Source organism: Buteo buteo, chromosome Z (genome assembly GCF_964188355.1).
Source record: "Buteo buteo chromosome Z, bButBut1.hap1.1, whole genome shotgun sequence".
In the NCBI taxonomy this organism is placed as follows: domain Eukaryota; kingdom Metazoa; phylum Chordata; class Aves; order Accipitriformes; family Accipitridae; genus Buteo; species Buteo buteo.
Genome location: NC_134204.1, coordinates 83,371,687 through 83,515,865, shown reverse-complemented (window position 1 = coordinate 83,515,865; position 144,179 = coordinate 83,371,687). Strand labels below are relative to the sequence as shown.

At 38.5% G+C, this 144,179-nt stretch overlaps 2 protein-coding genes across 4 annotated transcripts; one reads left to right on the top strand and one right to left on the bottom strand.

Moving 5' to 3' along the window:
- Positions 1-32,940: 32,940 nt before the first annotated feature.
- CCNH (cyclin H) lies at positions 32,941-46,577 on the top strand. Of its 3 annotated transcripts, XM_075020095.1 has the most exons (10): positions 32,941-33,181; positions 33,361-33,483; positions 34,875-34,948; positions 35,217-35,427; positions 35,735-35,898; positions 38,165-38,235; positions 40,883-40,994; positions 41,585-41,645; positions 43,956-43,972; positions 44,668-46,577. In XM_075020095.1, the coding sequence occupies exons 1-10, from the start codon at positions 33,065-33,067 to the stop codon at positions 44,762-44,764; spliced, it is 1,047 nt and encodes a 348-aa protein (XP_074876196.1). In that variant the 5' UTR covers positions 32,941-33,064; the 3' UTR covers positions 44,765-46,577. The 3 variants fall into 3 exon arrangements, with proteins under 3 accessions (XP_074876196.1, XP_074876194.1, XP_074876195.1); XM_075020093.1 differs by lacking the exon at positions 43,956-43,972; XM_075020094.1 differs by having other exon boundaries at positions 43,956-46,577.
- A 140-nt stretch (positions 46,578-46,717) lies between these two features.
- Positions 46,718-112,030, bottom strand: RASA1 (RAS p21 protein activator 1). The gene is made up of 25 exons (XM_075020092.1): positions 111,494-112,030; positions 94,954-95,103; positions 91,223-91,358; positions 90,287-90,357; positions 87,536-87,653; positions 86,476-86,507; positions 84,800-84,852; positions 83,930-84,080; positions 77,422-77,500; positions 74,339-74,459; positions 73,010-73,166; positions 70,546-70,633; positions 67,806-67,883; positions 66,379-66,536; positions 66,004-66,080; positions 61,063-61,235; positions 60,696-60,855; positions 60,381-60,523; positions 59,515-59,630; positions 58,197-58,283; positions 54,453-54,520; positions 51,447-51,535; positions 49,752-49,829; positions 48,338-48,472; positions 46,718-47,585 (listed from the first exon to the last, which is right to left on the bottom strand). Exons 1-25 carry the CDS (start codon positions 112,003-112,005, stop codon positions 47,502-47,504), a joined length of 3,114 nt encoding a protein of 1,037 aa, XP_074876193.1. The 5' UTR covers positions 112,006-112,030; the 3' UTR covers positions 46,718-47,501.
- Between the last annotated feature and the right edge of the window lie 32,149 nt (positions 112,031-144,179).

The window sequence follows — 144,179 nt, the reverse complement described above, 5'->3', positions numbered from 1 at the left end:
GAGGAAGATCTACACTCTTCATCATTTTTATGATAATTAGAGGTTTCAAATGCAGAAATTCTGCCTTGCAAACAAGGCTGACCTTTTTTTAAAGGTCACCAAAGTCATTAAACTTATAAGACTGGACAAGTCTGATTAAAGCCAATAATTAATTTCGAAGTGCAGATTTAGCAATATTCTAACAAACTCATGGGGTCTTCCAGAGTCATCATTGGCTTTTGTGACATTTCATTCAGCCTGACAACCCCAAATCCTACCAAAACCCCCCACCCTTTGTGTGCATGATTTTTGCCTGTTATATATAGCTAATCATGTTATAGATAACTAGTTGCTGAAAGGAGAAGCAGTGACAAGCACACCAGGGCTGCATGCTGAAGAGCATCTCCTCTTTCAAATATTCTTTCTCATGCTGTTGGCCAACCTCCAAGCTGAACATGAGGTGACAGTGGAGGAAAAAAGTTGCTCACTGTGTAGTAAATGAACTAAGAAGGACCATTTTCCTAAGGACGTGTGTCCTGTGCCTCCTCATTTTTTTCTGTGGCTTATCCACCTCCCTCTCCTATCCCGTTTGCCATGCTTGACAGCATGTGCCATGATTATGTGAGAGCTGATGGATCAGTCAGAGCGTGCATGCTGATTGACCAGCTGGCTGTTACCTCTTAGAAAAGACAAGGATCTGAATTATAACTGCCTTTGCCTCACTGAGGAGCACTAATTTGGGCTTGCGTTTTCCACCCTGCCCTCAGTTTGGCAGCTACTGCCAGCTAGAAGAGGATGGCCAAGTTCTTCACGTCTCCACTTTTGTCATGGCTGAATACAGGTCCCTTTCTGTGACTAGCTGCCAATTCTTTGAAGCATTCACAAGAAATTAGTATCTCTGAGCCCTCTGGCTGGCCATCAAAACTGGCCAAAAGTTTAAGAATTATTCAGTGAAAACTAACAGACAGGTAGTGTGATCAGATATATGTCATTTTTCTCAGAGTCAGGCTGATAGTATGCATATAACTGCAGTTATGTGCAAAATCAACACTCAAAATACAGGATAAAACATGAGTTTTGGTGACTTCATACATTACCATCTGTCAAATGAGTCACACAAACCAGCTGGGTGCATATAGTCACCCTGTCCCAACTGTGAAAATAAAGCTTATTAGCTAAAACCTCAGCATGGTTCTGCAAATCTGTACCTTTGCAGATTTGGGTCTGAGTTCTCCACCATCTTCATTCAAGCACTTACAATTTTCTTCCACTTTGACATGCAGATTTTTTTCAACCCAAAGCAATTTTTTTGAGAAAAACAGCTTTTGCAGACCTGCCACATGATTTCACGCTCTTGAATTGATGTTTGCTATATGACACAGTGACCCTAGCCCGACTTTCAGAAGCAATGTACAGCCTTAGCTAACGGAAAGAAAAAATTCCAAAGATGACCTTGATGAACAAAAAGAAACACAATAAATATGTTAATTTTCTTAAAGTATTGCTTTGAAAGGCTTATCCTTTTCTCCCTCCCAACAGGTAATTTATTTAACTGCAAGTCTCCTAATAGTAAACCATTATACCTTTTGTAACATTTACAAACACTGACTCCTCTGCACTGTTAACAGCATGGGACCACACAATGATAGGGTAACAGCAACAAGATCTGAAGTAGATAAATACCTCAGGCTAGCAAAAGTACAATAACAAGGACTGAAATAAGATTTTAATATGCACAGTGAAATGTAGCCTAGCTCCTGGGCTGGTGGTTTTATTCCCATAATGTTAATCAGAAACTGTGAATCCTAGAAAACCTCTATAGTCCTTTAACATCCAGTGGAAAGTTTGAGATGGAGTATGTTGTGTTTACTGCAAATAAAAAAACCCTTCATTCTCCACTACTTTACACCACCTTGCCAGTGTGGTGTAAAATGATGATGGAACAGACCAACAGAGTTTTTCCTCCACCACAGCCTTTGCACAGCTGGTAGTGATTACACAAGGTGCTTGGAAGAAAAGCACTGGACTGTGAGTTTCTCAAATAGCTCTTCTTTCTTGTTCTTAGTTCCCACTCACTAACTTGATGTCCATCATTACACCAACAGTGTCCAGAACCCTTTAACACAAGACTGAAGCCCATGAAATAGTGTGCTTCTTCAGTCCTTGCTCAGCAGCAGCCAGGTCCTCTCACTACCTTGCAGGAGCCTGTGGCACACTTGGCTTGTTCGAACCTCCACCAAGCAAGCCTGATTTTAGTGCTCCGCCAAAAAAGCTGGTGATTCTACTGATTTCCAGGTGACCAGCAAAAACCCTACCATTACCATAATCCTAATGGTCAGAAATGACAGGTTTTAATGTTTTAATCAGGAAACTGGTGTAAGAGGGAAACAAGTTCTTTAGTTGGTATAAGCTAATCAGCTTTTTTGGGCTTAGCTAATAGGTTTTATTTTCTATTAGGATAGCTTTACCTGTATTGCTATGCCCCAGAAATGCTTTTGAGTGAAGACTAGTTCAGATAAATCAATTCTGTTCTAGCTCCTGAAGAATTTAGCGACTACCTTCTTAAAATCTTGCCCATTTCATACCCACTGAGGAAAGAAATTGCATTTTTATAAAAGACAAGAGTTAGTAACAAGATGAAAATGTCTTTTAGAATGGGAGGGCTGGCAGTCAATATGGTACAAGTATCGGCAAAGCAGGTAGAGCTCCCGGCCAATGGCCCCAACACACACATAACAGCTCCTCACTTGGAATGTGCCTGGAAAGTACCGTTCTTTTTTGACTACTTTTTGCATGTGATACAAAAACTCTTCATGGGTGCATTCACAGTCTCATTTTTTAAGCAAAGGGCAAGAAGCTGCCAGCACTGAGTCCTGGTAGTCTGTCTAGGAATGGAGAATCAAGAGAAACACGTGCTTTTTGAGCCCAAGTCCTCTTCCACTTCATTTACATGGAAATGGGCTGGAGGAAAGGATGCAGAAAAGCAAGCAAGCAAGAAAAGGCATTAACACTAAGGGCAGGTAGGGAAACATCTTTACCTTCAAAAACTGGGGCTAAATTTCCAGGCAGGCTGTTGAGATTTAAGGGTAAGTAATAGCTGTGAATAAAAGAAAGTTTTTGGCTGTACAAGGAGAGGTTTTTGAGAAAGAACAGCTCCTTGGTCTCGCACAGTGAACACCAAGAGCATCTTGGATGTCTAGGACATCTGCCACAAAAAGATAAAATGTAAAGAAAATACATTCCTCTTCCCATTCTTGCACAGAGAGTAGGGAAATAGGATACAAATATTGGAAAGCACAGTACAGGCCAACACAGAGTCTTGATTTAACATATAATCTTTCAGCTTTCTGCTTGGATGATGCTATTAAAGGCCTTCGTAACCAAGGAATTTCACTTCTGCTGAGAGGAGGGAGCCTGAACACATCAGCAGTTTCTTAAGAATGTGCAGACAGAAAACAAATTAGTCATTAAGCAGATGATCCTGAAGTTTTGAAGAGGTTTCTCCCAAGTTGTGCTACACATCTGCCTGAGAAGGCAGGATCACCATGGTGCTCATGATGAGAGCCTCTGTTTTGCATTTTTTAACAGGATTGGACGTAGTTTGTTTATAACCCAAAGTTCTGGTATTACGTTGGACATGACCTGGAGGAACACAGCAGGTGAAAAACCTCCTGCATCTTAATCCCACTTCACGCTCTTTGCTAATCGCTGGCTGGAGACTCTGAACTATCAGATTTACCTGCTGAGATTTCCAGTGGCCCAGAGCAACTGTAAAACTTCATTTCAAACTCTATCTTTTCTGCAGATTAGCTGCTTTCTTTTTTTAAATGTAAAATCTGCAATTGCTTTTGTGTAACAAGGCTCCTTTTCCCCCAGCAGTCCTAGCCAACAAGGGCACTGCTTGAAAACTAATAGGCTAAATAATAATGTGAAGTGGCTGCAGTTTTCTGTTTATCATATGAATAGAAGCAGCACTGGTCACAGTAGGCAGGGCCTTAACAGGAGGACATAAAGGACATACATTCACATACAGCTTTGTGTCAGTGTGCTACAAGCTATGCAGAGACAGAATGTGAATAATTGCATCAGATGTGTGAAAAAAACAGCAAGCATGGGAATGGTGTGGATTACTCAAAGTTTCTCAGCCATAGCTCCCAGGCAAATAGGGAAAATGTGCATGCTTATAAGGAAATGCACTTCTGTACATGAATAGATTTAAAACCCAAAAGGAACTCCCTTATCATCATCTCTTTATGGGAAATCATATTCAGATCAAGAACATGTTTTTGCAGCAAAACACAGCCAGCAGATAGAAAGCTAACTTAATCTGGCTAGTTCAGATTACAGCAGTCATGAAAACGGGTCAAGGTGGACTTCAGCCTATGTAGCTGGCACATAGGATCTTGGCAACTGTGGGTCAATATTCTCCCTGGTATCACTATGTTATGGCTTTGTTACCACGCTTGCCTCCATTTTTTAACTTAGATTAGCATAACTGAACTAGCACTGGCTACATTTTCAGGGTTTTTTTTCTGCATTGCAGAATTTTCAAATTAACACCAACAAGGTCAGGCTCCACCAAGGAAAGTGCTTGCCACCTCCTCACATTGGCACAAGGACAGATGAAATCCAGAGAGGTGGCTGGGACAAACCCATCCCATCCACACCAAGAGGTAAAATACATAGAAGCTTTCTCCTGTGATGTAGCCCAAAGGCTGTCAGAAGTCCACTCCAGCAGCATGCAAAACCAGACCTAAAGAAGCACTTCAACAGAGTGCAGGCAGTCTTCGTGCACAGTGATCCCTCTTGCTTGTCTACAAGGACAATGAAACCCCTATATTTATTTGACCATACCGCTATTATGATGATAGATGAAAATCTGATGTACAGGTGTCATTCAAGATTTGGACATCCTAAACAAAATGTTGTCCAGATAAATCAACTTACATTTGTTGTGGATGCTGAAATGTTGCCCAGTCTTCTATTGGTTCTCTATTTCTTGAATGACACAAATGGGTTTATGTTTCAGATCTAAAAGCTAACCCCCCAAAAAAGAGCTGAAAGAGAAATAATGCAAATCCAAATTATGCTTTCCTGGACATATGGGTTCTGGGATTGCTCTGTTAAGTTTGATGCTTTTGAGGTTCCTTCTCATACCTTCACCTCCAACCCTGTCAGTGTTTTCTCAGGGTAATAGAGCTTCTCCTAGGATTAGAATGGTTTTTAGATACTTTCCTGATACACTTCTCAAGAAAACGTGTGCATTTCTCAGCCTAAAAAAATTTTGGGGGGATTTGAGAATCCATCCACAACTTCTTTCTAATGCAGCAGTAGCAAGTGTCAGGATATCATTGATATTTGATTGAAAATACATTGTCCATCACTAGGCATACCATGGCAATGATGAACCAACCAAGAAATACTGGCCTTTACACTACGATTCAGAAAGGATTTACAATGCATAGTTTATTCACAGAGACACTTCCCATGAAATATCCCCAGGAATGCCAGCTTTTTCCACTAAAGTCTCCTTGACAGCCAAGATGTTATACAATGAAAATCTTCTGTGAAAAAGAGGAAGAGAAAAAGTTGGAACCTCAGAAACCTGAGGCAACTGGGGTTAACTTAATTAATTTGGGAATTTTAATTGGATGTTGAATGGATAAACCTGTAAGGATTAGCCTCTCTTGGATGCAGATGTAACTCCTCACCCATTTAGGTTTTGGTTAGCAAGAGAGAACAAAGAGCTCCTAAAAGGGGGAATAAGTTCATAGAATCATAGAATCATTTAGGCTGGAAAAGACCTTCAAGATCATTGAGTCCAACCATTAACCATGCCCACTAAAGTTCTAGAATGTCGCATCCTTCCAGATGAAAATTCTTGTAGCTTTTCAAAAAATCTAAGGGCATTTAATCAGCAAAGGTAAAAAAAATGTAGTTCCATTAAAGTCAGCTTCACCAACCAGATTCAGAGCAGCTAAAAATCTGTCTCCCAGCATTTTGAAAAGCAGCTACAAAAGTTTGATGGCTATTACAGTATACCGTAATATATAAAGGTGGGGGGTGGGGTTTCCCTAATAGGAAAGAAATGCATCTTTTCTTGGAGCACAGGAGAACAGATAGCAGACTCAATGTTGAAAATTACTGCGATACAATCCCTGCAGATCAGGAAAATCTCCTAGTCAGGCAAATGCCTGCAGTGAGAGTTTTGACTGATAAAGATTGCATCAGGACTTAAGGACTCAGCCCCAGAAGACTAAAATTTAAATTGATAGGAATCATTTTCAAAATATTAAAGTTTTGCTTCACCTTCAGTAAGGAAAGGAGTCTGATAAAGATAATAATAAACAAGACACCAGTTCTGCCCAAGCTGCAAGAGAGAAAAAGACTAAGGTTGTTGTAGCAGCTACTGGTCTATAAACGGTGTTTTTCCCCTACTACTTACCTCAAAAATAAGAAGTACAAGGAGAAAAAGGCAGGGAGATAGATTAAGGAGCCTCAGGGTAGCCAAACAGCTTGATTTGCTCAGACATATCAGAATCTTTAATTAAGATTTACATCATGATGCTGACCTAAGTGGCAAGCAATTTTTTCATAGCAGAAGAAAGAAACTAACGCACGCTGATTGGGTCAGGTAAACTTTCTCGTGCTCACAGCAAGTAATGGAGTCCTCCTCATATGAACAGGACTGACCAACGGACGTGTCTTCTTCAATTGCTCTGAAGTGGAGTGTTTTTCATGTGATCACTGGGTTCCTGCTTATAGCTGAACAAGCAGTACCTTGATTTTATCCATTTTCCTTCATGAAACTGGCAAGGCATAAAACAACAGTTTAAAAAACTGCTCATACTGACATCAGTGCTTTCAAATTAAGCTTCAAAAGGCATCTCAAAAATTGTAACGTAGTACTTGAGCAGCTCAGCTCCCAATTAAAAATGATAATGTTGAACAGTGCCTGAAGTATGACATCAGATCAGAATTTCTGGGATATTGGCTTTACTGAATTTCATCCGGATAACCATTTGGCTTGATTTAAGGTACATGAAAGGCATGCATGTGTGCATGCACTATAAAACAGATGCCATCAGTTCTCCTGATCTCAAAATTTTAGTAATTATAGGAAGTCAAACTATCTACAAGAAAACAGGAGGAAAACTCAAAAATTAAGAACACCATGTGTCCCTCTTGGTGAATTACCGTGATGGAAACGGCTGCACGCAAGCACTGAACTGTTGGCAAAATTTACGGAGGAATTCACGGAACTTCTCACCTCTCTGGTACATTCATTGTAAAACCAGATTCAGGATTAGCATTCGATTTTCGTGATTTAACTCTCCTTCTGTGTTAGTGATAACAGAGTTTTACTGAGTGGGATTGGGACCAATGTCCTCATGAAAAGAGCCTTCTGAGCGGGAGGTTTTGCTGCAGCACAAGTTTGCCCAGCCTCTGGAAGTTTGGATGCACCTTGTTCTTCTGCACGGAAACTGCGTCCACCCTGGTCCATTGTCGTGCATCCCAGCACGACACAACACAGAGCTGTTCAGCAGTCAGGGTCTGCTCCAGACCCAACAGCCCCCAACCCCGACACTAATATTAATGGTGCAAAAACACTTTGACACCAGTGCAAGATGCCAACAACGGAAATAATTGCACAGCTGCTGAAATGACACCCACTGAATAGTCTACTCAGAATGTTAAGGCCCACAAGAGTTAGAATCCTTGTAATTACAGAAAAAGAGGAAAAACAGTTTCAGGTACTTAACATCAAAATGAGATGTTTTCATTTTTTTGTTTCATGATTGATTGTATCTTGACAAGATGGAGATGAGGCGTGACAGATCAGTATCAGGTATACTAAAGGTAGATGTGATGAGGATGATGTTATGACCCACTTCTGATGGGAGTGAACTCTTCGGTAGGATGCTGAGCACTTCTTAAGTCATTAGGACTAGAAAAAGTTTTGCACAGTACAGTTGCTGAATAATAGCCAAGAAAAGGTGTTTTTAAAGGAAAACTGTCTTGCTAAGATTGTTTACTGCTGCTGTATCATACATTTTTTATGAAAAAGGAGTAAATTTAAATTAAATTCTTATTCTCAGCGATAACTGCGAAATAAAGACAACCACTTTCTACGTCAGGGGCATGACCTAATGACACAGTGGCATCTGTGAGTTTTTCGTGTCTCAATACTTCACCAATTCCTTTTCTGATTTCTTGATGAGCATTTTCATCCACTGCCTCATCTTCTTTGGTGCACAGTAAGTCCAACATTCATTCCTGCATCTCAGTGTTTTGTTTCAGCTCAGGTGCACATCACCGGTTACCATGGCAGGTATCTCATAGGCACCCTGGATAACCTGATTTGGTCACCCCTGATAACCTTGATTTGGCAAGTGATTTGGCCAATCACTTGCAGTTCACTGCGTAAACAGGATCCAGGTGCCCAAATACTTTTTAGGATTGCAGTTGTGTTTGTACTCAGATATGCTGGTTTCCAACTTTGGGAAGCACAGCCACAGGCTCAGACATTTCTGCTGGCTCCAGCAGAGCCTTCCTGACTTGCACCCACTGAGGAACTGGCTTGAGAGCCTCTCAGTCATTCCATGGGCACTGTATCTTTCCAAAGAAATTGTTATTCAAGTAACGTCTTCAGTTAATCAAGTATTCTTCTTAATAGAGACAAAGGGCCATCTGCCAGGGCATCTTTATTAGGATTCCACTGTATTAAATTTACAGTAGTTGTGGGAAGATCAAAGCCAAGTGAACCAAAACAGGTTTTCTTTCCTCTCTTTTTTTTGTTTAAAATTATTCAATATACAGGAATAGCCTTCCCTTGCTTCTCAGCCAGGAAAAAAATAATAATTAAAGCAAACAAACAAACAAAAAAACCCCAAACCCCACAACTTAAATGTCTACCTTTCCACCAAGTTCAATCACAAAAAAATCTCATCAAAAGCTGATTTAGTGCAAGGTTCATTAAAAAGAGGGCCTGAGTTTGTGAATGTAAGAGAAAATTATGGAAGTTTTTTGTTTGTAATGAATCATGCAACCTGACAGCCTGATGGCTTGGGATTTCCATCCAGACATTTGCATGTCTTGGAAAAAGCATCTCTTCTGCGGTGATTAGCAACTTGAAAGGTGCTTTACATTTTAGCAACTGGGTAAATAGTTTTTACGGACATTTGTGTATGTGTTTATAACAAAGCTGATGGTGTCACAGAGTCAAAGCAAAACCCTTCACTAGGATTTTGCTGAGAAATAGAAAGAAGCACTTCCTTTTAAATATTTTCTAGTGTTTATCAGCAACATTTTGGAACTGGTTTTCAAAATGGCAAAATACAGGAGCACATATAGAAAACATACTTGTTTAAGCCAGCACTTGCCTTGAAGACTGGCAGTCCTTCAGAAACCGGCTACTTCCAACCAGCTGCCCTTGTGCAGAAGGCTCAGTGCCCTTCAGACAATTGGGCACTGTGCAGGTGGAAAACAGCCACGGTCGCACCTTTCCCCCCGTGCACCCTACACCCCTGAGGACATGTGGAAGAGCAGGCTCTGCAATTTGTCTTCACTTTATATGGGTTATTTACTCCTCAGAAGTTGTGTTTATTTATTCATTCATTCATTTGCTTGTCTTGGTCAGGTCAGGAGTAAGAAAAACAAAGTTTTGCTCAGGTAACATATCAGAAACAAGCTGTCATGGACTTGAAATACTAACTGCTTGACAAAGTTCAGCTGTCATTAAAAAGAGAAAAAAAGACATTTCAGCATTGTGTTTTGGTTGCTTAGATGTGATGTGCTATCAGCAGCTAAAAACAATTCATTTACAGAATGATTAATATGAGCAGCAGATGGTGAAATGACAGTATCCTCAGCTATTAAAAATATTAATCAAAGCTAACTGTGAGAACTTTTACATGACCTAATCATCTACAGTGCCAGTTAAACACCTTGTGAAACTGTTTGCTCTAGTAACCTTGGATACTTCCCCATAACATTGAAAGAAATCAGGAAAGTTTTTTTCAACTCATTTAAAGAGATAAAAATTGCTAAAACAAACCTTTGTCTCTCCATCTGGATGAAACTGAAGGGTGATTACAGGTGCACAGTCAGGCTGGCACACTGACCTTCATTTTATTTGAAGAAAAATACTATTTACTTTTGTGAACATGCTTGAAGGACTTGGAACATTACTGGTCAAATCGTAATCATCATTAGCATCAGGACCCCCAACCTTTTTAATAAATGGGGGAGAGGAAGACAAAAAATCAATTTTCTTTCTGCATAAACATAATGACATGACTAAGATATTGCTAAAATGAAATGAAAACCTTTGTGCGTCTTGGTTAATTAACACTGTGTCTTTGTCCTTTATTAAGAATACATGTGAATTTTAAGGTAAGATAAGAATACATGTGACTTTTTAAGTAAGAATAACCTATATGCTGTAACAGCATCAGCTGACCCAGATGAAAAAGATGAATGTACATTTTAGAAGCCATTTCATTCTCCTGAAAAAAACCTAAATCACTTTAAAATAAAAACTCTATATTTTAACTTCTGTATGTCAAGATATTTCAACTTCTTCAAGTGTTCCTTAGCACTGCCTTGTTACTTTAATTGAGAAACCGTATGAAAGCTGACGGTTCTTTAGTTATTTATAGCTTCTGCTCACATTTATGCAAATAGGGAAGAAATCCAGCAGTATTCTTTTAAAAAAAAATCACAGATCTGACTGAATCTACAAAAGAGCAATCACAGACCTTTTATTGCATTCTTTGAGGCGGGGAGGGGGGAAATCCAGGAACAACAATCACAGGCAAAACTTTGCAATACAATTGCCTTGAAAAGGCTACAAATATTTCTCACAAAATAAATATTGTCCATTCCTGTCAGCCTTTTCAACCCCTTTTGTGCTCCCAGAAATTGCCAGTAATGAAAACAGAGCAGAGCCAATCAAATTGTTGTATACACTACTGCACTGTGGGAGCTGGAAGCCCTGCATTTAAAATAAGTCTTATGCATTATTCATAGACTATGTATGTTTATGTAAATTACCAAAGGACTAAGTGTATACTAAAGCAGAATAAGAGGTAAAACAGTGATGTTAAAAATACCCTGCTTGAACTGTACTTTAGCAGGGGAGATATATAAATATATGGCCCTTCTACACCTCCTAGTTAAAAGTAAGTGTAATCAGGTGCCATATCCTATATGGAAAACAAATATACTTTCTGGCTTCTAGGACAAACATATTTTTCAACATTTATATTGAAGCAAGTATATAAAAACAAAACAAAGTATGTGAGCCTTTCAGTCACTCAGAAAGGCACTGGGGAGATTTGGCAGTGCTACCTTTAGGGAAGTTATATATTTAAAACTACGGGAGAGACATTTGCTGGAGCAGACACCTAAAAACTTACAGAAATACAAAAAAAATTAAACTTACTCTTTCCAACAAAACCAGAACATTTCTAGGCCAAGGCTCCTCCTTCCACCCATCTACACTAGCTATTATCAAGGCACATATACCATCTTCTGAAAGGAAGGGTTTTAGAGAAGATCACATTCATTACCAAACAGAGGCAAGGGTTAAAATGCTAATTTAATTCAGGCATTATGAGTGACAAGAAGAGGAGGAGAAGGAGGAGCATTTATGTAAAATAGCTTTCTACATCGAGGTCGACTCTGCAGCCCTCTGCAGTTGAGTAGCACACATAGCACAAATACATTGTTCTTGGATTTGTATATTTGCATACAAAATTTAGTAACTTCCTTCTATTTTGTTTAAATTTTGCATTATATAATTTCAAAAATATATATCATACATATATGCTGTATATTATATGTTATACAATATTAATGAATATAATGTATAATATATTACATGCATGGTACATTACATGAAATCATTCTACTTTTCATTCTTTATAAAACTGCTGCTTGACCTAAGCTCAGAGCATAATTTATGTTGCATAATTACACATTTAGTGTGAGCAGGAAATTGTTTTCCTGTTCTGTATTGCAATTTTTCCTTAATGCAATATAACAAAACCAACACCTTTTGGAATACTGCAGATTTACAACTTGCACCTCAAATAATCCATGTTCCTTTAAAAATAATGGGTATTTTAAGTAAATCCTGAGGTATCCCACACAAACCAGAGGCAGAAACAGAGCAAACTTATGGTCAAGGTGGCAGCTAGGAAAGAAGGGTTTTGAAAAATATTTTTCCGCTTTACCACAGCACTGATTTTTGAGCAATTAACACCAGGATTATAACATGAAAATATCTCAGAAACCCCATTGTTGAGCTGGTTTTAGGGTGTAGAAAATACTGTGGGAGGCAGTTGGACCCATAATCCTATACGGACAAGCAACACTCATTGAATAACTGACTTCTGATACCAAACATCTCCCTCCAAAACACTGGTCCATACCTTATTTTTCCTACATGTACTTACAGATCAAGTACCTCTCCATCACCATCTTCCTACACGTGTAGTATAGAGATTGTTTCAGAATGCCCATAATGAAACGCGTAGGCAATGGTGTGGGTTGTTGTATCTGAGCAATGTTGCCAGGAATGCCAATAATCCCTCAGGGCAAGGAGCTGAGGGCCTGTATTACTCTGTCAATTCTCATCTTGCAGGGCTGTACCAAGAAACATTCAATGCCATGAAGTCGGAGAATAGAGTACTGTAATTAGTTCATGCTGTTAACCCAATGATAAGCAGGATACACTCAAAAGACTCTTCCAGAGAAGAACCTTCTGCATTCAGACCCCTCTGAAAAGACTTTGTGTCTTTGAGGAATGTGTTGTACCAAACAAGTCTGGCAATCTCAGACACCAACTGTTTGATACAGGCATCTTACTATATTTCAGTGATACAGTACTCAACATCCCTGATACCATGGAATGGAATGGTTGGCTACAGACTTCACCTGGTGTTTGCTGCATATATTTTTATATATACCCTCCTCCCCTCCCCCCCACCTCAAATCTCTATCAGCTAAATGTGTATTACCAGAAAGATTAACATATATACCTTTCTGATAATATTGTGACTGTGAAAGGACCAAGTGACAACTATTAAGTAAAGAAGATCAAACTACATTATGCAATTTTAGGAAGCAACATAGATATTTAATCCCTCGCTGAGGCTGAACTAAGGAAGAGAAACACAGTAAAAGTTCTGTTTTGACTAGAGTGTGACTAGAGTAGATTTTTTGAGGAAAATTATCAGTGTAAGCCTGAAGAGGTTTAAAATCCAGGCTGATATCCTAGAGTCTTTCAGCATGTTTTTTTTCTTTACTCAGGAAATTAGTTAACATTTGTGTTTCTTGTGTGTTTCTGAAAATAATCTCTCAAGCAGCAACTTTAGCTTACTCATCGTGGTTCAAGAAGGGCAGCTCTCAGTCTTCAAATGTAACGCCATTCCTAGCTCTGAATGTCATAGCTGAAAAGTACTATGGCCTGTTAAATTAGAAAGAGAGTTCTGTTCTTTCAGAAGGGTCTCATTGGTATCCAATGTAGCTCTGGAAAGCTGCAATAGTTGACTACAGAGCAGAGACATTTAAATTAATGACATTTAGTAGAGACATACTTTAACACATACTATGCAATGGTCCTCTTTCAGTTTTTGGTGAATACAGTTACAGGGAATACACTTCAGGGGCAGACATCCAACAGGATGGTAATTACTACCAGGCAGAATCTGTGGGGCTGTATGGGGCTCAACAATTCTCCAATAAAATGACCTCCACACTCACTAGGGAGTGATGTGATCTAAAAGTATCTGGGCAGGTAATATATGCACAATTTCACACCATCATTTTCAGAAAGTTTGTAGAAGTACCAGTCTTGGGAGATTTTATGTGGACCACTCAAAGATATGCCCTCAGTGCAGGGTAATGGTGCAGTCTCTGATGTTGCTCTTTCAGGTACCCAGATGGGGTGGCGAAGCAACAGGCTGAAAAAATACAAGTGCTAGACAACCGGAGAGCACTTGGTAGCTGTCACCTAAGAATCTTGATGATCCAGCTAGCTCAAGCAAAAAGGATTGCCATCTCTGAGATTTTCTGTATACAGACATAATTCAAATTAAGCACAAACCTTGCATCATAACTTGAGCTAAAGTTGTAGTCAGTAAACACTTGGTGAGACAGCAGCTGAAGAATGGATTGGGGCTCATATTCCAGGCCCTTCCATAAGACTTGGGACGGTTAGATCCAGACACTGTAGCTTAGCCAAAATTGGAGGATATAGGTAGGTCAAACCACATTGATTGGTTTGGCATTACAATAATGTATTCCATTTGCTACACAGTCATTGACTGAATGAATAATAAACTGATGGGAAGGCATTTCTAAACATGGAGAAAGACAAAACCACCAAAAATAATCAGAGCGATTACAGAATATTTGTGGGATTTTTGTTTATGAAAACCTCTCTCTCAAATGTATACTAAGCTGTAACATAAAAATGGAATCATTGCAAAATGCCAATGATTATTCTGCAAATTGTGCTTCTCCCTGGCATGAAGCTGCAGCTGATTTACATACAGCATAGCTGGAAATGAAGCAATGTGATACACAGGACTTCACAAACATCAGACATTCCTGCTACAAATTCTACCAGCTCCAACAAATAAATACCGCCACTTATAGATCAAAGGCAGTGTTGCAACTGTTATGTGTTCACTGTAAAATTCTAAAAATAATTCTTTTTCTTTTATGAGATTAGGACTAGGAACTTCGAGATCACAAGACAATAGTTTCTCAAATAAACTAACAGAACACCTTTTTAAGTTTATTACAGGAAGAAATCTATATTTTCAATCAGACTGCCAGGATTTTATGGAATGAGAAATTGTGCAGTACAAGGATAAAAGTCTTCAGGGACTTGATACTCTGAGCAAACAATATGTACATGAAGCTTATTTTGTTATTTAAACAACATTAACACAATAACATCCTCTGCTTGCACTGGAACACAGAGAAGAAATTACTTCCATGTCTTTGTACAGAAACATCCTGTTTGAAACCTGCTGATATTTTTTTACCGAACACTGGCTATTTCAAATCATGTTTTAGGAAAGTGGTCAAGTATCCTTGGACGCTGTAACACCAATGCTGTAACAACAATAAAAAAGACATAAAATTTACCTCTTAAAATATCAGAGTAAATCCATGGTAGGTGCAGAAGTTACTCTATGATTTCTAAGGTAATTTCCAGGGAGATAAACTAAACAGTTGAAATGGGAGCATGATCCCGGATTCCTTGGGCACAGAAATCTGAGATGTAATGTATTATTTTGGCACTGGATGCTAGATGATATTTGTTGTTCTATATTTGATAGCAAACAAGTGGTATCATGATTTCTTGTTAGTATTAGCATATATAACTCAGACTACAGAGATCACTAATTCTGCTTCTAGCAGTAGTCAAGAAAGATGGGAGAACTATGATTACAAAATAAATTTAAAAATTACTTCTAGATTTTGCCAGTGCCAAATCTTTCTAATTTCCCAAGTAAATAAGCGAGGTTCCCCCAGCTACTAAACATTCACAGTCTCATGATTTATCACCAGGCATGAAAGCAGTAAGGACAGAGTGAGAAGAGTGCTTGTGGTCCTTTGAGAAGGAAGAACAAACGTGGCAAGCATGACCAAGCCCTTCTGGCTGCTGCCACCATTGATGCTGCTGAACGAGGTGGTATTTAGGCAACAGTGTATGGTAGGAGCCCAGCAAAAATTACAGAACACAGTCATTTTCAGCCTGAGGATCCCAACAGCACTTCAGGGACATGTACTTTTCCTCCAGGATAAATTCAACATAATTGTGCTGACTAAAATTTATTCCTCCTGGATTATCCAGTATACTACCTGCTTTGGCAATGAGTCTTCCCAGTTCCACGTTTCAGGGGTTAATTTTGAATACAGAGATGGAAATGTGCAGCATCTATCACAGCTCTCTATCAAAGAATGTTATTCCTCAGAGTATCTCCCGAATATTACTGATTGATTAACATGCACATAACTCTACGTTGAAGAAGGATGACCAATAACACTGAAGTCCTGTCTTTCAACGTGTAAAAAGTAACCCTGTGCTTTCATTTCACATAAGTCTGTTTTATGATTCTATGATAAGGAACAGTAGCTACAATAAAAGCAGCCTCTAATGCCATAAACACAATTCAGACAGTGTCACTTCTATCCGAGGGAGAAACAGGTCTTCCCTTTTCTTGTTTTATGGATTTTGAAGGGTGTTTTGTTTGTTTGTTTTCAAACAGCATCTTAATAGAGATGTGACACTGATTAATTGTATCAATACTCCTGATTCCAGCCGCTCCAAATGACGACACCAACATGGACTGGTGGGGATGAAAGGAAGCCAGTGCATGTTAAATTACGCAACCACAAAAAAATTGACAACTGAGAGGGGATTTGGTTGAACAGGACTAGTAAAATATAAATTCCATAAGAAACCATTGAAGAACACAGCTTTTTAAAATCCTCAATGTGACAGATATCTATATGTGAGAAACAGACTAACTCTTTCACATTTTTCTTTTGAAAAGATCATAAGAGTGGAAGATAGTAGAATTTTAACCAAATGAGAAAACATGAAGAGAAATTTTCTGAAATCTGTGAATATGCTCCAACATATTTGGTAACGTAACTGCCTCTTAACCTGTTTCTGCTGATTTTCAGTAACACACAGCAGCTGGAATTTCCTCAGGTCTCTAACAGCTCATATTTCTGCAGCAAGTCTATTTTGGAAAGTCAATTTCCGCTTTGAGGAAATCTTATCTCACTGTTCTGTGGATGCACTAAAAGCTTTGCAGCAAGGGCAGAGGATCGAGAGAATACTCCTAAGGCCACAGAATCACAGAATTATTTTGGTTGGAAAAGACCTCTAAGATCATCAAGTCCAACCGTAAACCTAACACTGCCAAGTCCACCACTAAGTCTAAATGAATCAGTCTACAGTGCTTGTCCAAGACAATAAAGGGAGTGCACAATTTATGAAATTCCAGTGTAAGGACAAACTCACTCACATGCCAATTTACTAATAACCCATACCCAAATCACAGATATCTTCCCATTAGAAAAGAAACAAATCACTAGTTTTTGCAAGATGATATAACTTGATTAGAAGGAGAAAGAAATACCAGTTTTATGACTTCAGTCTCATCTCTCTACATTTTTTTCTGTTTTCTTTCTGCTTTTGTGATTAAGACAGCTGCCAAATAACTTTCATTCCTCCAGCTGCCTAAAAATAGTGCATCTGACTTTCATTTGCAATAACAAAGCATGATGCTGCCATTATGTAAGAGAGAGTGAGTGGTGGTGCAGTAGCAGTGGCACATCTTGTTTTACAAGAAGACTGGATTTAGTTTTTTCCTTTCTCCAGTAAAGACACACTCCAAGACAGTAAATCAATGTTCATGCAGAATCTGAATGAATTATGCCCATTTTAAGATCACATGCAATAAGAGTGTCATAAAGTAATCCTGATGGAAACCAGAAATCCAGAATGAATCTAGAGGAGGGAGAGACATGAGGATCTCCTCATACCTGAGAGAAAGATATCCAAATTTAGTTTACATCTAAGCCTCCCAAAAGCTTCAGGTCATTCTTTCATATAACAGTGTGGACAAGCAGTTGTGAGTTAGTGGTCTTTTTAAGGACTGCTCTTTCTACAGGTTATATATTATTTCTGCAGGCCTTTCATTAAATGTGTAAAGAGGGCACATTAGGCAGAATACAGTATATACAGCAGTACACAACAAAAGACTAGACAAATCTGACAGATTAATATATTTGTAAAGCAATTTTATTAAATTTTAAGCATTTTTAAAAATGCATAAGAAATACCATATTTTTAACAGGTACTATATGCTATCACATGCTAAGTATTTAAAGGGGAAATCCATGTTCCCAGAGCAAACAAGTAGAATAAAAAAAGGGCTTGGAAAAGAGAATGTCAAATAGGTGCTGAATACAGAGAAAGAAAATGAAATCAAAACAATCCTTCTTGCCAGAATCATTATGCTCGTGCACAGGCAAGCAAAACAAGCCCATCGCCCCTCATACAGAAGACCCACATTAAAAAGAAAATAAAATTCCAGAGTAAAAAGATGAAAGTACTATCTTTCCCTCTTTCAAAATCTCATCTTAAAAGGTAGGTATGATCCCAACAGAAGCCTTACTGATTTCCATTTCTTTCTAAAGATCCTGTTTTGAAGAAAGGAAAGCTCTCTGTGAATAGTATGCTATAAATTTTTGCCACTATACTTTGTCTACTTCCCATCTTCTCTGAAATTCAGTTGCTCAACCACAATTTTTGTGTCCAATTGACAAAAATCACAGCAAACAAAGAAAAAATACCCAGTGCTGAAGTAATCAAAAGTAAATTTCAGCTAGAAAATAGTTTCCCTTCCTGCCACTACTTTCAGATCTTCTCTTCCCCCCCTCCCCTGCACTAAAACAGCTAGGCAGACGAACTCAGGGTTATAACAGAAATTATTAAACAGCCTTGGCTCTGAAATCACTCTCATGGCTCCAGAATACAATACTAAACCTAAGCTTAACCAATCTGCATGCACCAGCAGCAGATGTATCTGCAGCTAGTGCACCTTGCACGGAGTAGAGATCTCACAGCAACAGGCATCAATAGCCTTTTAAGACCTTACAAAAGGTACTTTTCAGAAGACAGGGTGTGACAGTGATGAAATCCCATTTGGATTTCATCCAGACACATCCTTACAGACATAGAAATCTTCTTTCCAGAAAAAATGCCTGGGAAGAAAGGTAAGTGGGATAAAGATTTAGGTAAGAAACCTTAACGTCAAAAAAACCGATTTTAAAGCATTCTACTTAATTCTTATTTTCTGAACTTTCTTTGTTTTGCTAATATTGCTGTATCTTGAATGAAGTTTTCCAGAGATCACAACTTGCAGAAGGAGGTTCCTAAGACACAAGTGATGAGTGCCACCTATCTACATACAGTACCATCACCTTTCTTTCTATTCAAAGGCAAAACCTACTAGCTATTGCTTTACATTTTTTCTGCCTGCTGAGCTGCAGACTGTACAATAGAAAGTAGTTGTAGGACATTCAATAAAATGAAAAGGAAAAAAATACCTGTGGAAGTTCCAGGGTTGCAGAGAGTTTTACATTACATACTGGTATTAACCTCTATACAGTAAAACCGTCTTCTAGGCTTTCAAGGGAAAAATACTCTTTTATTTGTGAAATACTTTCATTTGTGAAATCTGCACACAGGTCATAACAATCTGTCTTTCAAATATTCATTTGTAAACAACAGGCAAAGAGAAATACATTGAATAGTATAAGGTTTTGCTACAATTATTCTTGAAATTGGTGTCTTAATGTGTGTGCATTAAATGAGAAAATCTGATTTACTTCTTTGACCATTCAGTGGTTCCTGCATTGCCAGGGATGAGGCATTGGGCTGACCTGCACCCAAGGAGTACAGTGTATCACTCTCCTGGACAGCAGAAGCACAAAGATTAATTCAGTGCTGGGAAGAGTTGGGTTACTTCTGCTTTGGTATAGTTTGCACATGCTCTTATAAGCCTAAAAACTGCCTACATGATTCCTTACAACTACATAAAGGGAAATAAACCCACCTGGATGAAATGCAAAAATTTAGTGGCCAAAAAGCAGCAGAAAGCACAAGAATGAGATTGCAGCTTCAAATCTGTCTGTCTGTCCAGCTCCCAGGCTTGGGTTTTGGAGAGATCCTAATGTTACCATCCTACAGCAACTCCCTGGGTAGGATTCACGCTCAAAGCAACAAGAAATGTGCCAGCAGAGGCATACTAATTTTTCATTGCTATCTAATACTAAAGAAGCTTAAGTGACCTTAGAAAAATATGTGAAAATGGTAAAAACCACTGCAATAAAACCTTAGGAGAATAAAAAATACAGCACTACCACTGAAGCTTTTCCTTTGCCTCAATGAATAGTTTTTTTCTCACTAGAATTTTGCTACCTGTTTACAGAAATGTTAGTATCCTTAAAAAGCATTTTTTCATTCAGTAATTGTTCCTTCCTTCCAACACCCTTGGTAATGATAATAGTTACCAAGAAAATCATAATCACTGAAAAAAATTAACCCTATAACAGTGCATATACCTACACAGTGGTCACAATACCTGCTGTGCCCAAAATGTTCAGTGTCTAAGAGGTCAGCCATGAGGATCAGTTAGTTGCCTGTGTGAAAGAAATTGTGCAATTGGAGGTTTGTATAATGTGTTTTTGAGAACAGAAAAAACATTATCCTCTATATGCAAAATAGACAAAGAAATCGGAAGAGTAAGAGCCCAAATTCATTTTTTCATGACTTAATTCTCTGAGTTGTATATATTCCTTGCATGTTATGGGAAACCAAAGTGGGAAAGGCATGTTATTTTTGAAGTTGGAAAGGATGGGTCTTGAAGTAACTAGAGAGTACAGTTTTGAGTAAACCACTCTCTTACATACCATTTTTTTCTAGCTATACAATGCCTCTCAAGATCAGATGTAGTCTTTATCTAAATGATGGGGTTATAAATCTGCATTTCCACACGATGTGACTTGACAGGATTAGCCTTTCCTTCCTCACCTAGCTCTCCTGCCCCCAGAACAAATGTACACTTTATCAAACAGTCTGTAAAATTGCTGAGACACAAACCCCTACTTTCCTACTGTATTTTTTCCTTTTGTAGTATTGTCCTTGCACAGCTGCACCATCCTAGTTTTATGCCCCTTATGTACAGACTTGGCCGTCAGAAAGGAAGAACTGTCAGACGCAAAGATGGATCTCAAAGCAAGATCTTTACAACCGTAGGTTTAGTAGTGGAAGTCTCAGTGATGTAGTGATGCAAACCTTTTTAGGATGAGAATTCTTCTGGGTGGAGATGGCCTTCATTCTGCATGCCCAGTACCGAGTGCAACTATGGCCTTTATTAAAAATTACTAATAACTGTTACTAAACACAGTTCAGAGCAATAGTGAATAGCTCATCACGTCTCATTGCTTTTATAGTTTGCTACACTTGAATTGTCATAGTTCAGCGCGTTGTGTATGGCAGCACTACTCTACTGAAATGTATACTACTAGAGAATAGTAATACATGCTGTACAAACATTATAATACACATTTTTAGTTGCTTAGTCCTAATTTTAAGCAGCAATTCAAAAGCTCTGACAAACAGGCAAAACCAAATATGTAGGGAATACAAGGTTACTCATTATCACTGTTGTCATATACATTAAAAAATTATGTATATTAATAATAGTTTATTGTTCTCTGGCATGAGATGCAAAGTCTCATTTAGCTCTGCCTGCTAAGAAAATACTGTAGAATGTCACTTATGTAAAACCTATAGACAAATATATCAGCTAGAAACTGATCAAACTCAGTTGTAGAAATTGTAATGGTTCCTGTTGGCTTGATCAGTAGTTTTGAGATGGCACACATTTTGCAGTCACTGACTACCTATTAAAAAACTTTAGATCCATTTGTGTAAGCCAGAAAAATGCCATGGAGTATCTATATTATTATACTTAATTATTTTTCCTAGACTAGTTTTGATTTGGTGCCACTTTGTAGGAACAATAAAGAATAAGAATTTCTGCTTTTCCATACCTCCCGCCACTAAAGGATATTTAGCCCAAAATATTTACACAGACAATCAGGGTAGAATTGCGTTTTACCATTTCTGCACTTAGTCTATCTAAAGGAATGCTATCATTGGTTAGTTTTTAGAGGTTTACATTGGTTTTTACTCCTTATCTATAACATACATTTTTATTTCCCTATCATTTATGTCACTTTTTTTTTTAATTTAGCAAACACTGAAATGTCTGTGTCATATCTCTTTGTTCTATTTGTTTACTTAGATTATGGAACAAGTATTATCTATGGGTTAACACACAGGACAGAGTTTAAGGTCAATTCTTGAAACCATCTATAGATTTTTACATGACCTTGGATAAGCCATTCAATGATCATGTCTTAGTGCTTTAATTCCTATCTAATACAGAAAGATGTAACAGATCCCAATTTTATTGCAATGTTTTGAGGATAAATTCATTAATACTTGTGAATTTCTCAACTGTTGTTTGATCTGGGTATCCGTAGGGACAGTCACTGCAAATACTAAATGCAACTGCAAATGAAATAGCAAATGACCTGGCAATTACCTTCTTGACATCATCATTGCTAGTGATGTCATGCACTTCTAAAAAAGAAAATTCTTAGGAATATAGTTCAGTTTGTGGCACTATCTTGTCTAAGTAATTGCTAAACCTGTACTATAACATAGTTTTAGGAAGACATTTCTCTACAGGAAGTTTTCTTAGCAGGGAAGTAAACCAGATCTCGACATCCTAGATCTCATGACTAGCATGATCTCATGCAGATGCATATACACCATTTTTCCTGTCCACTGAAATTTCTCAAGAATTCCTCATTTTACATGAAGGCAAATACAAGTTTGAGATGGGAAAGAAACTGAAGGCAGTTTAAGTATGACCCCAAATCTAAACAAGTCTTGAGTTTTCAGTAAGATTGATGAGGTCTAGCATGAGAAGATAGGAAAGTAGATACTATGTATAGAATAGACGTAAAATTAAAATAACTTTACATGCTAAAATTTGCATATATCTCTTTCCCAAAAGAACTGATATATAAAACTTAAAGTTCAGTTGCAAGGATTTTTTTTTAATTAATCTATTGAGACAAGGACAGAAACCTGAGGCTTCCTGACAAGAGGACAGAAAGGTTAGCACAAATACTTATGAAAATATGTGTGCATGTATTATATCCTCTGGAAGGCAAGTGGATAAAATGCAACATAAGATTATCTAATATATATTACAGCAAAATAACCTCCTCCCCTAATAATCAGTTACCGAGACAAAGGAATTGATCCCAGTGAAGCACCTCTTTCTCAGTAAAGCAGTTGATATGATATCAAACGGGAGCTTAAAATGGAAAAGATGAGGATTAATACCAAGATAGTTAATGAACCATAGATTAGTAACAAAAGGGTGTCAGGAATGAATTTATTAGTGGACTTCCTTAGGATTAATCTTTTCTAATATTTCCATTAGTGACCTTGTCACAAAAAAATCAGAACATGTCAAGCACACTTGCTAAGGGACACAGGTTTAGAGTGTGAAGAGGAATATTCACATCATTCGGCATAAGAATCACAATGATTTAATATCACTTCACAGACAATGGAGGAAATCAGAAAGGATTTTTAAAAAGACAGTCCAGAGTGGAATTTCACCTTACATGTTCTTTAACATCTCTTGTCTGAGATGATTAACATGATTTGTCTGAGAAAATGAAGCTTCTTAACCTAGCACCTAAGGTGGATGACGTTACATTGTTGAGGTTGAAGAGGGTCAGAATATCATACAGGAATAACCAGGTGACCTTGAGGAGAGAATAAGACAGGAAGGATGACATTTAATAGCTTGAAATACAAAGTCATATGTTTCACTGTTAACCAGAATTTGTGCTAGGAATTTTGAGTCCACATTGAAAACGATAAGAGACAAAAGCAAAGTCCAAACCCAACACTTGAGGCCTTTGTTGATCATGGGATGACTGTGACATAATGAAGCCACAACAACAGCCCTCACCCCCCAACCTCCCCAAACCCCACAATATAAAAACAAAAAAAAGAAGAAGAAAAAATAAAAAAAATCTAAATACATATCAGGAATACTCCTAGCACAGACAGGGAGGTGCTCATGCCATTAACCAAAGCAATGATAAGATGTTTGCAAGGACATATAGTTCTGATCAAAACAAATTTGAACTGGACTCAGTGAAGAGAAAGTATATTTGCATGACCTGAGAAACAGAAAGTCTGTCTTACAGGACACTAAAAATGTTGAGCCTGACAAATTGTGGGCTAAGGGTGAAGAAGATCTGCTTAAGCTAATGAACTGTGCTGCTACAAAACCCAATATACTTAAACATGACCATGAATACGTGTAGACTGAAAAGTGTGTTAATGACTTCTAGGACAATATATTCTACAACTACATTCTACTCAGAATACTGGGTCCAAACAATTTACCAAGTTTAAGATGGAGAAACTTATGAATGAGCTTTATGAATGGCAACCATAAAGCTCCCAGGATATGGCTCAGGGCTGTGATGGAACCATAAATAATTTTTTGAAAGGCATTCTGAAATCATCAGATAAAAGGTGTTGCATAATGTGTAAAATACTTTATAATTAAATATATCTATTCTTTCCTTATTAAAAAAAATGCCAAACAACCCTTACATCTTTGTTATAAGAGGGGGAAAATGAATACAGTGTAACACTGTAAGAATCAGAATTGCTGCATGGATGGATTCACATGGGTAGTAGAAGTCAATTAGTCACAAATTTTAGGTACTCTCTATAACCACATTCCATAGGATCTATGGATTACAGAAGTCTTATTTCTCTAACCTCTATAGCAGCACAGGAAGATGCCTGCCAGGCTACATTTAGACATTTTGTCACTGGATGCTTTCAGTATGCAGCGCACAGAAAGTGTACAGTACTTTGACTAATAAAGTAACTGTTCTTAATGGGATGTTGTGAGCAGTAAATGAGAGCTACGGACAGAGAAGATGTTCCCGGCACCCAGAGACTAAGTATTTTTGTGGCATAATTTTACAGTCACCCCTGATAACAAGCACTGGTCCTGTTCTGCTTTCCAATGCTGCTTTACACATGCGCAACAGCTGAGCAGCATTTAAAAAGAAGAATTAGGATGGACTGGTTAGGGTTCTGACCTCTCTGTTTACTTCTCTTTATCTGTCTAATCCTTCTACACTATGGCCACTTAGAATATACATCAGAAAACTAAACTGCTCTAGCTTGACACGGTTTGTATAGCTAACAGAAAGTTCCACATACTGCAGCCTTTGTCACATTTTTGTCACCATCTTGAATTTACAGATTTAAGTCAGGAAGATGTGAGAAAAGGAAAACCAGTTGTGTGCCATTTCTCTGCTTTAATTATTGAATTCACTGCGTGCTGGGAGGAAAAATAAACTGAAATATATCCCTGGACACACCCCAGAATAGCAATCCCTTTTTTTTCTTAAAAGAAAATGTTCAAGAGGGTTAACTTGGAGACGTGTATCTGCTCTGTGCTTGTAATTTCCAGTAGAGTCAACAACTTACAGCTCGTTTAATTGAAACACAGCACATAATAAGCTGAAAAGTATTTTGGAAATATGAATGTTGAAGATAACATCCAAAAGCACTCAGGGAATAACGGGTTCAGAGGGGCTTCTCCAAGTATAAACTGATCTCCAAATCTTTACTTGTTGGATTTGATGGCACTGCTCACCTCTCAGAAATATTTATTACTTTAGAAGCAATAGAGAAGAAGAATAAATTCAATAGGGTTTTATATTTAATTTATCGAAAATAATATACCTATCAGCAGATTGAAAAGTGATGGAATCTTGTGAATGATATGGTTTGTTTTCCTTCAGAGAAAAGAGCAACACATTATTGTGAGAATAAAAAGATCTTCAGCTGTGCAAGTTCTCTGTCATCATCATTTTCCTTTTACCGCTTTGCATGAGTACCACAGCGGTTTACACTAGCAGCATTGAGACTGCTGTGCCACTGTAAATAGCTCTACAAAAAATTCCTGCTGTTTCTATTCTTTGATTCAGCAACATGACTTTTTTTTGTAAATGAAAATGAGGACTGGTTCTGAACCACAGCTGAGATGAAGAACAACCTGCTCTACCAATTAAGCTATGTCACATAAAGAACGGGTCATATTCCCCACAGTTTTGGGGGTGGCTTCAGTATGACACCTGTAATATTTTTCCCCCAAGAATCCTTTTTATGATCACTTCCAAGTTACTTTCCAGTGAGTCCACAGCCCACACAGTTTGAAACATGACTACAGTATTCTGATAAATGAGGCTCTTTAGGCACAAAATTTGTGGCCTGCCAGAAGTGGTAACTCCTATCCAGAACTTACTGATGAGATCTGGTACTGGTTTTGAACAATTAGAAAGCGTTTGCCTTTATTGGCCTGACACCTGATTTTACTGGGAAAAATTTTCTTGTAGGTGACACTTTTCCTCCTATAAATAAGCAGTTATACATTACATGCTTAGAGTTAATTTATGACTATCTCCTATTATTGGAAGAACTTGTCAGTCTCAAGACACCTCAGCCCTCTGTCACCTTGCGAGGGAACATCTCTTCTACAGCAAACCTGTTTTTGCTAACACCTAAACTGTGTTCTCCTTTCTTCCGTTTCAGCCCAACGCCCTCTCCTTCAAAGACATGCAATCTTTCTGTCTATGACAACTTTTCTCCTCATATTTCTTTTCTATTTACTTTAGACAACTCCCATCTTTACAGGACTATCAGAATTTTCAGCTTTTCTTGTTTCTTTCTTTCAGACTTTTAAAGCAGCCCATACTTTTTTATTGGGAGTGCCCCAAACAGGGAACAGGTCCAGCCTTATCTGTGCTAGGCAGAGCAAAAATGTAATATTAATAATGACACAGCCATTTGCAGCAGTCTGACATTAGTTCATATCCACCTTTTCCAAGGTATAGCTATCCCACCAAGGAATAATTATCTAGCCAGATGTTTTGCATCACATATTTGTGCAGCTGACTCTGCATAACCATATTTTGCACTTTCACAAAATGTTCTCAAAATCACTTTAAACCTAATCCTCTTTTCCAATGCATTTGCAGAGCATCCCAGGCTGCAGTTTTCTGCAAGTGTAATATTTGTACCCTTACTACAGCATCAAGGTGAAACTACTGGAGCATACGAGATGCAGAACAGACTGATAAAGAAGCCTACTCAACCCCACTGATGGGTTATTCCCTTTTTTGATCACAAATCATTATTGTGATAATTAAAATAATTTCATTGTTCCTGTTAACAAGAAAACAGGAGTGAACATAGTCAATCCCAAGTGGTAAACTGGCTTTCCACACATCACAAAGTATTCCTATCCCACATGTTAGGGCATATGTTCAAGGAAATAATAGGACAACTAATTTGACACCGCCTTTTCTGAACATATGGAATATGTTAGATGTTTTTGTAGAAATAATTCTGAACCTGTTAATTATTTAATATAAAGGAGAAGAGAAAATACTTAAGAGACTAGTGTCTGTGATCACCATAATGCCCTACTAGCAATTCAAGGCCATTCAGACATGCAGCCAACTTATCTCTTTCTCCATGGCCAAATTTTAAGTACTCTTGGGAACCACTTATATTTCTAATAATATTTCTTCTCAATCAGTCTGTTGGGAAAGATAAGGATTTCTTTCCCATGAAAAGTCTAGTTTCAGGAGAATCTATTCCAAAATATTCACTGCAACCCAAGGGTTCTCAAGGCATGTCAGGGTCCAGGCTGCTGAAGCCCTCTGCCCCACTCGCACCCTTAAATCTCTACTCCTCTTTGTCTCCAAAGAAGAGCTTGCCAGTACAAAAGGTGACAGTGAACATGAGGCAGTACAGTGAAATTTCAAGATTTGCAAAGGGATTTCCATAAGTCAGGCACCCCATCTCTGCAACCCAAGCCCTATTCCAGCATGGAAGTTGCTTTTGAGTAACAAAAAGGAAGATCTATACCATTACTTGCAACCTCTTATGTTCTCAGGTCAGTGGTTATCAGGCCAGGAATCCTCATACATGCAGCTAGCAGTTATTTAGCCCTCAGAAAATTGCTCCCTGATGGGCTTAAGTTCATAGTGTATTTTGACTAATGGGTCAGAACAGTACTTTATATATATGAGGTTTCATATTATCCAATTTGCTTGACAATTTTGGTGCATCTATTTCTCAAATTCCTCATTCATTTTCTTTATATCTTTACAATGAAGCTAAAAAAGCATTTGCCAGCCTTCATCAGATTCCTTTATGTTACAGTTATTTCAGGCACTTTAGTTTAACAGGGATCCAGTTCCTTCATTTCATCATATCCTACAGACAAGAAGAAAATGTTTTCTTCCCAAATTTAATGCAATAAAGAAGTTAAATGGAAGAAAAAACCAGCTAAACCCACTTATACAACACTGAGCTCTGTGAAGAGCTACTTCCGTAGGTCCAGCAAAGAACAACTTTCAGAATGCTGTAGACCATGAGGCATATGGGAGATGCTGACGTGGCAATGCAGATGACATAGTGCACCAGCATGTGGGACCATCCATTGCTCAAAATGGTATTGCCTCTTCTGGCACCGTGAGCAAGAGAAACAGGGAGAACATCCCACTTAAAACATGCTTATGGCAAAGATGGAGAAGAGAAAGAATGACTTAATCCTTGCTATTTCATGGACCATGAGGGGCTGGGTGTAAGCAAATATCTTAATTTCTTGTCCTGAATTTTACAAATCTTGTTATATTTATATTCCCCTTTCTTCATCTTAAGAGAAAAAAAAAAGACCAATGGCTAATAAGTGTCTTATTTCCAGTGAAAGGGAGGTGTAGAAAGACAGTCATCTCACCTCCCCTCACCCTTGCAGAAACACGTGCCCTTTAATAAAGAAGATGCAAGAGAAGGACAGAGGAGGGAGAAAGCCAAGAAAACAAGTAACACAACACATCTCTAAAGTCGTAGAGAAAATGAGGATCTTTACTATCAAGTCTTTCAAGCAACTACACAGGACAGGTCAGGTTAGTCTCTCAGTAAAGGATTCTGGGTAGAGATGAGACAGAAAACCACAAATATGGGAAAATATTTTAATTTAGAAGTCTATTTTCATCCACAAACACAGCTATGAATAGAAATTATGCAATTCCCACACAACATACAGATGACATAGGTAATAAGGAACAATGTAAAAAGAGTAAATATCACAAACTATAAAATACAAACTGCCAAACTCTATTAACTATATGCATTTAAGAAAGGAGTTTTGATTCCCCTGGGTCCACTGTCAGCATTGAGCAGTTTCTCATCTCTACATAATTTTATTTCATTTATTTAAAGATATAAAGAATATCTTTCCTCCATTATAATTGCTACTGGTCATGTCACTGTCATGATCTGTAGAAGAGATAATGAATTCTCAACCTTGTCTCTCAGTCCACTTTGTCTCAACAACATAGTGAAAGCAGTGACTTCTTCACAGGAAAAAGAGAACTTTTCTTATTATGGTCTAAAGGCCATTTGTCAATTTTCAGATGCTTCCAGCTCCTGTGGCTTGCTGTAATTCCATCAGGTACTAAAGATTCAGAATCAGATGCATAGCATTCAACTCCATTATCTGCGGCATTTAGACCAGAGGGCAAAAACTCACGATGAGCACAGAAGTAGTTCTGTCCGCTTCCACGTGGCCATTGTTGCCAGGGTAACTATATCCTCTGAAATCCTTGTGTGCTCCACATCTGTCTGGCTTCCCACTGCCTCACTGAGAGACAACATCACAGCATGGCAGAAGCGTGGGGTAAAGGATGAGACTGGCACATCGTGCTTTCATATACGAGGTGCTCACATGTAAAGGTTTCTTAGAATGCCATGGCCAGAAGCACATGAAGTAATCACATAAAGTAAATTTAATTTTCAGTACTTTTATGCTTTAGGACAGGAAAGAGAGCTCATGGATCTCTGCAGGCTGTACCTGCAGGGTCAACACAACTGACAGATCGTTAATAAAAGCAACCTATCTTTATCCTTTCCAATCACCATGCAATCACATAGCAATTTGAAGTAAGGTCTCGGAAAGAACTCCAGCAGCAAATAACACTGAAATTTAGGGGAGTTCACATCAAACCTTACCTTTGTAACAACTTTTTTCCTTTATGTTAAAGTGAAACAAAGCCCCAGCTCTGAGCACTACATTCTGGTACAATTCAGGTCCAGACCTGGATCTCATGTTGTAGCTCAGATTTATTTCCAAAAGTGGTATCTGCCTGGACTAACTACACACAAAATTACTGATCCACATACTATCTTGGCTTTTCATGATCGTAAACCTTAAAGAAAGTGTTTGAAATGCTGAAAAACCTAACCCAGAAGTGTTCAACACACATCTTCTAGGCTGGAAGTGGCCTACTTGTCTTATTTATGTGGCCTTCAAGAAATCTGCTTATTCTGCAGTGTCTAAGTGCTCTCACTTTTAAAGTAAATTTCAAGTGCAGTTGGTTCCAAAGAAATCTTTGCAAACATGCCACAACAGTGCTTTCTGAATATGAAGACAGCTGCAGTGAATGACTCAGAGGTGCACATCCTCAGTTTCTTCTTAACTTCAGAGTACCATCAGTCCAGAAATCCAGTGATGACTTTTCAGCATCACTATAAATAATTTATTTATATTCATATGAGATGACATATTGGGAATGAAGTGGGTGGGAAGAATGGAGTTGTGAAGAAATTAAAAAGAAAGGTCAAGAACACCAAGGCAAGGTCAGGAAGGGGAAGGGAGAAATAGAGAAGGAAAAGTAAGAAACAAGGGATGGAAGCAACAGAACTTTCTCCATGAATGATTCAGGACATGTCAGTGAAGAATGGCAAAAAAACCCACTCTCCTCCATAAAAGCCAGCTTTGGCTCTTGGTCTTCAGGCAAATCTTCCACTGACTTCAACAGATGCCCTGCATGGTATCAAAAAGAGCATACAATTCTGATCGCCCTGAAGGAACTCAGCCCTCACTGCTGAATGAATGTGACGCCTTTAATTTAAGAATAAACAAACATCTCTGCCTCAGCTTATTTAAGCTTTGGTCCCATGATTTGTGATTTCTTTGACACTGTACATTTAATACGCTTTTGAAGTTGTACATTATTAAATGCAGAAGGTTTTCCTTAATATTTAAAAAATGCAAAGCTCAGGAATTGCAAACTGTTGGTTTTGGTCCTTTTTCGCGTATTTAAAGTCTGTGGTTTTGCTGAGAATCCTAACATTTATGTCCCTACATTGCATATTCAATGTAAGTGAATTATAGCTATATACAAATACATTTTGTACTGGTTTGAATGACCAGTACATTTGCCAATACAGAATAGTGCTCCTTCAACAAGATAATCTCACTGGCATCAGTAAGACCAAATAAAAAATAAAGTACTACACAGCATAAGCAAGAAAGGCAAGAATCTGATTTTAACTAGCTTCAGTGTTAGGAAAATTGATAGTCAAACACTGCAAAGTCAAGTAGAAGTCCCTATGATATTATATTCATATATTCAACAAAGTGAGGACTAAAACATAGTATTTCAAACATTAAATTTGGGACTACTGACAAATCCTCAGTAGCATTAAATACAGCAAATACTAAAATCATGTGGTAATAAATTGATGTGGTTTCCCCTCTAAGGCTTTTAATCCTCTCCAGGACCATCAACAAGGTTAACCCTTTGAATGTATCACCACCATGGTTTTAGCCTAGTTAGTATCTGCAGTTAGGCATAATAATAATTAATAATAATAATAATAGGAATTTGATTATCCTTATACTCAGCTGAATTATGGGAAAAATGAAATATAACTTTCTAAAATTTCTAGGAATTGTGTCATTGATTTGAATGAGAACAGAATTAGCCCCTTGGATTCAAACTGAGGCACCTGTAAAGAACGTGAGATGAGGAAAACACACACAATGACATCAGTTTGATGGGGTCAACCCACGCTGTGGCAGAAGCAGAGTGTGTGGCCAGAACCACAGTCACCTGGTAACTCATTTTTTTAACTTTCTCTTTTAAACAATAGTGGGGAAAAAAGTAAGAAATAAGAATGGCAAAAGGTTTGCAAGGTAAGACCAGTATAAAGAAAGTACTGACAGCTGGGTATGTGCTGTTTAGAAAAAAAGACTGAACAGAAACTCAGGTCTGTATCTAAATGTCAATGCCATTGGCCTGCCTATATAAAAGAAGTGGAATAATTATCAAAAATGAAAGTGGCAACAGGGACAATATGCAAATTACTGGAGCAACCACACCACTGTTGAAGTGGCGGGACAAGCTACTGTGACAAGTTGTTAAATCACCTTCACAGAGACATTCATTGAAGCCATACATCAACTTGCGGGCCATGATGAACAATAACAGAATCAACCCTGACATGAGACAGGACTACAGACTAGAAGAGCTGCTGGAGGACAGTTTTTTCTCACATATTTCTTTGAAAACCCACCAAGATTGATTTTGTTTGGTGTAACATAAAGGATTCCCTGCTTACTTTTTTTTTCCTAACAGTATTACTATTTGATGTTGACAAATTACACGGTTTCATAGCTACATGGGTGGAAACTGAAGAGTGAATTTCTTTTTTTTCATGTCAGCATGCTTCGCGCTGTTTTTAAAAAGCCTGAAAAGAAGGTGAAGCAGCGTTTTACAGCCATGCATTACTGTTACCCGGCATACCCAGGACCACCGTCAGCTAAACCCTCCGTGGACAGGGGCGGCCGCGGTGCTCCCCGGAGGATTTCTGGAGCGGAGGTTTTGTCTCTGCTTGCACCGCCGTGCTGCGGCTCCGGGCTCTCCACGCCACGCAGAGCTTTCGTGCCGGGCAACAAGTCCTCTTGCTACACCATTTTCACGAGGGGAAAAAAAAAAAAAAAAAAAAAAAAAAAAAAGTATTCCTCGTTGTCAGGGTTTCCTACGCTGTAACGCACTCCACCGCGTGCCCCCCCCGGGCCCCATCCCACCTCCCTTACTCGTACAAGCTCGACTTTTTACTTCATGAGACGACCCGGCGTGACAGACGAACGGCGGCTCGGTGCGGGTGTTTCGCAGCTCGGCCTCCCAGGAGAAGCCCCTCGCTCCGGCCTACTCCCGCTGCCCCCAGCGGCGGCCAGGGCCTTTCCCGTCGCCTCCCACAGGGCTCCTTCCCTTCACACACACCCCCCCCAGCGCTGCCTCCCGCCCTCCCAGCTCCCTCAGCCCACGGCTGCCCGCCCCAGGCAGCCCTCAGCCAGCTCCCCGCCGCCTCCTTCGTCCCTCCCGCCAAAACTACAACTCCCGGCAGGCCCCGCGCACGCCGTGAGGCGAGCTGCCATAAAGCGCGGCCGCCCGCCGTCCTCCTCCTCCTCGTTCTTCTTCCTCCTCGATCGTCATGTACCACAGCAGCACGCAGCGGCGGCACTGGACTTTCCGCGGCGAGGAGGAGCTGGCGCGGTGCCGGGCCGAGGCCAACCGCAAGTTCCGCGGAAAAGCGGTGACGAGCGGGAAGGTGCGGGAGCGTGAGGAGAGTTGGGGGGGGGTGGCGGGGAGAGGTACCGCGGCCTCCTCCCGGCCGGCGCTCCCTGCGCCTCTGAGGGGAGGAGGAGGAGGAGGAGGAGAAGCGGGGGGGAAAGGCGTTCGTGCCGGAGCGCAGCCCCTCAGTCAGGCTCAGCTTTGCTCCCCTTCCAGGTCCAGCAGACCGACCCTGTCCTTCTGGAGCCCCAGGAGGAGCTGGCGATATGCAAGTACTACGAGAAGAGGTTGCTGGAGTTCTGCGCCGTCTTCAAGCCTGCCATGCCGAGATCCGTGGTGGTAAGCAGCAGTGCCTGCTCGGGGCGGCGTTGGTCCGCTGAGAGTCTGCGGTGTGGTGGGTGACGGAGCTCCAGGCCTTGCCCGCCCCCCCCCACCGTGACTCTTGTTCCTTCGCTTGCTGCTTGCTTGTCTTGTTCTTGGGAGCACAGATGGCTTTCATGGTTTTTTTTTGTCTTCCAGTGCCGCAGTTTGTGTTTCAGACTTCTTTTTATCTCTTTCTGTTCTCTGGGCAGTGCAGCCGTTTCAAAAACAGAGTGTTATTTCTCAGTTTCATCCGTTTCACACTTGCCTGGATGACTGCTGTTTTCGTTCCTCTCCTTTAAGCAAAGAGGAGAAGAGAAGCAAACCTAATGATACATGGACTCAAGGATACAATGAAATGATCCCGCTGGAGCTAAAGGAGGCAGTCCCAAAGTTGGGCTGTTGTCCAGTTGTTTTGCAAACATTGGTGCTTGTCTGACCACAAAGTAAGCTGGCTCAAGCATCAGTACTAGCTGTAAACTAACCTACAAAGGTAAAAAAAAAAAACAAAAACAAACCAAACCCAATCTTATCTCTGAACTGACTTATCTTGAAAGCAGAAGAGTGCATTTCAGAAGAGAGAGAGTGGGGACTTACAGCTGAAGCAGGAAATGAAATTGTGCTTCTTTTGTTACCTAGCCATTAAGATATATAACCTGTATTGCCCTCTGTCAGTCCTCCTGTTTTCTGGCAGGTGTGGTGAATAACAGAGATGAAGAGTGTCTTGTGTGAAGATGCGTTTGACACATAGCAGTAGGCTGTGATTACATGCTCTGTGGAGCCAGACCTTATATTTCAGAAGTCGCCCCTGTAGAGTATGTGTGCTGGATCAGACTCACCAAGTAATGGTTTTGGAAAACATCTGCTTTCATGCCTGTGGCGTTCAGATCAGCTTGGAAATTTGGCATTGACTGCAGTGCTTGTAGACACACAGAGAAGCATAAATGTTAAACATGGGAAATTTACTGATCTGAAAAGTCACATGTCTTGGCTGGGATTACTCACAACTTTCAGGATAATTTTTTCAGTCTTCGGTTTTTAAGTTTCATTTAAATACCAGATTTTTCTCATGAAGATATATTAGGCTTTTTAAGCATTGTCTTCCTAAATATGTCTAAAAATGGAGGAAGAGATAATCAAGCTGCCATTTTGCAAGGCTCTTGCAGTCATAAATGTATTAGACTTCGAAATATTTAATGACATTAATTGCATTGTGTGCATCTTAGTGCCTTAATGTATCCTGTATGTCTATAGTATATATTCAAACTTGCCTGTTCTGTTTTGTAAATTTTTTTTAAATTATTTTTATTTTTTCTTAATCCATTTTGGCTTCTATACTTACTTTTCACTCCTTTTATTTTTTAATTTAGGGAACAGCTAGCATGTATTTCAAGCGCTTTTACCTCAATAACTCGGTGATGGAGTATCATCCTCGGATAATAATGTGAGTTATCAACACACCCTGAGTTATTCTGTCAAGCAGAACATTGTGGGTATATTCTTTATATTTGTAAAGACCTGAAAAAATGAGAAAGGAAATCTGAGAGCTTAAATATGAGTAAAGACAAAGTATTTCAGTTTCCATTTGGAAAAGTTTGCTGTGTTCAGAACATGGTGTTTTGATGATAAAAAATTTTCTGAACAGAACTCTTGATAAAAAGATGGATGCTGCATCTGTGAATTGTTTGCTTTTTTTTTTTCCCCTCCTCAAGGCTAACATGTGCGTTTTTGGCCTGTAAAGTAGATGAATTTAATGTGTCCAGTGCACAGTTTGTTGGTAACCTTCGAGAAAGCCCTCTTGGACAGGAGAAAGCCCTTGAACAAATACTGGAATATGAACTACTGCTTATTCAGCAACTGAACTTCCATCTTATTGTCCACAATCCATACAGGCCTTTTGAGGGATTTCTAATTGATTTGAAGGTAGTATTTTTTTATATGCTACATACTGTGTATACTAACATAATATAAATCTGTTGTGGGTTGTGTTAGAAAACTTTATTTCCTTTTGTGCCTGTGATCTGAAAAGATCTCATTTCTAAAGTGGTTGGCAAATATCTGAAAGGAAGTCAGTTTAGTTGTGGTCTTTAAGGACTTTACGTTATTTTTGGAATAAGAAGATGACCTGCTACTTTTTAGCTTTACCAAATATTGTTGAATTGTGTGTTTTGAGTTCATGAACCAGAAGATGAGGAACAGCTACTTACTTTCCTAAATACTTATTTTTTAGACTCGCTATCCAATGCTGGAGAATCCTGAAGTTTTGCGGAAAGCAGCCGATGACTTCCTCAATCGAGTGGCTCTGACAGATGCATATCTGCTCTTTCCTCCCTCTCAGATAGCTCTCACTGCCATATTATCTAGTGGTTCAAGAGCAGGAATTAATATGGAAAGGTAGTCTCTTTTTTTTTTTTGCTATAGGTATGATTTAAACATTTTATTTGCTTCATGTATAAATTTGTTTTGGTTTAGACATTCTTAACTAGTAGAAGTGTGTATTTACTGATTGTTAACACTCTGGTATATTCTTTAAGTATGTTTCAAAACTGAGATGGTACTGGTTTGTTGTTTTTTTTCCATTTTCAAAAAGTAGGTGATAAATGCCATTAGTTGGTGTCTGCTTTTTATATTCCTTTGGAAGAAGGAAAAAAAAGTCAAACTGATGACTATGCCCTAATTATAACAGCGTAGGATTTTTCAGACTTACCTTGAAGATTAGAGTGAATAAAGTGGAAATACAGTAGAAACTAAGAGTATGAAACACTTAAAGAATCACTTAAAGAAAAAAAAAAGTAAGATTTTAAGGTATCTAAGGTTAGAGTCAAATGAAATTAAACTGAACTGACAGCTGCTAGGCCTGCGCAGCTATGTGCTGTATTTGGCTGGTGCAACTGTACACTTTCTGTGGAAATGAACTAATGATAAGGTGCTGTTTGAAATCAGTCCCTTCTTTCCTTTGTGTGGTCTAGTCACTGGTGTTTGCAAAGGCATTATCAAACACTTTGATATCATTGCTGAAATGTATGGTTTGTTTGGTTTGGTCCTTTTTAAGGACAAAACATACTCTTCCTCAAAAAACAAGTGAGGTAGTTGCTGTAAGTAGCTGTATCTGGAGTGTTTTAATCATGTGATGCTCTGTGTGAGCATTTTGTATCTAGAGTGTAAAGCTTGCAAGCATAAGGGCCGATGCTAAATTCAAACAGTTCTTTTTAAAGAAGCTTTCCTTCTGCCTGCTCTAAATGAATCTCAAATCTCTCTTGTTCTAAAAGAGCGAGATGGTGTGGGACCATCCTCTACAGGGTTCACTGTCCTTTCAGAATAGCGTAAAAACGTTCAGGTGCTGACTATAACTTGAAACTTGTTGATCTCATTCCTGAATTTATATTCTGTACTACTTGTGCCAAATTTCAGAAAAGCATGCTTACAAAAAGAACTACAATAATTTGCAGATAGTGTGTGCATCAAGGTATGTTGAACTTTTATCTTTGTGTATTCATGAAGAACTCAAGACTTCATCACCTGTCTGCACCATACAGTTGCTGTAACCTTGTCATTTGTTATTTTATGTGAGTTTGAGCTGGTGGACTTGAGAGAAGCTAATGCTGCAGCTCGGGTCTTGTGGACATGTGAGTAGGTGTGCTTGCAGAAGAGGGACGGAACATGGAAGGTTTGAAAACCTGTTGCTTCCATGATGTCTGTGTATAGGTCAGTCTTGAAAAAGAGCTTCAGGAAAAAAGAGGTGCCACAGTGCTCTGGCTAATAGGTGGCTCCAAATTAATCTTCAGTTCTGGTAACAGCACAAGGTTAAATAATAGTCTTGAGTTTTACAAGAGCAGTGATGCTAACGGAGCTGCTATCAGCTTATAGCAATTACCGTCTCCATGGTGGCTGATGCCTCAGTCTGGGAGCTGCAGGTGATACAGCTGTGTATGTCTGTGAAGTGAGTTTGAAGTTAACACAGACTGAACAGATTGATATACTTTGGACTCTTTGGATTTTTGTAATTTATCCATGAGTGCCCTTCCCAGGAAGGGATAAAGTTATTTGGTTGTTGTGGATCTTGGTGAGGATTGTTGCTCCTGTGTGTTGGGGTTTTAACCAGGTGATGTGTGTATGTATTAATGTTCTTACTAAAAGGAGGTTTGAATCTCTGAGGGAAGAGGAAGGGACCCACCAGACTCTTACAAGACAGCATTTAGGATTTGCTTTCAGCTGCCAAAAGCAGCAGTCCCATCTCACGAGTTTTGCTGTCTGTTGGTCTGTCTGAAGACTACTCTTCTGTGGTATTTGCTTTTCCTGCATTCATATTGTGCAATAGTGTGATGTTAGCATGACACTTCATAGAATCTTAAACGTAAGTTGACTTAACTCAGCAAGGTTTACTTACTTAGAAATGTTTAATTCTGCAGTGTTGGAACTTTGGTTCTTTACATGGCTGGGGAATACTTTTGTCACATTCTTATGGAAGAAGAATATTGCAAGTGACAGATAAGCTTTTTATCATGTTATAGCACTTATATAACCGAAGTGTTCTTACTAAGTCTAATCATAAAGCTCTGGCAGATGTAAATAATAAATAGTACACGTTTTATTAACTAATGGTAGCTACCACAAATAATTATGACACTTTAAGAACTTATTCTTCCTTGTATCTTTGCAGTTACTTGTCAGAAAGTCTTATGCTGAAAGAAAACCGAATATCCTTAGCCAAGCTACTAGATGGCATGAAATGTAAGTAAACCCTGGAAAAATATGATAAACAGTATCTCTAAAAGAAGAAAAACAGCTTTTTCCAAGCAACAAAAGCTTTAAGCAGAAAGGTGTGCTTCCAGTGGTTTTCTTCACCTCAGGGCATGCATAAGGTAAGTAAAACATGGGCAGTAGAGTGAACTACCTTGCATGTGGATGCAAGGGGAGAAAACATCAAGACCTTCCTATGATACGAACAAATGAGATTAAAAGGCGAAGGGCCTGATGCTTCTTAGAACATAAGTCAATTAAGTGATAGCAACTGACTTAAAAGTGAGAAATCTATTTTGGGAACTATATAATGTTTTTTGTAACTCAGGATGAAATTACAGTTTTCAGTCACTGTGTCTTAAATTACAGCTTCAGGCAAAAGCCTGCATGTAACTACTTCTACCACCAGAGGGTACCTTTTCTAAGCTAAATCATTAATGTTAAGTGATATGCCAGGATTTATTCTTTACTTCTGTTTTGCAGCTATAAAGGTGTTTCAAAAGATGTGTAAGTTTGCTAGTGTGAGAAGTGTATATGTATATGCACACACATATACATATTAAAAATACCAAGAATGCTAGCATGGTTTAGCTAAGATAACGGGGATTGTAGTACACTGATTATTACCTTTTTTAATGAAATGAAAAGGCTGGGATAAGAAATCAGTAAGTAATCAGTTATTTAATGCTTTAAGGTAATGCACACATTTAAAATGGGAGAGTGGTAGCATAAAAAATGCAGTCCTTTGCCTGAGCTGATTTGAGTAGTGAATGCATAATACAAGTCACTGGGGTCTACAAATTCAATTTAAATTGAATTTAAAAAACTTCAGCTGCTCTTCCCTTTCTCTTCCTGCTAACAAATCCAGTCTTCAGGTTTTCATTGCTGAGATGCAAAGGGAATGCTAGGATCACTTACTCTTCACTTGTGTTATTCTGGACAGTAGCTTTAGCCAAAGGCAGCCTTTCTGTAAACATATGATGGCTGGAAGGAAATTTTGAAGCATCTGTAAATTACTAGTTTTACAGAGAACTGGTGGTAGAGGAAAAAATCTTGTTTCTTGCAGTGTAGCTGTAAATTTAATTTGCGTTCTTAACAAGACTGGGACCAATCTTTCCTTTTTTTTTTTTTAAGAATGAGGTACAATGCTGAATGCAAAAAAAATCCGTATATTTTGATGATTGTTAGCAGAGTAATATGAACTCTGTATTATTATAATTTACCTTGAGGAAATCCAGAATCAACAATAACAACTTGTTTCAGTGTAGTACTTTGTGCTCAGCTTCTCCTGTACCTTGATGTTGTTTAGAATTAATCCTTAAATGTAAGAAGGTAGTTGAGTCTTACATATGCAGTCTTTGATCCTCTGAAATTTGAGTGCTATGTGGGATGAGAAGTTATGTAAGCAAGCAGTTTGAGAGGAGTTAATATTTTGAATGTCTAATGCTTGCTTTGACAAGGATTGTACTTGATAAACTTTCTGTCTCAACTATTAGCAGTATGTCGCCTGTTGCTTTTTTGAGTCTGTTTAAAAACTAGATTGAATACTTTCAAAACCTTACAGAGGTGTGGACTTCAGAACTTCTTGATTCTCCTTTTTCTCTGTGTACCATTTTGGTTTTTTTGGTTTGGTTTTTTTTTTCCTAGTAGAAGCTGCTTGAAAATGTATATTGTGCTCCTGTTACAATGAGGGAAGGGAGGGTAAACTGTTAGCTCAAGCTTACCTATGAGGGATAAGCCATACTACTGATTGATAAACTTGTGTAATTCACACATGTGGTGGGTTGACTCTGGCTGGAGGCCAGGTGCCAGCCAAAGCTGCTCTATCACTCCCTTCCTCAGCTGGACAGGGGAGAGAAAAAAATAACAAAAGGCTTGGTTGAGATAAGGACAGGGAGAGATCACTCAACCAGTTACCCTGATGGGCAAAACAGACTCAACTTGGGGATATGACTTTAGTTTATTACCAATCCAGTCATAGTAGGGTAATGAGAAATAAACCCAAATCTTCAAACACCTTCTGCCACCCCTCCCTCCTTCCTGGGCTCAACTCCACTCACCATTTTCTCCATCTTCTACTTGCCCAGCAGCACAGCGGGACAGGGAATGCGGGTTGGGGTCAGTTCATCACATGTTGTCTCTGCTGCTCCTTCCTCCTTGGGCAGGACTCATCACTGTTCCTCTGCTGCCCCGTGGACCTCCCTGGGCTGCAGGGGGACAGCCTGCCTCACCATGGTCTCCCCCATGGGCTGCAGGGGAATCTCTGCTCCGGCGCCTGGAGCATCTCCTCCCCTCCTTCTGCACTGACCTGGGGGTCTGCAGGGTTGTTGCTTTCACATGTTCTCACCCCTCTCTCCGGCTGCAGTTTTTTGTTGTGCGACTTTTTTCCCCCTTCTTAAATACATTCTCCCAGAGGTGCTGCTATCATCACTGATTGTCTTGGTCTTGGCCAGCGGTGGGTCCATTTTAGAGCCGGCTGGCATTGGCTCTGTTGGACATGGGGGAAGCTTCCAGCAGCTTCTCACAGAAGCCACCCCTGTAACCCCCCTGCTACCAAAACCCCACCACACAGACACAATACAACAAGGTAGAGTAGAAATTATTTAATGTCCTTAGTGCTGTGTTGTTTCCACTGCAGGCATGAAAAATCTCATAAAGAAATATGAACTGCCAAGGCCTGAGGAGGTTGCTGCTCTAAAACAGAAATTAGAGAAGTGTCACAGCTTGGAGCTTTCGCTTAGTACAAACCCGTAAGTAGATACTTACTCTTTGATGTTTTAAACTTTTGCCTTTTTTATTGCTACAGAAACATTAATTTTTGGTGATCTGAGTGACTGAAAATGAAAACATCTAAATGTACACAGAAGGATGTCTTGTTCACATGCTTACCATGTGAGTCTCTACTCGAAGCTGAGTACCAAGACTCAGTAGTGCTTTCAGTAATATGTAAATATGGCCTTTTGTGCCAATTTGCACTGCAAGCTGTAATACTGATTATTTTGTACCATTGAACTGGAATCCTGGCTGCCTTCTAAGATCTGGCCACTTGATGTCATATGTAATGACAATCAAGGGCTTTAAAGTCACATGATTAAAACAAGAATTGTGTAAAGGGTTAATGTTTTCTTAAGACTTACGTGGATGGCAAAGGACTTCCTGATTTTTCTTTTCTGCCGCTTTCACTTTAGTACCCACTAGGAACTTCCAGCAAGTTGCTAGTTGAGGCTTTGGTATTTTTTTTGTGACAGATACATCCATAATCTAATCTTGTGGCCAAATAGGGAGACTCTGATTTAGAAAAATACCTAAAAATTTCACTTTTTCTCTGGATGGGTGTTAGGAAGAAGAGGAAAGGTTATGAAGATGATGAGTATGTCACAAAGAAACCTAAAACGGATGAGGTCAGTAAACCTATTGTACAGGTACTTGTCTTTCCACTCTAACTGCCAAGACAGACTTCTGGAGTGTTTTAAATACCCCAGTCTTTTGTGGGGAGGGGGAATAACACACAGGCCATCCTTCCTGCTCTTTCCTGTGCTTTGAAAGTCTTTTGACAAACCATAGAACAACATCAAGCTGAGTACTTTCAGCATGTAGCACTCCATGATCCCAGTGTGGGGAAATAGCTGTGAAGTTGAAATTTGGAATATTGCAATGAAAAGAGGTTTTGGAAGGCCAGGAACTGAACACTTGAGGAGAAATCCAACCTCTACAGGTGGAAACTCACTCTTCAGGATGAAATAAATGAGTAGATGTTGAAGTATACTCAAACAGGCTTTTTTCACTGAAGTTTTATGTGGTGTTTTTTCTGCTGGCCAGTGTTTCTGAAACTGTTTCCATTTACTTTATTTAGCTTCTTGCACAAACCAGAAGTCAGCTGCTGAACTAAATTTCTATGTCAGCCCATTTGCTAGCAAGGTGTGCATAAATTACAGACAGGTAGCTAGTACCTTAGGCTGTAAGACCAAGTATAAATAAGGTAGAGATAGACTGAGGAGGGTGACTCAACAAATGAAAATAGAACTAAGGTAATCCTTCAGATCTAATCTGAACACCTTTTAGGGCTTCATTTATAACGTGACTGGAAGTTGGAGAGAATACATTCTGGTGGAAGAATAGCTTTGTGAAGAACCCTTCTTAACTGGACTACTTGATACTGAAAACATTGTACATCCTGATAGTGTACGACACCTAAGTATGGTGTTTAGAAAAACTTGCTAACAGCTAAAGAGAGTTGTCCATCAAAATCTTAACCTAAAATGCAGGCTGTGTCTTTTTATAATTAAAGGAGTCTTGCTATTATAAATTATCATGATGCTATAATGTCAAACTAGAACCTAAATGATTTGAACAAGATTATGGTAAAATCATCATTGAAAGTATGCTGTAACAAAATGTGGAACCTCAAGCATATTTTATGGTAACTATTTAATGCTGTAAAAACTTTGACTAGTGTTTACTCCAAATGCCATTCTTAAAAAGCATATTGAAACTGGTAATTCTGTAAAACTACCACTTTCATAACTTTTCACTTTCTCACAAAATGACTTGGAGAACAGTGCCAACTAAGCTCTGGAGACTTGCTTCTTGCCTGCCCCAGTTTAATATGAAGGGGGTATTATTTTAGTTATGCTGCTATGGTTTAAGGCAGTTTCGATTTTGGGGTTTCTTATTAAATTATATTCACAGTTCTTTTTCCAAATGAATAAACTCGATTAATTCACATACCGTACAACATTTCACGATAAGCTCTTGCACAGTTTTAACAGCTCCTGAAACTTAGGATTTTTTAATACTGATTTATCTGAACTGCCAAGGGTTTGTACTTGTATAGTTTCATTTCTCAGTAATTATCACATGCAAGAGCAGATCTGAGCTGCCTGGACATAAGGGAGAAAGCGTGTTTTAAGTTTTTGAAAGCTTACAGTATGTGCATATGGCTCAAACCTTGAGACTTCATTAATCCCACAGTTAGCTGATAGTAAGGATATTTATATCTGTAAGTAATCAGGCTGTAGTATGCAAGTGCACCATCAGTTCTAATGTATTTGTAAGATTTTGTTTCTTGACTGAATAGTTTACAGCTGAAGCTAATACAATAGCAAGGCCGTAACTGGTATGGAGAGCTCATCAATTTGAAGTGATAGAACAAACACACAGAGTACTGGTTGAGCACTGATGACTCAGCTGCCAAAGTGATGAAGCCATAAAAAGCACAAGATATTAATGAAAGGTTGCAATATGTGCTCTTGTGGAAATCTCTACACGGTTGTCCATAATGAAGAAGCATGAGCTAAACCTCAAACATGGGCTGAAAGGTTGAAAAGGGGCTGATGATAAAATGACTGTCTCCATGACTTTAAGCGTAGGCATGGATAACTAGCTTTAAGGTTAAAGGGCTTAGTCAACACCAGTTAAAATATTTTTTTAGTCTTTCTTCTGTTCATGGAATACTTCTGTTTGTTAGGTACTAAAGCCTGGCTGTAAAGAGCACAGCTTTTTTTGGTGTGGGTTTGGTGCGGGAGGGTGCTGGTGTTCTTGGTAAGTATTGTAGCATGCTTGCAGAAGCAAGAAGTAGGGCTGAGTCCCAGGAGGCTTTCAATCCTGTGTTCTGGGATTAGCCCCTATTAGCTAGAATAAATATATATAAAAAAATCTTCCCTTTGATATATTTACTTGACTAAGTTATTTCTGTTTTATTCCCTGCACAGGACACTGAGCACGCTGGGTAATATTACCTGGGAGGGGCGCGCAAGAAACATTTCAAGTAAACCCAGGAATCAAAACTTAATTGGAGTCTCACAACAGACTAGGGCATACCTAAAGTAACTCCTGTAACTGTGCTCATGTTTAGCAGTGGGAGCAGGTCTGAGCAGAAGTCCAGATCATGGCGAGTCTAAGGAAAGGAAATACTCTTTCATGTTGTTCAGCAGTTCTTGGCCATGACCTTGGGTCAGGCATGTGATGAGAATCTGAAGGGGAACTTAAACACGCATTTTGTCAAGTAACTGCTGTGTAGGCCTTGGCATGAATTCTTATTTCCAGTTTGAGCTAGCCTTGTAATTTAACCAGGTCTGACAACTGCTACTGGTTGTCAGAAGTAGAGTGGAGCTTACAAGATAAGCATGGTCGAGCATCCTGGCAGAAATGTTCATCTCTCACATAATGTGGGCAAGCACTGTGTTTAAAATCAGTTTAAACTTACTATTTAAGTCTATTACTGATGGCAGACACAGTTCAGAGATGTGAAAAGTTATCTGTGTTACTTAAATTCTCTTTGCCTGGCATACATAGCAGAAGTTACTGTGACAGCAGGTGCAGTAGTACCATGTACCTACAGTTAGGTAGTGCCTGGCCCACCTTACTGTAAAACACACCAAATTCACCTGTTGCTCAAGGCATTGCTTTTTTCCCTTCCATTAGGAAGAGTGGACTGATGATGATCTTGCGGACTCACTGTAACCTCAAAGGAAGATGGAATTCTACCACTGTAGAAACTACTGTTTGCTGTCAGATGTGAACCTCTCTGCCCCAGGTTCCTTAATCTGTGTCATGGGGTATTTATTCTGTCAGTTTTTGGTATCTTTGTAATAAAGCACTTGACCTTGCTAAAATAATTAGTTGCAGTTCCATTAAACCCTCATCCATTCAAGGTCAAACATTAGTAAGAAATGTTTGCTTTAAGACATACATTACTCGGGGAAGAGTTTTGGTTCAGGAACAGCTAGAGATGTGACTGAGTGTACGATTACAGCATGGCAGTTGCTAATGTCAAACTGGACATTTAGTGAACTGGATAAATGCAAGCAGGAGACAGATCTGGTAACAACCACTGTGTGGTTTGGATGTGCTCCTGTTTTCCCAAGCTTGTCATTGAAGCAGCTAGAAGAATACAGCTGTGCCCATTACGCTTGGTACATTTGGTGAGCTCCTCGCAAATGTACTAAGAGGCTGCAGTAATGTATTTTACAACATGGAAAGCAATAATCATACCTTTGTGACTTACTGTGCAGCAGTGATCTCAGATTAGGTTAGTCTCAGTAACCTGTCTGGGGGCAACTGAGAAGAGTATTATTTCTGAAATCTTCCTAAGTAGTGAGATGTCTTCCAAATCTGGAGCAAAGTCTACTTCCTTCTCATACAGTGTTTTAGAACATAAGCAGTTCTACAATACACCCACCTAAATGCAACTTTGGGAGTTTCCTAGTTTCATTCTCATCACTGCATTTTGCATGTATGTAATAGGTAAATAGCCAGCCAGATCTGTTCTCCAAAGTTTCTAGGTTTTACCATGTCATTACTACCTGCATCTACATAACCCACCTTATCCACTCTGGTTCTGACAAATCCTTCTATACCAGCATCATCAGCTGACTAGTCAGGGAAGAAAAACAGCTATCGCAATTTCACTTCAGAAAGCCTGACACCATTTACACCTCCCCCTTCAAAATCAAGTGAAGGAAGTGTGACTTAGCAGAGTTTAAATCATGTACTAAGGCTCTGAACTGGTTGGAAGCTATAAGCAGAGCACTCAGCAGAAGTTCTTCACACAAAAAAATGTTACAGACTGGGGCTGTGACTTGTGTGACCTAACAGTATATAGAGAGAACAAAGTAGGGCAGAAAAAAAGAAAGATTGATAATTACCTTTTCCTCTGAGATGCAGTTTAATACAGGCTCCTGACAGTGGTAAGTCAAGCCGTGGTTTTATCAGACGATCTAAAAAAGAATTCAGTAGAACCAACGTCTTGCAAACAGAGGTCTGCCTTCAGTAGGCTGTATTAAGAGCCCCACCTGTCTGCCACATGTAGTTAGTACTCATGACACTCAGGAGTGCTCAGCTACAGCACCGGGCACCTGCCTGCACAGAAGTTGCCCCATCTGGAGCAAGAGCCAACTGCAAACCTAGAATACATTCACTAATGTTACACCAAGGATAAAGTCTACACAATTTAGCATGACAGTGAATGGACAAAGCAGTTCTAAGAGACAGGAGGGACAGTGCAGTTGTTCAGTGGTGTAACAACTGTGTTTGTATTACACAATTATTTATGTGATTATCTTATTAGTCTTTTCAGTGAATCTCAGCATCCTTTTATTCCTTATTAGATCGCTGCCTAGAAAAGTTACAAATGGTGATGCCGAAATACCTTCTGAATCAACTGCATATCTGACTTTTAATTTTTTTTTAACAGTTTTAACATCTGCTTTCTCGCCCCGTGAGAGATATGTACAAATTAAGGCATATGGACAGGGTAATGCTGTTCTGAGGATTCATGCTTAAAATGACACTGCATGAACATTTCAAAGTACATCATGTGCAGACACTGTAAAAAAACTTCCAGAGCAGCCAAAGTTAGCCAGTTTCCATAAAGAGTTGATCTGCAGCTTGATTTATTTTAAAAAACTTACTTTTCACTTATAAAAATAGTATTTATGCTAGACTTACAGTACACAAAAGACCAACCAATACATATTTTATAAAATGGTTTAATGGATGCATGCATGTCTGATACAATGATCAATAAATTTACTGAAGTCAAATTATTTACTGTTGTAAACATTTTACAAAAGCATTGTGATTTATCTGGCTATATAGTTCTTGATGGAAGAACTATTCAGACTGAATCAGTGGCACATCAAAAAATAAAGCTGACAAGACCCACTCTGCATATTCTCTCTCAACATGATTCCAGCAAGAGAAACAGCATGGTATAAAAAGTGTACAGTAAAGATTGTTCCTACCATAACATCAAATTCTGGAAACTGTAAATACAAGTTAAAGTGGTTGAAACAGTCAAAAGTCATAATTATTGTAACCAGTCAGAAATTACAGTAAGAAATGTTATCCAGTTATATGCGGCTGTCAAAACAACACATTTCTTTTCATGTCAGTTGATCATCCTTTTCCAACAAGACAGCAAAACTTTGGCAATCAGAGGTGCTGAAAATAATTTTCCAAGTTCAAGACACAGTCACAGCATTTTCTTTGCGGAAGGTGAACTGTACACCAAGGCTCAGAGGTTGTGAAAACTGTTTCCAAGTGGAAAAAAGTGCAAATGTCCTGCACAGATAGCTTAAAAAGCTGCTGGTACAATCATTCACCAACAGAATCTTTGTTTTCTTTTTGCATAGTTCACACATCACTGGGAATGTGACAGGGTGTGCTATTTTTGGCAAGAGCAAGAAGAAAGTGATACTGGTGTGAGTCGCCATGTTGGGCATGCTGGATCCATGCAGAATTCAGGTAGAGGGCTGCTACCTGATGTTATTAGACAATGAATACTGATTTTGTTTTTGTTGAAGCAGTTCAGTAATAGCCAAAAGCTTCTTAAGAACATGCTGTGGAGAGTCAGTGAAACATACATTAGCTACTGGAAACAGAACAGTCTGGCTTGAGAAGCATTTTCAGCATCAGCCTATCAGACCTGCTACTAGATAGTTTAAAATATATTTTAAAAAAACAAAACCCCCTAAAAACCCATCTAATCCCCTAGTCAATAAGACATTACCTTCGAAAGGGGAAGTCTAAAACAGCTTTATGAACTCTGCCTCTCCACCCATGCCATCTTTTTGCTACTTTGTTGTTTAACAGGGAGGCTAAAAAACTGTACTGCTAACACTGGTGGGCTTTGGTAGAAAAGTTTGCCATGTTTGTTTATGAATGTACTGGCAAATTAGAAAGCAGAAATGAGGTATCAACAGAAAGCTAACAAAAGTAAATTTAGTTCTCAACTGAAAAAATCCAAGATCCTAAAACTAACAACCTGGAGAGCCTGTCAGGAGACAGTAATTTTGTGGCTTTAGGCTTCCTTTAGAAACTGAAACATCCTCTGGAAGCTTTAAAAAAAAAAAAAAAACAAAACCAAAGAAACAAAAAAACCCAACAAACCTATTTGGTTTTGTTGCATGAAGAAACAAAACTATGGACTTAGTATTTACAGCTAATAACCTGCTGGCAGAATGCACATATTTTAAAATGTTTATCAGTCATACTCCTAGCCAGAAATACTGTGCAAGAATCCTGATATTAAGGAGTAACTTGAGACATACTGTCCGTACCTGCAAATTGTTTGTTAACTTTTGTCGCTTACCTGCATTACACCTCGCTCGTTACTGAGCGTCCGGAGTTCATCTGAGTGTGCCACACATATCTCATGCAAGGCTGCCAGATCACGAGATAGGTCAGTTCTAGAGTGTTCTGTAGTGTCTGGAAGCTCAGGAACATTCTTCAACAAAAAAGATGAGGGCAGATTTAAGACACCGAGTACCCGGGCACACAGGAAGATGAATTAAGCTCTACAGCTCTGCCGATGCAGTAGTTTTGCACTGCAAGCAAGTGCTGCAATGTTAGTCTTTCCAGCTAAGTCTGCAGTCCATCTTTCTACTGCGAATTATGGATTTCCTCCTCTCCACAAGCTCCGCAACATGTTTTATGAGTATACTGCAATTTCTACTCCTGCTAGAAGGGTTCTTACTAAAAGATCTGGTATTGCTACACTACACTGCGCTGACCAAAAAGCTACTGCATAGACTCATAACCTTCCCCTAAATGAGGGGGAATCCATCCATTAGGTGCTTTTTTTTCCAACCTAAATGAGAGAACAGCAGTAATAAAAATTCAGCAAAATCTGTAACTATCAAGTAACTCATTAAACTGGTCATAATAATGTAATTAAAACAGTAGATTAATCCAACAGTTATTCTCAAACCAACAGTTTTCAGACATCTCATGCAAAATCTGTCATTTAAAGGAAAGTGATGTATCATCATATGCATAAGGTGCAACTTAACCAGAAAAAGGTGACGTATGGCAACCTACCCAAATGCCACACTCATTTTTGTATCTTATCAAAATATTCTGAGATGTCTTCTAGGTCACTTTTAAGGGATCAATTCAGGAAGCTTGGCACAATTTTTCATCTTGTTATTTACAATTAATTCTTCGTTTAAAAATACACATATGTAACATGAGGTCCTAACTCCTGTTATAGCTATCATTCTCAAAACAGTAACAGTTTAAAAGAATACAGTAACTGCAGTTCACTTTCAAACTACAGTATCTAGAATGCATGCAGTGACATATCTGGTAATGCATAACTGAAATTCAACCTAGTATTTTTTAAAGCAAAAAATAATTTTGATCTCCAGTGAAAACAATATGACAAATTATATGTAAGAGTTTTTGTTGTAAAACATATTTTTAAATATTTGTATTTTGGGCCAAAATTTCTAATCCTCATAGCTATAAAATCTATTTAAGCTTCTCACATCTACAGAGACACTAAATGAATAAAGTCTAAGATGACATTTGACAGTTTTAATTCCGTACGACAGGCCAGCAATCTGCAGTTTCTAAACATGATTAAGAAAAATTTGTTCAGTTACACGCATTGAAAATTGTGTGGGAACTGATGCATTTTTGAGCTAGTTAATAAGAAGCATAAACAATTTTCATTTACAATGTTGCTGTGTAACTTCCAGTAAAGATTTTTTTTAACGACTTACCCCAAGTTCATCCAAAAACATGATCATGCGATGTTTGTTGCTCTTGATGAATGGATTTACCCCTTCCATATATGGCTCCTAGTGATTTTTAAAAGTATTCATTAGAACAAATCAATGCCAAGATAATTGTCATACCTGAAGTGAACACAGTGCAGTCAGACAAATGACACTGCAGAACAACTATGTCATCTGGAGTGATTTTATTTTCTTCAAGTGAATTTCCAATGTCTGGTATGCAGCCAGTCAAAAGACTACAGAATTTGGTATTTTCTTATATTCATAAGATTCAGGATCTCTGATTCAGAAGTTTTCTTACACATGCATACTGACATGAATTTGCATTAAGATGAACGTCTCTCAATACCTAGCTGCAAAGAACAAATGCTCTACTTTCAAAGGTATGATTGGGAGTAAGTGCCCTCCTTCTTGTTCTTTCATTAACACTTACATTCCAAGTTATGTGTGTCAGAGAAATAACTTTATAATGCTAGCCTGAAGTCACTTTCATTATGCTTAAGTCAACAGATTTATTTTTCAACCACATTTCAGCCTGGGAACTGAAGACAGAGCAGTTGTTGCTGGCATTCTCTTACGTGTTATAATAGAAACTTTATTGAAAGCTGGGGCTTTTTAGTGCAGTATGTACACTTGATTTACAACATTAATTATGTCTAGCAACATGAAAGTGAGTACAAATAGAAGGGGTGCTTTGAAGTGCTTTACCACAGAAAACACCAATCTAGGGAGTAAGTAAATGCAGGGTGAAAGTGGGGGAGGGGGAAGAGTCAGAGGTTGGCAGCTCTTAATTTGTTTCAATTTAGGCCCGATTAGTCTCAATCTGAAAGGTAATTACTATGTATAGATAGACCGTGTGTGTGGAATGCATTTCAAGGTTGTGTACAAAAGCACATCAGTATTACTGAAAGATGCCTCCCCTTTGACATCAAATAACCAATGGAAGTGCAAAAAAAGCTCCCATCATCTATTTAAGGCAGAATATTTATCTTTCAGATTCTTTCCCATCACAGATTACTGCTCTAGCAATTCTCAGTTGTCTTTTTGATATAGATATTCCAGAAGAAAATGTGCCCATTTACCATTTTACCCAGATGGGATGGCTGCCTGCCTGCCTTTCCTCTCCCACTTCTCCCCTCTAATGCAGGAAATACTGGAGTATGAGTGCTACCTTTTCTATGGCAGCGGAAAAAAGAATGCCCCACATACTTCCGCTGTTGTCTTTGGAACAAATGCCTGCTGAGTTCATCTGTGTTCTCACAGCATCAATACATGGCTGCATCACACTCTGCAATACCTGCTGGTGTGGTCACTCATTCATCAATTTTTGTAATAGACCATTGCTGCTGTCCCTACTACCAGATTCAAAATCTTCATGGGATGTACCAAGCCATTAATGTGAGTTTCTAGGTCACTTCCTCTCAAATGATTATGGCTCCTCTTCCCAATTTGACCAGACTTTATGCTACTGCTCTCAGATCAACACCCTCTTTAGCTCTAAATTGAAGGGGACGGAAGAAATTGCAGTAACAAGGCCTCCTTGCTGATGAGGACAAACAGGTCATGTGTCAGGCTTTGCACAAGAAAACAGCAACAGATTTTTGAATGTATTACATAGGAACATTGCAATGTACTAGAAACATAGTTCCAGGCTGTCTGTGTGTGTTAAATTATATTCACCTTAGCTCCAAATTCAACCAGATTTGCTAAATTCTGCACAGACTTGGCGACCAGCGTCAGTGTTCTTGCAGCAGTGGGCGAAGGAGAATCTGGCAGGAATACAGAGTACAGAGTTACTGGCCATTCCACTTAGAAATAACAGCAGCCACATGAAAGTAAAGCTTTTCTCCAATTCATATTTTTTCATGGAATAAAATATTTTTAATATTGTAATAGAAATGCGTGTGGAAGATGTCACTTGGTGAAGTAAAACTTAAGTTGCTTTAGTAATGCCCACAAAAATTTATTAATATGAACATCTGATTTTCTGTAATAGTTGCATGCAGAACAAGTATGCAAAATAAAGTTGTGTTAGTAAGAGGTGAAGCAAGAACCATTTTCACAAAAACGAAGCAGTTCTGTTGAAAGGAGGATTATTTTTTAGAATAAATAAAAAAACCAAACTAATTTACCTTTAGAATTTAAAAAAAAAAAAAAAAAAAGGCAAGTTGACCTCTTTCCTTACTTGTGTATACCCACATTAGTGGGTTCTGACAAGTTACACAAATTATACTTTTAAGTTACTAGCATCAGAAGAACAGAGTAAACATTACACACAATCGTGGCTTGTATTTCCAGGAAATTAATATCACTCGCTGTACTTAGCATTACACTTAGCACTTTAACCATTCAGTGAGTTAAAACTTCCTTTTCCAACAAGTGATATTACCCAGTAGTATCTTACATAATTATTTTTCCCTCCAGTTATGGTAAATGGCCTGGTTGAAAGCCAGGTTTGAAGTGTTCCAAAATTGTCATGGTTGTTATATAAGCCTAAATTTTGTAATTCTTTGTAAGAATGCTACACAATCTTCATTGTCTACCTGCATCTTTTGTTGTTGTGTCTTCCCCTCCCCCTAAAAAAATCCATTGAAAACCAAGTTCTAATTTTTCTTGCATAGCTGGAGCTATGCAACTAAGGTCAGTTGTTCATCACATCTAGTGCTTGGTACAATACAAGCCTTTGAAGCAGCAATGCTGGAAAACATTACTAGCCTTGGAATGTGGAACTGCAGGTTAGGAGAACAGATCTAAGGAAGTGAATTACTATAAAAAACTCAAAGATGCTTGAAACAAAAGATTTCAGTTTGGAAACAAAGATATTTTTTTTTTCCCCAGTCACAGTTGTTGAGGTGATAGGATTGCTGCTGATCCTGAGCCATACCTATACACCCAGCCCTCAGAATACTTTTTTTCCCTATTACAGGAAGAAGGTATGTTGGAAGCTTTGCTCCAAAAGGACTGCCTCATCCCTTTTTTTTTTCTTTTTTTTTTTAACAGCTCTAAAAGCCCTACATGGAGTCTGTAAGTTTACCTTAGCAGCAGTCAAGAGTATCAGCTGGATGTACATGAGCAGGACTTTTAACACTGACAGACAAGCTTAAAGGATTACTCAAATTTATAGGTAACTTTTTACACCAGTTGACAGAGTGCAACCCAAGTTAGGAGGTACCTAACTTGCAAATTACCTGAAGGTGATAAAATCCTAAACAAAGGATCACTGTATACCAGGCCATGTTTGTCAAATACTTTCTCCAAAGCATGTATAGAAATGATTACTGGGTAAGAGAAAGGAACTTCCTGTTCAACACAGACCTTCTCATTTTGGACAGCTTAAAGAGAGATGATAGAAAACATGCTACATTGTCTTAAAAACTGTCTATGAATAAAGAAAACTTTTCTGACTCAGATTTCTGACTGCCTCCGATTTCCAAATCTGCATTTTACTGGTAAAAATCAAGAAACTGCTAGGGAGTGAAGGAGGAAGAGCGGTGGCTAGTGCAAACTAAATGCCCTCTAGCTTGAGGTGATCTTTGCCACAGGGAAAAAAAACAAAAAAAAAACAAAAAAAAAAAAACAGAAACAAAGATGAAACATACGCAAACTTTTAAAACTAAGCAACTCAGATGTCTGAATATTTTAACTTCAGTAATACAAGTTTTCAGTAGTTTATGCCCTTCCTTTTTTCCTCCCACAGAAGTTAAAAATGCCCATTTTTAGGTGCTTAGGGCAACTGCCATAGGATAATCCATGCCCTCACCATTAAAGCTTCACACAACAGGAAAGCCCACGCCAACAGCATGTCAGATGTGGTCCCTGGTGTGTGCCACCATCCCAAGCACCCCTACCAGCTGTCTGGGAGAATGCTGTCTGACACTGGCCAGCACTGGGCCACAGGCTTGTGCAGCAGTTCTGCAATCCTGGTCGTGCCAACAGCAATATTCCCTGTTGCTGTTTTAGTTAACTACTATAGAGGCACTCTACCAAGACAGCATCAACAACCAGGGTGAGAACATTCACTTAGGCAAGGCCATGGGAACTGTCCTATATATGGCCTTTAAGTCAACCAAGATTACCATCTCAAGTCTGCACAACCCACCCTTTCTAAATGCCGTCACCCCTCTCTCTCCCTCATCTTTAACATTCCGTATTTGAGATTGACTGTGATTAATGAGTCAAAGTAAAGACTTCTCTAGAGGCTGGAAGCTATCTAAGCAGGATGTTTGAACAAGTTACTCAAGCATAATTTTCTAGATGCACAAATGTATTCCAAGCTCTGCAGATACATTTTCAACTTCATAAATCTTGTTCATTTAAGAGATACCATTGAATTTCAGCCATTAACTTTCACATTGCATTGTATTCGAAGTGACATCTTAAGATCACACACATTTTTCACACAGCTAGAACATATTCCATGCTGCTAGACTAACTCAAATTGTATTATTAAATACCACAATGCATGTTTTTTTGGACTTTAAAATGACATCGGGGATAACCACAATCTAACCTTTAAGGGTGAAAAGCATATGTTGGCTGCCTTATTGGAGAAGTCAGTCAAGTGACATGGATAACATGTCTCTGGACACAGTGTTCAAAAAAACTTTTTATTTTGCTACGCTAGACACAATAATTTCATGCCTACTACTGTATAAAGTATGAATTGAAACTGAAGCATATAGTCACCTGAGATGATATTAAACATCCTTGGGTTCAGGATAGCAGGACAAATCAGTCGAAGAAAAACAAAGCCACTGAAATTGGAAGAAAATTATATTTTGTTCAATAAAATTAGAGAATTAATGAATAAAGCCACTGAAATGGGAAGAAAATTATATTTTGTTCAATAAAATTAGAGAATTAATGTAACATTGTGTAGTCTTTAAGGATTCAAGTTAGCCTGGTATCTTTTGGAGACAGACACCAACCAACCAGCCTGTGCTCTGTGAATATGTTAACAAATAAAGAATATCATGCTATGATTTCAACTATGGTAAAAGCTGAAAGAATAGGCATATTGATTTCCCAATTAAGGTGAACTGTTGAAACCACATGGGAAGAACTTAACTGTAAAGTCATACTGAAGCCAATCTCAGACCACACTGGCTTCAAAAAGGAGAAGCCCCTCCCAAACGTTTTCCATTGTCTGCTACTGCAAGGCATCCATCCCGCAGCCACCTGCTCCCCCAAGACAATGTAAGGAGTAGCATAGGAGCGGGTGGGCAAAGGGAACCTCTCTTTTGGCAGCAACACAGCCTGAAGCCAGCTTAAGCCGATCCATATCCTGATGACAGTATGCAACAGCAGAAAAATAGTAAGAGATCTGCTATTTTCCTCCATGAAGTAATTCCTGCCATCTAGAAAGGTAGGAAAAAAGTGCTCTGTTTTGACTGCAGAACTAGGAACTCATTCAACAGAAACCCAGAATAGCTTTCAGTAGCATGAGAAAAATCTAACTTCCTGCTAATAGCAGAAATAAAAACCATCCACCTCAGGTTAACCTCAATTCTGGCTCATTACTATACAATGAAGTGACATGGACCAACTAAAGCAATCTAAGTCATCTTTAGTTTTGCTTGGAGTGCTCAGACACTACCAGCAGACTGGTTTTCACTACAGCGATACCAAAGGCTGACCACTTACAAAAGAAGGAAGGGGACGTTATACTACCTAGCCTGTTGATAAGTACACGGTGATGGCAATGTCCATATTACTTGAAAATGACACACATAGTAGTGAGGTTAACTCACCTTCCATATGACCAAGACACCTAATATATACATTAACGCACCTTCCATATGACCAAGACACCTAATATATACTGTTATAGATGCTTCTTACTTCTCCAGGAACCATGAATTATGGGCTGGTAAGACAACAACTCTCTGGCCATATGTGAAGCTAAAATATTTTCTATGGTGTGAATTTAAAGCTATGAGGAAGTAGTTAATTTTTAAGTCATGGCATATATACCAATTCCTCTTTCAAAGTGTCTGAAGTTGAAGGCCAATGAGGTGTGAATCTACCACGGACCTTGCTGATACAGAAGATGTGGTGCTTCTTACCCTGGTCAACCTGCTTAAATTAAGAATGAGTCAGTATCTACATGGGGGTTTTACAACCAGAGAGAAATGGCAGCACCTTCTGGCACCACTGAAGGCTGTGAAACTCTGTACTCTAGAGAGAAATCCCTAGTATCCACTTATGAAGACTAACGTCACAAGAGCAAGGGATCCAATATTTATAGCATCCAGTGGAGACCTCTAGAAAACCCTGAATGTGAGCTGTGTCCACTAAGGAAAGCCACATGGCTCTCCCTGGAGCTGGGAAGGAACAGAAAGAGATATTGTATACACTGCTGAGTGTAAGAGACTGAAAGAGTTAATGTCTCAAACATTGTGGTGGGGCAAGTTCTGCTTAAAGACAAACCCTGCACAGCAAGGACCCAAGGTGGAAAGCCCATCAGCTCAGACATCAGCAACAGGAGGGGGAGGGCGTGCTGGAGGGTGGCAGCTCCCCGTTCTGATAAGCTGTTCTGATACAAAGATCAAACAATGGCTGTGTCTGCAGGGAAGGAGAAGTTACTCCACAAACGACCCCCAAGCCCAAAGTCTCACAAACTGCTCATTAACCTGAGGAGTTTGGGTGCCCGCCCGAAGGAGGGGCAAGGATGATGAAAGGACACCAACTGAAGCCCCGGGTACGCAAGCCCACTGGAAATGGACCCCTCGGCTGACTGAACACCTAACGCTGGACCCAGGACCAGTGAAATCTTTCTCTTCCTTTCTCTCTCTGTGTCTTCCTCTCTCTTTCCTTTTCTTTTTCCACAATCCCTACACCTCATCCATTTCAAGATATAAACCGTTGACCAAGTCTGAGACTGAGAGTGGATCCAGCTGCTCCTAGGCTCTTCTCTGAGAAGGAGTCTGGAGAGCAAGGGGGTCTGCTCTGAACCTCCTGACTCAACGGGAGGGATCTCCTTATTCCCTGAACTGACGTATATGGTTACCTTGGGTTACACTTTTTACAGAAGTAGTCTTATGCCAGTTCCAGCTGTGAGAAACCCTGCCACCTACTACCATGTCTCCCCAGTTCAGTTTACTTCTGTCATGAATAAAATCTTTAACTGATCATTTGGTGTCGTTTCACCTTAATTTAGCCCGAGGGAATTTCAAATTAAACACGACTCCCTGGTCTGTCCAGTCGTGACACTGAGCTCTACAGCCTTCCAGTAGGTTAGCCCCTCAAAGTAAGCAGGACTCTCACAATAAGAGCAGCCTCCATTTGAAGGCAATGCCCCTGCATGGTACCCTGGATGACATAAGGCTTCTGGTGTCAAAATGATAAACACAAGCCAAAGACTTCCTGCATGGGAAATTACCCTCGGCAAATTATATGACTGCCAGGCACTGCGAAAAAGGAAAGATGTGGCTCCAATACCTTTAAAAGCCCCAGCAGCATTTAGAAAAAGTGTCAAGACCACATCTTTGTCAAAGATTTTTGTTTGACCTGCACTGGCAATGGACATTGTTAGAGGAAGAACTTGCATAATTGCATTGGTTTATGAATGTACATTGGAGCTTTTGTGGCTGGTGTGAGTTCAGAGGAGCCAGGTTCAGTAACCTCCTGCAGCATTTTCAGAGGAGCTCTGCAATGTTTCAACATGATTGGGGTGAAGCAGAGAAATGAAACAGAATTGGGACAGCACAGAGTTACCAGTTTTTGGAAACCAACATAGAGTGTTGATTCAGAGTGATCAAAACCAGCAGCCCAACACCAGCAACCAGGAGCCTTCTCTGATGCAGAAAACTACATATCCCAATGCAGACAGCACCTCAGCAAAATCTAACAAAAGTCCAATTGTCTTTATGAGAAGGTATTAGGTTCCTTACAGTGCTGGGTCTGCGTTTTAAAGGGCATGGTTCTTAAACCATCTAAGATTTCTCCAGCAATTAACACATGCTACATAAGAGTCCCTGGGTAAGGCACAGTCCTCCCAGATGGCGTATGACAGGAACACGATCTTCAGAGATCACTGTTCTCTACTGGTATCACAAGATTAACTATTGCTTTGAGAGCAGTTTTTCTTTCCCAGCATGAAAAAAGAAATTGCTATCTTAGATTAGTGCGTGAAACTGGACAAAGCGCAAGTAAATTCCAAGGTAAAACTATTAAGTAAAGCTATACTGACCTCTATATTACATCATCTTATTCTGGCAAGGATCTAAGAACACAATTAAGAATCTAGCAAGCTCATAATCCTTAATTGGGCTATCATGCCTCAGCATTGTAAGTATCTTAAATATTGCTGTAATCTATGTAAGTACTATACAGTTCTGTCACTGAAAGAAACATATATAAGCACACTGAAGTATGCCTTCAACAAGACTTGAAAAGATTATTTTCAGAATAAAGTGCCAAGTCACTTACCTAACAACTCTGGTTCTCATAGTGGTATTAGCTGGCCACTTGTTTTGAACAGACTTCTGTAGGCATCCATAAATATACCTCAATGTCCTGCAAAAATAATAGCTAATTACTTATTTCATTAAACTCGCAGAATCAAAAAAGCCCATCAGAAAGGATCTAGACCAACCTCTTACTTGATACAGAACTATCATCCATTCTACGTTTATAATTTAGACATAAGCTTTAAATTAACTTTAACCAAGAGTTAATTTTTAAGTTAATAAATTTATAGTAAGATAAATTTATAAATGGCAAGGAAAAAAACTTCATCCTTCATTAATACACAAATTCTATATGCAATTCAGTGACTATCCAGACATGCATTAAGTGTTTTATAACTGTTTCTTGTTTCTTAAGTAGTACTTCCTTTTAAAAAAGACAATTGTGATGGTTTGATTTTTTTTTTTAATTTTTAAATTTTTCTCTTCTTAACTAAACAACTATTCTTTCCATAAGTGAGTGTTAGGTGTTTAAAAGTTAAGCAACCACAGCAATAATCCTCTCCCATAAAAAAAATGGGAAAATTGTGGTTTATTTCAGAAAATGTTGAGAGCTGCATCATATACTTAAAAGGAGTGCAACTTTTAATGCTAACCTTGCCAGCACTAACACAACACTTTGGTGCTACTCTGCCATCTCAAAATTGAGGATTTTGTATGCTTTAAAAGTTAATGACACAGTGAAAGGAAACTGTTAGTACTATCCACTTTTTATTAGATGGTTCAAATCTAAACTATGAAAACACATTATTGTAGCAATGAAAAAAAAAAGGCGGGGGGGGCAGGGCAGACCCTCTGCACTTCCCTAGCAGACAGAAGCAATCACAGTACGGTATTGTTTTACTGCTACCTGCTTGTATTTTTAATATACTGTTAATAATTCCATCTCAGAGGAGGAGGAGGACTGGAAAGAATTTGTAATCACCTTAAGTATATATAATTGTCCGCTAACTACTACTGTATTTTACCTTTTTGTGGAAATATGAGATTGATTATTTTTATTCTTCTTCTTTCCCTGACCTCTTGGGTCTATTAGCTTCTCCTTCAAAGAAAAGCAGGTGTGCTAGCCAGAGGCTTTTGCAAAAAAAAATATTAATTCCTGAAAGTGGGTTTTTTTTTCCCATCTATATTTGTCTATGTGCATACAGCAACCCTAAAGACATTAGTCTTATGACTGATTAGCAGAAGATGAACCAGTAAGAACATCATTTTAAGGTGCAATGTAATTCACACGAACACGACTTTTCAAACACAAATCTGAACAGAAAGTGCAAACTTACGGAGGCAGTATCTCTGCAGCCATGAATATTTTCTCCACCAATTCTGAAAGTATACTGAGTAGATGTGCCAAATTAGTGTTTACATCTTCATTTTTTTCTAACTTTGAGGGATTTAACTAAAACAAAAAGAGAAAAAAAATTATGTTTCTTCTTCTAACTAGGAATACATATATAGTTTCATAATACTACACACTGAATACTACTTCAAAGTAAATTAAATATTCTGCTGCTGTACAAGTCTCTCACAGAACTCACAAGTCTGTTTCAATGGCTAGTCAGGAAATGGGAAGAAGCAATGGTTTTAAGTTCTAACACACTAGGCTTTTAACAGCTCAGATATTCAGCACTATCCACCTGCATAATCTTTTTCTGTCTCTCAATCCAAGTTTCTGAGGACTCCCATCTTTTCCACAATTAAGTTGTAGTGAAACAGAAGTTAGCGGGATCACTTTAAAAACAGTTTCAGGATCAGTAACAATCATTTACTACCCAGAAGCTTTAAATTAAAACTAACATTCAGACATTGACTTCTACAATATCTTGAGTTTATTAGAAGTTACTTAGGTTAGGACATTCAGTAATTGCTACAGAACAGCCTACAATTACCTAAGAATAAATATATAATTTAAAGAAATTTTAATTAAAAAAAAGTTCTACTATAAATATTGTTCAAAGCCAAAATCTAGGAAACAAAAAAAATCTTGTAATGAATTCAGTTTCTGTATTTCTCATGTACACGAATTTTAGTTCTGAGCTATTAATGAATGTCTCTGAAGCTAGTGTTTAATGCAAACATAAAACGTAACAACCAGTAGATAATTGTGTCAACAAACCAAAATGTTTAAAAACATAGTTCAAGGTACCACCTCACAGGACTGCTTGCTCTCCATTATCTTTAATATAGAGTCTTTCAGTGCATGGTGAACAAAACTTGTTGCTGTGGCTTTCATATACTGCTCCATAAGTGTACTTGCTAAAGTGGTGGCACGAAACAAGGTAGTAGCTTCATCTGGAAAATAAATACAGTAAAGTTGAGAAAAGGAGACAACAAAAAGTGAAGGAAAAATGCGCTGTGTTTACACTTTGATGTATGTTTTAACTAAAGGAGAAAAAAAGGCAGGTGCCAGAGCCCTCCACCTGTCCAGAGTTCCCATAAACGTTAGTGTAATTTAGCACAGTACCTTCCATGCTTATCTCCCTGTCATTTAGTGTTCGTAACAACAACGACTCAAGCTTTTCATGAAGAAAAATCTTCAATAAAATGCCAGCCAACAGTGTTCTGTCCTGTCCACAAACATGTGATAAGGCATAGACAACATGAAGTTCTTTCTGGAGTATAAGCTGAAAGAAAAACGGAATTTTAAAATATTCAGAAGCTTCTCCTAACGTATAACAGTCTTGGAAAAGCTGATATACATCTGCAGTGATATACAGATGTCACTATAAATATTATTTAATGATGTCAAACAGTGTTACTGAGATCCAACTCAAACAACCAACAAAATTATTTTTGACAGATAAACCAAGGTAAGTTAAACAACTTCATACCTCTTTAAACTCACTGTACTCCTCTTCCGGCATGATCTTCTCCATAGAATATCGTGCTCGAACACGCAAAGATCCTGGCTCAATGCCCTTTAATGGTACATGGGAACTGAGTTGAAACCACTCATCTGTTGCATGTCCTTTTTGTAATCGGCTTAATTGGCAACGCATAAACACTTAAGGAAAAAAAGCATTGTTCAAGTGAGTTATCTCCAGCAAAACAGTGCTACTGTTGAATAAAAAAACCAGTTTATTTTCAGCATGCCATCTTGTTTCAGGAAAAGAGTATTAATATGAGTAATCAAGATTTTTGCCATCAAAATATTGACAGATTCTCTCTTCAATGGTTTATCAGACTCCTATAAACTGAAGAAGAAATATAAAGCATTCTGTAACGAATGGATACACTTACATTCAAAAATGCCACATGGATATTGGCACAGTTTTCTTTGTAACACCCAAGCAGTGAGTAAAAAAGCGTGCTACCTTGCAAATCCACATAGCAGTCAGAAACTAAAAACAGATGAAGTGTTCAGAATTCACTGTCCTTTTTCCAGCTTTGGGCTGATACCACCATCAGGTCTGCTCCTTGACCACTTTTTTACTTCTTACTATTTATTATTATAGTGTTGCTATGGCTTTCTCAAACACTGCCATACGTATTTCTTTTATACTAACTCCCAGGTTAAGGCTGTTAACAGTTTATGCAAATTATGTAATAAAGTGTTCCCAAGCAACTTGCTGCCTTGATAACGATGAAAGTTAACTCAAAACCAGCCAAATCATTAATTCACCTTTCAGTGGTGTTGGTACCTCGAAATTGCCCAGCAATTTTGAGGGCTGCAGGTGCCGTGGTGAGCTGCAGCAGTGGGAGCACGGGCCCACCTGGAGCAGGAACAAGCGCTCCTGAAGGGAGTTATTTCGCACAGAAAGGGCCCAGGCACTTGCAGAGGCAACGCTGTGCCTGCAGAACACCCACCACGCTCCAAGAGGGGTCCACAGTTAAAGCTTCACATTTAGCCTGTCAGTCTGGACCTTTCAAGAAAACACCCTCTCTTTCTCAATGAGATCATCTTTTAAATTCCTTGCATTAAACAACAAACAAACAAAAACAAATTAAGGTGTGTCCGTCCCCCCCCATTTCTGCAAAACCCATACACCATACTGCCTTGCAGAAATTGTCAACAGTTCCAGTTGACTTCCCATTGCCCCAGTGTTGCAATACACAGCAGGAAATCATCTGATACTGGAATAGAAAAACATCACATTTATAATGCTCACTTCAGGCCATTCCTGCTGCCTACTTCATATTCTCTGGAGCTGATAAACAGATATAAGTTAATGCATTCAGATCAGTCAAGTGGAGTGAAAGACAATCATCATCACCTCCTACTTATCACCAGTGTGGCTGGGACTATGCCTTTAGATCAGATAATCAATTGACTTTCCTACAATATTTCTCCCCAACATCAGAGCTCCTGTACCACACATAAGCAATGTGTTTATCTTCTTATTTTGCTTGCATATGTAAGGCGTGTGTATCTCAGCGAGAAGAACGGTGAATGAAATACAGGACCTAGAATAATCTGATGATTTAATTTTTCCATGTGATTATAGTAGCACTTCATAGCTATCATATAAATACTATAATCTTGATTTGAGTAAAAAAAAAAGTCAAGGACTACAGAACAGTTGCCACCATAATTTATATTCAGTAACTTTAAAGGAACAGGACTTTTTCCTGTTTAGCAGCTTACACTGAATTAGTAGGCTACCTTCAGTGAGAGACTGCTACTAGTTCAAAAATTCAGGATATTTATACTTTGCAATCTAGCACATTTTAAAAGAGAAACAAATATACAGAAAATCATCAAAACAAACATAGTTGATCTCTTCTCTCTGGACACAGATCAGAATTCTCTTGACAACAATCCTGATCCAAAAAGAATCACAATATTTTACATGATGAACACTAGTACAAAAAACCTCTGAGGTTTCATAATGGTTTATCTGTTAATGACACTTTGAGCATAATATTTAGTAACAAGACTGTATTTTGATTGCCAGTAATTATAACCTGGGAATCAAAGTAAAAAGTGGTTCAAACTTAGGTTTGTTCCAGTCCTCAGACTGGAAATGAACCTGAATTTACTATGAAGCTTTTGTCTAACCCTGCCAGAAAAAAACAGAACCATCAAATAGAAAAACCTAAAAAAATTCTAATTACAGGTTGAGAATAAAAGCCATCTGAAATCTTGAGAAAGAGGAAATTGCTTAATACATGAACATACTAAATCCTGCTTTTCACAGCCACGAGTCACTGCCACGTTAGCACAGCCCATTCTCCTATAATCTGAGCTATCAGTTTCAAAACCAAGCTTTGTCACTACTGTCAATAATCAGTGTGCCTGAAAAGAAAGAGATTGTCTAATACTTTGCTCTATGGACTTGCCTGTATGAGGTGACTGCCTCCATTATAAACATGTTTCTTTTTCAACATGAACTACTTTGAAATTAACCAACTATCATGCTGCAAAACCAAACCAAAACTTCCACTCCAGTTCAACACTGTGTCATATTGTTCTGAGAGATTTACTAATTCAACTGTCTGATCATAGACGAGCATCCCGGTCTGCAGTAACAGCAGGTGAAGTCTACTAATACATTTTAGGGCTTTATTTTTTTCAAGCCATATTATATATATTTATTTGAATAAATCCTTATGAAATTCACCATTAAAGAAACAACAAAATATTTAAATTTAATTGATACTAAACTGTTTAGTAGAATTTCTGACTATCTGAAATACCTTTTAAAAACAAAAATACTACAGTAATTAAGGAATACTCATAATAGGAAAACTTCAAAGTTAAAGACTTGAAAACTCAGGAAATATTTTAAAATACTAAAAAAATAACCTTCATGTTAGTATTGTTTTGGTATTTAACTTCTCTGAGTTATGATGACAGAAATAAAGCAGTGAGACCAATAATAGAGTTTTGGGCCTTCATTCTGCATTACATGGTGGGAAAAGCAAGCAGAAAAGCTAACTTAACCTAGTTAACTGGGAAGATGAACAGTACCAGCTTCAGATGACTCCCACTTCATAGCAGTCCACATTTAACAGCTATGGCTGAAAATTAGAATATTCAGAAAAGGAACCAATTCTCTTGCTTTTGAAGAGTTCAAGCGTTATTCAGGCAACACAGCTCATAAGAGAAGTTCTTGTTTAGCTCATTTCCCCCCCCTACACTTCACCTATTCGGTAGGGCTGAGGATGTAAGCAGAGATACGAGTTCATTTGAGTTGACTTAGTCTAATCCTCATTCCAGAATGAAAGGACTATTGGGTTATGCTGTAAGAGTGTACCTAAGGGCAGTCAAGAACTCAGCCCATCCTGCTCCTGACCTAGACAAGAACACCTTCCGTCTCCTCCTGTCAGCTGGATGTAACCAAAGCCAACACAACCTCCTCAATCTGGACAGAGAGAAGGAAAACTACAAAAACACTTTTAAAGAAGTTACCGAAGTATCCTATTCAAGAATTAGCCTTTTAAAGATTCTTTTACTAACCAGAGCTTTGTTGTACATAGATAATGAGTTTTCTAGCTCAAATGACTAAAGGAACGGTGCAAGAACTTGATATAAACTGCAATTAGAGCCCTTTTGTCTGTCAGAGAGAATATATCTTTTTTCCTCCTGCTATGCAGAAAGTTTTCTAGTCAGAGGAAGGAGAAAAAGGGTTGAAATTTAATTACGTTCTGCAAGAGCATTCAAAATGAGTAGTAATTCTTCTATTTTGGTCAAGGTTTCTCTACAAATCTCAAAAAAAAAAAAATCAAGAGCTTAGCGCTGAGGCATACTTAACAGGCCAGTAACACAATATATGCAAACTGAAAAACAACTGCAATAGGTTATAAATACTCTGACAGCCTTTCAAAGAGACAGCTCTGAACACAATGGAAAATAAAAAAATCTTGGGACAAATTTGAAGGGGGTAGGGAGGGTATTCTGCACTACAGGCAGCAAAGAAGAGGCAGCAGGCTAAAGCTGCTCCAGAACAAGTATGGTGGGAAACTCTGGAATAAGAGTGTCCTGAGGAAAAAAAAAATAAATAAATAAAAACACGTTGTGTGTGGAAATGAACTAAACTAAAACAAAAAAAAATTTTTTTTTTCCCCTATCTAAGAGCTCAGAATCCGTGTTCTTCAAACACTTTCTTTTCTACAAAGCTGACAGATCTTACCAGCTTGCTGTTGATTTGCTGTAACAGAAACAAAACCACAATTGAAGAAGCAGCTGCCTGGGTAACACAAGAAAAATAAATTCCTGGGAAATTCTGTAAAAGGCAGAAGAAAATTTGGATCCTTTCCCATTCAAAGTGATACTAAGGTAACTTAGGTTTAAGCCCAAGAGTGGTAAAAGAAAAGTAGACAGATGAGGCAAAACAGAAAGAAAACAAGCCAAGTTTTGTTCAGGGACTGCCAAGATTATTTTTTTTTTAATTTATTTTTTTAACGATGAAAGTAATACACCATTCCTCCCTTTTTCTTTCTCACTGGAAGCAACAAAAAACCTGAAAAGGAATTCCATGCAATCAGACTTAAAACTCCATGGAACTTAGCATTTTATGGAGCAGACTAATACTAACAGCTTCTCTTTCTTCTTGCTTTTTCGTAAGCTACTCTACAGCAGAGCTAGGAGAGCCATCAGATACACAGGACTGGATTACTGTGCATTTTATTACCAAAAAACATGCAAGTTCTCACTGTAAAAACATTAATGGAAATCCAGTACCAGACATCCAAAACATACAAACACAGCAGTATGGTGAGCATAAAAACATACTTAATTCTCTTGTGACGACATTTGACAAGAGTAATGAAAACCACACAAAGTATCCATTGCTGCAATATATATGCATCTTTTACAGAAAAATACTTACATATATCTGGATCTTTACTTTTCTTTGTTTTGTTACTAAGACTTATCTCAAATCTATTAATATCAGATGAAAGATCACTAGGAGAAAAGACAGAAAGCCTCAATTAATACTACACTTGGCTGGCATTTAAGCTTATTCTAAACTCATTTCAATCCTGAGTTCTCATTATCAGCCAAAGACACTTACATTAACAAAGATATTTAGGTGCCTACAGAAAATTCTACCCACGCAGAATTTGGCTGACAGGTTGCTGCTGTATAAACACATATACAGTATTTTTAAAAAGCATATGCAAAACAGTACACAGTGTTAAGAATCTTAAATGCAATGCAACTTACAAGTGAAATTCAGTAAATTAAGAAGACTAAGACTTACTCAAAGACAAACTCTTCTGACCACACAGGGTTCTGCCCTTCCCTGATGTGTGTTTTTGCTACCTGGACACTGTTCAGGTAGATGTTACAATATGGATTAGTAAAATGCTTTACTGGGAGCGTATGAGCTTCTTCTACATGCAAAATAAGACTGCTGACCTGAGAAAAAAAAATATACAAAATTTACTTTTTGTTGCTAAAATAGAAATACAACACATGAATGATTTTTTTATCCTCTGTGTGGAGGCTTAATGTTAATACACGAATACTGAATACAAACTAAAATTTCCTAATAGGAAGAGCAAGGAACAGAAGTAATGGAACAACATTTTTAAGAGGCACCAGTGACAAAGTAAGAGTAACTCTAATAATTACTGAAAACAAATCTCTGGCCCCATGGTTTTAAAACATTGTGTTTTCTTCTTTTAAAATTATCTTTGAGGCATTAGGATTTCCAAATACTAACTTTTCTATGCACAGAAAATTTTACTGAAATCAAAGACTGGCACCTTGATTTAGAGCCAAGGAAGATTCCAAACACAATGGCTTATTTGGTGCTTTCTTAACAGATTACATTGTGCAACACATTACATTCTATTCCTGTACGTAGGTGAGCTTTTTCTTCGTTTTTTGAAGTAAAGAATTATTTCAGATTGTCACTTTCTGCTATGCTTTTGCAGCTTGAAGCCCCCAATTTCACCTGCCACTTTATTCGTGAATTCACCTAATTTAGTTCATTTATTCAGAAGCATCCAAACATCTTTAATGTTAAATACAGAACAGTTGTTTGTCTTGAAAAACAACCTATTTTATTCCTTTCTGTTAAACAACTACATCCAATGTTCCTAACATTAAAAGTATCAGGGATTCTTGGAAGTATTTTCCTGTTATTCTCCAATCATTACAGACTTAGCCATTTATGACTATCTATCCTCTACCTCTGAGGAAATTCTGGCAAACACAGCACTTTCACGAGGCCAAGAGAAATTAAGTCACAAGCATGGCTCAGCATGTATTTGTTACTGAAAAGTAATAATATTAGTTAAATAAGTGTTTTGTTTACACGTCACATGAGGTTGTCAAATTTTTAAAGTTTCCCATATGTGGTAAATTTTAAAAGTTAAGACAACACAAATGCTGACTTCTTTACACTTTTACTTAAATGCAGTCAGAAAACAATACCTAGCAAAGCACGTGCAAATTGCCTAAAACCATTTTGGTTTTTTACATACATGTAGATATTATAACAGTGTAAGTCATACTGCCTGGTTTCGCAAGGGTACTGCGTAACTCCAAAAAGTAAAGTAAGTACATGCAGGATTTACTACTGTTGAAAGGAAAATTCTGAGATTTATCAGTTATCGTTTTGCAACGAGGTGACCAAACACTGCTTCACATGCACTGCCAACCCCTTATCATCAGCTTCACCTGACGCAGACGTTTGTTTGATGTTCCTGGACTGGTTTTTCTTAAACTGCAAAACATCTGCAGAGCTTTCATCCAGTCCTAAGAGAGAAGATGCAAAATAGTGTAATAACACAGTCAGATACAGCTTCTTGCAGTGGAACAGAGATATCTAAAAGGAGTATCTGAAGTTTTCCTTTTAGTTTGGCAAAACCTAAGTTTTCTGTAATGCCAAAGTACGCAAATGTGAATATTAAAGCAGAATTCTTATCTTTACTGAGCAAAACCTAATAAAGGATCTGAACCATTTTCTCTTTTATAAATATCAAGCATTACTAATGGATATACAGCATGACCTTTAGCAATTTTCCAGTCAAGTAATATTACATGAAACTACAAATGGTACATAAAATGAAGCAAAACTTGCTTACTTCTGAGAAAATTACAGTTAACAAGCCAAACTGTTCTGATTACTCTCTCCAGTACTTCTGTATGGCAGTCATAATACTGTGTATACTTCAAACAAACTAAACCAACATTAACAGGGAAACATAGAGGATATATCCAACATTCCCCACTTTGTCTGCTCACAAATGTGTACAGCAGAGTGGATGGATGGATTCCATTTTGATCAAGAAAATAAAGAGGTTGTCTAACACCAAACTGACTGTAGAACCTTTGTGCGTATTTTTTTTTAAACGAATAAGCTGCTAAGAGGCACTGCCAACTCACCAGGCCACTTCTGAAAAAGTCACTGCAGCGTGAGAAAGTTGCTAAGAGAGGAGCTTTGCAAGGGCGCTTTGGAAGGTGGAAGGTATGTTATAGCCTCATTCTCTAGCTTTTGTCCCCCAACATCACATTTTGTATAGCTCTTGCAAAGCACAAAGTTTAGGTTTTGACCAACAGCCTTCTTAAGTCTAGCTCAAGGAACCACCATCTGTTCTTAAAGTACAATTTCAAAGTGTCATTAAAAAACCTACAACACTGTTTCACTCTTACCCTTCACAGTATCTTCCACATTTAAAAAATACAGGAACATGTACTGCAGCTATTCTCAGCTAGACCAGTTTGCGAGTCAGGTGTCAGCTTTCAAAACCTTCTACAGAAGGAAAAGCTTTCAGCTACGCACCATCAAGTTTCAGTAGCTTCTTCCCTTATTCTCAGGAGTACCAACTGAACAAAACCCTCCTAAATACTCTAACAGAAATACTTCCTGGATGCATAGTACTCCTCTATACTCACTCATAGCAGAAAAACCTTTCCCCTTAAATGCCAAATCTTACAGCAGTGATAATGCACAATGTGCCACAGTAAGCACAGTGGCAGTAGCATGTAAGGCTACATTTTATATCTGCCTTTGTTTTGTACAAACCATAAAGACAACATGCAGTCCGTAGGATGGCACTGCTTTGATATTTATTTACCACATTATAAGAGAACCTTACTATGCAAATAAAACTATTCTTCTATGAAATGTTACGGAGCAAGAAAGCTGAACTTTCTCAAAAGAGAACTATCTTAAACTTTCCTGGGCCAAAGCCTTATTATTAAAAAAAAAAAACAACCCCTCACAACTGTATTCTGTATAAATGCAGTGAACAGCCTGTTAAGCAGATCAAAACCAAAAGCAGATTATACCAAATGTTCATGGAACAAGACAGGATATTCTGTCTTCTACACATTCTTAATTCTTTTAATTTCTAGAACACAAAAGACATTGCTGATGTGACAAAAAATGAATGTACAGTAATGAGTGTGGAAATTAATGTATATTTTCTCAATTACTATACAGCACCCTGCTTCTCAAAGACAGTACATTAAGAGTTGCGTGACAAATGCCACTACATCATTCTGATGTCATCTCAGAAACTTTCATAAATTTGTTAACAGGAAAATTTGTGCTTTCCTTTATATACAGCACAAGAAGAATACTAAATTTATACAGCCTTCATACTCTGGTAAATAGCAATCTGAGTGCTCTAAACAGCTTTAATTCCATTCAAATAAAATCAAATGCAAAGCTTAACTTTTGTTGCAACAGGTATATTTCAGAGCTGTGGACTTCAGAGCTCTAAACTTAACAAATAAGCACATTGTCTCATCTTAGATATGCTCTCCTGCTGGTGAGTTAATTTCAGAGAATTAGCCTCCTATCTTACAATTCTTAATTAGCAAACATAACCGCTAGAGAACTAGTAACTAAAGGATACCAACCAAAACCAGAAAACCTTACTTTCTTTGCATTATCAGGGCCCAAGACTATGAATAACCACCAATTTATGGACATGACAAGTTACTGCAAAAGGCAGCTGTTCAACGTACTTTGGTCACTGGGCATGCATATGTGCACTAGCATTTTAATTTGTATCAGGAATATGCCTTTGAAGGCAAACTCCCACTTACCATGCTCTGGTTTATAACATGGAGAAGTCCTGGAGAGTAAATTATTCTTCTGAATTGAACTATGACAAAAAAATTACATTCTCCAGAAACAATGGAAAATAATGGAAATTCAATCCATGGGACCCAACTGGAACTTGTCCAAAGTGAAACCCCCAAGTGCAGGTAATGCAGGTACTGGGTTCTCAGCACCAACTGTTCCCCCTACAGATCTGCTACTACTTCATTGTAACGCCTGCTAATATAGACATAGCCACTAACTATTTGTAATACACTCGCTTCCTGTTTCAGAAGAGTAATATCATTAAACACCACATGACAAAAAAGTACTTCTTAAATTATATTTACCAACAAAAGCTCTCACCTGTGCTTGTTCTGGAGTTTCGCCTGCAAAGTAAAAGATGTAATGCTCTTCACTAAAGTGCTGAACTACTATCTGAAAACAGTTTGGCCTTAAAAATAAACAAAACAAAAAATGTAAGTTTTATTAATCTTCATAATATTAATGGACACCTTCACCTGTTGATCTGTGCAAAAACAAAGTTTACACCGAACTAATACATTTCTGCTGTTTGTCTGTAAGGACCATTGAACATTGCATCAATTTTTGTTTGTATATACATAGCATTATCAGACAGAAAGAGGAAGAACTCAACTAGAAAATTTCTCAGGTCCTTCAAAATTGCATTTTGATTTGAATGTATTATGTCATTTTAAGAAAACCACCAGCTAATTTGTTTCAGAATATTGAGAAACTTCTAGAATGGTCTGTACTAAACAGGCATGTATGCTGACTTACAGTCAAGGCAAAAAAGAGCCATCTGGTAATGGAAAAAGACTTGTCAATGAGAACTATTCCTAAAGACTTTAAAAGCAGCAGAGGTTCAGCACTGGTTCCCAACCAATTAATCATACATTAGGGATTTGTTCTTTCAGGAGTTCAGGAAACAATATTAACATATGGAATACCCTATCTGGATGCGTCCCACGGCCCTCGCAACCAATAAAATGTATTTTGGATCACATACTAATTGTTGAATGTATGTGACACAAACCTCTACAACCTTAAAGGCAATTATAGTGTCTTTGACTTTTTGGCTTATGAGTGGAGGTACACAAAATGGCAATCAAAAATGTTTTGTTTTGTTAAATTACAAGCTACTTAAAGTGCACGCTTCACTCATGACCTTCCACACTGTGCTCAAGGAAATTTAGCTCTCCCAAAACCAGAGTTACACAAAGGATCCTACTTCACTTGCAAAGCAGTTTCAGTCTTCAGTTCCCCCATCCATTTCACTGCCTGGAGAAACACTGACACGGCACTCTGTGGCCATGCTGCAGAAGGGTGGGGGAGAGCAGCAAGTAGCCAGGTCTGGGGCTAGTTAAATCACTGCCACCGAAGAACCATGCAAAGCTACAGACTTCACTGTACTTCTAAGAAAAGGGCAAAGGCAGTTTTTACCAGCTACTTAAAATGCAGGAGGAACTTTGTCTCAGCTACAGTTCCTCACTAACAGCTTCCTAAGCTAATGCAATCATGCTTCTCCTCATACCCACATTCAGTACCACTTACTAAGTACACTTTAACCCACAGCACACTGTTTCTTAAAAGCTGTTTAAGAGACAGTTGCTGTTAACCAAAATGTTCCTTGTTTATAATATACACCAAAGCTTCCTGCATAATTGCCAACTTACATAAGGAACATTTCAGTAATTTATTACTGTTCCAGTACTCTTCATCTATGTCTATGGTCCACGTTCCATTAGTTTAATGCATTTTTTCAAAATTATTAAAAAGATTAAGAGAAAAGATCAAACAAAAGCACCAGTCTTTGCAGTTTAAGAAATACCACTAGTTTTAAGCACTTGTCTTTTTTTTTTTTTTTCCACAAAAAAAACCCAGAAGTTGACTATGTATTGGTTTTTAATAAATATTAAGATCCATGGGATAACCAGAATTTGTACCTAACACATGTAGGAATAAGTGTATTTATTTCTTCTATATGACATTATAATACAGGATGGTGGAGGTTTTTCTGTAACGTCCAATGAACAAATATATAAACTCTTTCTTGTTAATTACCAATGATATCCAAAAGACTTGATTCTCAGTTTCTTTGCTGATAATCACATCCCTTGCAGTTGGCGTATTTTTAATATCAAAATATTACAATAAATGGTTCGATGTGAAAATTATCTCTGAATATAGTAATTACGCAAAAACAATTTCTGAGGATGTTGACTTATATGAACTAGTTTACCCCTAAATGGGTCTAATCCAACAACAGGACTTGTTCTTAAATAGAAAAACACTTACAGACTTTGTCTAACCAAGTTAGTTTTCAAATACCTATCAAAAGAATGTAGATCTTTTGGAATTGACAAAATTCTTTGTCTTGTCAATTCTTGGTTCAAAAGGATTAAAACCCTCAGTTCATAATTTCTAACATCTGTAAAACGAAACATGGAACAATTAATGCACTCAATATTAAAAAATGGCAATGCAAAAAAGCTTGACTCATCATCACATCTTACTTCAAAATAAAACTTTTATACTAAACTCTAAAATTTCTAACTAGAAATTGTTTATGTACAGTTGCTAGTAATCGAGTTGCCACTGCTAAGCAAGTTACTATTCATCAGCTGCATCTGTCTACATACACTCTTGCAATCTACACTGACTACAGACTCTTGGTATGAACCAAGAGCCACAATGCAAGCCAGGGCTACTTGTTCACCAGTGATGTATTTCCCATATCTTGTACATGCCTCAAACTAGCAGTCAACAATCCTGCTGCAAAAACGAGAATTAAAAGCCAGTGTCCTACCTGCCAAACAAACTGTCATGTACTCCATAGACGGAACACACGCTAAGGTCTATTAGTCCTTTGGGTTTTGTGGCTCGTTTTTCACTTTCAAAATAAATAAGCTGGGCATCATTTCCCTCTAATATAAAGTACAAGTTTTTCCATCTCTTTCCTTTACCTGTAGAACAGTCAAGTAAAAAGTTATGGTACTGTTTAAAAGAATGTGTGAATTTTGCAAAAGAAGAAAACAAAAGAGGGCAGTAAAGTTTTAGTCAAATTGCAAATAGAAGAACAACGTACAGATAATCACACTTAAGTTATAAGAACAGTATACATACTCAATTTTATGCAACATGTGGTTAAAACCAGAGCCTTTTCACAGATGCGTATAGAGTGGCAAAAGGTTCTCTAAACGTTTTCACTAATTTCAACAGGATTAAGCAAGGGCATATGAGCTGCCTGGACAGTGGGTTCCTGTCAGTGATAAGAATGTATCTACACAGTTTGCAAAAAATGATGCTCTGGATCCCATTAATTACATTTTTAATTAAGAAATAGACTCTTGACATGAGAAAGTTACTCCTAAACTTGACCAATGTTTAACAGATTGCATTACAGTATCTTAAAACAGTACGGCTGAAGAAAAGAAATGAGAATAAGTTATATGCAAACTTAAATCAGAACCATACCCCAAACACAACCATATCTAAGAATTTGGCTGGTTCCACTGGTTTCAGAGAAAACGTTCTCTGAACTACAATTGATTAGGAACTTTCTGCAACTAATTAAGGCATGTCACAGTACCGCTTAGAAAAAACTTTTAGCCTTAATTTTATACTTTGATAATCATAAATACACCATGGGCCTCAAAAGACTACTAGCACTGTTTTGAAGAGACAAATCTAACATCTACTTATTACACTCTGTCTCCAAGATGGAAGAGTGATTTTATTGGATTTGTTCTCTATGCAGCCATGTGCATCTCTCTACACCTACTCAGTTCTCCAGTTTGCACATTTAAAGTATCTCATTACCTCTTTCAGCTAAAGGTTTTCAATTCATTCTTATTTGATTCCTCACTCTACAACATCCCTTTAGACCTTCTCTCAGAATCAGCCTTTGCAACAGAAGAGCTACTTTCCTTATTCTGATTGGAGAACCTACAGTTTGGGGTGTTGGTTTTTTTTAACATCTCTTTTATATTTGCCTATATGTAAAATCATAGCCTCTCTCCATAAGGACTCAATGATGCTTATGAGTCCCTTCCAACTTGAGATATTCTATGATGCTATGATCCATATCTGCATTTCTTTTTTAGAAAAAAGTTCCACAGAAGTAAACATAACTCACTTTTTTTCAGAAGATAACCTTTTTTGACAATATTTTTATAAAAAGCATCCTTTGTTTTCCGACGAATTGTATTGTAGATTTCTTTTCCATCCACTGTATCATTAAGCACTTGTTCTTGGTGCTGGTAAACATGTAAGAAAAACCGTATTTTAAGCTCAAAAATCGCCATTAAAAAATTGCATACTGTGAAGCTGCAGCTGGGATCATATTACTTAATGCTACTAACTCACTACTATTGCTCTCTCATGCATTTTAATAAAGCAATATGATTTTTGATATAATACCTTTGTTAGAAATGTTATATAGCTATTTCCATATTTCCAGAATTATGATACAAGTAACAAGTTTTCAATACAGACCAACTTCTACAAAGTAACATTGTGTCTTTTTTGTATTAAATAAAAAGCAGCATCTTTCACCATGATTTCAGTCACATTTATGCAAGTCTTTAAAGATTTATCTAGCTTCTAACTGTCTTCTACCAAAGCTTTTGGGACTGAGTACTCATGGATAAACTCTGAAGCAGCAAGAATGGTGCAGATCACAATTAAAACCAGCTCACTCAAAGTTGCACAGTCCCTCATTAATCTCATTAGAACTCACATGTCGTAATTGACTAGAACTCAAGACAAGAGAAGAAAGCAGGAACAGGAAACAGAAAAAGGATAAATTCACACAGAAAACTGTAGGATCTGGAAACTCAAGTAATAAATGAGAATGGCCAAAAGGCAAGCCAAGTTTAACCTTACCGAATAAGCTGATCAGCAAAAGTTCTTTAGCCGTAAGAAAACATGAAAAGCAAGACTGTCAAGCAGCAAGAACAGCATTGAGATGAAAAGTGACATATGAACTAGCTCATACTAAATATTCTACTTTTTTTCTTGCCCATATATCTACAAGAATTATGATTTGGAACAACATGACAATAGCAAGATGAAAAATATTTTGGTAATACTAACAGGAATTACAGGACCTACAATGGAAGCAACATCCAGATTTTTATGAGCTCAAGATAATCTCCATAACATAACTACACAAGGAACAGTGCACAAAACAACAGATCTAGTGACAAATATTTTAAAGTAAATTTCATATCAGATACAGGAAGTCAATCAGGCTGACCCTAAAGGTATGCAAGACTTTTTTTTTTCCCTCAAAAACTTAGAGCATGGTAGTATGTAGAAGGGAGATTACACAAAGCTGAACATAAATTGCACCAGTGACCTCTAAATTTTTAAGCAAAGAAAGTCACAAATAAATCTGAGTAGTTTAAAAGAATGTGAAGTAGTCTCATGTGGAAAAATAGTCAATGCCGAGAATATTATTAATACAGAAACTGTAAGTGCATATGCAAAAAGGTAAAATGAAGACAATTACTGTCATGATTCAAGAGGAATGATGCAGCATGAGGAAAGTTACTAGCGAAGCCTTTCAAGGAACAATCTCAGGATTTGTATTTGCTTTTTGTCCCAATCACATTACCGAGCCTGAGTTAACAGCAGCAAACAACTGGGAAGCACTGATGACACAACACAGTTAGCAGTATAGGGAAGATCAGAATAACACTGTGTAAGTCTACTAGTAAAACATAAAAGTTACACCTGTTGATACTTACCACTAGAAAAGAGAAAATGAGAAACTTTAACAACTGAGTCATTCACAGGAGGACTAAACTATGATATAACGTGGCTATGACAATATAGCGGGTCTGGCAGGGATGGAGTTAACTTTTGTCACAGCAGCCTCTATGGTACTGTGTTTTGGTTTTGTGACCAGAAGTGTTGGTAACACACCAGTGTTTTGGCTCTTGCTGCACAGCCTCAAGACTTTTTCCATTTCTCACTCCGCCCCGCTCCTCAGTGAGATACCTTGGGTGGGCAAGATGCTGGGAGTGGACACAGCCAGGACAGCTGACACCAACTGATGAAAGGGATATTCCCTGCCATATAACATCAAGATCAGCAATAAAACTGTGTGTGTGGTGGGGGGTTGTCTTCCTGAGTGACCACGGCTGGTCATCAGTCTGCTTGTGGGAGGTGGTAAGTGATTTCCTTTGCATCACCCCCACCACCCCTTCCTTTGCTTATTAAACTGTATTTATCTCAACCCAGGAGTTTTTTTGCTTTAACCTCCATCCCACAGTAGAGGGGAGTGAGCAAACAAAGGTGTGGGTCCTTACCTGCTCACTAGGGTCAACCCATCACAGAAAATGGCACCTATTCTAGGATATTTCTGTTAAGTATTTTCAAAAGAGAAAGGGAATTACCCATGACATGGTACTCTAAACTGTTCTGGTCCACCACATTCAAGAAAGGCGAGCTCGCACCAAAATTGGTGGCAGCAGGGCAACTACGAGAACGTTACAAAGGGACAGGATCGGTTTTGGTATGCTTAAGTGAGCTGACTAAGGGAGAATACAAGAACTGTTGTCATATTAATAAAACAGATCTCACAAAGGGGTATGAACTGACTGTAACTCTATTTAGGGAGGAAATTAAAGGCAAATTTCTAACCACTGAAACAGGAAAGTGTGGGAACAGAGAGGGAATAAAATATACATGTATACTTTATAACTATCTATAAGCTTATAAAAAGCTCAATGATATGGTGTGCTTATTGCAGGTGGTCTCTTAGGATGAACTTCTGCTACAGGTCAAGAGCACTCCCTAACAAGCCCTGCAGTCCCAGCCCTGCAATCATTCCTGAAGCTTTTCTGTGCCTACAGATTTGCTGTGGCAGAAGAAAAACCCCAGACACAGAAGACAGCTTGGTTCCCTCTAACATGAGACTAAGGCACAGCATGGTTGAGCCAAGGACCAGAATCAGTGGCACACAGCAGAGGATGAACACCTCAGAGGACAGACAGAGCTTACTAGATTTTCTGTTGACTACAAGCCAACCTTTGGTAAGTGAATGCATGTGAGGATAAAAAAAAAAAGAAGCACATAAGCTGAAAATATTAAAATTGGAGATGATGCCATTTAACTAACATTGGTACCTCTGCTGTAATTCAGTTCATAAATTGTTTTGATGATGATGAGGTCTCTGTCTTCAACAACGAATGCTCAGAGATGGTATCTTACCTGCATTGGAACAGGATCTTTAAGGTAATATCCTTCAACAATCTGTTCTTTTCTATAGTGCTCAATGATGTCAGCAATACTGTTCCAATAAGAAAAAGAGGATTCAAATGTTAAATGGGTTAGTTTTTCCCCTGCTTGAGAATTTGTTTTTCTATACAACCACAGAAAACTTTCTCACAAAGTTTTAACAAAATCAAGTATTAAACAGCATAATCTCATTTGTAGCAATGAGAATTTACTAATATACTGAAGTCAAGAAAGTTCACAAAACTGTATTCAGAATGTATTAATTCTAAACTCTGCAAAATATTTTAATTAGTTGCTTAAAATGCCAATTGAGGACACTGCTTTTTCCACATTCAAACAGCACATGTGCATTACCAGCTCTCCAACCAGGCTGAAAATTGCTATTTCATTGGCAATAATTTTCAAAGTCCTAGAGTAACTATGGAAAGGGAATGGGAGATAGAGCAAGTGCAGAGCAATTTCCTTCTAGGAGGACAGGAATAGAAAACAGAAAAGGTTTGTAGCAGAGCTTATACAGATTATACTTGGATATCACTGAGCTATCCTATTAAATTAAATACTCAATCGGTAGCAGTCCTCTACAGGGTAGCATTCATTCTAATCACCAGATTCAGACTGCAATTGTGTTTGGAAGGCTCAGGAGACAAGTGACAGATACAAGCTGAAATTCAAGACATTTCAGTTGCTCTAACTGATTTTTGCAGTTACTGAAATTTACACTGTAATAAAGAACAGCAACATGAACATCAATAGAAATTAAACATTTGTATGCAAAATACCAACATAAGAAGTTAATACTTAAATAGACAACAAAAACATACTGTGTCTTCTCCCTTCATGCATACTTAGCCACATATGCAAAGATAATCAACAAGGCATGCAGCAGTGAAATCTTTGATCTGTTACAACTGGATACAGTTGTGTCCAACACAGGAACAGTATCTGATACTGCAAAAATAATCTCAAAAACATTTAAATAAAGCTATGGCAAGACATCTTTGTTCACTTTTCTTTCTCTCATTCTAAAGCTATGAATTAGCGTATGCTTGATTAAATAATTAATCTTCCCACAAATATTTTTGTTTTTCAGGTATGTAGAATTACATGAATTTCTCCTTCAGTATTACTGAAATAAAATAATTTCAATTTCTACTGAGATGCAATCTGCATATGCCATTTTCTGCATACAAATTTAAACTTTGCCGCACTACAGAAAATAATGACTCAGTAATTATATTTTGCATGTTGAACAGCTGCTGCCAACATCCTGTAGTAAGTAGAACAGTATCATATAACTTTTCTCACTCATCAAATCAAGAATACCTTGACTGTCAATGCCTCTTCTCCTTCCTTGGTTAAAAATGCCAGCAGGAGTTCCTGAATATAAGGAACAGATGCACAATTTCTTCCAATTTTGTAAAACGGGCTGAAGAATAAACTCGGTTTTATTTCTAAACTCCTTTTGTAGTTAGAGTATTATATAGACTAGGAGTTTATGCCTTGATGGAGCGACTAAGCACTTGGCTCTGCAGCCCTCTCCTCCCGCAAGTGAACTTGACTCAGATTGTCACTTATATGTTGCCTTACCACTACGAGAGCCAAAATGCCTGACACACTAACACTGCAAACAAAGATACCAGGTATCTCCAGACAAGTACACTTGCAGATTCACATTCTATAGTGACCAGTTATCTAACAAGTAAAACGTCAAGCGTGAAATCAGACTGACCACAAAACGTATCTAGGGGACACAAAAATAAAACATAGCCTTCCTCAATGTCTGACAGCAAAACAATCCTAGTTACACAAAATGCACCAAAGAAGATATAAATAAGCATGGATTTTTTTTTAAAAAAAAAAAAAGGTTAAACTTGGTTTGATATATAGAAATAAAGATGGATCTCAATACTACATTACAGTTACTTTAGTAATTTTGAAATGCTTAGCACAGGGCTTGTTAGGCTACCCAGGTCTCGGCTACTTGCATGATTTTAAAAGAATCTCACCATCATGAGCAGCATCATTTTTTTAATACTTAAAAAGTGAATTAAGAGTTATTCTAACAGCTGACATTTCAAATAAGAGAATCCAGAAAGCAGAACTAAGCAACACCATTCTATACACTGTTGAATTATAAAGACAAAGAATTAACATTAAACCCATATTGTTCAGCACATCACAATACAGATTAAGTTACCAGTTGAAACAAAATTATCTTCCAATCGTCTAAGTTTTCAAATTGTGCTGTCTCAGATTCAAGATAACTCAAAAGCTTGCTCACTCTATAAACTACTGGGCCAATGTTTCTTGTCTTCTCCTTTGACACAGAATCATGAGAAGCAAAGAAGAATCCTTAATTTTACAGGTTTTTCGAATGCTACCTGTTATGTAGGTTGAATTTTGGAAAGAAGGCAGACAGAAGGACAGAGAAATGGCCTGATATGCTTTTCCTACCACATGTTCTAAAAATCAGAATGAAGTATTACTAAATGCTATTTTACATAAAAACACTGTGAAACACACATGGAAGTTATTCACTGATCGGTTGAGCACAAAAGGCACTTCTGGAGAGCACCAAGCCCAAGCCCTCAACTCAAAGCAGCATCAACAACAGCAGGTTGCTCTGGCCCTTTTCAGTCACATCCTGAGACTCCATACCTTGCGGGGTATCTCGTTCCAATGTTCGATCACCCTCATAGTAAGAGCCATACACCAGTAATTGCACATTTTCGGACCAAGATCTCATGACACAGTCCGTAAAATCATGACTGTGCAAGGTCTGCCTGGGATGGAGTTGATTTTCTTCACAGCAGCCCATGCAGTTTTAGGTGTGCGACTGAAATGCCGTGTTGATAGCACACCGGTGTTTTGACTATTGCCAAGCCACACTTGCAGTGTTGAGACTTTTCTTTTTCCCACTCTCCTCCCCTGTGCCCACCCCGCAAGTAGAACAAGGGTGGACAAGGAGATGGGAGCAGACACAGCAGGACAGCTTGGCCTGAATCAGCCAAAGGGATATTCCCTGCCAAAGGGATATTCCCTGCCCCATCATGTCATGCTGAGCAATAAAAGCTCAAGAAAAGGAGGAGGAAGAGGGGGATGTTAAAAGGCCTGTGGAGGGGTGACCCCAGCCAGCAGCTAAACACCCTGCAGTGCTTGCTCATTCCCTGCCCTCAGGACAGGAGAGAAAACAGGAAAAGCAAATGTGGCAGAACCCATGGGTCAAGATAAAGACAGTATAATAACCGAAGCAGGCAGGGGCGGGGAGGGGGAAAGGGCAACAGTGATGCAAAAGCAATCACTCACCACCTCTCACAGGCAGACTGATTCCCACATAGTCTGAGCAACACCTACCTTGGAAGACAAAACATCCCTTCTGGTTTTTATTGCTGAGCACATCTCTTTGGTCAATTTGGTTCTCCGGAAAACAAGAGAAAGCGTCACCGCTGTGCAAGCACTGCTCAGCAAGAGCCAAAAAACTGGTGTAAGCCAAAACACTTGTATGTTATCAACACAGTTTTAGCCGCAAATCTGAATCACGGCACCATACTGGCTGCTGTAAAGAAAATTAACTCCACAGCCAGACTTGGTAAAACAACCAAGAAATGGCTTTGACAATTTTTCTGTGAAAATGTAAAAGATGATTAGTGGAGTAATTTGTTATCCATGGAATAAACAGAAAGATCCACAAAAGTTAAATGCTTTACTAAACTCCATGGGAAAATACTCCTTTGTTATACAACCAACGTAATTCCTGCAATATGTATGCAATATAGGTGCTATATTTTGGGACCTTCAAGTGGACAGCTAAAAGACTACAGGTTAGCTGTTCTGCAGAGCTGATACAAGAGAACAAAATAATGAAAGCAGACCTCTGTATGACTGACCGCAAACACAGCCTGTCGGTCATACTCATCAACAGAAATGTTAAGCAATTTACATACAGAGTGGTGGGAGTACACACAAAAGGAACAGGTTGGTGGAAAAAAGTAAGTCTTCCTACACAGCACAGAATACGACATTCCTGAGATGTACCCGGGACCTCCTTCCCCATGATCACCCAGAATAACTTCTTCTGGAATACATGCAGACATACTGTTGCTTATTCCAGTCCCACATCTGGATATTCAAAATACCCAAGAAATGAAACAAACTTCTTTCATTTTCTATTTCCTTACTATTCTTCAGCTTCTTACTTTTTTATGGAAAATCTTGGTCTACAATTTATTGAGACTATAACTGTAATCAATACTCTGCAAACAAAGAGCAGATTGCTTTCATTTTATCTTTTACCCCAATTACAATCAAAAAAACTGCAAGAGAATATTAAAAATACTCTACTACGAAGGATGATTTTGCAAAGATCCAGTCTAATACTAGTATCAGATTTTAAAGGAAATACCTTGAGAGCATTTATGGAAACAGCTTAATATACAAAAAGCTTATAGTTAATGGGAACTGTCAAACAGCTGCATTTAAACAAGAAGCAGCACTTCTTAAATATGAAGTTTTCACCTTGAAGACAAACACTACATTTTTAGATAAGCCACAAAGGCAGAACTCTCTATAATAAGAAATGCTTACAAATAGGTTCATTATCCTGCATAAATTTATGCTTTGTATATTTGTCTTCTGGATTCAATACCCTGTTTGTTGTTTTTCAGCCAGTACCGATTATTCCATACAACAAAACCACGTATTTAAAGGTTTCTTTCTTACAGTGTCCCCATTAAATGAACTAATAAAAGAATTAAAAAGCCCACGAAGTTATTCCCTCTTTCCTGGTCTTTATTAATTGCCCTCTGGAGTAGATATTACATTACTGAATTTGGGCAGTTAGCATCTTTATTTTGCAGCCTTATTATCCTGCATTGCATACTTCATTTTGTGTCTGAACTTCCAGTAAGTCTACCAACCTGCAGCACATACTAAGTTAGACTGAATGTGAGCTTAGGAGTATAGTAGTATTTCTCCAAAACATGCAACAAAAATGAAGCCTTTTAAAGCTATGCACATTCTTTTTCACATTGAGGAAGATCTCTGCGAACTAGGTACTAAAATATTAAAAAAATTCTAAAAGCATTTTGTCATAACTTAGTGCTACTTAACTTTACAATCATGTTTTCCATTCAACACCGTAGGAAGAATCTTCTTCAGATAAATGTAACTTATACACACGCCTCAAGTGAATCCAGCACTGTATTATAAATTAGTAACTAACTTAATGTAGTAACTTTCTGAAGGTATACTATTTAATGCTGCAAAACTGCTTGAGACTAGTAAGAGTTCCACTAATTTGCTAATTAGTTTGACATCACCTCAGGTGGGGCTCCTAGCCCATCATCCTCCTAATATATCATGTAACTAGAGAATGGGCAAAAGAGCATTTACCTTCATGAAAGGCTGACACTGCAGCTAGCTTGGTTTTCAATGAGGATGCCTGGAGGCCAGACTGATTAATGTAGAAGGTATTCAAGCAGCCTGGGTGTGGGATATGCATAGGTTCATAAGGTTCCAATTGTTTAGCCTCACACCATCGTCCATTTGAAGTCTTAAGAAAAAGTCCAATGAACTTCTTAGTTAGGAGACCTCGACATTTTCTCAGACACACCAGCTGCTGGATCTCTACCCACTCAGAAGCCAAGCTGGAAGTGAGAGAAATTCTCTATTGGGATGAAGAATGCCCTGGTTCTAAGTGAGCAAGTCTGGAAAAGTGCTGATTTTGTGAGGCAGGCAACAGCCTTGTTAAGAGGGAGGCGAGTTTTCACTACTGAGAACTCTTGCATCTACAACAACTCTAAAACCAAGATTATCAAGGATGGAGCTGTATTGATAGCTTCTCCCACACAAGGGGAAACTTATGTCTTGTTATTTCTTTTTCTTTTTGTACAAATTACTATATTTTTGTACCATTGGCAAAACAAATGCCTCCCAAGTTTCATCACTCTACATGAGGTGATCTGTACTTCTGACCCAAGTATCACACCCATATTACAATGCAATTTAATGACTTTTTCCAACAATGAAGGTATTTTTCCCCTTTTTTGGTAAATACCCATTTATTTTATTTGAAAACCCTATTAAATGTCTCAGATAAAATTAACATTTGTATTTTCCCTTTTCAAATAGACAAGAACACAAATAGTAGCTTCCAAGACAACACAGCATTCTCTTAATTACAGATCCACAATTAATGGATCCACATGATCCATACAATCCACAATTTATAGCGTGAAGAAAATGGTTTGCAGAAGAAGGACAAAAACTTCAAAAAAACCAAGCCACACTTAGGCTTCTGCAAACTTTGAGAACTTGCTCAGTTACAAGTAACTACTAAGCAAGTTAGGGAAAACAGTTAGTATACTATTAAGAAAACTACAGTGTTTCAAATCATAGTAGTAAATAATTATCAGGAACAAGTTACAAAAATTCTTTACACAAGCATAAAATATGCACAATTCCCTTTACCATTAAAACTTACCTATTATAGTATCTGCCTCCCATCATAAACTGATTGTTTGATGTTGGACATATTTTAAAACGCTGAATATTTTCACTGGTCCGAAAATAAAGTGAATAATCACCAGGTGTATTATCTGAAGGCCTCACAAGAAAACTGCACACCTGACCAACTGAAGAGATATCACAATAGTGTTACTTTTCTTAGTATTATATGAGCCCTTATCAAATCTATTTGCACATAAATTAGCAAGAATTGCACACTTGAAGAAATACAAAGTCTATAAGGTAAGTTCCAACAGTGATCTCAAACCAGATGAACTAGTACTAAACTGCCAAAATTAATGCAAAATGGTTTAGCTGTAGCTGGCAACCTAGCCACATCTTTGCCACCTCTTTACAAGAGCATACAAAAAAAAAAGTTTGACAAGTTTGGAAAAGTTAGCAATTTCTGTTCTAATATTTAAAGTATGCTATTTAACAATATGGGTCAGAAATCTGGATGTTTTCCTTTAAAGAAATATTTGTTCTATAAAAGGGCTAAAAGATTTTGTAATGTATTTTCCTTTAGGTATATAAAAGCATATTCTTCACAGCATTTTGAGGAAGCCATCAGTAAGTGAAATAATTTATTACACATGTATTAATTAAAAAATTATTTCATTCAAAAATTATTACATTAACTGTACTTGAGAACATACTCAATACTCATAGGCATGACAGTTCTCTTCCAGTGTAGTATTCTACCAAGGTAAAAACCACAGGGGCTAGTCAGACTAAGACACTCATGTATGTATGTTCACACATAAAAGGAAGTTTTCCCACAGTTTAATACAAATAGGACCACTGTGCCATTTCACTACCACTGTCTTTCAATCAGAAATACAAGTACCTGTCATCAGCAAATTGTAAGCCTCTTGTTTGGAGATCTTCCCATGGAACCATCTTAACAAAGATGAAGAGAAAAATTAGAAAGCAAGACTACCAGCTCTCTTTTTTGGCTGTGGGGACATCCAAGGCTCTGGTACCTATGAATTGATCTTTATTTAAAAAGACCTAATATATATAGATGAGATAATCAATGATTATGCTACTTAATGATTCTGTTCTACCAACAGCATGAAAAAAATAACATTAACAGGTATATAAATGAATTAATTTCAATAAAAATGTCTAACACTTGGAGCTGACATTCAAATCAAACTGTGTTTAGAGATAAAAATGAGTTGTCTAAATGGTAGATAATTTGATAGGCATTATTTGAAGTCAGACTCATACAGCAATTTACTTGAATTGTGAAATCCAAAGCTCAAACAAGGAGGTTATACACTGTACAGAAAAACTCAAACTGAATTTGGCCAGAAGCTGTGGAAATAAAACCTAGCTTTGTTAGACTATTGAATACAAACTGCTTTGATCTCTCACCTTATACCTTCCCAGAGTCCTGTGTCAGAGCAGTTTCCTAAAAAAGTTCAGCAGTCTCTGTCCAGTCTCAGCCTGATACTTAGGACTATACAGAACAGCTTGATATACTACAACTTATACTGTCCTTTAAAGGAAAGCTAAAGATACGGCCTTTTTACATATCAGAAAAGAGCTCTAATTCTATCTTTCTGTGCTACCTTTGGAGCATAATTTCTGGCTACTGGAACGTTCAAAGGAATCACTGCCTCCACAGGATTCCTTTGAGTGGCACCAATAACTGTGGACAGACGGTATCAGAGCTCCAAGCTTCTGCTACAAACTACTTTGCAAGTAAATAAATAATCCTACACTTGAAGACATCTCTACTGCCAAATTGACTAGCAGAACACTAGCAAACAGTAAACAAATAACAAATACACCAGTGATTTTTTTCTCCTCTTAAGATAACAAGAAATGCTTACTTCAGCCATCAGCCTTTTGGAGACCGCAAACTGGGCAACGGAGAAAAAGCAGCAGGTGCAAATATGGCAAGCAAATGTAGAACAGATTAAATAATCAAGCCACTATAAGTTTTTTGGAACTTTATTTTGCCACTCATCTTTACTGCTGAAAATAATCTATCAAGAGCTTGACATATCAATTCATTGTTGATTCTAAACTGTATTCAATCTTTAAAAAAGTTAAAGTATTTAAGCAAACAGAACAAATCTTACAGTCCTCTGGATTTCTCTTTAAAGCTTAAGTGTCATTACATGACAGTAACAGAGACAAGCTGTAACTATCACACTATCATTTTTTTTCATGGTACTTTGCTCCAGCATTTAGAGTTGTGCAGATCTGAAAAAAGGTTACCTCTAAGGCAAATGCTATGTTCAAGAAATACACCATTGTGCATATTTTGGCTGAAATCATACATGGACTCATCTAAGATTTTAACACTGCAAGACCCATTAGCAATAGGCATACCTATTATAGGACTCTTTCATGTTAATTATCCATGCATCTTCAGCAGCTAGTACATAAAAAAGTCTTGAGATGAAAAAATAAATCTCTTTGGTTCACCTTCCCAAAAGTTGGGAAATCTCATAGCTGAAGTTTACAAACAGTTATGATTGTTTTTAATAACAAAACAAAAATCCTTACATTTTGCCTTCATGTGGATCTTCTTCTCTTCCCTAATGAGAAAATTAACATATTAAGTGCATGACAACAGTACAGCTCAGTTTAAAAAAAATAAACTTCATAGGTTAAGACCTTCTGTAGAAAAAAACATTAAGAAGTCAGAAACATTTTTCAACTAAAGGGCTTATTGCAGTTCTATGAAAAGAAGTTTTCCCCTTCATTCACTAAGTGGAAATTCAGCCAAAATACATTATTTCAGAGGATTGCTTCTGTCATGTTTCAAGTTCTTATTTAGGGGTGGTAAAATCTCAGCTTTCCTAAGGTTAACTTAACCATTGATATATCAGTCTACAGTTCAACAGTCTAGTACTGCCAATTCAATTTAGCCATTCACATCCTGACAGAGATCTGTGAGAAGCATCTCTAGGTAACACTGCTATTAGCAAAACACATGTACCATGCAGGAAAATATTATCAAAAATATTTGATAATATTTGACTCCAAAGCAATGCTGAGCTTGTTAAAAAAAAAATATTTTTTTTTTCTTCCCTTCTGAAGTATATTAAACCATCTGTTCCCCTACAGTAATTGAATTCTCTGCAGTTAACTGGTTAGCTTCCTGAGCCCACACAAGCCCTTCTAGGTATAATTAACTCATCAATACATTTTTAACCCACACTTCATCCTTGAAAAAAGAGAAAGACCTACCACAAAAATTACATTCTGTACAGTTTGTGAACATTTCATGGCAAATACAAAAAAAAAAAACAATTAAAAAGCAATTAAATGAGTAGCAGATTCTTTACCAGAACAGTTGAGTTTAGGAAACTGCCTTTTAAATATACAGTACCATTCATTTGTACTTCTCTTTGGACAACATGTAAATAAGCACTTTTTTGATACTGAATTAGGCTTAAAGGTTTGTTAGGCTAATTTAAAATGAGTAGATCCAATTACTAGGTTTAGAAAAGTACATACCTAGAAAAGAAGCAAATAAATGTCACTAGTTTGGGTTTATTTCAATATTATTTTACCAAAAAATCTCATTCATTTAAGAAATTTTAATATAAAAATGACTTACCACTTCTTCTACCAGGTCTTCTACAATAAGACCTTGCTCATCTGTCCGTAGATTTGTAACCCACATCCAGCCATCTTCCAATTCGTTATGGACAATAAACATGTCTCCTTTAAGGAAACTGAAGAGGGTTACAGCAAGATTTAAATCAGAGATACAATCATAATATAAAGATTAATGAACACAATGAAGTCTTGAGTATAATTTTCACAAATTATTTGAGAAAACCTGTTTGTGAAAAATGCATTAATTGATACCCCAAGCACATCACATGTATTTTTCCTCACAACTAAGCAGCTACTATATATTGAGTATTTCTACTTTTGATTTACTTTTAGTATCTAATACATACTTCAGTTCTGTCAACTTCACAAGTGTGCTAAGGATGTATAAAACAAAATTAAAACCACAACAATATTAGAAGATAGTAATATTGTTCTTTCATCAAGACGGATCAAATACTAAACACAAGTAAAATAACAAGAGATACCCTTAATAGTCTATAAGAAAATAATACTCCTTTCATCTTGTATAATAAAAGCCTGTGGAATATCTATTCTTTATGTTCTCACATATGAAGACAAGTGCTACAAAGAAGAGTACAGAACAGTTACCAGAGAAGCCTTGCAATGAGCTACAAGAAAAGCATAAATAAGAAGTATTAACATGTCTAAGTGAGTTTCATTTCTGGAAGGTTAGTATATGTTACTCCTCAAGTGTTATCCCAAACTCATATTGTATGAAAACCTTTCACTGTAGCACAGCAAGACTTCTCAATCAAGTTTGACGATGCATCAGGGTACAGGAAATAGCAATAAAGTATTGACACTCATTAACTACTATTTCAGTCCAAAATTACGCAGCAAATTTCTATGGCATTTCTCTCATTTGAAGTAAGCTAATAGAAAAGGCATTAACTTGAGCACAAAGCAAACAGCAAGAATTAAAGAAAAAAATCCAACAAACGACTACTGAAAACAGGATAAATTCAGCTACTAATGAACCTAAATCCTAAGGAATGGTGACAGACAGTAAGAGCACCCTCTATCAGCTCTGTTAAAAAGAACTACAGATTAAGTTACTGCATGGAACACAGGCTGAAACTAACCCTGTAATACTTTAAACTTTCTAAATATTAACTATGATACTAAAATTTTAAGTCAAGATTCTCTGAAATGCATAAAGTCTTCAAGAGCATATTAATTTAACCTAGACAAACTGAGAACCTTCATCCCAGCTATGCCACAAACAGAATTATTTTAGCTGTGTGGATCTCAACACCCAAGCACATAACTTTGCATTTTAGCTGTATCCTAAAAGGGAGAAAAGGTATAATTTTCTACAATTTTTGTTATGATAGCAAAGTAATAAAATTATTTTCCTCTTAAGTTTGTAGGTGCAATAAGGCACTTAATGGACTCAGTCTATCTTTCTATTCTTACACGTAGGAGGAAGCCTTACTTGCAATATAAAATTAGAGAGTCCCTTCCCTGTCCTACCACCCTCTTCTCACCTACTTAGAAAAACATAATCTCAAAGACAAATACCCTCACAGCATTCTTTAAAGAGGTCAGATAGGACTGGACTGCGAGCCTTGGGATAAATTTCCATCCCAATGAGGATATAAAGCTCTCATATACCTTTCTCTGTATCTTAGGCTAATACTTCCAAACCCAAGCCAATTTCCAATTAAGTTACGCAACCGAGACTGTCTCATTAGAGAGATCAGAAATCACTACAAACCTCTTCCAAATCCTCCTACTTTTCCCTCTAACAAAAAAAAAAAAAAAAAAAAATCCTCCCCCAAAACCCTGACATCTCAAGAAAGCAGTATCAATTCTAAGCAACAAGCACATGCTCTTCTATTCAATATGGGACTGTTGGTTTTGTTTCCTTTCCACATAGCATCTCATGAAAATGCAGGAAAGGTGGGGAGTACAGACAATCCCTAAGAAATTGAGGTACCAACGTTAGAAAGGAAGTGAGGGTATGAGAATATGAGAGATAGGCCTGCAATTTGGTAATTTAAGATCTTAAAATTACAGATTTAAAAGTATCATTTGTTCAATACAGACTCTCTCCAAAAAGAGGGAGGGATGAGAATGGAAGGGAGAATAATTCTTCCTCCATTTCATGGATAAGGAAGTAAAGAGAACTTAAAAAAATTAGTCACCAAGTTTCTAAGCACAGGTAAGAAAAAGCATACTAAAACATTAAAGGTAAAGCTTTTTTTAACATTGCTCCTTTTTTCTGATTTCAAAGGTGGCATTAAATACTCTATTCTTCCACTAAGGAGTAGTCAATGTTCACATTTTCTTTCTAGTGGTCAGAATTGGTTTGGCTTTAACTATTTATCTGCTCTAAGTTAGTTTTGTGGCAGTTCAGGAAAAAAAGCCTAGCTCTTATTTCACACACTCACATGAGGCATTTCTGCACAGAATTCTTTCATACACAAAGAATTTCTTCCTCTTGGAGAAAAATGTAGGGCTTTATAAAATGTACTTCAAAACTGTAACATTACTAAATTTTAATTCTATAAAACTAATGTAATTTCCCTTACAATTAATACTAACAAATAGAACAAAAAGTCTTACTATTTCCAACAAAAAAAACCAGACAGGCATCATCCTTTAACCTAATCTTGTTATGTTTAAGATGCAACTGGACAGTATTTGCATATGAACACTACTTAAATCATCAGTATTTATAAATACTCTTGAGAATTTCACAACTGGTAAAATTATTAAAACATACCTTATTTCATCAGTTTCTGGCACTTTGGTGTAAGGTAGAATTGCTCGAACTCTCCTTCTGTCCTCCACAGGCTACAATTTAAGAGAAGAGAGCAAAGATAATACTTTCCCTCTTTCTAGTGTAGAATCCTTCTCCCCAGCATTACGCTATTCTGAAGCAAAGGACTGTTAACCGCCACTTATATCCTCCTTGCCAGTTTTAAATTTTTAAAGCTCAAGACCACTGAGAGCTAGAAAAGCATAATTCATACAGTTAGCTCCAAGAGCTCTCATTTTGTTTCATCTTCTAGCATGACAGATAATGTATAACATCTTCAAAATAACTTACTAGTAAGATAATTCCCATAAACTTTCTTCCACCTAGAAGAATTTCCTAGAGTGGAAATTTCCAGTTTAACAAATCAGGAACATCTTTATTTAGGTTTGGGGTTTTGTTTTGGTGGCAGGAGCATTATGCAGTGTTTTGTTCCGTTTTAATTACTTATATTGTTTTAAGGATGGGCATGAGAAAGAAGCCCCGTTTTCAGAAATCTTGGTTATTTCCAGGATGCATATTTTGAAACCGTTGTTAGATACACAAAATATCACAGAACAGTAGAGGTTACATTACTATGGTGCTCTTTACTAGCCAAGAACTGCACATTTTCTTGTTTATCTCTGTTTGTTTACAAGGCCATTACTACATTTGGAGACAACTGCAACACCTGACACCTAGCATTCTCATTACGCATTCTCATTAAATAGCAATATTTCTTTTTTTTAATCATTACTTTGTATCAGTAGGAATGCATTTTTATATTCCTTATACGTCAACATATGCTGAGCCCATGTAGAACTACACAAAACTTTCTACAATGCTTTGTCCAAAGAAAACTATGAATGGTGATTAAAGTTATTAACATTTAAGTAAATGACACTTAAAAATTTTACTACTCACCTCTGGAGGTGCTACCGGAAATAAGAGCTTTTCCCCTTTCAGCAAACAGGACACATGACTGTAATAACCGATTAGGTCTGAGAGTGAAGCAAAACGGCGTCCACCAATGTAATAGTCTCCACACATGGCAATAATCCTGTTAATAAAAAAAAAAAAAAAAAAGCTTGACAGAAGAAAATTTTTTGCTACCAATTTTTTTTTTTAAGAGAATGAAAACTAAAATAATGTTTAATTTTTAAAGCAATGTAATACTGCATTTTGCTGAATGTAGACAAGGTCTCTATAAACATCTAAGTAAATCTTAGCTAATGAGTATTCCATTAAAAATTGTGGATATATATCGCATGATACAACAGTATTTTTAAGGCTCTAAAGGAAATGCTGATTCACAAAAAAAGCCAGTATATTTGTCAGAACTAAATGAAATTAAACAGAAAAATGTAATTGTGAGTGTCCTGGAAAACTGAAATAAGGCGCTAGTAGACACAACAGCATTATTACTTGTATCAGGCAGGATATACACCTTTTATGACAAGCTTATATAAATTTAATAAAATAATAAAATATTTTAACAACAAATAACTGCACTTGATTATACAATGCAGAAAACAAACACCTTCAAAAATTAGTCACTTTCTTACAGTTACTTTAGCATCCATATTAGAATTTAAGAAATTACTTTGGAACAATCAAAATATATCCTTATACTCAATTTAAAAGTTTGCTAATTAATGGGAAAAAAGCTTATAAAACCATTTCAGGTGTTTAACACAACAAAGAATTCTTACAAAACTGTTCATTTTGTTCTTTAAGGGTTGTGTTTTTCTGAAAGCACAGAGATTCGTTAATGCATTGTCATATAAAAAATGGGAAGTATCGTGTCTGTTCACATTGCTGGTCAATACAAATTCAAAAAGCAGTCAGAAATAATTTATTTAGGTAAAATAGTTAACAGTATTTAAAACATTCCTGTTACACTCAAGAGTCATTTGGAAAAGTCAAATAATACTTAATCTGAAAAAACTTTAAGATGAACAGACAATCCAAAGAAATTATCACATTATGCATGTCAATGGCATCAAGAAGACCTGAATTTTTCCAGCAACACAGGAATCCCGAGTAGCAGCTCACTTGCATTCTTATGAAATGTTAAGAAATTGAGAAACAAATTATTACCAAGCTAAGCAAATTTGCTGTTACAAAAAAATTTAAAAATCTAAAAGCTCTTGTTAATTGTCTCTCCAGTTTCCAGAAGAGAGACAAATTATCTTAAGGATATTTCAAAATAAATTACAGTACCAAGAATAAACATATCTGAATCTTCCTAGTATTCTACTTCATGTTTGAGCTTTTCACAAAGCTTGCGAACAACTCAAAAACAGAAGTGGGGAGGGGGGAACCCCAACTGAAACATTCAGTTGACAAGGAACTTCATCCTTCATCCCAAATGAGTACACTATTTATTGGTTTCTTCCATTTTTACTCTTATCCTTTAGCAGGTCACTATTCTCATACATTCCTGCCCCAAAATCTTCCTTCTCAGCCAGTCCTTTGAACTAAACTATTTCTCCCAAACAGTGATGTAACATGTATACAAAGATGGATCTTCAGAGATGAAATCTAAAGTTTTTAAAAATATAGCACTGCAAGGGGAGTCACAAAACAATCTAACTTTAAGGACATAGGCTAGAACTTTTGGCATCTTTTCGTTAAGATTCCTTGGTAAAGTATTCAATGGGGATAAGGTTCTAAATGAAATTTAGTGTTCCAGATTATTATTTCATCAAGCTTAAAAACCTTTCTCCAGAATACTGAGCTAGGAAATATGTAAAGACTTCTGTAATCACAGAAAATTCTGAAGGAAGTGATTAAAAAGGAAAATATTTTCCTTCAAAATATTTTGTATCACTCTGACTCACCAAAAAAAGGTAACTCTTCAGTGACAAAAGATTTAGTTTTGACAGATTCATATGCTATAAATCAATCAGATGCTACATGAGCATATATGTCTATATGCAATTTTCAAGAGGCACCAAAAGAATTAAAAGAGTTTAAGAAACTTTCATTTAAGATGTTGTGATTTCAGTTGCACAGAATTCTAAGAGAAGTTTAATGTGAAAAATAACCTTTTAGGAAATAAAATATGAAGGACTTTTTTTAAAATGGAAGTTTCACCCATTCCTGGTAGGCTGCAATTGGCAAAGATCAAGCTTTGGCAGAAACAGCTCTTCTACTTTGTGGGGCATAGGAGATCCATCCCTGTATTTGCTTGAAATTACTTTAAGGCTACCATTCTTTAAGTTGACAATGCTCTTGAGTGTAACACTTGCCTAGCTAATAACAAACAAAAAAAATATACTTGGCAGTCAAAGAACGAAACTGAAAACATGTCTGATCTCTGAAGAACAGTATTAACAAATTAATTCCCTTCGAATATTTATCTCTGTGTGTTTTACGGTCCTCAGAATGAAAGATACTTTAAGGTTTGAGAACATGGTAAGGACCCTTTCCTTAGGGAATCAGAAATCGTTAGACTATTTTTCTACCTGAGATGCCAGAAACACTTATGGTGGGCATTAACCAATAGTCAATTGCCTGCTACTGGCTTGAAAAAGAGAAGTTATTAAAAATAATCCAGGACTCTAAAACAGCACTAGAAAGCAAGTATTAGCACAGTTTACTTTTCTGCTATTGCTACACAGTAACCAGTTCCCAAACCAGTATCAGTACAGATGAGAAGCTGAAACTGATAGCTCAGATGGCAAGATGTAAACATGAGATACTATTTGTGTGCTATATCATCTGCACTTAAGAGAATTATGCCTTCATGTCAATGGTAGATCAGGACCTGTGAGCCATACTTCATCACACAGCAGATGCAACCAAAAACTTCCTACATTTGCAAACCATGCACATAGTCGCTCATATGTTGGTATTGTGGGTAATTCTCACTTTCAGAAGTTGAAGAATTTGCTTTGCATTTGTTTGATGCTATCCAGACAACTGACAGAGATTTCTTTTGTCTGCTGAAGAAACATTTGCTTTCCTATTTCGTAAAGATGAACACTACACTGCAGGACTGCACTTGCTGACTAACCTTCAAGCTCTTCTCAGAATTCATCTCATTTACACTAAAGACAATGAACTCACTAACGTACACAGTTTGGCAATGGTAAAATAACTCTAGTTACAACTTTGGATAAAGAGCTACTTGTATTTTGATCAACTAATTCTAATACATACTGAAAGCTGTTTCCAGCAAACATTCAGATTATTAAACAGATAATCTCTTTGTTTCTTATTGGGTTTTTTCTTTTTTTTGGGGGGGGGGGGAGGCTGTCCCTCAAAATTAAGGAAGCAACCAGATGTGCTGGCACTTTAAGTATGTCCTGTGACCTACAATGGCTACTACGGAACACACTCAAAACAATCTCCTGGACTGACTCATGAAACCTGCATGTTGCTTTAAGTCTATTCACAACTGCTTTAGACAGGCTTCTCTATCCACATGTTGTTGGTTTCCTCACATTTTTGTTCTTTAGCCTACGAAGTCATTTTTAAGCAGCATATTTTAAAACAATTAAACACAAGTAAAAAGCTGTACAACGCAAGAATAAAGTCAAAAATATTCAGTTATAATACCATGATTGTTTTCTGTTTGTACTCTATTGTGTTCTAAAACCAAAAAGAAACAGATTATAGTATTTTAAAATAAAACATTTAATTCTCACCTAAAATGATTGACATTTGTTTTACTAAGGAATGAAAGCACAAATGAACCTGGTCTCCGATCACTCTCTCGAATAAGGTAACTTCCAGGTTTTCCCGCTTGTCGAAGACGTTCTTCTGCAATTGTTCTGTCAAGTTTTCCATGATACCACCTGAGAAAAAAACAACAATGGGTCTCCTTAGAACTTAAGGTTTCTGTTTATTTTGACAGAATAGTCCTATGAAACTAACAAAAGCTTTCAGTCAAAACTGATGTAACTCCAAACCCTTGTTTCAAACTTATCACACCTTTACATGTTCAACTTCCCAGTTTACTTATTTCCAATAAACAATATTTTTAAGATAGCATAGTTTTTCAGATAACCTGCTTCTCCCAATGAACCATTCCAAGGGGTGGAGGCTCTAGACGTATCATCAGCTTTTCTCTCCTTCCTAATTTGCTTATTTTAAACAAACAGAACCAGAGGTAACTGATCTCACTTGGAACACTGTTTTAAGCCTACATGGGCTTCAGTTCACGCTGGATTTTCCAAAAGCATAAATTGAGAAGTGAATTTTAACAACCTGTTTCTTAGCTGACACCGGTACTGCTGTAGCAAAGCCTGCATTGAATTGGAGTGACAGCAGTCACCAGACCACCATCCGGCCCCAAAACAGTCTTTGCTCATCACAATGCATACCCTCTCAATTAAAAAGAACTGCAGATGCCTGGCAAATCACAGACTGCAAAATATGACAAAGGAACACTTCAGTCTAAAGGAAAGTTTAGACTGTTACCATGCAAGCATTCACTCGCCTTACCTCAGTTTGTTTACACAGCTTTTGTGAGAACACTCGTTCTACTCAAAATCATCAAGTATTAGGGTTTTTTTTTTTTTTTAAAAAAAAAAAAAAAGCAAGCAGCAGTGGAGAGTGCCATTCAAATATAAAGCCAAGCATTGTTCTCATCACGTTCACAAAGCCACAGCATGTTCCAGAGCTACATACTGTAAAAATTTATTAGCTCTTCATCCATCAACTAACTATGCTTAATTCAACCTTTAATTTCTACACTTGCGAAAACATCAGCTTCCATACAGCCACTGTTTTAGACAACTTAAATCCTTCACCATGCCAGACGATTTGCCTTTGAGTTCTAACAGTTCACATATGTCTTGCAAGAATCACAAAAATGCATTTTGGAAAAGATATGTAAATGACCTTTTGAACTAATATATGCAAGAATACCAGAAACTGCACTGATTACACTTCCAAAAAACATGAATAGCTGGGCTGTTCATAAAATCTGACTGGAAGCATTTTACTTTTTTTTTAATATGAAATGGAAGCAAAAGTTTTGAGAGCTTTTATCAGACTGAAAATCAGATAAACTAAACCAATAAACATCATGTATACCAGCAGAAGCGGCATCAGCATAGGTACTGTTTACCCTGGAAAAGCTATGTGCTTGCTAGTATAGCTCTCCTTCACTTCTCTTCCTCATCCTGGTCGAAACAAGTTAAACCAGAAAAAGCACTGTTGTGTCTGTACAACATATAGCACTTGAGGCTGCTACAGGCCGAGTTACATCAGTGAGATCCTGTCTCATCCCATTGCAGAGCAACGGAGCCTCGTGGACAGAAACCTGGCACTAAAAAAAGGCCTGCAAAAAAGGGATCACACTGCTCCTACCAGGAGGGTCTTTTAGGAAAGGAAACAAAATCAAGACTGTCTGTTTTGAAGTACCTAGGACGAAATATTCTGCTTGTCAGTGTGCACAGCATAGCTGAAATACGAGTTTGTTCATTCACAGCACATGTCACAACAAATGGGCTTTGCTATTCTGGATAGACCGACTTTCACGAAGTAAGAAACTCCCCAGAGACTCAAGAAACTTTCCTGATCCAAGAAATTCTTTGAAACCAACATTCCATGAAGCCTATTTTAAACTAACAACAGGTTCACTAAGCTTTGTTTAATTTGTTCCTATTTATCATCTACTTGAGAAGAATAATCTTAACTCTATTGAGAGACACATTGCCTTAAAATGCCAAATTTAAAGGCACACTTTCGAAATAGGGAAGGTGTGAGTGTTAATAAGAATACAAACTACTAATAAAAAATATACTAGGAAAACAAAAAGGCAGGATTACTTGCAAACAAGACATTCTATTTTTTCTGTAAGGGACTGGGATTTCTTACAAAGATAGCATAAACTTGGATGCTCCAATTTTACAACCAGAACCTTTGAACAAAGAGGACACCCTCCTTGACAGTGACAGCAATACATATATTGCTATATCCCACATATTGGTGATCACCTCCTCTAACACTGAAGAGGCTATACATATTCTCTCTCATTCAACGGTGTTATATCAAGCCTAACAGAAAACATTTATTACCTGGTAAAGTAGAAGCAGGGTTAAAAATTATTTGCTCCCCCATTTCAGAAAAGGTATGTTTTCTGAAATAAAAATATCTAGTTAACTTCTGAGTGCAATTAAATTCAGTGTCACTATGCACATATTTGACATATTAACACCTGATAGAAAATACACTGTATTTTACAGCTCGCTATGCATTAGCATAATGCACAAATTATACCACTAGCTACAGAAATAAGTATTAACACTGAATTTAACTACCAACTGATATGAAGGTACAAATGGCAGTAAAGTAGTCAATATTGAGCAATGGTAGCAGAAAACAGCTCCAGTGATATCCTCAGGAAGCCTCTGTAGATAGCACACATCTTTAAAAAACAGGATATACACTTAAGAACAAGCTTTTAAGATACCATTAAGAGGATGCAAAATGCTTGTTGAGAAATATCTGCGTTTTTCCAGAGCGCAGAGTTTCATGACTAGACAGAACCACTATATCCAAGCAATATATAGTATAAGAGTGTTGAAAGACTTCATTTTTAGAAGTGCACATCTTATATTTCATCCAGCTATCACCCTTTTTCAATACTATATGAAGATGCACTCTGCAGTGTTGCATTGTTATCTTCAAGTAGTTTGATAGCAAACAGTAAAGATTATTTTACAAAATTGCAGCACTTGATCTGATTTAAAGATATCAAGTGCCCAATTAAGGAGTGGCATTATCTTTATAATACTTCTGTTAAAAGGTTGTAGGATTTTTTTTGCTTTGAAATACAGCCATATATCAATCTTTCTGTGGATATTGGTTAATGTACTGAGCAAAAATTCATACATGCACATTCAGTGAAAAATGTTAAGATCACTTATGCTGTACTATCAGTTATAAAGGTAGATCCCTCCAATTCTCAATGCTATCCAAAGAAAGTACAACGGAAATGACTAAACTACCGAACCTGTCCTACTTCTAATTTCATAAGAGAATAAAGAGTGCAGAACACTCTGAAAGAGAGGACCAGGCCATTGTACATTCCAAAATAAAATAAATCCCAGATCCTCTGGCTTTAACCCTCAACCAGGTATCTCAGTGAAGCTTGAGTTCAGTGTTTCTGCAAAAATACATCACAAGAAACTAGCCTTCCCCTTTTGGAGGCTCTCCACCACTTAAAGTTTTATAGGTCAAGATCAACAGCTTTGGCATTTTGCAACCATAACAGCTCAATGTTTAATATGTTCACAGTCAGAAGCAACATTTAAGCAGATCTCTTGATTTATATCAAATACAGCTTCTGAACAGATGTAGAAGGGACTCCTACCTACACTGTACTAGGAGTCTCATGAAAGGAATTCAGGTTTGGATAGAAAGGTATCAAATAAAAAGCCTGCCTAGCTGTTCATAAATACAAAGTTGCCCCTGTGGCTGTGACTTACCAAATGTGTGCACTCAAAACCGTAACTTAGATTTATATCCTCCATCATTGCCAAAGACAAGATCGCTATCATTTCTAGTCAGTCTCCTCTGCTTGCTTGCCTAGTCCTACCTATGAACACTTTTGTATTTCTAACATTAACTTTGCACATTTTTAAATGTTGACAATCCACTCTTTTCACAGTGTTTTGAGCAAACATAATTAAATGACATTCTGAATCACAGCTAGTGCCCTGATAATACAATAGCTATTATGAGATGCATTAAAAGAGAAAGCGCAAGTAGCCTTGCAACAGAATGTTATGGAGTGATTCAACCATAAAATGTCTTATTAACTAGAGATTACAATTTAGGTGCTTGTTTCCATGACCACCTGTCTAACTGCTGTAACAAACTTGTAAAATTGTTACCTAAATTGCGACCTTTATTTTGCTGCTAAGAGAATACCGATAACATGCTTCCATGTTTCACAAACTACTCAGAAGCTGTGCAAGAAAATACTCCCATCTGCCAGTTTAAATCGAAAGCAGCATGTTCAAAACTCCAACCCTATGTATCACAGTCTTAATTACAGCAAACAGACAGAATGCAGACACAACATCACAGACAGCTTATATAGCCACACAAGCAACATACAGCTGCGCAGAAGAACTGTCCCTACACTACAGCCATAGCCATGTTGTGTGGTTGACAGCCGTAAGCTGTAAGTCATGAACCTCGTGAAAGGAGCTGCACTGCAGTTAGAGCCGTTACCTCTGGCCTGCAAACAAGAGCTCCTTAATTTTCCTTCACTCCATGGAACATGCTGGGTACCAGACACCCAGTCACACCAGCCTCACTGGGCCCAGCCAGCACTGTTTACTGTGAGCAGGAATGCAACTACACTGCATTCCTTTAGCAAGCTCATGGTACAGTAACAGGACTTTCAGCCCTCAACATGGACACTACACAAGGTCCATGCAAGGCACAGGCTGTTCACAAAGAGGCAGCAGATGGCGAATTTGCCATCTGGAAGGAGGCAGCTGCTATTGTGTGTGGAAGCATGTCACATTGTTCAACCAAATCCTTTTATTTACATATTTCCTTTTTACATGTGGGAAAAGCAAATATTACGAAGCTTTGTTGTTCCACTAAAGGATTCTGCTGTTACAGTATGCTGCAATTTTTAGTTAGGAACACAGTAGGTTAGGGAGGAGGGAATGCAGGAGAAAGTGCTGAAGGGGAGTAGAAGTGTTTTTCAGCAACTTAGTACAAATGTAGATGTTGAGAACAGCTGCAGGCCTCTCTACTTCTGTCTAGAAAAAGTTATGGTGTACAGGAAAAAGGGTCATCAAATGCCATATCCACTTCACTCAAGGCTCTTAGCCATACCGTACTGCTTCAACAAAACGTGTAAGAGGAATGGAGAACTTCTAGCAGTCATGGTCAGAGCTCCCCTCCATCAATTCAGTCACTGCCTTAGTACCTTTCACACATTACAGATTCTAGTTATCACCCTCTGAGACTATGCAAGCTCTGTTCCCATTTGAGGCAAAAGAGAGCAAAGACGATTACCATGAACTGGGAAAATCCTCACTTTCAAATGGCACACAGGAATCTCAAGCAGTTTCATAAAGACAGAGGAGAAAAAAAAACACAACAAAATATCCTGTATTCTTACTTGCTTCTTCTTATCCTCTTAACACCAACCACCCCCTCTCAAGCTTTCCATGTGAAGACTGGATGCTCCTATTCACTGTTTAACTTTGATTTCTGTCTTACAGTTTCTCTCAGCATTCTTAGTTTTACCATTTTTATCCAGACTCTGCCTTCTAACACTTTACCCCCTTCTCTGTCAGATTTGTAAGGCTGCACTACTTCCTTTACGCACATTATTTGTAGAGATTAAATTAAGTTTCACTCAAACTTCAGTAAATTCACATCCTTCTTCTGTCCTATTAGTTACTATTCAGTAGTTACCAATTTTTGACCAAGTCTTTGCAGTTCTCCACATCACAAAGAACTTCCTGTCAGAAAAAGCTCTGCAAATACCTATCAACTACTACACTGGATGCACCTTTAAGATAATGAAACAAGAGTTGAAACTAACTTGAAGCCAAGTATGTGAGTGTTACATACTCTTCTAGGGAATGGAGGGAGGGGGTTTTATCCCTTTTGCATCCCTATGCATTTTTCTAAGAGGCTGTACAATGCATCTAGGCATACCCATGTAAGCCTAATGAAGAACAATTCTGCTTTTCTCATTTGACTGTTCCAAAACCTCTTAGAAACAGCATGTGGAAAACTGAACCGTGCTGCACTTCAAGACTAGGAACCAGTCAACTACCGTGGAAAGTCACTATCGTAGGCTCTCGTCAGTACAGCAGCTGTGACAACCTGTTAACCATGGGACACACACACCCCCAAAAGAAGCCATCAGAACACTTTCAGCAGAGTTTACATCAACTCTGGGCTAAAACAAAACAGATTAACCAAAACCATCAGTACATCTTAACAAAAAGACTATGCAAAGATGAAAGAGCAAGATAAGCATACAGTTAAAGGAATACATTTAAATGACTTCACTACGGAAAGAAAGGTTCTGAAAGTTTCAACTGCTGTAACAAACAATGCTATAAGCTTTAAAAGACACAGAGATGTGACAACAGTGTAATATCCCACATAGCCAAAAGATCTCTTCCAATCCTACCTGATACGTATTTACTGAAACAAAGACTGAGAGCCTATCTCATTTTTGCAAGAGCCACCAATAAGCAGGTAAAAAGTAGCTAAACTGGCTGAAAAATAGCTCTTGAAACAGTTTGCATTTTCTTCCTGAAGGATCAGCTTAGGAAGTGAGTTCTGGAACTCATTAAAGCTGTTAGCAAGAAACTTAGCATTTTCACATGCTTCCTACTCGGGCCCTCAAGTAAAAAATATGCCTTTTTCTGTTTGAACTAAGAGTAACTACTACAGAACCAATACTGCTACACAAATCAGCAGATATTCTTTGGCAATAAATGAGAAATTTCTAAGACATTCATCTTGTCTGCCATTAACCTCATTAAATGTACCAGAGGCTCCTTCACCTTCCTTCTCCTCCTCCTTTCACCTCACCCTCTCTAACCAAGCATAGGTTTTTGTTCTGTGCTCCATGCTCACCTCCTCTTGCAAGCTGGAAGGCCTCTCTAAAGAAGTGCATCGCACCCATGGATAGATAACTGTTTCTATAACGAGAAAACCCTGACAGTTAAACACTAGAAATCAAAGACAGATACAATGCCTGGATTAAAAGATATCCAATTCTTCCCACATGCACTAGGAACAACAGTGAGGGAATATAACATGGAGAGTACAATCCATACACAACAAATCCAACAGTGTGACATAAAAACACTGTGTGTACAACTAAGGCAGGAAAAAAAATATCTATTTCTATACTTGAATATAGAACGGGATGATTACTACAGAGGCTTGGTACACATTTTGCTTTTGGAAGAATAAATAAATTTATCTAGCATCCCTTTTAATGCCAAGGAGTAGAAAGAACAGCAACAAAAAAAAAATGTCTCCACAGATGCTTAGAAAGCACAAAAATCTATGCAAGAAAAATTCTGGGGAAAAGGTGTGGTTTCAACAAGATAATGCAAGCAATTCCTTAATCTTCCAGATTAAGCAAGTATCCAGGCTTGAATCTTGTAATGTCTCTAATGTTACTCTAACAGATGGCAATATAAAAGAGGAATTGATTGATTTATGGTTACTCTTAAATTTTATGTATAGAAAAAGATGATGCAATTTATCTGTAAAATAACCATACAAAACCCAATGAGTAAGCCACAGACCAAATATCCTTTTGCGCGTGTCCTACATACAGCTGAACATTTATGTACATATGCATAATTTTATGGAAAGCAAAAGGTGGATGTAAAATCTTAACAACAACAACAAAAAAGACCAACACTTTAGAAAAACTTCTTCCACAAATCTACACAGAATTACCATACAATTCCTGGGCTGATTATCAAAGGCTGGCTAAACCTAGATGGTTTCTGGAAACTACTCCAGAAAAGAAAGCAGTGTACTCTGCAAGGGGAAGTTCACAGAACTTGTCCAAATATCTTTAAGAAGCTATTAATAAGAAAATCACATACCCACCCCTGCTGAGCCAATGACAGTAATCTTTAACAGAAAACTGTAATGTTTTAAATAGTCCCATGTAGTTACATACTCAACTTCTTCACATATAATTACATACAGTTAACATCTCAACACTAACATTAACTGGACAAACTGGCAAGATACAGACTGGATGGGTGGTCTGCAAGATCGGAAGGAAATTGTCTCACAGGCTGGGTTCAGAGCATGGTGATCAGTGGTTTGTACTCTGGCTGGCAGCCTGTCACAAATGGGGTCCCCAAGGGATTGACACTTGGCCCCACGTTGTTCAACATCTTCACAAATGAGCTGGATGATGGGATTAAAAGCACCCTCACCAAGTTTGCTGATGACACCAAACTGGGTGGTGAGCTAGACACGCCAGAAGGGAGAGCCACCCTACAGAGAGACCTGGGCAGGCTGGAAGCGTGGGCTAGCAAGAGCTGTATGAAGTTTAACAAAGACAAGTGCAATGTCCCGCACCGGGGATGACATAACCGAAGAGCCCAGTCCAGGCTGGGATCCGTGTGGCTGGGGAGCAGCCTTGCTGAGAGGGACCTGGGGGTCCTGGTGGACAACAGGATGATCAGAAGTCAGCAGCGTGCCACTACAGCAGCAAAGGCAGATCGGATCCTGCGCTGCACCCACACGGGCATTGCTAGCAGAGGTAGAGACGCGATCAACCCACTCTACCAGTTTTCAGGCTGCACCCGCAGTACTGTGTCCAGTTCCAGTCCCCATAATTCAAGAAAGATGCCGACAGACTGGAGAGGGTCCAAAGGAGGGCCACAAAGATGATCAAAGGGCTGGAGAACCTGCCCTGTGAGGAAAGACTGAGTTAGGCCTCTTCTTCCTGAAGAAGAGAAGGCTCAGGGGGACCTCATCACACTATTCCAGTAGTTAAATTTTTTTTACAGTAAGAACAATCATTCACTTGAACAACCTCCCCAGGGAGGAGGAAAACCTCACTGGAAGTTTTCAAGATGCAACTGGACAGGCTCCTAGATAAACTCAGCTACACTCCCTTTCCCACAAAAGGCTGGGCTAGATGATCTTTCAAGGTCCCTCCCAACCTGGGCTGTTTTATGGTTCTATGATTCTATATATTCCAACCCTGATGAAACTGTATACTTGGAAAAAAAATTAGCACTTGAGGATGAACAACTATTGCTATTTCAGTTTAACAAAAGAAAAAACCCTAACAAAAAGAATTCATTTGGTATGAAGTTGGCCTCAGAAGCAGCTGCAAATACCAAACACTGAAGATGAAAATGACTTTTTTAGGGCCTGATCATCACAAGAATCAGACTGCTAACTTACCAGAACACTGACTGGAGCTTTCCATTTAATTTAGCAACACTGGTTTGTATACATTAATTTGTACACATTAATAATTGTAATAAAAACATACTTTAGAAGGAAAAGGTAGATATTCCAAGCAAATTTATTAAATATTTAAGCAGCACTGCTAGCTACCTAAGAAAGACTTCTTTTTTTCAACAGGCAAATTCTTGAGCTTTTACAGCAGAAAATTATGAGATCTGCTATAATATATAATGAAATATTCTGTTTACGATCCTAAGGATTTCTTGTCCTTTCCTTTAAAGTCTTCCCTATTAGCTACTGCCTCTGACATTATTCCTTTCTACTTAAAGTAACAATTTCCAGCAAATAGGTCCTGTAACACTGATCCTCAACTATAAATAGTATATTTGGACATATACAGATTCACTCAAGTTAGAAGTGACTGCTGGGGATCATCTAGTCCAACCTTCTCTCCCCACCCTGCTAAAGCAGAGCCAGCTACAGCTGTTGCTCAGGGCCATGTTCACTTGGGTAATGAACATCCTCAATGATGGAGATGCCACAACCTCTCTGGGCAACATCTGCCACTGTTTGACCACTCCCACCATAAAAAAAGGCTTTTTTTTTTATTCGGATGGAATTTCAAATTCTTTATTTTGTTTCTATTGCCTCTTGCCCTATCACTGGGCACCACAGAGGACAGTCTGGCTCCCTCTTCTTCATTCCCTCCCATCAGGTATTTATACACATGGATAAGACCCACCCGAGCTGCCTCTTCTCCAGGGTGAACAGTCCCAGCTTTCTCAGCCTCTTCTTGTCTGACAGACGATCCATTTCCTTCATCGTCTTCGTGGCCCTGCCCCGGGCCCACTTCAGTAAGTCCATGTCTCTCTTGTACTGGCGAGCCCTGCACTGGGCACAGCACTCCAGATGTGTCTCACCAGTGCTGAGCAGAGGAGAAGGACCACCTCCCGCAAGCTGCTGGCAACGCTCCTCCCAGTGCAGCCCAAGATACTGTTAGCCGCCTTTGCCATGAGGGTGCGTTGCTGGCTCTGTCCACCGCAACGCCCATGTCCTTCTCTGCAGGGCTGCCTTCCAGCTGGTCAGCCCCTAGCATGTGCTTGGGGTTACTCCTCCCCAGTGCCAGAGCTTTGCATTTCCTTTGTTGACCTTCACGAGATCCCTGGCAGCCCCATCTTCCAGCCTGTCCAGGTCACTCTGGGTGGCAGCACATCCACCTGGTGTTTCAGCCACTCCTCTCAGTTTTGCATTGTCTACAAACTTGCTAAGGGTGCACTCTGTCCCAGCATCCAGGTCATTAATCAAAATGTTAAACAGTATTGGCCCTTGGGTACACCCTGGGGAACACCACCAGTGACTTGCCTCCACCTGGACTTTGTGCTGCTGATCACCACCCTCTGGGCCCGGCTGTTCAGCCGGTTTTCAATCCACCTCACTGCCCATTTATCTAACCTGTAAGCTGTCAGCTTGTCTATGAGGAGGCTATGGGAGACGGTGTTGAAAGCCTTACTAAAGTTGAGGTAAACTCTCCTCCTTTCTACCTGAGCCGATGACCTCATTGTAGAAGGCTGTTAGGTTGGTTAAGCACGATTTCCCCCTCATAAATCCATGCTGACTACTGCTCACCACCTTCAACACAAAACATAATTTAAAGACAGACTCAACTTTTTTCTGCTCCAGAGAGATAGAGCAGATATTTTACATAAAAATAAAAAATACTGAAGACTGCCTGAAGTCTTTATATAGTATATAAAAGTATATAAAATGGGACAAGTATATAAAACTTGTCAACCACTGGTAACATTTTATTAGTACTGAACATACTCCGGAAGGACACAAAGAAACGCATCATCATTTCGCTGCAATACTTCTATGCAGCACAAAGAGAACGTTAAAACAACATGCCTTCTCCTCCCTCCTACTGCACCGATCAGTGAGATAAATGCCAAGGTATTTTTTGGTTTTGTTAAAGGAGAAAGAAAGATATGTGAGCAACAGGGTAACTACTACAGGTGTCCTAAGAACTTATGTCTGACTCAACAGATGGGTTCCAACACTGAAGAGACCCATGGCCCCACAGATTAAACTTGTGCTCCTCCCCACTCTCCAGCCACAAAACATTAAGACAAGAGAAGGTGAATAAATATGGCACAATATTATGCTTCACGATAGGGTAGGCCAGTAAATGAAGTGCATAAGTCCCACACTGAAGTTCCGGGAGTCAACATACGACACAAAATAAAAACTAGATAAAGCACAGATCAAGAGACTCTATTCACTGTTTAAACTAAACTACATCATCTGATGTTAACAAGAAATATTGACTGAACTACTGAAAAATCCTCCTCAAACTTCTTCCGGCATCGAATGCTGTTCTACTTCTGGTTTTCTTCATCTGAAGCTTTCATTTATATATGTACCTAACATACTCCGTTTACTTACTGCTTCACTTCCTATATATGGTTAGGCACGATTTTACTCTGCTGCTTTTAGCCATTCGTTTAAGACAGCACTTCTAACACCACACATTCAGCCAGAGCTAAAAACAGATTTCTATTCAGATCTGTTCTGTAAGTGGCGAAATCCGTATCCTACCTATCAGCTTTAGAAAAATAAGGTGTTTCCCTTCCGTAGAGAACAGGAATTAATAAAGAAATTCATTATCTAGAAAAGTTTAGCTGCTAACCACATTAACTGCTAAACAGAAACCTCATACACTAAAATCAAGTTACACCACATTTCATTTTTGTTTATACAGTACCTAATTGAACATGCCAATATTATTTGCCCTCAGTTTTCAGTGCAACAGATTCATTCATCAGTATGGAAAAGGGCCTGCAGCCATTATTCAGAAAAAAATTCCTTTTCAGGAGTTACTGAAATAACTGCTGCGGAACGCAGGACTTGCCACCTTTGACAGTCGTGAAAAAAAATAGAACTTCACACTAGGTTCAGGTAGGAAAATATTCTACTTTCATGCAATCCATGCTTATGTAATATTTCTCTATCCACCTCTCTATCTTCAGCTCTTTTTCTCACTATTATGTTGCCTCAACAGGCACCAAGAGTGGCTGTAAGAATACATCTGCTTTGGGTAAGATCTGTTTTAAACAGACAGTATTTTGACAGCCTATCTCACTTTGAATGGTTGATAGCTTTTGATTTCAACTATTTCTATTTCGAACTGATAACCACTGCTCAAAAAACACTGTAAGAAAAATATCAGTTTTGCTGGAATACAGTGGAACTGCTTTTGCCACCTTAATGGAACACTAGGATCTAAAATAATTTTGTCAACTAAGATTTTTAATCAAATACATAAATAACTGAACTATTCCACATACCGCTGGTTTACAACCAAGTTAAGTAGCATTCATTCATTAAATACGAAGGTATTTCCTTACCCTATTTCAGCCTCTGTCAGTGAGCTTTGCAAACAGGGCAGAAAGCACAGAAAAAAAATGACCAAAACAAACACAGAGTTGCCCACTTTATCCCCTAGCATCCTGCGTCTCCCATCTAGCATTAAGCTACAATATAAACGCGCTACTGCTGTGCTCCAGAAAAATGAAAAACCACACACACACAGAATAGACAAGCCTTGAGTCAGTTTCACTCTGGATCAAAGACAAAAATCAAGGCTACTTGGGGATTTTGTGAATAAAGAGAAGCTGTTACATGCTAACAATTTCCTCCCACTGCTACAAAATTAAAGAAAACACACCAAGAGAAGTCATATTCCCCTTTTCCTTAGGTACATGGAAAAGAGAAGAGGAAATTAAGTGTATTAGGTGCTTGCTAGCAAAGATGAACACATCCTGACTACCCCGAACAAACTATATTTACAGCATCCTGATGGGAAGTGCAGAACTTGCATCTGCTTTACTTCCCATCTCTTCAGGTTAGTTACTGTGAATGCCAGAATGTCAACTATACAGTATTTAAGAGCTACTCACGTTTAAAAAAATGTTTCGTCTGTAACACCTTTACGGCCCAACGCTTACAAACTGGGAACTTAGATTTTGTTTGGTTTGTGTTTTGTTTTTGTTTGTTTTTTTTAATTTGCAAAACAAGTTAGGAGATGAAAAGGTGATAAATTGTGTCTAAGTTTATGCAGAAAGCTTCATTTTACTTTATACTTAAAAGTCTAATCTAAGATTGGAGTATGAGCTTGGAAACACCAGCAGCAACCTTACCAGACACTTTTGTTTGGAGCCAAGTAACCAACCACTCAGTTAACCCTGAAATGCAATGCATGTCCATGGGAAGGCAAAGACGCCTAGTGAGTCGTTACTGTTGTGAAAGAAATAATCCCTTTTTATTCTTACAGAGGAGAACAGTAATTTTATAATCACATAAAACAAGGCCAGGAGTGAAGAGCACCCTCAATTTTCTGATGTATGCATAACATATTGTAAGCAATTAAGACAAAAAAAACATTTGACAGAATCGTGGAATTATCCATCAAGCCAACCCTGCATGCCTCCTATAAAAACTGAATGAATTAGGAGGAAGTGGGAAAGGGTGGAGCTGGCAGTCATATTTAAACAAATGGAACAACAGTTTTGTAATCACATTCAACTGGAGAAATTTAATTCAAGTTTAAATTGCAAGATCAATTACTCTTCTCAGAGACTTATATTGGACCTTTCCTTATATAAGATGGTAGATAATACTGATCTTTGTTTTTGGTAATCAATCAGGAGTTCAACTCCATAGAAGCAGATGGTATGCCTACAAAGAAAGGGCACTTCCAAAATAAAACAGCAGGACTGAAAGGATACAATTTACTATCGACATATGGTCAATTTAAATGACTTAACTGAGAATGGTAAAAACTGATGCTGTATAATATAAATAAAAGAGATGAATGAAAGGGGAAAAGGCTTCTAATCATTTTAATCAGCCAACTTAATTTTTTTTATGGAAAAGTCACACACCAAGGATAAAATTGCAAAGAAAAAGATTAAGTATGTGGAGGTATGAACTTCTGATTCTTTTTTTTTTTAATTTATTTTATTTCTTGGATGTTCCTGTATTGAAGAAACTTCAAGAGAAGAACATTTAACTACAGAGCTATGCCCTGGTCCCGCAAAAACTTCAATGTCCCCTTTGTCTGACTAAGGTAAGTAGCCTTGCCAACCAAAACAAAATCAGGGCCTCTGCAGTCTTCCACTAGCATGTACTCTTCGTCAGAAATCTAACATCCTCTCTCATGAAAGTCAGCCATCATGATTGCACGTGACTTACACGACAATATTCTGACTGCAAAATCCACTCAGAATTGTAGACGTGGTAGCAATCATTTAGTATCAAACAGGTGATTATTGATGAATAATTACGCCACTTTCTAAAAATAATTCAAAGCAGCTTGCTTTTTGGCTTCTTCCTCAGTTCTATGGGGATCTTAGCCGGGTCTAACAGAAGAAGCAGTCTGATCTTCCAGAGAGAAAACCAAAGAGCAGGATTCTGTATCTCACTGACTTGGCACCCAATACTGAAGAAGTAACTTTGATTTTATTTTCCTCCTTATCCTTTGTCAAATCTGCCTAATCCTATTTCTAGCTTATTAGGGAATTCTACAAGCCTAAGACTATTCAAACACCATCTTCACAAAACAAGGCCTTAATGCCTACAAACTTCCACAACAAGTCCAGAAATTAAAAGAATAAAGGATTACTAGGAAGCCTGTCAAGGTTAGAGAGACTAATTTAAAAGAAATCCTATACCGTTACCTTTTATGTCCTCCATACAACTGCAATGGCTCCTGAAATCTTGGAAGTACATGAAATAGTGCAGAAGTTAACTCTCTGACAGTGGAGTTACGACAGAACGTAAAAGGAACCCAAATTCAGATGGGTTTGCAGATTAACTTTCTGACCTCTATCTTGAATACATCTGCCACCCTGTACCTCAAAACCCTAAATTATCGACTATACTCACTGTAACTTAAGGAACAACATACTCCTAGGTGCTGATGGAAGCAATTTAATCCTCTGAAGCAACTTCATTTGGGGGGAGAATACGGTACCTGCTCAAGGGCTATTTTCTGTTCTAATACAAGCCTTGCAAGTGTTTTACATAAACCTGCAAACTTTCTACAGTTAAATCCAAAGGCTGTGTTTCGAGTACTTACTAATTACACAAACTCTACGTAATATTATCTGATCTTATGTTTCACACAACATAAACACAGAACTGGTCTGCCTCTAGTGCAAGATTCTTTCTATTACCAGCACTGCAGGAGTCACGATTAACCTAATGGATGGCTGAGTGTAATAAAACCTAACTGCAGGTTTACAGTTTCTTATTTCCAACTGCCTCCCCTCTCCGAACGTAACCTAACTAAAATCAACTTCAATTTAAATTGGCTGAGCAGTAAATCAGTTAGCCATGATTTATAACAATAGCCTCTCTGCTGATACTTTAAAAAATAGAATATTAATTCACTTTAAATCCACGTTTCAAGACTGCCTGAATTTAAAAAAGGACCAAACACGTGCACATTACTTTAGCTATGTTTGTGTATGAAATGGAAAAGCTAAATTATTATTTTTTTTTAGTAGAAAGCAATGCAATACAAAATGATGACACGGTATATGAGTTATCTTTTGCCACGGAAAGCATTTTTGTTAGCTTTTATGTAAGAAAAATAAAGCTTATGGCTCTGCTGAGAAAGACTACAGTGCTACCGGAGATTGGAAAAGCCTCCCCAACAGGTAGTTAAACCACAACCGGAATAGCTCACTCTTCCTGGCAGCCTGCAGTATCCCTATGAAAGCTTGCAAAATAAAAAAAAAATAAAAAAATAATGAAAAAAAAAAAAAAAACAAAAAAACCACAACCACCCTAAACCAGAGCGCCTTTTTTTTTCCAGGAGCTGACCCCAGTTATTCCCAGAGCACCACCTTCGAGTGAAGGGGAGCTGCTTCTTCACGGCCGGTCCGCCAAGCGGAGGAGGGCTGTCCCCTCCACCGAGCACCAGCCGCCGCCGGGCCGGGCACCGGCTCTGCCCGCCCCGGGACTCCCGTCGCCGGGCACTCTCCCGGCGGAGCAGCCTTCCTGCTGTGCAGCGGAACCGGGGGCGGGGTGGTAGTGGGGGGGGGGGATGGGGGGGGTGTCACAAAACTTCTGCGGGACTTCCACACACACTTTCCACCGGGCAAAGGTGGGGGCGGCGGACCCCGCTCCCCGGAGACCGGCGGGGCGAGGACGGGGGGGTTCGGAGGGGGGGTCGGGGGGGAGCGGCCGGGCGTGGCGGGCCCCGGCGGGGCGGCGGCTACTCACTGGTTGGTGGGGGGCGCGTTGAGCGGGATGGCCACCTCCTCCTCTTCGTACTCCGGCCCGTCCAGCGAGTCCCCTTCGTCCACAGTTCCCAGCCCCCCGCCTAAGGGGGGCGGCGGCGGCGGCGGCGGCAGCGGGGGGAAGACGGCGGCGGAGGAGGCGGCGGTACCGGGATCGGTCGTCCGGGCCGCCTCCGGTCCCTGCCCCGGGCCGGCCGCTGCGGTGGTGGTGGTGGCGGAGGCGCCGCCGCCGGCCGCCGGAGGGGCAGGCCCCACGCCCAGCTCCAGCAGCCCCAGCACCGAGCACAAAGCCGGGCCACCCGGGGGGCCGGCGCCCGGGCTGCCGCCGCCAGAGCCGCCGGAGCCGGAGCCGGCCGGGAAGGGACCCTGCGGCCCCGGCCCCCTGCTCGGGCACACGGCGGGGTAGCGCCCCGGCTCCGCGCCCGCGGCGGCTCCCGCCGTCCCGGCTGAGGTAACCGAGCCGCCCTCCTCACCCCCGGCCTCGGCCGCCATCATGTTGAGCCTCGCCCCCCCCCGCCCCCCGCCGGCCCCCCTCCGCCGGCCCGCCGCACGCCGGGGAGGTGGCGACAAAGGGGCCCCGGCCCCCCCACCCCCACCAGCCCCCACCCCCGCCCCGCCCCGGCGGGGAGCGGAGCCGGGACGAGGGCAAAACTTCCCCGGCGGAGACGGGCTGGGAACAATACCCGGCTGGGCGGGGGCTGGGCGCGCAGGGCAGCTCCGCAAAGGGCCCCGCCGCGCCTGCCTCGGCCCCCGGCGGCCGCCAGGGGAGCGGCTCCGGCGGACCCGCGCTCCTCCTCCCGCCTCCCCGCCCGCCGCTCAGGCCCGGGAGCGCGCGGGAGCCGGGCGGGCCGCGCCGCGCCTGCGCGCTGCGCCCCGCCGCGCGCGCACACCCCCCCCCTCCCGCCCCACACACACACCTCCCCCCCCCCCCCCCCCCTCACCACTTCACCTCACACACGCGTGCGCGGGTGGGCGAGAGGGTGTGAGGGAACCCCGGGGCGGGGGGGAAGCGGGGTAACCCTCCCGAAGTGGGGACACACACACACAAAAAAAGAAATAAAAAGGGGCCGAGGGTGGGCAGCAGGTGCTGGGCGGGGGGGTCCTGCCCAGCCCGGCCGTTGAGCCGGCAGTGGGGCCTTGTCGGAGGGAGGCGTTCAGGGCGAGGGGTGGTGGGGAGGTGGGGGGCCCGACCACCGGCCTGCCGGGGCTCTGGGGCAGACACCCGCGGGGTGTGGGAAGATCCACCGTCGGTTGAGTGGCTTCGGGCCTGGCCGCCTTCACGCTGCTCGCTGGGGTGGCTTTTCTCAGGGAAATGCGCCTAAAAAGGACCCTTTCCTTTGCATGTTATTGCAAAGGCATGGTATTCTAGCGACAGGAATTAAAAAAAAAAAAAAAAAAAAAAAGCATCCTCGAGTCTACAGGGTACTGTTTATCTGGTGAGAGTCACAACTCCATTGCTACTAAGTAGGTATTTACTCTGCCCTTTCTTGAAATTGTACTTTTTTTTTTCCTCGTTACTCAAGCCTGCAAGCTCTCGCACCCCCCAAGCCTAACTTTGTCACTAATAACTTTGCTAACTTAAGTGGGTTTACTTGGCACATCAGCTTCACCTCACACGTAAGTACTTCTGCGATCAAGAAGACACCGTGTCACAAACACTGCCAGGCAATATAGCATATAGGTATCTCTTGATTTTACCCCCCCACCCCCATCCCGGTGTTAAAAGAGCTGACAAATAGCAGCACGTTGACACTTGTATGTCTCTCGAGAGTTCTCAGAAGGCATCTAAACATTCAGGTTTTCAAAGCTTTGCATTACCCAAAAGTATTAAGTGAATTTTTCCTGAGGCCACTAAAACAAACTACTACTCCCACTTTCACAGCTCTCCAGCCAACCTCTTTTTATCTGCTGAAATGAAGTTTCATATCTTGCCTTCTAAAGGCAAAATTTTCTTCCAGTTACACCACTAAGATCCATGGAATTATGCTGGGTTTGTGCCCAGTGTCAGTGAAAGGAGAAGCTGGCTTGAGCCCTCGGTTTACAGCATTGTAATACATTCACTCCCTGCCATTTTTCTGTTTAAGAAATTGCAGTTTCAACGTCAGTGTCTTACAACTTTGATTTTGCATTACCACGTTTCAGTATTATAAATGTGATTTCAAATAATGTTGTAGCCTGCTGTCTGTGTAGGTTTCTATTTACCGCTGTTTGCTTTCCCTCACAGATTTGTGAATAAAATGATAACACAGCCTTGTCGCTGTTGTAGTAGTGATATGCCTAAATACAGAAATGCAGTGTAAATATTTGTGAGATTCCCTTTATGAGGCAGGCTTTTCTAATTGCTTTCCAGGGCAGGAGCATGTGTATGGATGTGTGGGGACTGGAAGGACAGCTGTGCTAAGAATTTCCTGCAGGAGGGGGTAATGTGGCTGTGGCACCCTTTCAGGAGATTTATTTTGGGTAGAGCAGTTCTAAATTTGGCAAGGATTCCACAGGAAGAGAGCTTCTAGTAAGATCAGCCAAGCTGTTGCATCTCTGCCCGTGACACGCCATTTCTGTTCACTCTGCAGGCAAAATTGTCTGCCCCAGGTCGCTTGGCGCTGCGGGTAGCACACATCACCCTGCATTTCCTCTTGAGGCTTGCAAGTTGGCTGCCGTTAGACAAGCCTTCGTGGGGCTTTATTTACCTGAATATATTTGAATGAAGGAACAAGCGTAACAATATTTTTCTTGATACTTCTCGTGCATTTGCAAATACATCTTTTTCTGAAATCCCTGGTATAAGTGATGCTGGGATAGTTAGTCCTTCATCCTTGCTGTGTGGATGGTGTCAGGCTAGACTCTCTGAAAAGTCGATGTGCGTGTTCCCTGGAGTCAGTTTGCAGGACGGTGAATCTGGGAATACACACGATTTCTTGTCTGCTGGCTGTTGGGTCTGGTATCTCTTACCTTGGTCCAGTATCAGAGTGTCAGAGCACAGGTAGATTGCGATTTTTCTGACCTCATTTGAAGACCAATCTGTAGAAAGGCCAAAACTGAGTCTGACACAGAAAAGTACATTGCTGCACATTTGTTAATGCTGCTGTTAAAACCACCTGTTCATTTGTTGATTTATGGTAAATAAAATTCTTAGCACAGTATTCTGCTTGTGGAGGACTAACACAGCCTGTGCCTGTGCTTGTAAATAAAACTGAGTGTTCCCAGGTGCTTGAATACAATTGTCTGCAGAGCCCAGGCATAGCGACCTTTTCTGCCGTGCCTCTGAGCATACCGCCACCTCGGTGAGGTATGGCGGGCACCCTTCCCAGCTGGTAGTCTGTTTATTTTTACTCATTTACTTATTTTACTATATTACTCACCACCCTGCTGTGGAGACCAGGAGAGCTCCCACCTGGAGTCGCATGGGGGTCTGTGCCACCCGGCTTGAGACCCCGTGCGTGTCCACGGGGACGCTTAACTCAGTGCTGTGGAGTAGATGCAGCCATAATTGCCGTTATTTTGTTAATAGGGACGGCAGGTGTCCTTCATAGATCTAGTTCATGCCGCAAAGGCTCCGGGGTCTGAAGCTATGTCTTCCAGTGTAGTGGGGGGTGAGTTACAGTGGCCTTCAGGCCTTTGAACTACGTTACTAAATCAGAGGCCCTGGTTTATATAGGATACTGTGCCATATCACTCATACACAGTTGGGGCTAATACAGTAGTATGTACCGTAAGAATGGTGACAGTGGTGAGATGACCCAGGCAGCTGGATACGTGAGTAAGAACTGGAGTTTTCAGGCTGGGTTTGTCACTGATTTGCATGGCCTTGGGCAAGTCATTTGAACAAGGTTACGCTTTCTCCACCAGTAAAGTAAGAAGCTGTTTCACAGATGTGTCAGAGGATTAATTAGGTTTTTTTACAAGATTTGAAAGCTGTTAAACATTGATGCTTATTAGGATGAAAAGCCATGTAAAGTGAATGACCCAGTATTTCAGTTATTTATAGAGAAGGTGTTGTGTGGATCATGGATACAAACACCATGTAACCTTCACTTTCACTCCTTATTTCAGCACAAAACCTGCTTCTCTCCTCTGCCTGAGTGCAGTTTATTTCCACTTTTCCAAAGGTGTTACACTATCTCAGAAATAAATAGCAACAGGGGAATTTTCAATCTTTCTGTCACAGGATGGAGTGATAAGAAAGCAGCCTTCCTGTAATGAAGAGCCTGGAATGCTCCAGCTGTTCCAGTTGTTCCCCTGTACTCCCACAGCTGTATAATAAACTGTTACACAGTGAGTGCTCATTCTTCCTACCTGCATAGCTGTTATAACCCCAAGGGAGGCCATGTGTATTGCTGGGGAGGTGGAAAGGTGGGCAGAGTCTGGGCAAGAACTTGGAATACTGATACTGTTATTTCCTGTAAGTTAAATTCTTTACTTCCATCATGTTTATTTTTTCTTTTATTTTTATTGAATAAAGCTGACTATGTTCCCAGACTGGTTATCATGAGGTAATCATTGAACAGTCATCATCACTGTCTGCATATCTAATTTTGGGTCTGTGCTGTCAATTCTCCCACATTCATGGTACAAATTAGAAACTTTTGTTTGCATTGAATATTTTGTTTGTATTGAATGTCTGAATAGATCGTTAATGATAAGATATTTTTAAAATCTTTCCCTTCATTTTAAAAGATCAACAGTTTTCAAATGTTATTATTGTTTTTGTCACATGAGAAATGATCTATCTCAAACTCCAAACTCTTCCGTAACCTTTTGTCCCTACTTATTTTGTTCTTGTGTAGTTCAATATCCTTTCAAATAAATGTTTAAGCTGGAGATTAATTAAACCCAAATAAAGGACTATAATCCCCATACTAATAGAAATTGTATCCTATCTTACGAGTCACTATGTATACGACTTTAAAATTCATTAAGGAATTACTGCTGGATCAGTACCTTTATTTTTGTCTCCTAAGCAGATGCAAAAATACATGTCAACAACTACCTTGAGGTAATAATTTTTATTAGTCTGTGATACTGTTCTTTTGGTTTCTTTTGTCTGCCTTCCAAAATGTCTTAAAAGCTTTTGTATGGTTGCCTGTAATTGTTCACTTTCTCTTTTCAATTTTAGAACAGCACCATTACATAGAGGCATAGGTTTTCACTTGTCTCACTCCACTTCAGGCTGCATCTGGAAAGTAAGTCTTTTTTTTTCCTCTAATTTTGCATATTTCGTGGGTTTGCTGGTGTAAATAGATGTGTGGTATTTCAGGCCCTTTCCATGAGCCCTCAATGCATGCAGCAAATCTTCCTCCTTTCAGAAACAAATTGATATTAGCACTTCAATACTCAGCCTCAGCACAACACGTCTTTGAGTCTGAAGCCTTATGTTAGATAAGACATTGAGGCTCAGAATCTTTTCCTCCTGGCAAATCTTGTTCCTTGCTGATCTGAGTCTGGCCATATTTCAACCTAGTCGTTCCAGTCGTGAACATTGATGGAAATACTTTTCCTACCTTTATTATTTGTATGTCTTGACAGATTTGCTCAGAACCTGTTGCATTGCGGTTTTCTTGAGAATTAGAAAGCATACAGTTTCTATGCTATACCATTTAAATGTTGTGCACAGCTTACTAGTTTCATCAAAGAGTAATTATTGTACTGTTGATTTTTAAAAACTCCGTTTCTTTTTTTTTTTTTGAGTGTAGTACACGGATGTCTGTATATATTTTACTCTAATTATTATCGCATTACCAATAAATTTTCAAAGTACTGTGTATTTTGTACTGCATTTTTCAGTTTGATACCTTTTTAGTTTTAGACCATTTGCTGCCTTCCTGAAATTTAACATGGTGTTTTGTGACATGCCCACAGATACATACTATACAGAAACATCCTATCTTCATCTGGATGAATATTCATCTTAGGTCATACAGTATATCAGGAAGTGAATTATTCAGAAGTAACCATTTTAAGCAAGAGTAGCGGTATTCAGTAGCACTCTGGAGGCGTTGCACAGCCTCCTGGCCACACCTTGGCTTGTACTAACAGAGAGTCAAAAGCTTTGTCTGCTGCTCCTCTTTGCCTGGTAAGTCAGTGCCCAATTTTTTTTCTTTCAGACCTACAGCAATGAAGCAGACAATGTTTGGGTTTTCTCCATGAATCCTAACCAAGAGCTGTGCAAATGTGCCTGTAAAGGCTAATACCATTAAAAGTACACGTAGCTTAAGAAAGTGCAAAATAATGAAATTGTGTAGAGCAAGACCAATGAAGTAGTGCATCAGAATACACAAATTGTTCTAATTACTGTATTTTCCTGTGGACAAATACTTTTCTATAGTTTTCATATGCATCTGAGAAAATGCATGTTCACTGATGCCCCTTGCTACAGCTTTTTACGACATTGCAGGATTTTGCTTTTTAGAAAAGCCACTGTGGTTTGACTTCCACTTCCATTTTACCTGTAAAGTTTAGACTGATGTCCTAGCACTTCACATAAAACTCCTGCAGCAGATGTTTTAAAAATAGGCACAGATAATGAAAATTTTACTGGTTCTTACATTTAGATTTTCTAGTTGTAATCATTCTCAATAACTATCAGCTCGTATCTGGCAAAATACATGGACAAAGTGGTATGTTTGAGAGATCAGGCTTGTTATTTCAGGCATAGCACATTCAGTTCCAGGTGCACCTGTGCTGGCTTGTTCTCAGAGCATTGTGCTCTGCAGTGTGGTGTTACACAGCCCTGGATTGGTACTAACTTGGAATTGTCAGTGTTGTGATTTAATTTACAGAAAAACCTGAAAATTCAAGAACTAGTCTAGACACTGGATGAAACTGATCAGTAAGTGGAACCCAAACTGTGGGTCATGTATCTGGCATTCCTGAGAAAGCTATTGTTACATAATGGCCATCTATAAATTTTAAGTGTGTTATAGATGAAAAAACAACAAAGAGGTTTCAGTCACAAAGGTGGTGGCATATTATCTTGGCACACAGGAGGCAAGTGGGAGCGTGCTTTTCATATAATACTGCATGGCAGCTGTAGCTGCCACGATGCGTGTTCTACCTGAAATAGAGCAGAAACTGCAAGGGCATAAGTGCACAAGGGGCCCAGAAAATAGACCAGCCATGCAAATGGTGTATTTTTCCAAAGGAAAATTTGCAAGAAGCAAATCATAACAAACTGGGGAAAAAAAAAGATTAAAAAAAAGAACACCTAAGAACATTTATTTTATTTGCTTTGAAAAACTGCTTATGATTTTTTCATAAGTGATTTTTCATGTGTGTCTTTGTCCTTATCAGTATCCTCTCTGACAGATTGGCTGTCTTTTTTGATATATAATAGTTAATTAAGCAGCACCAGCATTTTTCCTCTTTTCTGAGTGCTGAAGTTTATGAACCTGAAAGGCCATGGCAAAACACCCTTTTAACTTCAGTAACATAGGAACAAGTGCTACATGAATGCTTTGTTGGTCTTACATAAAGACTGTGGTCCTTTTATTTAAATTCCATATTATTGCCAATATTTGAATGCGAGATAAACCTGTCTATTTATACATATCTGTATTTATAATTTATGCCTTCACATAAAGCACGTATGGATTCTGTCCTGAGCCTGTAAGTATTGAGTGACTCCATTTATAGGTACACTGAACAGTTACGTTATTTTTTAAGCAACGCTAAAAGTATCCTCATTTTTGGAAGCTGATTTGTTAGTTATTAAGTTTTTTTCCATGAGAAGAGATGAAAAACTGAGTTTCAAAGGACAAACAACATTTTTTCCCATTTTGGATTTGAAAATATTTTGCATGTAATAATTTTCCCTGCTTCGTTAATTACAGCTAACTTCCGTAAAGGTTCTCAGTAATGAATGATGTTAAGTTTATGCAGCATATCTCTGACTGTTGATGGACAAAAATTTACACGTTGACAAACCTCTTTGTATTTTTGCAGCTGTTTAGATATCCTTTGGATGTTTGTATAGGTGCATTTACAGGAGCTAGGGAAAGGCAAAAAGTCTGATAAGAATGAACAAACAGGAAAATGTGATTACACTTGTAATACCTACAGAACTTCCTCTGAGACCCATGATGTAAACTATGCGGGATAATCCCAGCCGTTGCATGGAGGACTGTCTTTCATTTCAAGCTCAGGCAATTTTTCATGCTGTTTACCCTGACACTTTTCAACAAACAGCTAATCACGCTATGGAGAAATATATAATTCTCATTAATTTCAATAAAATAATTTCTCAGTTTGTGGTTATTAGTTGCAATGACTTAATATAAGCTGCCTACCTATATCTTGTATTTAAGTAAAGGATATTTCTCTCAGACATAGCTAACAGGTGTTCCTGTAGATGAAATTATATGCATAAGCTATAAAAATCAACAAAAGACTACAATGCACTTATTACTCAGCAGACTCACATTCTGCATTGATAGCAGAAATTGATATCCTTGCTTAATAGCACAATTCAAGAGTAAAACTTAAATAGACTATTTCCAGATGCAGCTATAATATAGGTAGCAAATGGCTATATATTGATCCTTTCAAGGAATATTGGTATAGCAGAGCTCATAAAATAGTAACAGTGGAAATTATTTAGTTTTTAATTCTAAAATTTCACATAAGTTTCCAGTTACAGGAAAATAATAATCAACTCTTCTTGAGCTATATTTTTAAATTAACATCTTCATGAACTGTGTCATTGAAAACTGAAAAATCAGGAAAGGAAATACTGTTTCATGTAACAGATGTGAGTTTAGCTAAGATGTAGCTAGTTCTAATTTCATGGAGATCAGATCTGCACAAAGCCAGTAATTTTTTAAAATGGCTGCTCACACAGGTGCCAGCAAAATTTGTGTATACACTTACTGAGTGTACAGAAACCAGTATTTGCATGTGAGACATATATATTTGCAAAATTGGTAACTGTGTTTGAGGTCATATTTACACATCTAAAGTATCCATTCTGTATATGAAGATTCCTTATGTATATACTCCCATGGAACAAGTTCCTTCAAGTATTACACTGGGATAGTTTGGGTGTCCTTACAGGTTAGTAGTTCCTATATGGCCTCCATCCTAGGATGAATTTTTCAGCTAAGAAATAGTTCTCAATTAAAAAGAAGGAACAAAATCTAATATGCTAAAACCAATTCTTAGCTATTTTTGTTACAGGATACAAGGACTTGGTTAAGACACAGTGTATTAATCCAACTGCAAAAATTAACAGGTGAAGTGCTGCAGTTTATATTATATAATTGCCCAGATTCCTAACCTTCTTGACCTTATAACATGTTAATCTAAATGTGTACTTTTCAAATAGTCCACTTATTGCTCTTTCCATTACTATTCTGTTTATTGCTTATGAGAGTGTTTACTTACAATTTGTTTAAGCTAGTTGTATTTCTCTTGTTGACTTTGAAATCAGTTCCACAGTAAGTGACTGCTATGAATAGGAACATAAGTGGTCCATAGATTTAAGGTGTGGTATAACTCATTCCAGAGTAACCTAAATGTAATCTCATAGTGATTACTCTACTCAATTTTAACTAATTGTGAATCAAATGCTGAGGTATTAAACAAGAAATTACTAGCTGTCATCCTACTATTCTGTTTGATTTTGTCAGAGATACCTGAGGATCTAATGGTGATAGTGAAATCACTGCTGAACCTAATTACTTTAGCAGGGGTAGAAGTCTGATATGTGTGCTTCAAGATGACATTCTTGATGATTAGGAAGATAGGAGGTTCAAACATTGCATCTGGCGTATGGCATCTGCTACATCAGGACAATTATTGTATTTAGTTATAAATAATAGTAGTTACACTTGACATTTAAATGATTATTCGTACACACCGTTTATATTTAATATAAGATTTTCCAAGATGTGCTGGTATATACTTAGTTAATTTGCTGCTTTTGCAGGTCCTGTGAATATCTTTGCGACCTTCATTGCTATAGTGCAATTTGCAAGGATATCTATTTCCTCATAATCAGCAGTTACACATTGATTTTTTGGTCTGTAAATATATAGAACGGTGAAAGGTGCAACTGTTTAGAGAAGTACGTCAATCACAGAGCATATAATAAGAATACACAAAGCTTTGGCTTTATTCTGAAAATTTTACCCTGTGAACAGCAGTATATGCATAGAATTTATAACAGAGGCAGGGTCTAGCACAGTAAGTAGAAGATTAGGGAAAGCTAAATACTAGTATCCTTCTGTTCTAACGAATGAGAAATTGCAGTGAACATGGTTAGGAGGAGTTTGTGAAACACGGAGCTGCCTTGGCATACATGGGGAATAAGCACACCCAGTCCCTGCATGAGGGGAGCATAGAGGCCATGTGAGGGAGTGTTCCACTGTGAATAACACTAAGAAAGCAAGCAGTTTGATGGTACTTCAAAAAGAAGAGGAAGCAGATGATCTCAGTATAGTCTAGTTGTTTTTCTGAGAAGCTTTGCTTTCTGAGAAGAGCAACTTGCAGCTGAGGGAGTGCTGTGAGCTAAAGGTACCTCTGCATTTGGTGGTTAGCAGTGGGTCAGTAAAGCTTGCAGTGGACTCTCTCTGTCTGTCTGATACACAAAGTTGGGGACAGGAGGATCTCCTCCAGGGCCTGTGAGATGAGCTCCAGCTTATTTTCAACAGAGCTGCAGTAAATCAGAAGCTATTTTCTCTCTCGGGAACAAAGGGTTCTGGCTTCTGGCTAGATTCGTGCAAGATGATGGTCAGCAATTCCAAGAGGAATAAAGTCAGATTGGCAGATTTCAGACAAGATTAAAGTTACCTTTCTAATGGAATTAGAGCTAGCAGTGGGAGTGGGTCTTCACTGGTGCATACCTATGTAGGATTTTGAGCCTACTGCTCCATCATTTAAAATCTGTTTTCCTCTGTAGAAAGAGATCTCTAGCAACAGATTAGCTTGTGTCATGTCTGCACAAGAAAACAGTGTCCCTTCTCACTGACAGAGGATGCTTCTTAACATTTGTGTTTCTGGGGTTTTGTGTATGAGTAGGGCAATTGTAGACTGACAGATCACCTCCTACAGCTACCTCCTACCTTTAATTGTCTTGCCTTTAAGTGTCTGGCAATTCCATGCCTCAAGTTAAAGCAGATGCTAATTGAAACTGTTACGGGCTTGTGCAAGTGAGAGATTTACAGCAGTGCACATGATACTGTTCCAGTCTACGACTTCAGTATAACTCACATTTCTGTAACTCAAATTTCCTCTGTAGAATTTATTCTTGTGGGAATGAAAAGTAATTTGCATCGACATAAATTAGTTAGATCTCTGCCAAACTTTCTAGCAATTCAGCATTTGCCTTCCTGCTCTGCTTTCTCACTCTTCCAACCACTTTACTGTCCTAACCAGCCAATCCACCTATTGGTATCACCTCTATTTCCCAGGGAATAGAGTACCTGGACAACATGAATGCCTGACATGACCTCCTTGTCTGAATGTCAGGGTTTGGCTGTATTCTGCCTTTTTCTATCCCACCATTTTGATATCAGCATGGCTAGAAAATACACTATTTTAGTTAGATCTTTACCATACCTCTTCACCTAAGCTAAGATCATGGTTTGTATCAGAGTCTAGAAGGACATTGAAACAAATCCCACCTATCAGGTACAGAAAATGTGGCATATTTGAGAGTAGTACAGTGGGAGTGGAGAAGCAAGGTCTCAGATGAATTGCTATGCAGTGCTGTAGTGAAAGTAGGGTGCCAGCAAGAAAGTTAAAAACAACCAAGCAATTCCATAAGCAGCAATTTCTTATGATTCTATGCTGCGCATGTCTATGCATCTGTGCATCCTGCATCTTCCCACATCATCACCATCTCTTCTTTTCTTCTCTAAATACTGCTGGAGGAGGAGAAAGCATAAGAAGTAGCTGGTTCTGAACCACTTGTGGACCATTTGATTGAAAGCCATATGCAGACTTCAGCCTTTCTCTCGTGGGGGAGGGATGAGAGGGGAGTTCTGGAAGTCTTTTCACCTACCTTAATTTTCCCAAACCTTGTGGAAAAGTAATTACGTCTGAGTCCTGGTAAAGACTGGGTCAACTTTGGGCCACTAGATTCAAAGGCTGTTGATGGAGTTTCGCACATGCATTCAGCATGATCACATATTAGAAAGCAAGGCTAAAAAAGATGACGTTAGGAATTATGTTTATTGAATGCTACAGATACTACTATTTGCTTATGCAGTACATGCATGTTTTTAATCATGTAAGGAACTACTTCAGTTGATTGCTTTAACTTACCTAAAAAATTGTATCAATCAGTAAAATCTCAGTAAGTTACTTTTTATTAACATCAAATTTAGGCTATTTTAATCAACAGAAATTCCCATCTGTGTTTCTTCAGCTCACTAAAAAACTATTGCAGCAATATGAAAACTACATATTGGTGTTGTGTCACATGAAGTATTTTACAAGTTACAAACTGTTTAAGCTCTGATAGTGCTGAAACTCATTGAAAAGCAGCAATCATGGTAACATAAACTTTAAGCCAGCCACAGGGTACAAGAGACTGTATTTTAGAGGCAAAAAATGCCACGTTAGAGTTGTAGGAACTGCCTACCTCCATCTCCCTTTCCTAAATATGTGAATATGTCTTCCAGCAACCCAGAACATCAGCATTCTGTTGGGTGATAGGAATTCATATGAAAGGCCAAGATAGACCCATGCCTGGAAGGAAGCTTGCTCATCTGTGTCATGAAACCCATTCGTACGTTGGTCAGTGCCTACAGAGGGTGAAAAAGGGAGATAGGAACCATTGTCCTCTTAGTCTTATTTTTTGTAACTTTGCTTGTATTTTTTGTCATGTCTTCCTTAGCCTTCCAAGAAGAGCTATTTTTTTCCTTTGCTGATTCATTGCATGGATTGGCAAAATATCTTTCAACTTTAAGAATTGTGTGGAATCATGAATGAAACCATCCTCAAAAGAAAAACTACCCTTAACACTATGCCACACTCTGATTATTTTTTAACAAAGATAGCCCCCAAGACCTGTGCCACCTTTGTGTTTTCCTTATTTGAAATGAAGAACAGCACATATGTAATCAAATGTGTCCTGTATTGCAGACAGTCTGTACCTTGCTAATGGCAATCCCTCTGAAACAGGTGGTTCCACAGCATGTTTTTAAAGTATACAGAAAGAAAGGTAGAAAGGGATATACCTCCAATATTTAAAAAAAACCAACCCCAACATTTAAAATAACCCAACCAACCAACGAAACCAAGCAACCCAGAAGAGGTTCTGGGAAGACAGAAGTTGTATTAACATTCTCCTGAGTCTTTATTGTTATGGAAATTTAATACTGTAGACTAACACCTCGGTGTCCAGATCCTGAAAAGCACTGATGTTAACTGCTGCTCACTGTCTTATTTTGTTTTAAAAAGGCAACAGAGTAAGAGAAAAGGCTAATAGAACTACTGCAAACTTACAAGAATGTGGAAAGTTGGCTCAGCAGTTCAGTATTTTTCTGAAGTAAGAGAAGGAATAGAGGAAAAGGAGAAAGAAATGGACAGAAACATGGTGAAGGAAGGCATCTCAGTAGCCACAGTGCTGGCAAGGATGTCATTTACAGTGACAAAATGGAGCCTTGTAGCCAAGAAAATCAGACACAGAGGCAATCGATGGAGATACTGAGCAGGTGTCACCCAACACTGAGGGGACAGACGGGTTCTTTCAGGGATCCTTGGCAGAATGGTGACAGCATGAAATCACGGTTACAATTAGAACTCTATTTTCTTAGCAGGATGTTACGATTAGTATAGCCCAGAATTTACGATTAGAATGGCAGGGGATTTCTACAGGCAGAGTCAATGTAGCACAGCCTATAAGCAGTGCTGTACAGAATTTAGAACACAATTTGCTTTATGATTCCTAATTACCGGGACCCTCCGCAGACCAGGTCGGAACTTACTGCATGGTTTGCTGTATGAAGACAACAATCACAATCTAGACTCGAAAATGACAAAGCAGCCGTCGCGTCGCTCCCTCCGTCCCCAGAGGCAGCAGAGGACGGTGGGGACGTCCCTGGCCACGAGGGTCCCGGGTCTCACCGTCCAGCGGCGCTTCGGGCCCACGTTGCCCCTTGGGACTCCTGACGGCTTGATTTTGTGGACGGTGCCCTGTGGCACTGGGCTTCCCTCCCCTGTTTTGGGGCCATCCCCACCGCCGGGCTGGCCGGGTGCCTGGGACCTTCCAGGCCAGTGAGGAGAAGAAGTCATCGGCCCGGCGGCTGGGAACCTTGAGGCTGGCAGGGAGGGGAAGAAGAAATCTGTTTGGTTTGTCTGGTTGGTGCACAGGACCTTCGGGGCCGGTAATGAGGGGAAGGGAAGGAATACATGACCCGCTTGGTCACAGAAAACGGCCGCTTGCCTCATCAAATGGCGTTAGTTATGCTAACACCATTACCGGGGCTGGGAGCAGCAGGTAAATACCATTGTTGGTGCTTATGGTCCATATGGTCACTTTCCACCATTGTCCTCACTGGAATCCTGCTTCAGCCACAGCAGCCTGTTAGGCATGTTAACTCTATGGAAAATCTTCATAGAAAATAAATGCCGTAAATGCCCATCACAGTGTAACTCCGTGGAGACATATGAAAAAACACACTTGTTTTTCAAAGCAGGTACACAGACATGCCCCTGTCAGGCCAAGAGAGAGCTGCCACATAAAGCATCTTCTCAGCTCCCCCAAATTTTCTCCTTTGCTTCTCAGATGTCATGCAGTACTGAGAATGCACATGCTTGCAATTCAAGGCAGGTATTGCTTGCTGCCTTGAGACTCCTGATTACACTTAACTGTTTACCCATTAGTTTCCCAAGAGCGTACCCCTCTATCATCCTGCATCCCCTTTTGTGACAGTTAATTCTTTTCTAATCTGATAAAAGGTTTCATCAGCCATACTGCTAGAGGACAGGCAAAGTCTTCTGGAATAGCGGAGGGATTCCAACATCATTCATTTCTAAAGCACAACTTTCTCTAACAAGCCAGTCTTTTTCCATTACAACAAACAGGTGAGAATGCATGGAAATTCCAGATTACAGGGGTTTTAGGCTAACCTGCAACAATGCTAATGGAAGTTATAAAAGCAATCAGACTTCAGAACACATTGAAGAAATGCACCTTAATATATATGAGCTGCTATAACTCCTACAGGAACTGCTAGTATATATGAACTCTATATAAACACGCGCTGGTATATATGAGGATTTGGATAGATTATAAATAGAGTGTGGGTTCTGTTAGTTGTATGAATGTGACTGGAGGACTGTATATTTGCAAATTATTTTTGACAACTAGAAGTTGTTAAAAGCCTTGCAACAGAAAACTACATCTTTAGTGGCTGCACCCTACTCTACCACAACAGTCACAGAAATAGAACTGCCCATGTCAAATCAGTCAGTACCTATTGGGTAGCAGCAGTGATCAGGGACGGAGCACTAATAGTTTTGAGTCAATAAATGACTCACATCAGTTTCTTATCTGCGCTAAAATTTATTCAGGTCTTTGGGAAGACGCTCTTTATAATGATTTTAGAATTTGACATGCAGTTACATGATAAATAAGACTGCTGGCTAGATTGTGCTAGGTATTCCCACACAGGTAGTAGAAGCAATCATCATGAGATATCCAGTCATGACATTTATGTGTACTTAGGGGAAAAACCCTGCATGTGGAAGCAATGACTCTTAGCAGCTGTTTGCTTGGACTGGTCCAGCTAGGATTAAATGCTGACATTAATACTCACATTTTTAAATACTCTTCCAAGTATAGTAAGACTATCAGTTGAAGAACCAATAGAGAGAAAAAAGAAAGAAGGAAAAAAAAGATTGAAGTTTTTACTGCATAGAAATGCTACAAAAGTTTTACTTGTTAATAGTGTAATTTACTATAATGCCATATCTGATATATATCTGTAATCTCTCACCAATTCTCAGATTGAAAAATAGACAGTTAGAGTAATTTCACTCAGCCTGTAATGCAGTTGGATAGAGTATTAAGATTTCTTTACCCTCGATTATCTGGTATAATGCTGAATATGTAGGCAGGATTCACACCATTACTTAAAAATGACTGCAATGCTTCAGATCTATGCACAATGCATTCAATAAAGCTCTTTCAGTGTGCAAGGGAACTGATTCAAATAACGCACACACCATCAGCCTCAACTGTTTCTCCAAGTTCTCAGAAGTACAGAAAACATGTACAAAAACCAATCTTCAGTTATCTTCTCAGGTCACATGTAATTCCACATAACTCCTACTGCAACAGGAGAAGCAATCACTGTCAAAGAGCTATGCTGCAGTTCTTAGAAGAATTCGGTTCCTCTCGTTTAGAATTTAGTGTATAAATTACTTAATGATCAAAAGATAATTCTTATAATACTATGTATAATATTTCTCAGTTGTTAATACACAGCAAACTGGAATATGTAAATTTTAAATATGAACTAATACAAAATGATATGAGCATAATAATTACTTTTAAAAGCTACTTGCACTTTCAAGTCTTATTTTTCAAATATGGTCTATTTTTTCACTGGTATAACCAATACTTCATTTACAGATACACAAACCAGTAAAGAGTATACAGTGTTGCCTTATGCAGTTCTGTCAGTTTTAAATATCACCACAATTTGTATATACGCCATTGAGTGAAAGATAAAAGATAAAATTCCTGGTAGCATGTATAAGAAACTCATATGTGATAATGCCAAATCAGCTATGAGAAAACAGCTCACCCCAATCATATACTTGATGTGGGATTAAACCATAGGTGTTTCCATTTAAACAAGTTTCTAGACTGTCTCAGTATTTTTAAGATGTAAATTTTTTGACCTATTCTAAGCAATCTTTTTTTAGAATCTCTTTCTAGAACTGTGTGTTTCACTCCACTCATAGCAATGGAAGATGAAGGGTGACTGTCTAAGAGATACACGTGGGGTGTATCATTCCTTAACGCATAGTTAGATAAGATAAGGAGCAAAGTCTGCTAACAGTGTTTCAGAACAGATCCAATCAATTTAAAAGAGTCATTTCAGTGGAACATCAACGTTAAGCAAAATGGTCAATACTGAACCATTTTAAAAGCTTCTGGGAGCACTTTCATATCTTTATGCTCTGTAACAGAGGATGGATACTGACTTGTCCTGGATTTGATTGCTGAAGATTCTGTTGCTTTTGGAAAAAAATGTTTGTGTTCATTTGAAATAGTTTGGTTCTGGTTTGATTTTCATATTGCATAGCAATACAATATGTTGTCAGAACAAAAGGGTTTGATCAGTCCCAAGCTTGTTCTCCTTGAGTTTTCTTTCCCAGAGAATTTGAAAAAGCCAGGTTTTCATTCTGACTCAGAGTGGAGCAAAATGTCAAAGCCTGTATGTATTTTAGGAAACATTTCCAAACTTTGCAGACTTCCACTCAGTATAGATAAAAATTATATTATAGCCCCATACTTACATAAGCTGGTTTCAAAATTGTGTGTTCAAATGGGGTCTGATCCACTACATGCTTTTCTGTCTGCTGTAGTGAAAACCACATACAATTTGGCTCATAGTTACAGAGAGTGTGTGTTACACAATTGCTCGTGCTCTCTGAATGTGTAACTATGCAGTTGTTTTTTTTGAAAATGAAGATCAGTGTGTCTCTCATTCAAAGAATATAAACTGCTTGGTAATATGCCATGAATATTTCTTCACACATGTCAAATTGGCTGACATTTACATAGAAACAAAAGAAGAGAAGGTTGTGAGAGCAGGGATTGAAACAACCCAAAATACCTTCTGAAAGAAAAGCTGTACAAATGCTCCATCTGAACTACCATATCACGGTCTTTCCTTCAAAAAATGGAGTGCTAACACCTATATGTATGTAGTCACTTGTTAGATAGATGTATATCTGAACTACAAAAAAATAGCAAAACAACTTATGTGAAAACACTCAAATCCTGTGCAGTGAAACACAACACTAAAGTCTATCGAAATGTGCATCTAAGGGCAGGTCAAATTGCCTAAAATCAATATGTGAGAAGACTTGAATAGCAATGGGTTTAGATGTATCAGAAAAGGAAAGAAACACACATGTCCTGGACTTCTGGGGAAACTGCTCTGAAGAATATTCGGATCCTTTTGAATCTTACTATCCAGTTCAGAAGAAAAGAATTAACCATCCATTCATCAGGTACTTCGTATGATGATGCCAGGAATTCTAACCGTAGGTTACAAGAATAAAATATTAAATATTTTGGGATTGCAGATTAGCTGAGAGAAACTTGGAAAGAATAAGCAATGAATACATTTTGATTACAAGGGATGAGAAAGTACATAATAAGGAGGTAACTTAGGAGGAGAAAGAGGAGACAGGATAAACTACTTTCAATCTGTATGCTACTATTAGCACAAAAAATTTTGATTTTATATACCTTGGCTGATTAATGTCAAAATAATTTTCTTGTTTTGGCAGTTAAAACTTAATTCTGTTTTTGTAAGAGAAACAATATTTCATGTTTAATCAATGTGAAAAATGGAAATATTTTTTTAAATTAATAAATGTTGCTGAAATTATTTAATGTATGTTATAACAGACACCTGTATTTGTATTTTTAAGCATGCTCACTCAGGGACAATCGCACTACACCAAAGGAAGAGGAGCCTTCCGTATCTGTTTTCTCTTTAGATCTCAGCTATACAATGAGTAGGTTTCAATACAGCTGCCCCATTGGCTGCAGAGTATGTGTATTTTTACTGCAGTGAAACTCTGCTGAGGAAGCTATCTCCCATGCAAAGCAGAGGTGCCACATCGAGAAACCCGAGTTGGATCTGAACAATCTGCTTCTGCTTGTGTGGTACATCTCAGCACTGTCCAAAAATCAAGCTCCAGTCCTGGGGTTTATCCTACCTCTGTCCCAGTATGTATAACCTTACTGAGAGGGACTGAGTCAGGAACAAAATGGGTGAGGCAGGTGAAGCTTTCTCGTTCAGAAGGTGGGTTGGCTGATACTAAAAAATGGCAGAGACGTGTGTGAAGGTATTTGTTTTAAGATTTTTTTTTTTTTCTGCTGACCATCTGACATTTGTCCGACAGAATCTTATCTCATACTGTCCATCTGTAGTTTTAGAGGAAGCTGTTACTGAAGCTACTGTATTAGCTGATTTCTTTATTTGGGAATGATCTTAAATCATCTTTGTAATTCTCAGTAAAAACTCAAAGCCTTGGTGATGTTATACATTGCCTTCATTTATCAGCTATTATGCCCTTGAACAAAAGCATTATTTGTCACTGAAAACCTCAGTAATTTATTTTTTTGTTATGCTTATCTTCCAGAAGAATGCCACTGTGTCTCGCTGATGACAGAATTAGTGTTCTTTGTATTCAGGGCATGCTAAAAGTCTTCTCTTGGACTTGAGCTCAGATGTGGTGTCATTCACACAGTTTTAAAGGTAACTGTAAAGGTTTTAGATTTACAGATAAAAGACTGTACCTTTTTCCATTTCATTTGTTTATACTTCACGTTTACTATGGTACTGGTTTATTGTCATTATTTACTATTCCATTTGTCGAGTAAGATCTAGTACTATAGAAAAGGGAGAGGTTTGTTCATACACATCCTTCTTAAAATAACTGTTTGATTGCTAATCAAACGATATAGTGATTTTTTCTTTCCAGTCTGTGTTTCATGGGTTTGGTTTAGTCTATCTTGTTGCCCTTTAATAGAAAATCAAAACGGAAGGCAAAAAAGGTGTCGTTTCTTCCCTCTTTCAGTTCTTTATGATATGGGTGACATTTATTTTCCCAAGTATGTGTTTTAATCTTGAGTTTTATTCTGCAATATCAGATTGAAATATCAGTTCCTACACAGAAGAGCAAATCTAGCCATTCAAAGGGTGAAATAGACTCAGCTTTTAACAAACGCAAGGGAAGATGTAATGCTTCTAGGGAAAACAGAAAGAACCCACTTCTCTGGCTATTTTGGGAGATGAAGATGAAAGGAAGAAAGCTGACAAGGTAATAAAAAATGAAAAAGTGCAGTAGCATTTAGGGATGTTATGTTTATCGTGTTTACAAGAGGAATTCTACAATTTCTTGTATTCTGAGCTATGTATTTATAATTGTTCATTGAAAACATTTCCTTCTTCCAAATTTTACCAGCAGATTTTACAAGTTGGAGCAAAATACTCCAATGTAATTTTCATATATAAAGTCTCAGAAGGAGTGGGGAAGAAACTGTATGATGTATTTAATAACCAGTCTCATAATGCATGTACACACACACAAAAAATTTGGACCATTAATCTTAATTCTGCCATATTATGCCTCTTGAGTGCTTACTTTAACAACCTTGCTGTCCTCTTGCTGTATGTTTCATAAGTGATATGAAAAGATGAATACCAGTAATTAATTTGGTTTTTTTTTTTTCTTCATCTACATCAGTGTGCAAATAGCTCATGCATAATCCTTCATTAGCATATCCAGAGTCCTTTGTCATGTGCATTCACAGAATCACAAAATTGATGAGGTGGGAAGGGACCTCTGGAGGTCATCTTGATCAACGCCCTGCTTGAGTAGGGCCACCCAGACCCAGTTCACCAGGACCATGTCCAGGCGACTTTTGAATATCTCTGAGGATGGAGACTCCATGACCTCCCTGGGCAAACTGTTCCAGTGCTCGGTCACCCTTGCAGTGAAAAAGTGTTTCCTGATGCCCAGTTGGAGCTTCCTTTGTTGTAGTTTGTGCCTGTTGCCTCTGGTCTTGTCACTGGGCACTGCTGAAAAGACCCTGGCTCTGTCGTCTTTGCAGCCTCCCTGCTGATATCTATATACACTGATGAGATCCATACCCCTGAGCCTTCTTCTCTCCAGGCTCAACAGTCCCAGCTCTCAGCCTTTACCCAGGAGACATGCTCCAGTCCATTCATCATCTTAGTGGCCCCTCACTGGACTCTCTCCAGTATGTCCATGTCCCTCTCTTACTGGGGAGCCCAGAATTGGACAAAGGACTCCAGGTGTGGCCTCACCAGTGCTGGGTAGAGGGGAAGCATCACCTCCCTCAACCTCTGGCTACAGTCCTCCTGATGCAGCCCCCGATAACATTCACTTTCTTTGATGGAAGACCGTGTTGCTGGCTGATGTTCAACTTCTAGTCAACAAAACCCCTAGGTCCTTTACTGCAGAGCTGCTTTTCAGCTGGGTGACCCCCAGCATATACTGGTGCCTGAGGTTGTTGTTTCCAGGTGCAGGACTTGGCACTTGTTGAACTGCATGATCTGCCTATCAGCCCATTCCTGCAGCCTGTTGAGGTTCCCTCTGGATGACAGCACAACCCTCTGGCATACCAGCCACTCCTCCCAGTATCAGCCACTCCTCCCAGTTTGGTATCATCAGCAAATAGAGGGTGCACTCTGCCCCACCATCCAGATCATTTACAGAGATGTTAACTCCATTTACGTGATGAGAGTGGGCAAGTACTGAATTAATGAGTTATTACCTGTTCTTATAAGAAGTTAGGTATAAAAATGCAATCTCAAAAGACCAATAATAAATTGCTGGTTTGACATTTCACTTTGAGGTTAAAGCAAGATGTTTGTATCATATGAAATTCTATAATGTTAGCTTACTATGGTCTTCCTACAGAGTCTAGTGCATCTCTAAACGATGGAGAATGAATGCATGACTTTCCTTCTCCAAAACTACGTTCAAGAGAGACTTTGGCAAGGCCTCCATCCAAGTCAAAGCTATGAGCTCTAACACTTGAAAACCCACGAGGCTGGAGGTTCAACTAAAATAAGGTAAACTCATTCCCATTGCTTTTTCCATTGATCCTGTTTCTGTTTAAATAAATGAATAGTTAGAGGGAAGAATCATCTCTCGTCATAAGAGCCTGGCAATTCCCCTTTAAAGTCAGAACTTTCTCACTTTAAGGGCTAATGCCAGACAAACCAGTGAAGATATAACTTTTTGTTGCAGGAGAACTAAGATTAGGGTTATGTTTAGGATTAAGAGGATTTGTGTAGGAATGAGAAAGACACATCCTCACTCGTGTCAAATTCCTGGTTGATGCAATTGCTGAGGGTTAACAAAGACAGTAAATGCTGGACAACCAAACTGGTTACCAGTGTGTCTTGACTTATGTTGAATACAATGGTTCATGTTTATTGGCTGTGTGCATCTCACTTCCATTCTCATTCTTGGGCAGCTCTGTCTTTTGTCCATCCATACTCTGGCAGTCCTACTGCTGACAGGAAACACTGAAAACTAGATTCTGCCTTCATAACACAAGTGTAGGGTCTGTTCTCCCACTCTTGTGATGGCAATTTTGAGAAATGTGTACCTTGTGCAGTTTTTGGCAATAATAGGTGACTTTGGTAGAGCACTGAGTGCAAATAAAGTGAACTGTCATGTGACAGTTGATATCCTTTCCCCTCATACAGAAATAACCACTTCCTTTTGAAAAATAATTCAGAATATCTGAGTCACTAAGGGTCTGTCTCAGAAGGTAATTTCCATCACGTTGCTGTTTTTGTGGTTTGCTTACCATGTGAGTTATCTACACCAGCCTTTTTTTCTGTTTCAGATTCATGCCCTTGCTGTCTCTAAGGGAAAAAAAAAATTTTTGAAGCAAAATGTGATATTTTATGAATTATTGTAGGTTTTTGTTCTTTGTTTTTTCCCCAGTATTGTTACCTGACTTACTAGAGTTATGTCAGTGATGGAATTGGCACTCTCTGTCCAATGGTTTGACAGAGAGAGGCTGTTGCCTATAGCAATAGTAAAAGTAATCTTAAATAAGCCAAGAAACCTGTTGAGTAAGTCAGGTAGGGTAATTTCAGGTTAAATTGATTTAACTAGCACTACTAGTTAAAATTCTTTACTATTAATACTGCTACTATTAAAAAAAAAAGTAAAAGAAACTGAAAATGGTGGGAATGACGGTAGTACTGAACTTCTTTTCATTTCCTCCAGTGTCCCTTCTCTCCCTTCTCTTGTAGTTTTTTCAGTGTCTTAGCTGTCTTTTTATATCAAAGGCCCAAGACTATTAACCAAACAAGTAGTGTAGTCTTTGAATCCTCCTTCTGATTAACCTCCTGCCCAACCTTCCATTTAGATATATATTTTCCTCTTCTAGGAAAGTATTTCATGCTTTCTTACCTACATCAACTGCTTAACATCTGATCCTTATCTTGCCTTTTACTTACACATTTGCCCATCTTCCAGTCAAGAGGTGTTAAAGCTGCTTCCTTTCCCATTGTTATTTCAGAGTTTGTGTAAATGTAATTATATTGCCATAGTTTCTGTGCAAAATAACTTTACAAGAGGAGATTTTTGAAATTGTAAAAAGGCAAGTAGTTGTAGTATTATTTTAAACATTGTAGCCTACAGATATAAGAAGTATGAGTAGAGGCTCAGCTGTCATTGAGGTACATATGACATGCGCATGCAGTCAGCTTACAGATTTGGGACATGTTTTCTGCAGCTAAACCTAGAAACTTGAGTCGGGATCTGGAAAGTGGACTGATACAGTTTTTTTAGATGTGAAAATAATTTTCCAGATTTCTGGGGTTTTCAGGTCCATAGTTCTTACTTAGGAATAGTTGTACTGTAATCCTGTAACTTTTGTTTTACATATAAAAAGCTTTTTCTGGGAGGTGGAAATCAATATTCTACCTGACCATGCATCTGCTTCTTGATAACTGAATTGAGAGGTGGGAGAAAGAAAGTGGAGGCAGCTTTCAGTTTCTGAAGTAACTGTCTGTCCTCATTATGGCTAGGATAGAGTTAATCGTCTTCCTAGTAGCTGCTACAGTGTTATGTCTTGGATTTAGGATAAGAAGAATGTTGATAACACACTGATGGTTTCAGTTGTTGATAAGTAGTGTTTAGACTAAAAGTCAAAGGTTTTTCAGCTTCTGATGCCCAGCCAGCAAGAAGGCTGGAGGGGCACAAGAATTTGGAGGGGACACAGCCAGGGCAGCTGACCCAAACTGGCCAAAGGGGTATTCCAGACCATGTGACGTCATGCCCAGTATGTAAACTGGGGGGAGTTGGCCTAGGGGGATCGCTGCTGAGGAACTAACTGGGCATTGGTCGGTGGGTGGTGAGCAGTTGCATTGTGCATCAATTGTTTTGTATACTCCAATGCTTTTATTATTATTATTGTAATTTTATTGTTATTATTATCATCACTAGTTTCTTGCTTTCTGTTCTATTAAACTTTTCTTATCTCAACCCATGAGTTTTACCTTTTTTTTTTTTCAATTCTCTCTCCCATCCCACTGTGTGCGCGGCGAAGTGAGTGAGCAGCTGTGTGGTACTTAGTTGCTGGCTGGGGTTAAACCACAACATTGTCTTTCAAAAGACTCCTGAAGGCAATGGACCCTGTGGTACACTGTATTAAACAGCAAAATTATAATTTCATTGTGAAACAAACAAGGTATTAGATCTCCATTCAGGGGTAAGCCTCATCAAGAAACAAAGGTGCATTCACTGCTTCTCATCTTACTTTCTCCACAAATAGTCCTGTATCCTTTAACACAAGGAGTTAAGCTTAGAATCTGTGTGTTTTTACATGCTTCAGAATCTGCAGAATTGTGAAAGGGAAGGACTGGATATTTGCTACTAGCTTTTTCTTTTTTTTTTTTTTTAGTGTGCTATTTGTTTCACTGTTAATCTCACTGCTATTTTCTTGCAACTGAAGACTGTTTAGATCTCTGAAAGGGTCATTAAACCACTTAACAATGACACCTTCCCTCTGCTGAAAAGCTGTGGAAGCAATTTTCAGAGGCATATGTCCCCCAACACAGATTCCAGGAACAATCCAGAAAAGCTTAATAGAGCAGCTCCTTTCCTTGTGAGTGAGACTCATTTATGACCATTCCATTCTGTTTACTTCTTCATTTATGCTTTCACTTGCAAGCCTCAAATGTAGAAACAGTAGACCAAAGAAGCCATGAAAGCACAGACAAAGAGCTGATACAGCTGCTGTACAATGAAAGCGTATTTGAATCTCTATGCATAGCATTCAAAGAGAAGAAAAAAAATAGCTTGCATAGAATTTAATTGGGTAAAATTAATCTCTGCAGTAACTCCCTGAAATGGAACACTCATTTTTTGAGCCAAAGGAATAGTATTTTTACATTTTAATAAATACAAAATTAGTGATTGGCATAATGTGAAGTCTGAGATTTTATATCAATATAAGTTATGGCATCCATATGTAGCCTTCCCTACAAAGCTACTTTATTAATGGGACTAAATATACCACATAAACAAAAAATAATTCTTGCATAGACTTTTTTCTTTAAGTTTGTTTAATTGTTCCCCTTCTTGCCACTCTCAGGTCAAGATTTGTAACAGTAACATACACCTGATTGTATTTATTTTTTTTTTTTAATTATCCATTGATCTGGGATTTTTTGTTGCAACTAATGAGTTAGAGCTTAAGCATTTCTGAAACTGAGAAAAGAAGATATAAAGGAAGTAAAAAGAAAATAAAGTTCTTCCTCACACTTGTGCTGAAACAAAGTTACCATTTACCCTTTTCCTTTGTATTAAATAATCTAGAAGTTCTGCTCTTTTTGTATTTAGTTATTCCAGGGCTGTATGTAGTGTTGCATAGCTGAGCATGACGCACCCTTTCTTCTCATGTACTTCAGTGATGGTATCTCTCTCTCTATCCCAGAGAAAAGGAAGTTTTGCTCCTTTTATTCAAATCCTAGTGAGCTGTACAGCCACCTGAAATTCCATCAGATGCCTTCAGTTCTTTGCCAACTAATCCCAGCTCATTTGGAGATTTGGTTCAGATTTGACATATGGAACAAAAATATTTTGCTAACTCAAACCTTCAAGCCTTTATAATGCATGGCATTAGTTATCATTAGTGTCTCCTGGGCAATAGTTCATGTGCTTTGAGTCAATAGCTGAAAACAGTAAAGCAATTAGATACGTCCTCAGCCCACATGAAAAAAAGTACAATAACAGGTGCTTTTACTATTCTTCTTTTTACATACATAGTATTTATTACATACATTATTATTTACATACATCAGTAGTGTATTCAGATATAGCAGTGCTCTAGAAAGGCTGATATACATTAAAAGGCTGGTAGAGCAGGTTATTATGTAAAAATGCACTGAGGACACAGTACTTAGTTCTTATTAATATTACTTGTCCATTTCATTTTTAGATCTTCAAAAAGCTACTCAGAATGAGTACAGGAAAAAAGGCAAGGGCACCCATGTGGAAAAAAATGTGTGCTTTCTTATCTAAGCCTAACAATCAAGGTAATAAATTAACCCTGTCACAGACCATTAGATACATGGCTCAGTAATAACCAGTGTTTAATTGCTGTGTAAGTATCAAGGTAGATCTGAGAGAAATGGGTGTTCATAGATAAGAATATTGGCTGGAAAAGGATGAAGATTGGGACAGTCCTGTACTTAAAGATACTGTTTTATTTGAAGAGATTCCACTAACAAAGGACCAAGAACATTTTTTTACCTGGAACATCAGAGCTGCTGCACTGTATTTTGTTTGTTTGCTTCCTCTTTCGCAGCTCCTATCTCATCTGCAATGCATTGTACCTGAAGGTGTACTTCTCTGATGTCTTCTTTCCCCTCTTGCTGTCTTTTATGTAGAAATCAATGTGAAAGGAGCACAAGGCAGCACTGTTATTTGAAGTCAAAGGAAGCCATGTGCTCAACAAAAAGGCATTAACTCTGTAGATGGGAAGGAGACCTGAGTGTGTTCTTGCTTATCTGCTTTATGGCCTTCTTTCAGCCACTTCATCTGCTGGGACTCTTTGAACTCTTCAAGACTCATTCTCCTTTCATCTCTTGATTATTTGGACTGAATTCCTTCTGGGTGCGGCTGCACCTCTTGCTGTCCTTGTGCAATGTCTCACACAATGCAGATCGACCTCGGTTCTGTCACAAAGCAAGATTAAAATAATGACACTTTCTCCATCATTTGAAGTTGATTCATCCTTGTGGAGAATTGTTTGCCGTGCAAGCATCCTTCACTGTTTGGCATGGGTATGGCAATCACAATCAAACTCTGTTTATTGTTGTTGATCCTTCGCCACTTTGTAACAGTCTTCTCTTATATCTCACCTAATTACATTAGTGTCTGTAGTCTTACATTTTCTAGATATATATGTTGATAATATTTGACCTTTGCTTCAGAGAGCATACTTCTGTACAAAAATTATAAAAGTAACAAGGTATGCCTGAAAGGTGGGTATTCTGATGTAGCATATGGGATGAATAAAACCTGGACACTGCCCACAAGTACTTTATGGGAATGTTACTCTGGCCACTGTGAAGCAAATAATTCTGCATATCTTCTTGTAAGTTTTAAACTGATGGTATACTTTTAAATCTTTCAGCATACACCGTACATTTGGGCTTCAGTGACTTAAAATATGTAAATAGAAACAGCTGCATAAAGGACATCAGAGAAACGTCAACCATGAGAACTTTGTTGCATAAGAATGAAGTATACTAAGGACACAGATTTTTCTATTATTAATGAAATGGATTGCTTTGAACAAACCCAAGTAGACAAGAGTAATAACAAAGTCATGAATTAAATAGCACTGCTGCACAAGACGCCTTTCCACTAAAGTTTATTCAGTTGGGAACTAAAAGAGGATGATCCCGGTTTTGAAGAGAAGAAATCATGAATGGTCTAGAAAAGTTACTTCATTCTCATAATAAAGGGAATTCACATCATGCACATATTGCTTCAGTTTTCAGATATTTTCTTCCCAAAAGAATTTGATCATAGCTTCTTGCATTGGTATAATAGCACCTGATTTACTCAGAAATTCTTCTTAATTTATAAGTGATAGATGGGTGGATCATAACAAGCTCATTTCAGATGAATACATGGTCATGCTTATAACTGGTTGCTGTTATTCACAGAAAATCTCTGTGAGTGCTAACTCCATAATGAAAAAGAGGAAGCAATAAAAATAAATCAATGCAGTCTTTTTGCTGAAAATGGCACAAATCTAAATCAGCATATCTGGTCTCTCAGTAATGCCTTTGAAGGCAGTTGAGGACAGAGATCATCGTTCCGTTAGGGCTGTCTGAACTGGCTGATGTATGGGAAATCAGAAGCTGAATGGGATACTAGCTTGAAGCTTGCATGTATCTACAAGTGACTGAAACATGAGCTCTGTCATAGGAAGAACTGCATTTCTGAAAGCTGCTAAAATAGATTCCTAGATTCAAACAAAGGGACTTCCCTTCGAGGTCTATTAGATATGGTTGGGCTCAATGATACATCATGATATATGTGTGTATACTTTATGTATACATGTATATATATTATGTATGCATATATAATGTATATACACACACACACACAGAGTACTATTCATCTCATTTAGCTGTAGGTGTTTATCACAGGTATCCTGTGCACTGAAGTTGAGTGAACTCACTGGAAGCACGTAAAGACCTACAGTGTGTCATAAGACAGATGTTAAAGAGGGGGTGAATCACCCTCTGGAGGTTATCTGTTGACAATACAGGGCACCCACCCTAATTTAAAATAAACATTCAAGTTCTGGCCAGCTAGAACAAGGTGAAGTGATTCTCACCTACTGTACCCCACAATTCCAGCTAGGCTGTCCTCACTGTTAAAAAAGTACATGTTTTTTTTCCTGTGGCTCTGCCTTCAATTTTGAGCCATTGTGTACTATGTGGAAGATCTCTGACCAAATTTTGGTTCAGATCAACAAATTATGGTGAAAGTCTCACTTGATTAAATTAAGTAAGTGGGTTGTAGTCCTGTAATTAGCCACATGAGTTTTCTTTGAAGTGTCTTGCTTTTTTCATACCACAAACTATACCAGTGTCACCACCAACAAATACAACATTACCATAAACTTCTAAGTTTATGTTTTCTTGTTTAAACACCTAGGAATCACAGCACATTTGTCACTTTATAGCAACATCCTGGGAAGTCCTCTTCGGATTATTTATCTGTCATGACCAGCAAGTCTGGCTGCCAAAAGCTGGGGCTGGCAGCTCCCAACAACAGCTGCTGCTCTGCTCCCCGCAGCAGTAAAATCTGTCTGCTGGGACAGGAGGGTGACAGCTGGTAGCCTTATTTGCCACCCACACAGATATGTGGTAACTACCCGGCACTCTGTGGCAAATACAGGAAGACGGGTTTGGCTTTTGCTGAAAGTCTGGGGAAGCGTGCCTGGGTGTTTGCTCGCATTCACGTGAGGGTTGGGGTGGGCTGTCTCTGTATGGGATGGAAGAAGAAGTTGCCTGACACCTGGATATGGCCACAGGGGTTGACACACTTGAAGTCCCATCCCTGGGTATTGTCAGAGAAGACAGAGTTCATGGTAAAGGAACAAAATCCAGTTAAATGGGGAAAGAAATACAGCTAAAACTTGAGAGCAGGCTTCAGCTGGGTGATACAGTGCAGGTTTTTAGTCAGGAGGTGCTAGCTATTTCTTAGTAACTTTAAAAAATGCCTAGCTTTTCCTCAGATTGTGGTACATTTTAATGATAAAGTTTTGGGCCTGTACCTAATAGTAAGACATTAGAATTGATGTGTCATTTGCTCCAGCTTTACAAAATCTCATAAGACAATTTGTAGTTATTTTTGACACACTCAGACTCACCATGCTGGTAGAAATCAGAGTTTCAGCTGATAGAGCTACATGTTAGAATTGCCCTTTCACTGATGAAGTGACAAATGTGTTTTATCTCATTCCCTGAATACTACATGGAAGTGATTTTAAAAATAAAATCTGTTGTTTGATCTAATATGAATTTTATTTCTTTTCTTCCAGAGACTCTGAACTGCCTATTGGCATGTTGTTTTGATGATAGGAAAAGAGAGGAAGCAACTTTTTTTTTTTTTTAACAAATTATGAATTAGGATTTTATAGCTGCAACAAATTGCAGAGCACCAAGCAATACAAGTGTAAGTGAAACTTAGCCAACAAAGTGGTTAGTCTGCACAGAAAGTGGCATCAGTATTATATTCATCTTCCCATTAAGGATCTGGGTTTCAGATTTTGTTTCAAGGTACATGTTTTCTGCAGTAATCCGAGCTGAATCGCTGAATTTAAATCTTCTGGTTTTGACATGACTTGTAAATAAGTCGAAGCAGTATAGGTCATCTCCACACATCAACTGTAGCCTTCCAGAATTTGATGCAGATCTTGTTGAAATTACTAAAAAAACTGTTCATTGACTTCAGTAGGCTTTGGATCTTGCCTTCAGATGTTAGCAAGAGACAGCTTACCACCTAGATAGATTTATTGCCAGTGTCAAGTACTAGCACTCTCTATACAAGATTGGTGATAGCTTCATATCATAAGATCGTTTGTCTTTGAGACTTTATGTTTTGAGGATTGTGAGCTTGCTTGAACATTAGAATGTCATATTCCAGCAAATGAGAAAATACTCCTGTGGGTGAGGGTGAATCAAGTCATGTGTCTGTGTTAGTCACCGAGGAGCTGTCTGGGTGCAGTACAGTCAGCTCTTCGCATTTAGAAAAGAAACCAGTAATAAATGTAAAGCAGGTCATCTTTCCCTTATTTGTTTTGTCAGATAGCAGAAATACTTAAAGAGAACAAAAGCCAAGAAGCAGAAGCTAACCTCCCCATAGGAATGCAGTCCATTTTCTTCAGATTTGTTTAATCTTCTAAAATTAAATTGTTTTTGTTTGCTCCAAGAATGACATGTAGCATTAGGTACCTTTTAGTAATACTGTTAGTTTCCATCTCTTGTATTCAGTGTCTTCTGCGATGTAGAACTGTGATCTGCTCTTTTTTATTTTTTTTTTTTATTTTATACTAACTGCAACTCTGACTTGTTTCCTTGCACATTTGTAACACATATATACATTGCCTTTAACTCATTTACCCCTTTGCTTCTTCAGCCTGGGTGAACCAGATACTAGTCTAATACATGTGTTACTTGTAACTCTTCTGATTCATAATTATCTGCCAATCCTGTAAACCTTGTGTTATTTTTGTTTTCTGTAGAAGTACCAGGAATATTTTCTAGACTAGCTCTATTAGAAGAGTGGTAATGAAAAAAAAAAACCCAGCTTGTTTCTCCTCTATGATGCTATTCTTCTTGTGAAATTGGTTTATCAATGATTTACCACCTACTTGTCAACCAAACTCTGAATTTTGTAAAAGATTTATCTGGATAGGAACTCTGGGGTAGTTGGTTTAGATCCTGATGTTTGTTTTTTGTGGCAGTTGATCAGCTGTTTCTATGGTAAAGATTGCCCATTGGGCTTATTACAGCAGTGCTTCTGGAGTTAGCTGGAAGTCGCAGCTCTCATCGCTCCTCACATTTCTGTTGTTTGGGTTCTGTCTTCAAAACAATATATGAAGGCTTGAGTTGGAATGTAATGGACATTCATGTGGCTGTATATTCTTTAGTTCCTGTCAGCTGTGCAGCAAGTCTTCATTTCTCCACCTTGTTCAATGAAGCAGTAAGAGGAAGAGACAGAGAGTAGAGGTGAGACCCTCATGTTGATTTACAATACCATTGGTTTTCAAGGACTGGCAGCAAGTAACGTCTTGGCATTTAAATTCCCTGCCTGAGTGCAGCTGTGCCAAAACAAGTCACAGATTTATCATATCTTATTTTTTGCTTTCAAAGACAAGTACGTCTTGAATTATTTGCTGTAATCAGCTAGGAAAAAAAATTCCACAAGCTCTTCAGATGGTGGCTGACCTTTTGGGCATTTTCTTCACCGTTCAGTGTTATTTAGCAGTTATTGAGATTAAGTGTTCTTTCTTTAGGCACTCTTTTCTTTCCTCGATATTTCAGCTATCATTTTTTCTCTCAGGCTTTGGCTTGAACTATTTATTTATTAACCTCAGGTAATATCTGGCTCTGATAGTGGTTTCTCTGATGTCACGCTTATGCTCTAGGGATGCCACTGGAAACATTCCTGAGGCTATCAAACAGACACCAGCTAAAAATGAATTCTTGCAGCTAACATGGTGTTATTCTTCTTAATAAGAGACCTACAATGCTGACTGATGGGCATTATCCTCCACATCTTAACACTTTTCAGTGTAACAGCTCTGTCTTTCTTTAGTTTACTACCTTCTATATTTCTTCCTTGAAAATATTAAGAAAAACAAAACAGTGAAGTAATGAATTGCTAGATCCAAGTGTCTGTTAACCCTCTGTCTTTTCTTCTATGAAATGTTTGTTTCAAGGGATTCAGTAGGACTAACTGATTGTTGGGATCAGCCATAAGTCTTTCCAGAGATGCAGCTATCTTCCAAAGTATTCTTTCTTTCCCAAGTAAAATCTATTGACCTTTGTTTTACAGCAGCTTTTCTAGTAACCACAGATAGAATCTCGCTGAGAAGGTGAAAAGAAATAAATTATCAAAACCAACACAAACCTTTATCTAAGCAAAATATCAGTGTCATTTATTGCACTGTAGGTGTTGTGTTGCCACTGCTTAGTTGGAAAGTACCCAGAAGTACCCATTAGAGGAATCTTCTGTTATAACATGTAGTGATTTGAAACTTTCAATTGGAATAGTCCATCCCATCCACACTTTTCAATGTCTCCTGCTCAGAATTGAACTAAAAATGCAAGTAACGTTGCAGTATTCGAGGCCTGCTGCCTATACTTATGGTGTCAGAAATCAAATTT

Coding starts and splice junctions, on each gene's coding strand:
- CCNH (XM_075020095.1), top strand. CDS start 33,065: ATGTACCACAGCAGCACGCAGCGGCGGCACTGGACTTTCCGCGGCGAG. Junction 33,182..33,360: donor AAGCGGTGACGAGCGGGAAG/GTGCGGGAGCGT, acceptor CTCCCCTTCCAG/GTCCAGCAGACCGACCCTGT. Junction 33,484..34,874: donor CCATGCCGAGATCCGTGGTG/GTAAGCAGCAGT, acceptor TTTTTAATTTAG/GGAACAGCTAGCATGTATTT.
- RASA1 (XM_075020092.1), bottom strand. CDS start 112,005: ATGATGGCGGCCGAGGCCGGGGGTGAGGAGGGCGGCTCGGTTACCTCA. Junction 51,536..54,452: donor GATGTTTAATATCATCTCAG/GTGACTATATGC, acceptor TATTCCTGCCAG/ATTCTCCTTCGCCCACTGCT. Junction 48,473..49,751: donor TGTTTTTGGATGAACTTGGG/GTAAGTCGTTAA, acceptor TTTTTGTTGAAG/AATGTTCCTGAGCTTCCAGA.